At 35.0% G+C, this 129,737-nt stretch overlaps 15 protein-coding genes and 2 pseudogenes across 21 annotated transcripts; 8 read left to right on the top strand and 9 right to left on the bottom strand.

Moving 5' to 3' along the window:
• Positions 1 to 8,463: 8,463 nt before the first annotated feature.
• On the top strand, positions 8,464 to 10,299 carry LOC114737486 (probable WRKY transcription factor 17). The gene is made up of 3 exons (XM_028925413.1): positions 8,464 to 9,348; positions 9,676 to 9,801; positions 9,908 to 10,299. Exons 1-3 carry the CDS (start codon positions 8,600 to 8,602, stop codon positions 10,083 to 10,085), a joined length of 1,053 nt encoding a protein of 350 aa, XP_028781246.1. The 5' UTR covers positions 8,464 to 8,599; the 3' UTR covers positions 10,086 to 10,299.
• A 3,436-nt stretch (positions 10,300 to 13,735) lies between these two features.
• Positions 13,736 to 16,576, top strand: LOC114737481 (exocyst complex component EXO70A1-like). The gene has a single exon (XM_028925409.1). The coding sequence runs from the start codon at positions 14,047 to 14,049 to the stop codon at positions 16,090 to 16,092; it is 2,046 nt and encodes a 681-aa protein (XP_028781242.1). The 5' UTR covers positions 13,736 to 14,046; the 3' UTR covers positions 16,093 to 16,576.
• Positions 16,577 to 25,879: 9,303 nt separating this feature from the next.
• LOC114737488 (uncharacterized) lies at positions 25,880 to 27,171 on the top strand. Its single transcript, XM_028925416.1, has 2 exons — positions 25,880 to 26,392; positions 26,589 to 27,171. The coding sequence occupies exons 1-2, from the start codon at positions 26,064 to 26,066 to the stop codon at positions 27,046 to 27,048; spliced, it is 789 nt and encodes a 262-aa protein (XP_028781249.1). The 5' UTR covers positions 25,880 to 26,063; the 3' UTR covers positions 27,049 to 27,171.
• Positions 27,172 to 30,817: 3,646 nt separating this feature from the next.
• On the bottom strand, positions 30,818 to 31,788 carry LOC114737489 (uncharacterized). Its single transcript, XM_028925417.1, has one exon. The coding sequence runs from the start codon at positions 31,306 to 31,308 to the stop codon at positions 31,105 to 31,107; it is 204 nt and encodes a 67-aa protein (XP_028781250.1). The 5' UTR covers positions 31,309 to 31,788; the 3' UTR covers positions 30,818 to 31,104.
• A 732-nt stretch (positions 31,789 to 32,520) lies between these two features.
• LOC114737485 (F-box protein AFR) lies at positions 32,521 to 35,129 on the bottom strand. Its single transcript, XM_028925412.1, has one exon. The coding sequence runs from the start codon at positions 33,639 to 33,641 to the stop codon at positions 32,529 to 32,531; it is 1,113 nt and encodes a 370-aa protein (XP_028781245.1). The 5' UTR covers positions 33,642 to 35,129; the 3' UTR covers positions 32,521 to 32,528.
• A 19-nt stretch (positions 35,130 to 35,148) lies between these two features.
• LOC114737482 (pentatricopeptide repeat-containing protein At5g10690) lies at positions 35,149 to 40,207 on the top strand. The gene is made up of 12 exons (XM_028925410.1): positions 35,149 to 35,509; positions 35,688 to 35,870; positions 36,013 to 36,145; positions 36,359 to 36,456; positions 36,600 to 36,761; positions 36,867 to 36,935; positions 37,279 to 37,414; positions 37,655 to 37,887; positions 38,031 to 38,108; positions 38,499 to 38,567; positions 38,800 to 38,976; positions 39,362 to 40,207. Exons 1-12 carry the CDS (start codon positions 35,309 to 35,311, stop codon positions 39,617 to 39,619), a joined length of 1,797 nt encoding a protein of 598 aa, XP_028781243.1. The 5' UTR covers positions 35,149 to 35,308; the 3' UTR covers positions 39,620 to 40,207.
• Positions 40,208 to 41,138: 931 nt separating this feature from the next.
• On the bottom strand, positions 41,139 to 42,241 carry LOC114737487 (mitotic apparatus protein p62-like). The gene has a single exon (XM_028925415.1). It carries the CDS (start codon positions 42,219 to 42,221, stop codon positions 41,424 to 41,426), a length of 798 nt encoding a protein of 265 aa, XP_028781248.1. The 5' UTR covers positions 42,222 to 42,241; the 3' UTR covers positions 41,139 to 41,423.
• A 5,673-nt stretch (positions 42,242 to 47,914) lies between these two features.
• LOC114737484 (uncharacterized) lies at positions 47,915 to 52,027 on the top strand. Its single transcript, XM_028925411.1, has 6 exons — positions 47,915 to 48,110; positions 49,391 to 50,567; positions 50,685 to 50,735; positions 50,805 to 50,903; positions 51,244 to 51,408; positions 51,653 to 52,027. The coding sequence occupies exons 2-6, from the start codon at positions 49,413 to 49,415 to the stop codon at positions 51,809 to 51,811; spliced, it is 1,629 nt and encodes a 542-aa protein (XP_028781244.1). The 5' UTR covers positions 47,915 to 48,110; positions 49,391 to 49,412; the 3' UTR covers positions 51,812 to 52,027.
• Positions 52,028 to 54,327: 2,300 nt separating this feature from the next.
• Positions 54,328 to 58,758, bottom strand: LOC114737515 (uncharacterized). Of its 2 annotated transcripts, none has more exons than XM_028925454.1 (2): positions 56,106 to 58,758; positions 54,328 to 54,740 (listed from the first exon to the last, which is right to left on the bottom strand). In XM_028925454.1, the coding sequence occupies exon 1, from the start codon at positions 57,774 to 57,776 to the stop codon at positions 56,508 to 56,510; it is 1,269 nt and encodes a 422-aa protein (XP_028781287.1). In that variant the 5' UTR covers positions 57,777 to 58,758; the 3' UTR covers positions 54,328 to 54,740; positions 56,106 to 56,507. The 2 variants fall into 2 exon arrangements, with proteins under 2 accessions (XP_028781287.1, XP_028781288.1); XM_028925455.1 differs by having other exon boundaries at positions 54,328 to 54,709.
• Positions 58,759 to 63,627: 4,869 nt separating this feature from the next.
• Positions 63,628 to 64,245, top strand: LOC114737477 (ethylene-responsive transcription factor ERF003-like; annotated as a pseudogene).
• Positions 64,246 to 64,681: 436 nt separating this feature from the next.
• Positions 64,682 to 71,032, top strand: LOC114737511 (uncharacterized). Of its 5 annotated transcripts, none has more exons than XM_028925448.1 (13): positions 64,682 to 64,790; positions 65,688 to 65,732; positions 66,493 to 66,541; positions 66,620 to 66,668; positions 66,876 to 66,946; positions 67,365 to 67,423; positions 67,566 to 67,658; positions 68,287 to 68,344; positions 68,536 to 68,672; positions 68,755 to 68,811; positions 69,410 to 69,507; positions 70,088 to 70,275; positions 70,565 to 71,032. In XM_028925448.1, exons 1-13 carry the CDS (start codon positions 64,716 to 64,718, stop codon positions 70,615 to 70,617), a joined length of 1,032 nt encoding a protein of 343 aa, XP_028781281.1. In that variant the 5' UTR covers positions 64,682 to 64,715; the 3' UTR covers positions 70,618 to 71,032. The 5 variants fall into 5 exon arrangements, with proteins under 5 accessions (XP_028781281.1, XP_028781280.1, XP_028781282.1 ...); XM_028925449.1 differs by lacking the exon at positions 64,682 to 64,790 and adding an exon at positions 64,814 to 64,966; XM_028925447.1 differs by lacking the exon at positions 64,682 to 64,790 and having other exon boundaries at positions 64,812 to 65,732; positions 68,788 to 68,811.
• Positions 71,033 to 71,827: 795 nt separating this feature from the next.
• On the bottom strand, positions 71,828 to 78,702 carry LOC114737510 (plasma membrane ATPase 4). The gene is made up of 16 exons (XM_028925445.1): positions 78,439 to 78,702; positions 76,418 to 76,537; positions 76,078 to 76,314; positions 75,213 to 75,974; positions 74,960 to 75,082; positions 74,777 to 74,881; positions 74,532 to 74,676; positions 74,269 to 74,433; positions 73,789 to 74,027; positions 73,658 to 73,690; positions 73,480 to 73,561; positions 73,236 to 73,396; positions 72,969 to 73,142; positions 72,577 to 72,759; positions 72,304 to 72,485; positions 71,828 to 72,114 (listed from the first exon to the last, which is right to left on the bottom strand). Exons 1-16 carry the CDS (start codon positions 78,484 to 78,486, stop codon positions 72,018 to 72,020), a joined length of 2,856 nt encoding a protein of 951 aa, XP_028781278.1. The 5' UTR covers positions 78,487 to 78,702; the 3' UTR covers positions 71,828 to 72,017.
• A 16,252-nt stretch (positions 78,703 to 94,954) lies between these two features.
• Positions 94,955 to 97,990, bottom strand: LOC114737513 (COP9 signalosome complex subunit 5a-like). Of its 2 annotated transcripts, XM_028925453.1 has the most exons (6): positions 97,466 to 97,986; positions 96,712 to 96,993; positions 96,485 to 96,632; positions 96,274 to 96,356; positions 95,156 to 95,233; positions 94,955 to 95,044 (listed from the first exon to the last, which is right to left on the bottom strand). In XM_028925453.1, the coding sequence occupies exons 1-6, from the start codon at positions 97,868 to 97,870 to the stop codon at positions 94,955 to 94,957; spliced, it is 1,086 nt and encodes a 361-aa protein (XP_028781286.1). In that variant the 5' UTR covers positions 97,871 to 97,986. The 2 variants fall into 2 exon arrangements, with proteins under 2 accessions (XP_028781286.1, XP_028781285.1); XM_028925452.1 differs by lacking the exons at positions 94,955 to 95,044; positions 95,156 to 95,233; positions 96,274 to 96,356; positions 96,485 to 96,632 and having other exon boundaries at positions 96,908 to 97,117; positions 97,466 to 97,990.
• Positions 97,991 to 98,540: 550 nt separating this feature from the next.
• Positions 98,541 to 101,682, top strand: LOC114737512 (replication protein A 32 kDa subunit A). The gene is made up of 10 exons (XM_028925451.1): positions 98,541 to 98,798; positions 99,060 to 99,170; positions 99,380 to 99,477; positions 99,636 to 99,677; positions 99,769 to 99,846; positions 100,635 to 100,710; positions 100,802 to 100,888; positions 100,972 to 101,051; positions 101,173 to 101,241; positions 101,337 to 101,682. Exons 1-10 carry the CDS (start codon positions 98,694 to 98,696, stop codon positions 101,410 to 101,412), a joined length of 822 nt encoding a protein of 273 aa, XP_028781284.1. The 5' UTR covers positions 98,541 to 98,693; the 3' UTR covers positions 101,413 to 101,682.
• A 4,662-nt stretch (positions 101,683 to 106,344) lies between these two features.
• On the bottom strand, positions 106,345 to 106,897 carry LOC114737539 (flowering-promoting factor 1-like protein 2). The gene has a single exon (XM_028925491.1). It carries the CDS (start codon positions 106,832 to 106,834, stop codon positions 106,499 to 106,501), a length of 336 nt encoding a protein of 111 aa, XP_028781324.1. The 5' UTR covers positions 106,835 to 106,897; the 3' UTR covers positions 106,345 to 106,498.
• A 9,274-nt stretch (positions 106,898 to 116,171) lies between these two features.
• On the bottom strand, positions 116,172 to 117,071 carry LOC114737501 (fasciclin-like arabinogalactan protein 3). Its single transcript, XM_028925436.1, has one exon. It carries the CDS (start codon positions 117,069 to 117,071, stop codon positions 116,172 to 116,174), a length of 900 nt encoding a protein of 299 aa, XP_028781269.1.
• A 6,165-nt stretch (positions 117,072 to 123,236) lies between these two features.
• Positions 123,237 to 127,683, bottom strand: LOC114737535 (glycosyltransferase BC10-like; annotated as a pseudogene).
• Positions 127,684 to 129,737: the final 2,054 nt, after the last annotated feature.

Genomic DNA, 129,737 nt, shown 5'->3' with positions numbered 1-129,737 from the left:
TTTTTTCGTTTGAGGTAGCTGTGCTTTTATTTATTTTATTTTTTATAGTAAAAGACTAACTCCTGGAGTACTGTCAGGAGCAGTAGCGGGATCCCTCCCAGTAGTGTTTTTTTCATACACATCACTTTAATAATCAAACCCAGGACATGACGTTTAAGGTGTCTAAGCCTCTCCCACTTGGACAAGCACTTATTGGCAAGGTTGTCAAACTCGCAAGTTTAAACAAACTCGTGAGAATGATATAAACTTGGATGATAAACTCCAATCGTGAACTTATAAGAGTTTACTTTTATTAATAAATTGGTATTAAAAGTATATAATCAAATAATTAATATATAAAAAATAAGAACAATTTCATGTAAATATTTGAAATTTAAATAATTGAAATTATATCCATCAATATTCATAATTTATCACATTCAATTAAGAAATTTCTATAAAATTTATATATAAAATCATTAAGCATAATCAAATCCAAAAATTGAGCACAAGTTTAAGATCGAGTTAACACGATTTTATAAGTTTAAAATGTAAAAACGGTAAATTTGGTAAATGAACTCGTAAGTTCAATCAAATTTACAGTTATCACAAGTTTAAGAATGAATCGACACGATTTTGTTAACTGAAAACGTAAAAACGTTAAACTCGGAGAGTCAACTCGCAAGTTTAACAATTGGTGTTCGCCTTCCTATTTTTACGGGTTAAATAAGCTGGTGTAATGGGCCTGTCCGTTTTCACATTTTTACTACAGAATTATTCAATTTGATTATTTAAAAAAAAAACAATGGCACCATATAAATTTGAAGGAATAACTTGCAAGAAATTCCAAACGCCTATTAAATTTATTTTTCCAGTGCCTAACACGCCATATTCCTCAGTTGAAATAATTAAATAACATGCATAATATTCTAAGGTCAAGTTATTATATATAATTCCCAGACCCCACATAAGACGATATGCTTTACTTTAGGCTGACGGTGGACAAATGACAAACGCAATTTGAATTAGATAATTAAATATTATTACATCACATATAATAATAACGAAGCGACGTATCTTTTTAAAATATACTATTAGACTTTAGTAATTGAGATTCTATTCTGGAGCGATGGGTTTTAATAAACTTCACTACTAGTTTAGAGGGTCCAGTGGAACAACAGATCAGAGAGATTTTTTTTTTTGGGGGGGGGGGGGGGTCTTGGCAGATCAGAGAGATTGAGATCATTGTTTCTTTAAAAATTACTAGGAACCTATAAGTTTTTAAATATTATTTAGTGTCATAATTAATTAATTTTGAAATAATGCTTCCTAACCAAGGAATCGTTGAATCGAGCGTCGCATCAGTCATTTATATATCAAGGGCTGATCAAGCTTACAGCCAGAGAAGAAAAGGGCCAATTGAACAATATTTATAAATTATACCCAACAAGTTCTTGAGTCGATTGGCTAACCCACATGTTTCAAACCTTTTTTTTTTTTTTAATCTCTGTGAATTACTCTCTCCAGTTCTATGTCCAAACTTCAAATAATCAAATTACATTTAACGAACTAACAAATAAAATTAGTTAAAAATAGTACTCCTCCGGTCTTTAATATAGGACCCAATTAGAAGGTTGATCTTGGTCCTGAATATAGGATCCCTTTCTCATATTTTTTCATTCTTTCCTAAATTACCCCTATTAGATAATTAAATACGACAATAATACTCATTATTCATTAATAATACACCTATATATTTTATAAAGTGAATGAATACTTATTACTTATTGATTTCACACATACATCAATTCTACCATTTTATATTTTTAATAAAATAATTTAAACATTTTAAAAAAATATTTTTATACAAATACCCATTCAGGGTAATTGGATTTTTTTACCTCCGAGGAATAGCATAATAATAATCATACTGATGAGTGAGACCGACAACTCGGACGGTGCGTGAGCTAGGAGAACTTGGACGACGTTGGTACCGGAGGAGGCGAGTTAACCAGACTTGATTTTTTTTCAAATGTCAGTTTCTTTTTAGAGGTATAAAGCGAGGGTATTTTGGAATATCTATATTTATTACCTAACTTAACTACCATCCTTAATTTAATCAAAATAGTCAAAAGGGTCTTATATTAAGGACCGGAGGAGTAAATAAGTCAGAAATATATTTGTTGTTTTTTAAATTTGCTCTTATATATTAAAAGAGTGAGTGGGAGAGGTGATAAAGAGGAAAAAAAAAAAGACCAAAGAGAATATGTGCAGATAATATTAATGAGAGAGAAGGAATATTGAATATAATCAAATTACAGCAAAATAAGGGGAAAAAGTAATGAATAGTCAGACAAACTAAAATAAAGCTTATGAGCCGGTTTAAAATAGTTTATAAGTAGCTTTTCAATAGTGATTTACGGAATATGAGGCAAGTATATGAGAAAATTTTTGTCTTAACTCATGTGAAACGTGTTTATAGAGAATTTCTTAACCCCTTTCGAATAGACCCTGTACGGTGGATAAGATTCCTCTTCAAAAGGAAAGCTTATGTATGGGACTAAAGAGAGTAGTGTATTTTCTCTTTGCCAGCGAGTTAGTATCTATTTGTTTCTTATAGAAATGTGTTTAGTTGGATAAATTAATTTAATGTGAAGGCTATTAACCTGCAAGGCTCAATTTTATAGCATGCACATACTCTTTCTGATTCAAAATATAAATATCAAACTTTTAAGTGAGTTTGATTTTCTTTTTATAAGCCACAGCTTAAATTCGTCTAATTTTTAATTTTTCTATTTTTATTACTGATTAGTTATTTGTGTGTGTGTGTGTGTGTGTTTTTGTTTCCCCACTAACCAGCAGTAATCACGGGTGTGCAGGCAGAATTTGCAACCTACGCAGCTGGTGAATGGACATTTACAATACTGAATGTAAAATGTGCATGCTGATCAAGTTGGCAATTATAATCGTTAAGCGCACGTTGAAAACATAATAACAGAGTATTACCTCTGGTCCTAATTATAAGAACCAGTTGACTAATTTGAGAAGATTAAAAAAGTAAATTGATTTAGTTATTTGTCCTAAATAAGTGTTGTCTTTTCTAAAGTATCTTTGATGATCAAGTGTATTGACTATAAATCTTATTATTAGAAGGGCTACTTTGAAAAAAAATGTATAAATATGAGAGATAAAGTGGATTGTGGTCTTATATTTAGAACCAAAATAAAAGTCAAATAGGGTCTTATATTAAGGATCAGAGGTAGTAGATAATTACTCCCGTGGTTCTATTTATAAGTCACTTCCAATATATTTCATACAGATCAAGAAAAACCTTAAACTTCATTAACTCTCATTTAAAATTCAATAACTTTTCAACTTTATCTCTATTTAATATATATTGTACCTCATATAAATAAATCTAACTCAATAATAAATGAAGAGTAAAATTGTATATTCATATAAAAAAATTTTCTCAATGTCCTATAAATAGAATAAAAAAATATCTTCTCTCAACCATATAAATAGAACCAAAAGAGTAATAATTCAATATCTCCCTTGTAGATTTGACTCAGTCACCCATGTGATGGGAAGTTATTAACTGCTTCCTCCCCTCTTTATTACGTGACCCAGCATATTTTATGATACAACGTGTGTTGTCTTAAGTGTTAATTTTTAGGTGCCGGTGAAAAAAAAAAGTGCTAATTTTTAGGTAAAATAGCACATAGCACATAATATTTTGATGTTATTTTTACGATACTCGTAACATTTTAATTTTATTTATAGTACATCTAGTATTTTAAATTATATATAAAATTAGATTTTTGAGTGCTATTTCACGCTTATTTCGTTTCACTCAGTTAATCATAAAACTTTCTAACTAATTAACTAACCCTTCTAACTAATAATTTTTTTATTGAAGATAATTTAAAATTTTTTAAGAAACAACTAATTTTATTAATTCAAGTAAAATTATTTTTAGGTACTTATAATAGGGACTAAAAGGGAATAAATCTATCATTAGTTTAATTATTAATTAAATTTTTGAGTTAATTTCGTTAAACGAAGGGTGTCAGAAATTATTAATTAAATTTATTACTCGGGCTTAAAAATATTAAAATAATGATTTTTTATTAAAAAAAGATAATTTTATTCAAAACAGAAATATAAAAAGAGTACATGAAGGAAAAAAACATTAGGCTTCCCCCCCCCCCAAAAAGATCATCGGACAGCTGCATTGAAACAATTAATCAGGGCACGACCGCTTGCTAACTTATTAAAACTATTCCAGCAATTTTATCACAAATATGGAATCACATGTAAAATGGTGTAAACGTTTTTTATTAAAAAATAAATAAATAAATAAAGAAGAAAACTTACCTTTGACAAACGATAACGAGGCAGTTGATTCTTGATTGGGTTCACATTTGACAAACGTGGCGTATTTTGTAACAGCCGAGGGACGAAGACTTTGGAGGAATTAGGATAATGAATGATAGCTTGTGGAATAATAAATTGGGATTTAAATGTATGGAAACTTAAATACAAATAATATGAATTATATTCGACAATGCACGGATCTTAGATATTATTTCAGATACGCGATATTTGTCACCACAGAATGCTAAAGTCAAACCTTATTAATAATGGCCTATGCGGCTTATGGATTACTACCTCCGATTCTTAATATTACCTCCGATCCTTAATATAAAATCTTGTTTGATTTTTATTTTGGTTATAAATATAAGATTTCAATCTATTTTGTCTCTCATATTTATACATTTTTTCAATGTAGTCCTTCTAATAATTGTAGTTCTAGCCAATATAGTTGATTAGTAAGGATATTTTAGGAAAGACAATACCTATTTATTACAAATAATTAACTTAACTTCTCTCTTTAATCTCATCAAATTAGTCTACTGGGTCTTATAATTAGAACCAAAGGTAGTATAAGATCTTGTTTGATTTTTATCTTGATTCCTAAATATAAAATCCTAATCCACTTTGTTTCTAATATTTATGTATTTTTTCCAAGATAGTCATTCTAATAATAGTAATTCTAGCCAACATACTTGATTAGTAAGGATATTTAGGAAAGATAACACCTACCTTGCTGGTTCTTAATATAAAACCCAATTGTTGAGTTGGTTTTTGTCTTAAATATAAGACCCATTTTTCATATTTATCAATTTTTTTTAGATTACCCCTATAGATACTCGCTCAACCACAATCAAGTAAAAGAAGGAGAGAAGGTATTAAGAAAGATAATGAGGACAAAGTTGTTAATTTTTCTTGATTTTACAAATGACAGATCAAGTCTTTATGTCATTTACATAATTTCATAACCTAATCTAAAATTTCATACTTTCCAAGAACTTTTTCTGGAATTTTTTCTTAAAAATAATCATCGCTCTGGAGTCACACTTACTAATAATTTTTTCAGTCATGTTTGAAATCATTTATGAATAGATTTTACATGAATATGAAAAGCTGCTCATAATCAAAATTATTTTTTCATTTCTTTGATCTTTTGATTATCCGCAGATCAAATCCTAAGCTACACGTGAATTTTCTGATATAGCAGGCAGCAATAAAACATTAAGGACGCAATAAATAATTATCTGGGTATTCTTTTCTCAGTGCCGTAAACATAAGTCCGTAAATTTGGTCCAAACAAAAGCATAAGTGCGTAAATTTATTCTTTATGTAACCTTGTGCTTGGTGGGGAAAAAAAAGTTTTATCGCTTTAACAATAAAATAAAATAATGAGCAATATTTATTGCATCCAGCCAGGATTCACCTATTCATCGCGAATAATTAAAGTTTGCGTTCCACGTGGCGGATATGCAATGGCTGCTGTGCACTGAGGTTATCGAAATTAAACAAGAGCGAGAGTCAACTCTCTCTACGAATAAGAACCATCGGATTACCCAAAGCTAATCGCACGGCGAAGAAAGCTTCTCCTGAGGCCCACCGGCTAGAGCCGGTGTTAATGGTGGGTCCATTAATTTTAAGCCAGAGAATAAACAACAGATTAGAAAAGGGGGATGAATCAGGTCAACAGTTTCAGATTAAAGAAACAGATGACTCGTTCTCCATGTGATCCCCACTTGATGTTTCGGTCAGCTTTCTTTTTCTCTTTTCTTCATTAATGCCGTTGTTGTAACGCCAAGGGTTACCTGTAATCATCCATCAATTAATTGTAATGACCTCGTTTAGTATATATTCCAATGTCTACCATGTTTCAGGTAAAAAAAAAAAATGTCCACCATGTTTCTTACAGGTAAAAAAAAATCTTAAATTATATTAACACTCTATTAAAATTGGTAATTTTCTAATTTTATTCCTATTTTATATATATTTAAAAAAATTTATCTATACTATAAAAAATAAAATACAAAGTAATATATTTATACTAAAAATTTAATAAGTTGACTTATAAGTAGGACTAAAAAAATTCTTTATCTATTTTATAAATGGAACTAAATGAGTATTTCACATAGGTGGCCGCCATTTTTTCTTGTTTCAACTCCATCAAACTTTAAACTCCACTCTTTAATGATGTAAAACACTCTCTTCGTACTTAAGTTTTAAATAACTAATTTACACATAATAAAAAATCAATTAAAAGTGATAAATAAGTTAAAAATACTTTTATTTTTAAATATGTTATTATAATAAATGAGAAACCAATGAGAAAGAATGTATGGAAAAATGTAACAATAGAAAATATAAGAAGATAATTAAGAATAAAATTAAAATTTAAGATAAACTAAAATGTAAAACTTATAAAAGTGAATGGGAGTAACATAAATAAATTTGGACTAGTCTAGATTCAATATGCAGTGACCTCCATAAAACAGGTTTAGAATATGAACAGATTTTACTAACAGGAAAGCAGGAAATTATCAAAATTTCTAGAAACGTGAACCCAAGACTGAACTGTCCAGGAAAAAAAAAATCAATTTTTATTTTTGGCATGCTTAAAACTTCTTAATAGATACTACTTCCGATCTTTAAAATAAGAGTTAATTTGACTTTTAATCTGATTTTAAATATAAAAATTTAGTCAATTTTATCTTTCATATTTATTCATTTTTTTAAAAATAGTCTTTACAATAGTTGCATATGTTAAATATTTCATCAAATTGTTGTTTTAGTTGATATATATATTATATCCGATTCTAAATATAAGAGATGATTGACTCATTTGAATAAATTAAGAAAATAAATTAAGTTAGTTATCTGTAATAAATAGACGTTATTTTTTTCAAAATATTCTTGTTAATTAAGTTTTTTTGTTAGTACTACCATTATTATAAGAACTATCTTGAGAAAAAAATAGATAAATATGAGAGATAAATAAATTGGGTCTTGTATTTAAAAACTAAATAAAATTTAAATGAAATCTTATATTGAGGATCAAAAGTAATATATGATAAGTAAGGATGTTTTAGGAAAGACAATACTTAATTATTACAAATAATTAATTTAACAAACTTTTTTAATTTATTTAAATTAGTTAAATAGTTTTTTTATTAAATAGGGGAAATAGTATCGGGAATTGGAAAGAGGGAAATAAAAATATATGGGTCAAAATTTTCCGAAACCTTGTGCTGTGAATTAGAAAAGGAAAAAGGCGTACCTAATTTATTTTTTTCCTTGGTTTGACCATTTTGCATATGGGAACAAGTCCTGGTTATAAAAATGAGTGATGGTCGGATTGGGATTCTGAGTACAGCTATGCAAATCTTTGAATTGTGGGTAATGATTTAATTTTAAAAATATTTGTCAAACAAAAACAAATACAAATAGGTTAAATTATTGAAATGATTGAATGAAGTCAACAGGATGGATAAGCCCTGGGTTGTGAAATGGAGGAGGCCGTTGAAACACTAATTGTGCATGATTCCAATACACGAATATCAGTATTCAAAGTACACGCTAGAAACTTCTGTCACCTTAATTCAAACATTATTTATTTACAATTTTGATACTTTTACCCAGTCCAACTTCCAATTTATTCTTTGCGTGCATAAATGCTTGGAAAATAAAGTAGTAGTACTATATTTACTCATGGTAAAAAGACAAACCTAACCTTCCAATTCTAATTTGAAAGCGCACAAATCAACTTGCTTTTCAGTATTTTACGTAATGGACAGGAATTAAATTACAAAGCTCTACAAGACTGTCAGTTATCCTAACCCGGTTCTTTCAAAATTTAAACAACTGCTAGAAATATAATAATAAGAATAATGCCATATAAAGGATGAAAAAAAATAAAGGTGAGCGACGAAAAAGTCAAATTCAAGTCTTGCTCCCGTTTGATTTTCAACTTTCAACAGTAAAAGAGAACGCACATTTTCGTCTCTATGTTCTCACTTTACATCACAATCCCCACACCGTTTCAAACACATCTCAGCCGTCTGATCAGAAAAGACCCCATTTGATGTTCTCTCTCATCTACCCGGTCGTCCGGTCACCTCCATTACCATATATCCCCCTCTAGCCGTGCTTTTCCTCTCTTTTCTAACCTGTTTCTGCAATTCCCATGGCGGTTTGAGTTTCGATCGTTTCATTTCACTCATTCTTCTTCTACATCTTCCTCTCTAGAAGCGCGGAAATGGCGGTGGAGCTCATGGGGTTTCCGAAAATGGACGAGCAGAAAGCAATTCAGGAGGCTGCATCGGAGGGATTAAAGGGCATGGAGAATCTAATCCGTGTTCTGTCCCACAAACCCGATCTCGTTGACTGCGCTGATCTTACCGATGTTACTGTTTCTAAGTTTAAGAAAGTCATTTCTCTTCTAAATCGCACTGGCCATGCCCGGTTCAGAAGAGCACCGATTCCCCCTTCCAGCTCGCCTCCCCCTTCTGCTTCAAAGTTGCCGCCGCCATCGTCCGCCGTGCCCTCGTCGGCCAACATTTCCCAATCGCAAATTCCGAATCTATCACCGGCGCAGTTCCCCTCTCCGGCGCCCATCCCAAATCCGGTCACCTTGCATAACGCTCCGATCAACAACAGCACTGCTCCATCCGGTTTTGTTCCGGCTCATTCACAGTCTCTGACTCTCGATTTCACAAAACCTAATATATTGACCTCCAAGACGAAGTCCCTAGAGCTGGAGTTCTCGAAGGAAACCTTCAGCGTGTCTTCAAACTCATCTTTCATGTCGTCGGCCATCACCGGCGACGGCAGCGTATCGAACGGCAAACAAGGAACGTCGATCTTCCTTGCACCAGCAGCACCAACTGCCTCCGGCAACGGGAAGCCACCCCTATCGACGGTACCGACGAAGAAGAGATGCCACGACCACCGTGAGCACTCCGATGACCTCTCCGGCTCCAGCAAGTGCCACTGCACAAAAAGAAGGTACACCACGAAATCAACCTCTTACATCTTATTGGTGAAAACCGAGTCGACTCGGAAAATCGGTCTGGTGGTCAACGATTTCGGGGGTGTTGCGGTTGTGGCATAACCAGCCACAGATGCACCACGAGCGTGATTGTGACAAATTACAGTGCCGACTTTTCCCCGAAGCGGTTTTAGAAATTGTGTCTGAAAAAATCGAGAAATTAATATCGCTTTTGTCTTTATATCTGTGGTTGCTTTTGACTGTTGACTTTGCAAATATTATTGCACCGGCCCACGTTATCGACGCGGCGCTTTATGACAGTTCTGGTTTTTAATTTCCTTCAGGAAGAATCGGCTGAAGAAGGTTGTAAGAGTGCCGGCGATTAGCTCAAAGATCGCGGATATTCCGCCGGACGAGTACTCGTGGAGGAAGTACGGCCAGAAACCGATCAAGGGATCACCGTATCCAAGGTGAGCGTCCGCAAATCGTGTCCGTTGATCTAGGCGTTGTGTGCCGCGTTAGCCCGCAAGGGCTTGTTTGTTTTGTTGGCTAACGTAACTTGTACTGTGGAAACAGGGGTTATTACAAATGCAGTACAGTGAGAGGGTGTCCGGCGAGGAAACACGTAGAGCGGGCCCCGGATGATCCGGCGATGCTGATCGTAACCTACGAGGGGGAGCACCGTCACGCATTGCAGGCCGCGATGCAGGAGAACGGATCCGGGGGTGTTGGGCTGGTGTTTCAGTCTACATGAGGAGGGTGGAAATGTCGAATTGCGAAAATAATCTGTTGTACCCAAAAAAAAAAAAAAAGAAATGAAGGGATGGTTTGGTTGTGATATTTTTGTAATACGAAGGGAGTGGCCGGGGGTTGAACTGTAAATTTAGTCTCTGGATGGAAAGGATTATATAATTACTACATTACAATTACAATTTCCCATGCCCTAAAGGAGATTTTTATTATTGTTATTATTAAAGAGAGTGAGAGAGAGAAAGAGAGAGATGGAAAATGGAAGGAAAAGTGGGAGTGGGGATGCAAACAGATGGCCAAACAAGGAGTGGAGGCAGAGGGAGGGCCAATGAAACACTGTGGAATTGGTTGCCGTGGGGATCCAAGTGGCCTTAAAAAATGGGCCACTTGGCACGGCCTTCTGTCACCACGTCTCTTCCCAGTTCGCACTGCATCTCACTGCTGGTTTTGAGCCGTGAGGTATGTGTAGCATTAGAGGCCTAAAACAAAAGCATTCCTTGGCGATACCCCTTACCGAATGCAACAAATCCATGCAATGTCAACGCTCACATGGTGGGGTGCAACAGACAAGTTTGTCAACACCAGCCATTCCAGATTCTTTTTTTTTTTTTTGGTCATAGCCATTCCAGATTCAATTCAAAGAAACTTTTAAATTTTTGTCAATGTAATGTAAGCCTTCAGAACTGGGTGTTAGGGGCAATACAACAATTATAATGCGGAGTCATGATCAAAGTTTGAAACGTGCATTCTACGTAATTTAAGCCTTCAGAACTGGACTTCGGAACACCCAATATTCACTTCGGCGTGGAGTTTTACTAATCATTCCCTTTTACATCAATCAACAAATGTTTCAAGTCTAGTCCCATTCAATCCTTACACGTTTTACAATTTATTATCCTCACATTGCTCAGTTTATTATTTAAAATATGAAGCCGCGACATTTTAATTATACTCCTCCGGTCTTAAATGAGGGCCCTAATCTTTTGTCTCTTATATTTACTCATTTTTTTCAAGATAATCCTTCTAATAATTATAGTTCTAGTTAATAAACTTGATTAGTAAGGATATTTTAGGAAAGACAACACCTATTTAGGATAAATAACTAACTCAACTTACTTTTTTAATCTCTTAAAATTAGTCAACTGGCTCTTATAATTAGGATCGGAGGTGGTATAATTTTAAAAGATTACGGTGATAAATATCACGTGAAGACCAAACCTAGTCTTTTTTTTAATGCACAAGTCAACGCCAACTGAGGAAAAAAAGATCAAAGCATTGGCACAAAAAAGAAAAAGAAAAACGAAAAATATCGAAGCAGCCCTGCTGTAGAAGCTACAATGGGACGAGCCTCTATCCCCTAAATGTGTACTGGATAGAGGATAGTTATTCGGCCCAATTGGCCTGTGACATTTTCCCCTCTTCTTATTCCTCGTCCTCATTTTGTTTTGGCTGTGTATTATGCTCCTAATCCGGTCTTTAATGTAAAAATTAATTTAAAAATTAAAATTAGTCTTATATGTAATACTACCTCTGGTCCTAATTATAAGAGCCAGTTGGCTAATTTGAGAAAATTAAGGAAGTAAGTTGAGTTAGTTATTTGTCCTAAATAGGTGTTGTCTTTCCTAAAATATTCTTGCTAATCAAGTGTATTGACTATAACTATTATTGTTAGAAGGGCTACTTGATAAAAAAAATGTATAAATGTTAGAGAGAAAGTGGATTGGGTCTTATATTTATGACCAAAATAAAAGTCAAACATGGTCTTATATTAAGGACTGAAAGTAGTATTTATTTTACATATCTATTTTTTAAAAAAATTAATCCTATTGATATTCTTTCAACAATAATCAAATATGAGAGGGAGTAAGAAAATCAAAGAAAATAATTAGGGTGATTTATAAAAATATTATATTAATAAATTTAACTAACATTTTTAATTTACTCACTTGAGTTAAATATGTTTTACATTAAAGAACAAGGGAGTACATTATATTTTCACCCCTGTGATTAATACTGTCGTATGTGGAATTAAATGCAGTATATTATGAATACGTGACTACGTATAATAAATATCTTGTTCTATAAAAAGTGTTACTGAGTTACTGTGTTGATTAACAATTTAACAGTGTTATCATGCCATTAACAGAAGGATGGTTCATAGATTTTGTTTGGGTGCATAATTATTTAGGATGCACTTTAACCGGGGGCCCATTGAACAGAATGGATTCGATTCTCTGGGTGTACTGTTATGAACATTCACGGTTCACAAAAAAGTTATTGTTACACTTGGATTCCACTCATTATTCTATTCAAGATTCTCCGTCTCAGTCTTCTTCCCGTCGCTTTAAACAACAGCTAGGACGGATTTTCTCGTATTTTATGGGGTTAGAAATTGTCAAATTGGACGCTCTTCAGTGTGTGTTGTCTATATATAATTGGATGCTCTTCTTGGCAGTAAACAAATAAAAAAAGAAACTGGAAACTGGGAGAGGGGTGGGGGAATCGGACACTATTGATGAATAATCACATTATGCGAAATTAGAACAGTGCTAGAGATATTTGTTAAAAGATAAAAAGTGGCCTCCAATTTATCTTTATGCCCAATTGATGAAACCAGTTTTTTTAGTTTATGCATTTTATTTTGTTCAAATTATTAGAGTCATTTAACATGAGCTATTTTACATTTTATAGTACAATGTTTCTCTTATATAGCGTAAAATTATTTGAAATAAACTAATTCAAATATCTATCAAGACCAATCTTTTTTTAAATATGAAATGTATGGCCAACAGCCTTGTAACCTAATGACATCTAGACTCTCTTAATAAATGAAAGACCAAAGGTTTAATTGCGTATATAATCTCAAATTATTAGTGTCGGTATTTTTAACCTTTTTTTTTTAAGGAAAAAAGAGCACGTGCAGCTGTCCATGGATATTAACATAAACTTTAATTGGTTGTCAATTTGCCTTTTTTATCTATTGCCATTTACATATTGATTTTACACACACACAAAAGGTGTAACAACAAAGAATTCTTTTGAGAACGAAAAAATTAATCCCACATTATGCCAAAATTTTTGAAACTTCAAATGATGATAATATGATTTATTTTCACAAAAAAGTTAACATTACTTTGAGATGGAACTTCTGCTTCTCTCTAAAATAAGTAAATAACTGTGTTATTCACCCAAAAAAAAAAACTTGACGAAGTACTCTTGTTTTTACAGAAACGGGAACGAAAGAGGGGAGAGATTATAGAGAAGTGAACAGTAAAGGAAGTCCCTTTGCCTCACTGTCAAGCACTTGCATCCTTTGCCATAAAAATAGAATTAAAACGTACTTTAATGTTGCCTCTTCAAGTCCCTGCTTCTCTCTCTCCTTTCCCGTTTACACTGTTCTTAGGGTTTCTCACTCCTCCCCTCCCTCTCTCTGATTGGAAATCAGATTCAGAATCCAAGCTCTTTCTTCTTTTCTTCCTCATAGCAACTCATTTCCCTCTTTCATATTCAACTCGCCTGTTCGGCTCCTTCTTCCTCTTTCTCTGACGATACCATTCATATTATTTTCATGTGAGTTTCCCCTCATTCTTCGCTCCGACTATTTCTGCTGGACATCTCTCTTTCGTCTGTTTGTTTTTCCATTTTTATTGTTTATTTAACCTGGATTGCCGTGCGTCCATTGCAAATTTCGTTCTCCCCTAGTGTTTGCCTTAGTCTTTGATTTGATGCGAGCTTGGTGAAGCCGCTGATGCAAAACGCTTACTGCACCAATCCCGGTTGATTTCAACTCCATTGTCGATGATTCCGATGCGACTTGATGGATATTACTCATAGATAAATAAGAGGGAAGAGGAAAACTATTCTCATTGGTTAACAAGTCTTGTGCTTCGATTCGCCTGAGCCGAGGTTACAATTCTAAAAACATTGATTTCTGGACTGGGTTGGGTAGGAGTTTTTGAATCTGAATGGCTGATTCAGTGCATGCTAGCAGCGATAGTAAAATTCAGAATTTGATTTCCGCTAAGAAGTCATTGAAGCTTAGCCTGGAGAAGTCAAAGTCCCTAGGGTTAGCTTTGGAGAAGGCTGGACCTAGATTGGAGGAGATTAGCCAAAGATTGCCTTCCCTTGAATCTGCTGTTCGCCCCATTCGTGCTGACAAGGACGCCCTTGCGGCTGTTGGCGGACACATTAATCGAGCCGTTAGCCCCGCAGCTGCCGTGCTCAAGGTTTTTGATGCTGTACATGGCCTCGAAAAGTCACTGTTATCTGATCCGCGTAATGATCTCCCGGGTTATTTGTCAGTGGTGAAGCGCCTCGAAGAGGCACTGAGGTTCTTGGCAGATAACTGTGGATTGGCAATTCAATGGTTGGAGGATATTGTGGAGTACTTGGAAGATAATACTGTTGCTGATGAAAGGTATCTGTCAAATTTGAAGAAGTCACTTCAAAATCTTCGTGAATTGCAAAATGAAGAGGGGAAGGCCCGACTGGATGGTGGGCTTTTAGAAGCAGCATTGCAAAAACTGGAAAATGAATTCCGGCAGCTGTTGACTGAAAACAGTGTTCCGCTTCCAATGTCACCATCGCCTACGCTTGCTGGTCAGGCATGCATTGCTCCTTCACCTTTACCAGTATCTATTATTCACAAGTTGCAAGCAATTCTTGGCAGATTGATCGCTAACAATAGACTCGAGAAATGCATATCAATTTATGTTGAAGTCCGTAGTTCAAACGTCAGAGCAAGCCTGCAGGCTCTCAATCTGGATTACCTTGAGATCTCAGTATCTGAATTCAATGATGTGCAGAGCATTGAGGGATATATAGCCCAATGGGGAAAGCATTTAGAGTTTGCAGTGAAGCATTTGTTTGAAGCTGAGTATAAACTTTGTAATGATGTATTTGAGAGGATTGGATTGGATGTGTGGATGGGCTGCTTTTCAAGGATAGCTGCACAGGCCGGTATACTTGCATTTCTTCAATTTGGGAAGACTGTTACAGAGAGTAAGAAAGATCCCATCAAACTGTTAAAACTATTGGACATATTTGCATCTCTGAACAAATTGAGATTGGATTTCAACCGCCTTTTTGGTGGAGCAGCATGTGTTGAAATTCAGAACTTGACTAGGGATCTAATCAAGAGTGTGATTGATGGGGCAGCGGAGATTTTCTGGGAACTTCTGGTCCAGGTAGAGTTACAGAGACAGAATCCACCTCCTCTTGACGGCAATGTCCCGAGACTGGTGAGTTTTATTACTGATTATTGTAACAAACTCCTAGGGGATGACTATAAGCCAATATTGACACAAGTCCTTGTCATACACCGGAGTTGGAAACGGCAGAGCTTTCAGGAGAGACTCCTGGTGAATGAGGTTTTAAACATTATTAAAACCGTAGAGTTGAATTTGGAGACATGGATCAAGGCTTATGACGATCCTATGCTATCAAACTTCTTTGCTATGAACAATCACTGGCATCTGTTCAAGCACTTGAAAGGAACAAAGCTTGGGGATCTCTTGGGAGATACTTGGTTGAAAGAACATGAGCAGTACAAGGACTATTACTCCACAATTTTCTTGAGGGATAGCTGGGGAAAGCTTCCTGGTCATTTGAGCAGGGAAGGGCTGATTCTGTTCTCAGGAGGGCGTGCTACTGCTCGTGATCTGGTCAAGAAAAGGTTGAAAAAGTTCAATGAAGTTTTTGATGAGATGTATACAAAGCAATCAACCTGGGTTATGCCAGAACGAGATCTAAGGGAGAAAACAACCCAGCTTATAGTGCAAGCCGTGGTTCCTGTTTACAGGAGTTACATGCAGAATTATGGTCCCTTGGTTGAGCAAGATGCCAGCTCCTCAAAATATGCAAAATATAGTGTGCAGAAGCTGGAGGAAATGCTTTCGTCTCTTTATCAGCCGAAGCCTGTAAGACACGCCAGTTTGAAAGGTCGGCAATTTAGTGAGAAATTTGGCAATAAAATGGTGGATCTTCGTCGCACTGCCTCTGCAGTTGTGTAATTGCCTAGTCCTAGTTTTGAAAAGGTGAAAGAGCATTTATATACTCCTCTCGTAGGATTGTTGGCTGCTGTATATAATATTCCTCTGAGCCCCGCAATGCATCGTTTTACCTTCCCTGCCTCCCCTTTCTCGGATTCTGAGAAGGAGGCTTCTGAACAGTGCTGTTCAATTGCCTAATGCATTTACGAGACAGTGGAACTTTGTTTTCCTACTGAGATGGAAAATCAAATGTCATCTCTCCTGCACAGGTTTCTGCGATGTGAAGAGTATTGTAAGTTCTGATTAATAAATACGGGCCTTTGTCAATCAGGTTCGTCGATCTTACACCCAGCTAAAGTAATTTATTTGACTTCAGCTTCTCCCTTTAAACTTGCTTTGTAGCAGCAGGCTCAATGTAATATGTTAGATTTTTATGTGTAATTTTTTTAATTTATCACCATACATGGATTCAGAAGTTCTAGATTAACGGTATTTTTTTTTTTCCCAAGTCATATATCAAAGTCACGGGGGAAGTTGTAAACGCCGAAACCGTTATGAGCTGCTTGTTTCATGTGCTTTTGCCCTTTTCCATATGGAATACTGGCGACGAATTGCAGGGAGGTTGAGGCCAATTGGCAATGATTGTCAGTTTTATTCTATAATCAAAAGCAATTCGGCTTATATTTTCTCTTCTTATTGTATTTTTTCGGCCTTACTGCGCGATATCTTTAAGCAGGCTTTTGCTTTCGGTCCATTTTTATGATCAGAAAGGAAAATTAGAAAGGAAAAGAAAAGATACGAGGATCATGTCTTGTCAGCTTCAATCCAACCCAACCCCATTACAAATGCAATTCTGAGTCATACTAAAATATCTTAAAAAGCCAGCTGCAAAAGATACTAAGATAGTGGTAATCCTTAAACCAGAGAATATTCAGTTATGAATATTCATTAATCCTTAAACCAGAGAATCTTCAATTATGAATATTCATTGTGCCTTAATCCCAAAATTGGTCAGAGCTAGAGGCTCTAGGAGACCATGGAAGTTCATGTTTTTACTCATGGTGAGCTTTTCTCCATTTGGTTCTTGTCCTCATCCTCCTCTCTTTTCTAAGTTTTGAGCTCATCACGTAAAATTTTTCCAATGTATATAATCTGATGTCACACAAAAGCATTTTAAAAAGATCATGGTATTCGACTTTTTTAATCTATTTAAATTAATTGATTAAATCTTATATTAATCAAAAGAGAAAAAAGCCAGAAGGCAATGAATCAGAAGGGGTTCGTCTCAGGGGAGCTGAACCGGAATGAGACGACGGCATTAGATTTTGAGCATGAGTAAGTTTTGAATTGAGGTGGGGACGCGATGATATAAAGGTGGTTGAAGCTTGGCGTGGTGACACAAGTAGGAAGGAACATGGGATCCCCAAAAGGCCCATAAATCCAATGTCTTCGTCAGAGTTCGGCATCGCACTTTCATCGTTATGATTCACTTCCTATTCCTAATCCCTTGTTGAGTTGTTGAGCCATATCTTGAATCACAGTGATTCTTTTTCGATAAAAAATAATTATTTAGCATACTATTTAGCATACTGCTCTCCCCGATTCTTTTTCGTAAGCTCTGATTAATTATTTGATGTAAATTAAGAAAGTTATATGAAATTGGTTGTTTATTATAAACTCTTCAAATTATTCTCCATAAAAATAATTAGTTAGAGGAGTTGGGTTGAGTAGTTAACAAGTTTTGTACTTAATTAGAGGTGCTAGATTAAAATTTTAAAAAAAAACATTGAACTTGTTCAGAAAATAAGAACTCTTAACCACGTGATTTTTAAACAGTATTTTCAAAATTCCAAAAACATTTTGTGTTACTACGGTCCTAAATATACTCCTCCGGTCCTAATTATAAGACCCAATTGACTTATTTGAGGAGATTAAGGAAGTAAGTTAAGTTAGTTATTTATAATAAATAAGTGTTGTCATTCCTAAAATATCCTTGCTAATTAAGTATATTGGCTAAAACTATCATTATTAGAAGGATTATCTTGGAAAAAATGCATAAATATAAGAGACAAAATGGATTGGGTCTTATAATTAGGACCAAATAAAAAGTCAAATTGGGTCTTATAATAAGGACCGGAGGAGTATTATCTATTTTATAATAAGACTAAATTTATTTTGTAGTGTAATTTACACTACAAAATAAGTTTTACATTTAGGACTAAACGAGTACAATTTTGTGTTGTCACATAAATCAATAGGAAAAAAAATTGCATAAAAAAAATCAATAGGAAAAAATTAGCTCACATGCACTAAAATGAAATTTGAACAGGATTCCTCGAGATCCACGTTAAGCTTGTTTATGGGTCAACAGTAAAGTGGAGATTGAATCTGCCCACTATTCAAGCATCTGTACATGCAGTAGTTTTCAAACCCAATATTACATCCCTGTGTTTATCTAAATAACACTACCTTCGCCTTAGTTAATATAAGAGATAGTTAATTAATTTGAACAGATTTAAAAAATTATTTAATTAATTATTTATAATAAATAAGTGTTGTATTTTTTAAAATACTACTACCTCCGGTCCTAATTATAAGATCCAGTTGACTTATTTGAGGAGATTAAGGAAGTAAGTTAAGTTAGTTATTTGTAATAAACAAGTGTTGTCATTCCTAAAATATCCTTACTAATTAAGTATATTGGCTAGAACTATCATTATTAGAAGGACTATCTTGGAAAAAAATGCATATATATGATAGACAGAATGGATTGGGGTCTTATAATTAGGACCAAACAAAAAGTCAAATGGGGTCTTATATTAAGGACCGGAGGTAGTATTAATAATCACATATATTAGATAGAACTACTATGTAATGAAATATTAAACACGTGTAACTATTATAAGGATGATTTTAGAAAAAATAGATAAATATGATAAATAAAGTAGATTAAAACCTTATATTAAAAATCATATTGAATGGCAAACTAACTCTTATATTAAATATCGGAGCTAATAATACTTATCCTTTTTATCAATATATATATATATATATATATATATATATATAAACAAAGCGGGGGGTGGGAGATTTTCATTGCATAGAGGTCAACTACAGTTGGGATAAATAATTACTACTGTATATTGATTTTTGGCAGGAGGGACATAGTTAATAATGTATGGTTAGTTACATAAAGCAAAATAAAGATGCTCCGCTCTTAAATATAAGACTCTTATACAGCATAATAATGTATAGGTCTTATATTTAGAACCGAAAGAGTAATTAATTAGATAAACTGAATTTATTTGTTGATAAAACAACAAGACGACGACGTCCGACGATGAGAACACGGCAGAAGAATATGCTCGGGGGTATTTTGGGGGCCACGAACATGATTGATGCCCACCCTCATCATACTAACTTTAGGATCCAGGAAGCCCCAAAAAACAAACACACACACACACAGAGAGAGAGAGAGAGAGAGAGAGAGAGAGAGAGAGAGAGAGAGGCCATAATCAATCTTCATTCTCATGCGTAGTAGGCCATGGTGACTTTTTAATGTTAAATAATTACATGGTAAGAGTTTTATCCCATAAAAAGTAAAAACACTTTTTTAGGTTGATCTAAACAGTTTTCCAGTTAGAGATGGAGAGGGAAGCTCAAAAAAATAAAATGCATCGTTCCACTTTATTCTATACTATTGCTACCTCAGGTTTTACACATAAAATTCACTTTACATTGCAAAATTCATTCTATATATTCACTTCACATTCCATAAATCATAACAGCTGAAAAGTTATTTATAAATCATTCCAAGTGAATCCAAATTTAAGTAAAGAGTTTCTCCGAACAACTTATTTCAGTATAAATTTCAAATAAGGAAAATAATTATTAAAAATCCCTAATAACAATCTAAAAAGCTTGTCATGACAAGTTTCGTGACAAATTCTGAGATTTGATTTTTTTTTTTTTGAGAACTCTTTATAATTCTCTTTTTATTATTTAGTCTTCTTTTTCTAACGTCTCAAAGCATAACTTGTCGTTTGTTTTGTGCTTGCTTTGTGTAACGGCAGTGGGTGCACATACTCCCCTAACCCGAATCTCTCTCTCTCTCTCTCTCTCTCTCTCTCTCTCTCTCTCTGTTTTTGTCATGTCTCTTCCTCAGTGTGTTGTCGCCAATGTTGTTGCATTCACACATACTGACTCTTCAGTGATCCTCCTCACACAGTCCTCCGTCTCTGGTGCTGTCTATCCAGGTATTCTTATTCCACCACTCTCCTATAAAATTAATAACAGTAGTAGTAGTCGTCTTAGAATTTGGCTCTTGTGTTGACATATTTTCCAAACACGTCAACCTTAATCTATTGTTGTCCTGAACCCTTTTTTCAATTATCCCATAATTAATATTAGAAGGAGTAATTCATATGGTAAAATTGAAGAGGTTCTGTTGATTTTTAGATAAAGTTAATGCGTTTTCCACCCATCGTCATTACTTCTATTTAAAATGGCAAAGATGTCTTGTAAATAGTGAGACGGGGAAGGAGTGTTTATTTATTTATTTTAAATAACTATTGAGCTGTTTGAATGAATATAATATAAGGCATTTATATTAAGAAAAATCTTAAACTGCCTTAATTATCTATTAAAATATAATAACTTTTTAACTTTATTCATATTTAATATATACATCTTTTAAAAGAAATAATTATCTAAACTATAATAAATGAATAACAAAATAGTATATTTATCTTAAATATTTATTAAAATAATTTATAAATAGGATTAAGAAAAAATTTATCTGTTTTATAAATAGGATAAAAAAATAGATATAGAAATAGTGAGAACATGACAGTGGGAGGATGAGGTGAAGAGATGTGGTGTGAGTGAAAGAGCAACTACTCCTCAGAATTGACCAAATAATTTTTCCCAGAGTCACATGATGTCTTTCAGAATAATTCTCAGTATCTCCCATTTTCATATTCCTTGTTTGGAATATCTGTCTCCCAACCAAGCAAAAGTCCACCCACTTACACATAACATTAAATTCCATTTATTACGAATGAATAATGAAACAAACCACTTCATACTTATCTCCAGGTATTTATTGATTAATTTAATGACCCCATATTTTACCAACTTGGGAATTAAATATAATTATATATATGGTACATCTGAACTAAGTGGATCAATTTTAGTTGAGTGTTCAACTTGACTACCTTGCCCCATTCTCTCCTTATCCATCTACTTCTGATTATAACTATATAATTAATTGGCTTAATTAATTATGCAGGCCATCCATTTGTATTAAATTCTAGTGCTGTGATAGCTTAACGTGCATGTAATTTTATTTGTATTTTCGTTCATGTGTTAATGTCAATGCTTATTTAATGGTAATTGCAATAATCATGTCCCATTAACTTGATAACACCTAACCAAAATGTCAGATCACTTCACCCTCCCCAGTAAGTTGGCTATCCACTGCTTCACTCACTCGTGAATATTTGGATAATGCAAAGCAATATGCTGAAAATAAAAATTAACCAGAATTTTATTTTAATTCTAGATATAAAATCTTAAATTTTATATTTTATATTTTATATGTATTGTTTTTTCTCAAACTACTCCTGTTAGTCACTAGTGTGCAATTAATATACATGCAATTTCTATTTTCTAAAGTAAATAATTAAAAACATGGGTGTTTTTAGAAAAGAACATGAATTTTTTAATAAAAAATAATTTAATTATTTATGTCTTATATTTGCTTATTCAGAATGAGGGAACAGTTAATGCTGTTGTTGAAATATACTATGACCAGATTATTAGACAATCTGAAACAGTCAAAAGAGATGTTCACATAATTCCATCCAAGCTAACTTCCGAAGGATCACAGTGAACATAAAAAGTTTATATTCCATTAATTATGCAATAAATTCTTTTTTTGACCAACATATTTTTAAGAAACCATCAGCTATAATCTAACGAGGATATACATTCATCCTATGAAACTTTTAAAAGAATGCAACATTTAGTTTTGTTCCACGTTGATTCTATATTTTATTTATCATAGACTCCGAAATACATTCTTGAGTCTTCAATAATTATAAGACAGGACCTTGTGTAGTTCAATTAAAATAACTTATCTCGCTATAAGTGAAGTGACATGTCAAACATGTTACTCCTCCGGTCCTTATTATAAGACCCAATTTGACTTTTTATTTGGTCCTAATTATAAGACCCAATCCATTTTCTCTCTTATATTTATGTATTTTTTTCCAAGATAATCCTTCTAATAATGATAGTTTTAGCCAATATACTTAATTAGCAAAGATATTTTAGGAATAACAACACTTATTTATTATAAATAACCAACTTAACTTACTTCCTTAATCTCCTCAAATAAGTCAATTGGGTCTTATAATTAGGACCGGAGGAGTAGTATTTTATCATGCGGGCTATCATATGGGTTGCCACTTCTGCTTTATTTTTTCATTTTTATAAGCTATTATTGTCCTATAATTTATGATTAGCCAACAATTTGCCATCTTTTTTTTTTGTTTGCCCCACACATATGTAGAAGCACAATATTTATATTACATACTTACCTTATATTTTATAAATTATAATTAAAAAGCTGTTTATAAATTATTTCAGACGGGTCTTATCTCATTATAAGTCATGACATCTTCCTTAATATTACTGTTTATGGGCTTTTTTTTTTTTTTAAGGCTGCCCTTCATTTCTTAACCATAAATTTTGCGTATAATCCAAAACATTCTAACGCATAAATTATTGTTTGCTGGCGTTGCTAAATCCAGGCCGTGGTTTACTCCCTCCACCCTATATTATAATTTGCCTTTAAAATCATTGCACGATGTAATAATATTAATATAATTTCATCTAAAAACGCCTCGCTCAATGCTGGATAAAGCCTCTCATCATCTGAAAAAATAAAGAAAGAAAAAGTCTCTTATCCCAATCTCATCCACATCACTTGTGCTTTATTCATTTGTTTCATTTCAATTTAAAGTACGTGGTCCACATACAATTCCTTCACAGCCTTCATTGAGACTGAGATTAGCAACTGATTAAACAAAATGGATGAAAACCTGTTCAACTAGTCGACAAAATTTGATTCCCATCAAACTCACTCATCATAGTTTTTGATGTCTTCTAAATTATTTTATTTTATTTATAAAATTAAATTGGTGCCATCATACAAGCCCCCCGGACAAAAAATTGTTCAGTAAATAAAATTCGGATGTGCAGTGACTTTGTTAAAATTGCAGGGTGAAATTTTGAGTTTAAATTGAATTAAAAGGAAAAAAAATTGCTGTTAGGGCAAACTGAACTCTGTTTTGATTGGTCAAGGAACTGATTAATCAATGGAGCTCATGAGAACTTGAGTTTAGTAGAATGAATTAGTTTCTAATCAAGTTTCAAAATCTTATTTAGAAGTTTTAAATCTGATATCCAAGTGTGTCTTAAATAAGTTTGTTTCTAATAATAAAAGATCTGTGTACAAAGAAAAGAAAATATATTACTACTACCTCCGGTTCTTAATATAAGACCTCGTTTGATTTTTATTTTGGTCCTAAATATAAGACCCCAATCCACTTTGTCTTTTATATTTATGTATTTTTTTTTCAAAAAAGTCCTTCTAATAATAGTAGTTCCAACTAATACATTTGATTAGCAATAATATTTTAGGAAAAACAACACCTATTCATTACAAATAACTAACTTAACTTCTTTCCTTAACCTCATCAAATTAATAAACTAGTTTTTATAATTAGGACCGGAGCTAATATCTTGTATTCTTAATATAAATTTAGTTTGACTAATTTCAGTATTTAAAATTTTTTATTAAATTAAGGATAACATGTGTTTTAGGTAGAAGCCTAAAACTAATTGTAACTACTATAATAATTATTTTAAAAGACAAAATAAATTAATGAAAAATGTGAAGATAACGGTGAGGATGACCAATGAAGGGAGAGTCAGAATAATAATAATGGATGAATGGGAAAGAGAAATAATCCTGAAAGAGAAGGCAATTAATACAAAGAGGATAAGGCAAATTAAATAATGAGAGGTAGCAGGCAGAAATTATGAAGCATGTGGCTGAATCACGTTGTGAAACAAACGGCATAGCCTCATGGCTCACAACATTAACGGACTTCCCTCTCCTCCCCCCCGTTTGGTTTTCAAAAAAAAAAAAACACCACAGTGGAACGGAATGAGAATCCTCGCAAGCTCAAAATGTCGCCAACTTATTTTTCAGGCTTAGGGTGTGTTTGAATAAAACCAAACCATGATTTGGAGAATAGCTTCTGAAGAATAGATTCTGAAAAAAATAGATTTTTGGGAAAAATAGATTTTGTGAAAAAGTGATTTTGAGAAATGTGAGTGTTTGGATAGTTGTTATTAGAAGTACTTTTTATATATACAAATTGGCATAAATTAATATGATAATTATAGGAAAAATATTTTTATGATATATTTTAATTTGAAAGAATAAAATTGTTAATAATATATTTTTTATTAACATATATTAATAATATATAAGATAATATAATTAATAATTAATTAATATGTATATATATTTATAAGATATAAGATTAATATATTTATAAAAAATATGTTTATAAAAAAAACACAAGATACATATCTTATAGACTCTCACACTCTCCCCTTTTTCCTTCAAAAGTAAAAAATTTCTGCTTTTCTCAAAACCATGGTTTTGAACCCAAACCATAGTTTTGATTTTTTAAGGGTGTTTGGCTAACATTTTTCTCAAACCATGGTTTTGGGTCCTAAAATCATGGTTTAGGGTGCTTGCCAAACACACCCTTAATCGGATAAAAGACCCGAATTACCTCCACACGATTTCTGCACCTCTTGTTATGTGGAGAACGCTTTCCGTCGTGAAGCATAATCCCCACTGACAATAAGGGTGTGTTTGGATGAAACCAAACCGTAGTTTGGAAAAGTGATTCTGGAGAATAGATTCTGGGGAAAATAGATTCTGTGAAGAATAGATTTTGTAAAAAAGTGATTCTGAAAAATGAGAGTGTTTGGATAGTTGTTATTAAAAGCACTTTTTATATATACAAATTACTAAAAAAAAGACATAAGTTAATATGATAATTACAGAAAAAATAGATTTTATGATATATTTTAATTTGAAGGAATAAAATTGTTAATAATATGTTTTTTACCAATATAATTAATAATACATAAGATAATATAATTAATAAATAATTAATGTGTATATATATTTATAAAATATAAGATTAAATATATTTATAAAAAAATATGTTTATAAAAAAATAACAAGATACATATCATATAGGCCCTCACACTCTCCCTTTTTTCTCCAAAAGCAAAAAAAATTTTGCTTTTTCCAAAACCATGGTTTTGGAGTCAAAACCATGGTTTGGACCCAAAACCATGGTTTTGGTTTTTGGAGGGGGTGTTTGGGTGACTTAATCTCTAAACCATAGTTTGGGTCCTCAAACCATGGTTTGGGGTGTCACCCAAACACACCTTAGCAAGGGCAAACCAAGTGGTTTTCGAGGAAAAATGTAATTTTGATTTATTTTAATAATTTTTTGAAAAAAAATGAATTCACTATTACCCTGTCCCATTCTCAAATATCCAGTAAGGGCGAAAAGGTAAAAATACATCCGCGCGCGGTCTGGTTCCTGTCAAACCGCGTTCTTATCTACTCGCTTCATTTATTGCTCTGTGCTCGTTTCTCTCTTATTTAAACCCAACCCCAACCCTTCTTTGCCTCTCTCCCTTCATCGCTTTCTCTCTCTTCCTCTCTCTCCTCCCGTAAATGAACATGTTCACTCTCTCTCCCTCTTCACTCTTCCATTGATGACAACAAACCCCTTCGCCTGGAAGCCCAACCGACGGAGACGACGCACCGGCCAAGGCTAGTCCCCTCCCCCTTGTTTCCTCCCTTTTCCTCCTCTGACTCTCCATCCATGGAGGTTTTGGTGGGTCCCACTTTCACCATCGACGTTTCCTCCTCCTCCTCCTCCTCCTCCTCACCTCCCCCGCCATCGTACCCAAGAGACCACCGCCCCGTTCCCGACTCCGATGACCATACTGTTCCTTCTTGCCTGTTGGGGCGTCCCGCCTCCTTGGACGCGGACTCCTCCGAGAGCTCGTCATCCATCGGAACCCCCGACGACAGCGACAACGATCTGTTGTTCAACAAGGACGGCGATGCCCAAGAAGACGGGGAGGAGGTGCAGAGCAAGTTCCATGGGCTGGCATCTCTGGATGCGTTAGAAGACTCGCTTCCTGTCAAGTTAGTACCCTCTTTTTCTCTCACTCATTTTCGTCGCCGATTTGATTCCTCTCAGATGGAATCTGATGTGCCTCCTCTTAGATTCTGATGCCCTGGTTAAAAATTTTACTGGATCCTGTCAATTTCTGGTTTTTAATCTTCAGATCCGTCGTGTTAAGAATTAATTAGTTCTGATTCTGATTTGGGATGGTTTCAGGAGGGGATTATCCGGCCATTTCGATGGTAAATCGAAGTCATTCTCGGATTTATCTCAAATCACCACCGTCAAAGACTTGAAGAAGCAGGAGAATCCCTTCAACAAGAGAAGGCGGCTTCTGATTGCGTCCAAGCTGTCCAGAAAATCAGCTTTCTACAGCTGGTCCAACCCAAAATCCATGCCCCTCCTGCCCGTGGACGAAGACGAAGACGACGATGGTTACGAAGAGGAAAAGGTCGGACAAGTCCCATCCCCATCGTCCTCATCACCACGCGAGAACAAACAGGAAAACCCGGTTCAGCTTCGACAGAGCAGAGTCCCTGAATCTTATGCCGCTAGGATGAGGCTCAGACTGGGAAGCATGAAGGCCAGGAGTTTTTCTCTGGCAGATCTGCAGGAACACGACGAAGAAGAAGAAGAAGATGATGACGAGGATAATGAGGGCTATGATCAATTTTAACATTTCACCCTAAAATTTTTCTTTGGTATTCTTTTGTTGTTGCTGGTGGCGATGATCATGTTGTTACTAAATAAAACTTACAGGATAAAAGCGTGAAATATATATTAAAAATCTTATCTTGCTCTCTGGGTTTGAAAGTTTTGATTGATCTGAAAGTATATTCTGTGCATATCCTGTGAGGTGGGGCTATCAACGTATACAAAGAAGGACTGGTTATGGCGACAAGGGCAGTTGCCCAAATTTTTATTTCGTGTGTCGAGGTGGATGGATATGGATATTCAAAAGAAAGAACAAAGCAAACACAGATCTGAGGTGTTTGATGGATTACAGGGCCAATGGGATTTGAGGGGTTAGGTTTGTGTGTGTGGTCATGGAGATCTAGAAAGAAGGAAGCATCGTCAGTATTCAAAAACGTATCTGGGGACAAATCTTATCTTATCTTTAGGACCCTTGATATTTGTGAAAGGGCATGACTTCGTACTCATTTTGTGTCTTTTTTTTTAAATAATTTTTTTTAAAAGAATCATTTTAACCTGCAACTAGTGACCCTCTTGCCTCTACGCTCGGGAATCCAATCCAATTTGAGGACTTCAGTCCTGTTTTCTTTGCCTTTTAATGCAGAAAATATAAAATCCGCTTCAGATTTTTCTTCGGCTACTTCACCATGTCATCCCCGTTACTGGATAACGTATGACATGGATGAACCATTCAACCCGTGACTTTTAGAGGTTGAGCTTTCTTTTTTCCATCCCTTTAAAAAAAAAAAGAGCTAAGCGGTATGTGCTTTTGTTATGATACATGCAAAATTCAGGGTAATGATTATGGAAGTGGGCCTCACCATCAAGTTGGATAACTTACTATATCTCACGCTTATGTTTGATTCCATTCTGTTCATATCTGGACGGATATGAGCTTATTTTACTCTGATCAACCTTCCGGTCAACCTAAAAGTCGTTACATGTTCAGAAAAAAAAGGGCCTGAGACTTTTTTTTGGGGGGGGGGGGAGATTGTATGCAATGTGAAGTAACTTGGGATTTGATTTATATTACCAGCTTCGTGAGTTTGACCTAGTCAAAACTAGTATTGTAGTGGTGATTTTATTATTACTGGTGTTGTTATTGGCGCTTGCAGTCCATTATTTAAAGGCAAAATCAATGGCAGCAATCTGAGATCAGATAAGAGCGTTGCTTGCATTGTGGATGCTCATGGACGTAAGGCCGTGTTTGGTGGCGGGTAGGAATGAGGGGGGGAAGGAGAAGCAATGAGATGCTTCATAAATTCCTGTTTGGTAGCTGAGTGTTGGGAAACACAAAAACACAAGTTTTCCCTGTGCTTGTGCTCACTTTATGGCAAAATCCTGGACCTTAGTGCACAGCTTTCGCCATGTGCTACATTTGCCCCCAAAAAAAACAAGGAAACTCATCTGAGTACTAATATTCGCTGGGATCTATTACTTTTATTTAACTGAATATATATAAAACAAAATGATAATTTTTCATATTTTATGTGGTGTGTAAATCGTAATATAGACCAAGACACGGACCCTTTAACCAGATCAATATTTAAACTGTTTTTTTTTTGGGGGGTCTTTAAAGAGAACTGGTTGGAAGAGTCATTTGCGTCTTTGAAAGAGTTGTTGGGGGGTCTAGAAGATGTGAAAATTTCAAGGGATCTTATCCAAACGGAGAACGTGGGGAAGTTGGGAGTGAACAAGACGCAGAATTTTTAAGTTGGTCGTCATATATGTATTGAATTGACGCCTAAGACCAACGTTTAAACTTCAAAGCCACAAATCTCAGCTACCATTGTGCCAGCAGCCTTCGACTCCGTCTTCCCAACAGGCGACTTCATTTCACAATTACGTAATTACCCCCCTTTTCATATAACCCACTCTTGGAAATTTCAACATACTACCTGCGGTCCTAATTATAAGAGCCAATTGACTAATTTGAGGAGATTAAGAAAGTAAGTTGAGTTAGTTATTTGTCCTAAATAGGTGTTGTCTTTCCTAAGATATCCTTACTAATCAAATGTATTGACTAGAACTATCATTGTTAGAAGGGTTACTTTGAAAAAAAATATAAATATGAGAGATAAAGTGGATTGGGATTTTATATTTAGGATCAAAATAAAATTCAAATAGGGTCTTATATTAAAGACCGGAAGTAGTATGTATTTTCACAATTATGGATTATCCCCGTTTGTATGACGTGCATTGTGGAAAAATACATCTAGAATTCCTATGTATCCTGAGGCTCAAATTCGTTGAGTAATTCGTGATTTTTTTTTCAATTTTTTATTCGTATGCACCCTAAGAGTCAAATTCGTCTTGAATTTTTCAGAGTTTATAGATTGTTATACTCAACTCTAGGTCACGTTTGGTATGCAATACTGATTTTTGATGGAACGGGAATGGTATAATAGAATTGAAAACGAGGTTTTCTATTTTATGTTCAATATGAGGCAATATGCGTAAGGAATTGATGCATTTGTTTTATTTAATAGTATGACATATTATCTCTGACTCTAAATATAAAAACTAATTTTTCGTGTAATTCATATTATAAACTAACTTTTATATTTGGGATCAGAAATCATATAAGATTAAAAGACTATAGTACCCTCTTGTTGAGAGCTTGGGATTCCAACCTGATGCACACGTGGGAATATGAGATCGTAGGATCATGTATTTTTTGTTTGAAAAAAAAACATTAAATTAAGCCTCATTTTTACAAAAAATCAATTAAAAATTTTAAAAATCAGAAATGGCGTTGTAACGAGATTGTCCATTACCTTGTGCCAGTTTTTCCCCCCAGTAGTTTCCATAAACAACGTTACGTGAATTTATAAATATTTATTACTTTTTTTTACCAGATAAATATTTATTACTTTGAAACATCCAGTGATCATTATACTTTATCTGAAATAAGGATAAGAAGCACTTGACTAAAACTTTAAAAGATTTTTTTTTTTTGGACTCAAGTAATAGTTTAAAAGATTTGTCCCTCCAGAACATGCCTGTAAGTCTGTAACTCGCAACACCCATTTTCAGAGAAATTATATAGCATCCAATAATGGCAGAACCTAAAGACTAGGATGGGAAATAAACTTATTTAAGGGTAATTCCATCTTGAAATTATTGTAAATTAGGACATTCTTTTTTTTTTTAATTATTATATGATTTAAAATTTCTAATCCCAGGATTTAAAATGGCATTGCCAAAGGGGACGTGGGACCCACATGGCATTTTCCAGTTCCCAGTAATCCCCAATGCACGCCACCCATTAGAATTTGGCCCAATTTCCAGTCCAATGCCCAATCCCTACTACTTTTAATCCCACCTGTTAAACGTAACAGTGATGTATTAACAAGGTAAAACGATATGACAGTTTATAAATCGTACATTAGGGCTAACAATCATAACTAAAATAATTGATGCCTGACCAGTGAACGGAGACGCAATCAGATTTTAAGATCCCGAGTCATAAGTAATTATTAGGGGCAGAAAAACAATTGAAAAACAAGTCTCGGAAGTTGTCATTCTCACTGTTGTTATTACATCCTGCTCATATTGTTATTGAGACTTTTTAGTGATTATTTTTTTTGTGGGATTTGAATGTAATTCTCCCTAATTATTAGCCGCGTGATAAAGAAGCGAAGACAATCCATTGAGGGTTGCTTGCTACTGGAGTTAATTGAGGACGAGAGGGATCATCAAACACACATAAAACTTTACTCGTAGAAAGACATTTCAATGACAGGAATACGTTGGTGAGAAAACGAGCACTCGCACTTGTTTAATTACATCCGGAATTGAGACGTGCGTTTGTTCGTGATAAAACCCAGGCATGTGGGATTTCCTTAACAAGTCCACCATATGTTAGGGTGAGGGGGCAGGAAAGAGTCAGCGGAACACACACACACACACAATTAAATTGAAAGGAAGATGCTAGTACTGTTAATACTGGATGAGGGATTGATTTACAGAGGGAGACAAAATTGAAGAAGAAGGTAACTAAGATAAGAAGCGTAGAAGAGAAAGTGAAGAGGGAGGATCACTGCTGAATAACCAGCCGGCGGTTGCAGAAGGAGCAGTAGAGACGGCGTCTGGTTTTGAAGTAGACGGGCAAGAAGCAGAACCTCCACTGGCTCTCCACGTCCACCGCCTGAACCATGCCTCCGCAGTAAGGGCATGACCCCGGCGCCATCTGCCTCGATATCTCCCTCTCGTCCTCGTCGCACACAAACACCAAACACATCTTCGGTTCCTTGATCCTCGATCCGAATTCAGAGTTTCTTCGCTTCTAATTTTTATATAAACACCAACACCAACAAGGCGAGAGGTCGTTTGGGGATTCCGGAACAATATCGCGTTTTGTGGAAGCAGAATCAGAGATGCTGCGTTGATATATTCCCAGAAAGCAGCGCGTGCGCCTGTTTCTAGACCTTTCCTTGGCTTCGCCGCGTGACGTAACCGCTCCTCCTTCTTTTATTCCTCCCTCTGTTTTTTCCGCACATCTTCCATTCTCTGTCGTGTTCTGTTTCCACCCATCTACGTTCTCTCCGTTTCTTAATTCCCAACCGTCCAGGGGTTGACGTTTTGATCGTTCCAGAATGGGGCATTGAGAATCACCTGATCAGGCTGTGCGATCCCGGCTTCTCTCCTGCGCACACCAGGGAATTCGCATCCCATGTCATCTCTATCTTTTATGTTCCCCTAATTATGCTTTTATATTATTCTCCCTTCCTATGACGATGATGTGAACGCATTACTAGCTATTTGGATTCATCGGTGAGTGACAGGCGGCTTCGTTGCCATTAAAAAAAATAAAAATATTATAATTCCTTATTCTTTATTCAAATATTCCCACCCTATGCATAAAAGTAGTGTCATAACATCAAATATATTAACTTTGGCTTTACGTATAAAAATTAATTGAGTAATTTATATAGATTTAAAAAATAAATTAACTTACTTATTTATAATAAATAAGTGTTATTTTTTTAAAAATATTCTTATTAATTAAATTTATTAGTCAGAACTATTATTATTAGAAGGAGCATTCTTATTAATTAAGTTTATTAGTTAGAATTATTATTATTAGAAGGATTATTTTAAAAAAAAGATAAATATGATACATAAAATGAATTCAGATTTTATATTTAGAATTAAAATAAAAATTAAACCAGATTTTATATTAAACACAGGAGTTATATATATATTCCGTGGATCCAATGAGAACAAGGTATCAATTGATCGTGATACTGCGGAAGATAACAGCGTTAAGGAATGGGAAAGCCCAACCACCAAAAAGAAAAAACAAAGAAAACCAAGTTCCCGCGTCTAACACAAGAACCGAATTACACAAGCTATATTTTCCAACTGAATATAATAATAATACAACAAATCATCTCCACTACCTTCCCACTGAATCAGTACTCTGAAACATATGGCCTGCGGCATAAGCTGGCAGATAATTCAGGCATAGAGCACCTGAGAACTACAAGGAGTTAACGCTGCAAAAGCCTTAGGCGCCTCCACCACCTCCCACGTCACCTTCACCACCTCCTTCCCTCTCTCTCTGTCCACTTCAACCTCCACCCTCCCGATCCCCACGTTCAGTTTCGACGCCACCACGTAGATTCTCCCTTCCTCCCCTCTCACTGTCAGTGGCCTCTCCAGCTTCTCCCTCGGGAACCTGTCCCCCTTTACGTACTCCCACACGTCCCTTTCCTCATCGTACGCCTTCACCGGACAGTCCCCGTACTCCGATATCGTTATCATCCTCCCCTCCACCACCGCGCTCACCCCCGTCCACCCTTCCCTCATCCCCTGCCTCATTTCCTCCCACCTGTCACTCCCTCCGTCGTACACCGCCGCTCTCGGTGAGAACATGAATGGCCACGTCCAGCCTTCCGTCACATACAGCCTCCCTCCCATTACCGCCGAGTCGTACTTCCCCATCTTCGCCTCTATCCTAGAACGCGACTCCCAGGCGTCTCTTTCCGGGTCGTAGATTTCCGCTTCTTTGATTGAGTTCAACATGCGGGCCCCGGTCCCCCCTACGGCCATGATCTTGCCGTCGATCTCGGCAGCGGTGAAGTAGGACCGGGCGGTCGGCATGGGGGATAATTGGGACCATTGATTGGTGGTTGTGCGGTACACGAAGGTGGAGTCCATGGGAGTCTGTGTGTCCCTCCGCATGCCGCCCATGACGATGAGTTTTCCTTGACGTGGCAGCGAGGCACATGCAAAGCTCTGTGGGCACAAGGGTTTAGGAGAGGGCATGGGGGGCAGGACGAACCAACTGCCCGATGAGGGGTCGAGGGCTTGCCACTGCATCCTGGCCGTTGATTTGTGGGAGGTCAGCACGAACAGATAAGGCCTGGAGAGAGAGAGGGATTTCTTGGAGAGGAGGAAAGTTGGGTCGGTGATGGCTCTGTTCCAAGATGACGATATGGAACGCGCCAACGCTTGGTAGGGATAAGGAAGATGAAGAAGACAAAGCCGCGCGACTTCATTGGGCAATCCGGGAATTAAATCCTCCGAGTCGAAATCCTTATCGGAGGTTTCCTCGTGGGTAATCTTCATTTCGAATCCTCGCCAATTGACTGTGAAAATGCCAATTATGCAGATGAGGGAGAACAGAGAAAAGCTCGATATATAGAAGATGACGCAAGGAATTCAGTGGAAGTAAAAGCGAGAAAGCAAAGAGATTTGAGCAAGTGGTAAAAGTAGCGGGAGACGAGAATTATAATATTTGGCGTCGGCGAGTTTTTAACTGAAAGCAAGGCCGGAATACAGGGGATGGGTTAGGAAAATCTAACAAAATCATACGACATTAAAGAAAACCCGGCGAGAGAGAGAGAGAGAGAGAGAGAGAGGGGTGACGTAGAGAATGAGTAGGAAGGATGAGAAGAAAGAAGAGATATGGTAGGGGAGGTTTCAAATCTGGGTTAGTGTAGAGTGGGGAAGAAAATTAAAAAAGCTTAAAAAGGTACGGTGGTGGGAAACAGAGTGGGTGAATGATGGATTTAATAGATTCTGGGAAGAGGATGGATCCAACGAGTCAGAGTCAGGGGGATGCCAGAGTATGTACGCAGCAACGGGGTAAGAGAGGAACGTGAAAGCTGCCAATGATGGCTCCAACGTGAAATGACCGAGCAAATTTATGTGGTGCTCAGACGATGGCCTATTTAATTCTACAACGAATGAATGGCTTCCCTCCCCTGTTCTTCCAACCACTTATTTACGACCGCATGCGTTGTTTTCACTTGAAAAGCCAAAATTCCTTTAATTCCTTCTCACAATCGCAAATAACAGCCCCTCCTCAACATGCGTTGCATCTGCTCCACAACAATCCTTTTCTTTAATAATCAGTCGCGCCGCTCCCTTCCCTTCCCTACCACATCTCTTCTTCTTTCTCATCAAACATCTCGTACGTCCATTTCACTCGCACTCCATTGTGCCCACCATTTGTCGCCTGTCACTTCCAACACGACTTGTGTTACTTTTCCACGTTGGAGGAAAAAATTAATAACACTTGGCATCCTCTCGAAGCAATATAGATAGATGCTAGTCTATTACAGCTGCAAACTTGGATTGGAGCGAAACCCACTCCATGACGATTCCTTCATTAAAACAGGGGAGAAGATTTTGTGGGTGAATTTGAAAAGTAGATCCTATTTTATTTCATTTCATATTTGAGGCAGTCAAAGTGTGCGACCAGCGAATGATCATCCCTACAACCACAAGAAAAAGGTGTATGAAAAAGACAAAACTCTTGCCGTCTTTCTGGTTTCTGTAATGGCTGCCGCCGTAAATAAATCTGGCTCCATTCACAACCCCTTTTGTTCTCACTTCATTTATCAAAGCTTGCTTCCTTTTTCTATTCCCTCGTACCTGTTACGAGCACATATCACCAGCAATGTTGGGGGGGGAGGGGGAGGGAATACGACAGGGCATCTCATTTCCCTCGCTCTACCTTTTTTTTTGGTATAAAAAATGTGAGAATCATGGAGCGGAGGATGGGCCCACCACTTAAGTCCAGTCTTATTCACTTGTCAGGCCCATTACGTGGCCCAAGAAGCACGGGGCTGATATCATTTCGACCACCTGGTGTGAGTGGTGTCTGGAAGCTCCACCCGCCTTCGTTGTATTTTATCCTGTCGGAGCTTTTCCTTCCTGCACTGTATTCCATGGCCGATGGGTAGTCAGCTTCTTCTTGGTATCATTCGACCTCCACGCTGCTACCAACAATGCTCGAAATTCACATTCTCTCGTACTTCACTCCACTTCGATCTAACTCGAAGCCGCTTTCTTCCTTTCTTATTGCCTCTTCTTCTTGTTCTGCTCCAACTCGGCGTCGCTTGAAGAGCACCGCTAATCCGCGTAAAAAGAACCTTAAGTGCCTTACTTCTCGCATCGTTCAACTCACCCGCCGAAGGCAGCTTCACCAGGTTCTCTTTTCCCCCGTCCCGTCTTTATTTTTTTTTCTCTCTCTCTCATTTATGTTCTTCTTCTATATTGCCACTAGTTGCTGCTCTGGTTTGATTCCGAAGGCAAAAATGGATCCTGTCTTTCTTACGTTTAGTTCGGTGGACATTAGCACTTACTCTTAATGGTTTTCTTCCTCAGATTTTTGAAGAGATTGAAATTGCCAAGAAACGTTATGGGAAGCTGAACACGATTGTCATGAACGCGGTAATGGAGGCCTGTGTTCATTGCGGCGATATTGATTCAGCTCTTAGGGTATTTAATGATATGACGAAACCGCGGAGCTGTGGCGTGGATGCAGTCACGTATGCCACGCTTTTGAAGGTATAGCAATTCATCGTTTCTGTAGTAATCATACGTTTGGAGCATAGTCTCTTCTTTGTCTACTAATGCAGTGATCTATGGTATCCAATTGTTTGTTCTTTCTGAGCATGGTTGGAACTTTTGCTTTTTAAATGTAATGTAGGGATTAGGCGAGCTGCGCAAAGTTGATGACGCCTTCCAGTTGCTTGAGTCCGTGGAAAAAGGTACCGCACCTGGAAATCCAAAGCTGTCAGCATCATTGATCTTTGGTCTGCTAAATGCCATAATCGAAGCAGGTGAGTCAGAAGGTCTGCTCCACATTTATCGTTAAACTGGTTTACTGCTACTGGGGATGGAAACTAGCCGAACGACAAGTCGATCTATGCTGTCATGAGGCATTTAAGCTTCGGACTGCTTTGTGCGAGTTCAGACGTTGAATACTGGCCTCTGTCAAATCCAAAAGCCTCTGTGTTGACTGATGATGCTTTACATGCAATGCTATAGTGCAGGGGACTTACGTCGTGCGAATGGCCTCCTTGCTCGTTATGGTTACGTACTTCGTGAAGGTGGCAGTTTCTCAGTCTCAGTATACAACTTACTCATAAAGGTCTTGCTCTTATGCCTGATCTCTCAGGAAAAAAAGGAATTTTCCAGATGAAGAGTACTTTGAGTTAGTAACTAGTAGTGATTGCAAAGATGACTATTAACAATCTTTAAACTTGAAGGTTTTTTAACTTTTTTGAATTCTAGGGGTATATCACCGCTGGTTTTCCTTTAGATGCTGTAAACTTGCACAATGAAATGTTGCGTCATGGAATGAAGCCTGACAGGCTCACCTACAACACTCTTATATTAGCATGTGTCAAGAGTCAAAACATGGATACTGCAGTGCAATTTTTTGAAAACATGAAGGTAACTAGTATGCGTTCAGGAGATAAATCTAAATTTAAAGTTCTCTTATTTTCTGTAGAGTGAGATCTATGAAGGTTTTTGAAATTATAACTTCTATATTTACAGGATGAAGCACAGAAATCCACCCACAATGACGTTTTGCCTGATATTGTCACATATTCAACACTGCTCAAGGTCTGTGTTCTTACATTTTTTCCGTTTTATGATTGCATTGGGCAAATTCAGAAAAATTTCAACATTTTATTAAGAAAAAGGGATTGTATTGTGTTATTTATTGTGATTTCAGTATTTTTATTAGTAGGTCTCTGACAGCTTAAACAATAGTCTAATATATGCAACGTGCTTCTTGCCTGAGAAAAAAATGGCATACCCTCTTATTTGGCTTCTAGTTGTAGTTGGGTAATTGTATCTAGGTCACATTGGAAAGCAAGATTTATATTTTTTCCAGGTCAACCGAGAGGGGAATGAGTGTTAGGGTTCTCTTTTTCTATCTCTCAGTTTTTCCTTTTAAATGCAGGGTTTTGGGCAGGCCAAAGATCTCTCGTCAGTCCTGAAAATAGTGCTGGAAATGAAATCATGTCAGGAATTGTATATTGATCGAACAGCTTACACTGCAATAATTGATGCTTTGTTAAAGTGTGGCTCAATTAAGGGTATGCTGTTATTTTATTCTATATTCTGTAATTGAACACAAATTGTGGCAATATAAAAAATCATTACTGTGGAGTTACGGTTGTCAGAATAGATGATTTTGGATATTGAGGAAATTTTCTTTCGAGAGAGATAACAATTAGTCTGTTTGCTTGTGGTCAGTCCTTCTAGTACACGTCATTAGTTGATGAATTTGTATGTTGTTTGTCATTTCCTCGCTGGACTATCTTTTGGGCATTCAGGTGCTCTATGCATCTTTGGAGAAATTCTGAAGCTGGCTGGTTGGAATCCAGAGTTGAGGCCCAAGCCTCACCTTTATCTTTCCATGATGCGTGCTTTTGCTTCTAGAGGAGATTACAATGTAGTCAGAAACTTGCACAGGCGGCTTTTGCCAGATTCTGCAGGAACTATCTTGCCAGTTGCCCAGGAAGAAGCTGATCATCTTCTCATGGAAGCAGCACTGAATAGTGGTCAGGTAATAATTGATAATTGGTTGTCAACTATGAGGTTGAAGAGGCCCTTGTGTTTTTTCCCCCTTGGTTCTGTCTTTTTACACCTGTATCATCAGCTATTTTACCAAGTCAAGATTGACTGGTTTTGATGATGAATGTTGTCCAGGTTGATGTTGCCATTGGAACTCTTGTTAATATCGCTTCAAAAGGGAAGGGTATATCATGGACAAGTCGTGGAGGCATGGTGTGTAATGCAAATTCTATTGAACATGATTATCATTGTTTCAAATACTAGCCACTGTTTACTGCGGGTCTTCCATAGATGGCAAATGCAATTTCTTACCATGCTAAGCTGTTTGGATATATTGTTACTTGTATGTTGGTCTATTTTAAGAATGCGTGAGTTTCCTTGGCTCAACTTTGGCTCTTCACCAGTGTTGGTGGATCACTTTTTCCCCTCCCTTTTTCTTCAAGTAGATTGATTTGATATTGTTTGCGTTGGTTGATTTTGTTCAAAATTTAATGCCAAATATCATGAAAAGGTAAAATTTACCGAACAGGTGCTTCATTGATGTTCACTCTTTTTTCCTTCCATAGAAGTTGATGTTGTCAGCCTTTTGCATTTTTAATCTAGGTGACATTGCGCATTGAGGCCACATTGGGATTCTCAAAATCCATATTCAGTCCTTACCTTCTTCCACAGGTACCTATGGCATTTTCTTAGCATCCTTTGCGTAAGGATGCATCACTTATTTGCCCAAGGATGCAGAGCTTAGTGTGATTATTAAAGTTCCTTGATACTCTTCCAAATATTTTGTCCAATATTTGGTATTTAACCAAGTTTTTTCCTGTCCCAAAAAACTAACTTTTTTTTTTTTTTTAAATTTTATGCCTAGTACTCTTTCTGGTTGCCTGATTGCACTTTCTGGCTTTAGGTTTCACCTGCTGAACCAGTTGAGAGATTCATGTTGCCATTTGAAGCAGCAGGACCACTTCAAGGCACTGTACAATTGAAGGAAGTGGTTATGCGTTTCTTTGATGATGCAGTTGTTCCAATAGTAGATGACTGGGGCAGCTGTATAGGATTGGTGCACCGTGAAGACTGCACTCAGGTACTCCTGTTTTAGCTAGGAACTTTGTTTCATCTATTACAAGTCTTTGATGTCATTCAATTTTATTTCATGTATCAACATCTGATACATTTTGAGGCGTGCGCATTCATATGCATGCACAGACATCTCTAACATTTCATTTTTCATATAATACTAGGACTAATATGAAAATAATAACCAAAGATCACTATTAAATAGATAAATTAGGTTATTTTGTCTGCCTGCGTATGTGTGTGCTTTTGACATTCCCGCTTTCCACAATTGTTGTATGGGCAGACACTATATAGACAACATTATTACTATTAATGGTTGGTTATTTTATTCACGGGATGGCATGTTCTGGACCAGACCTCTAATATGATTGTTCAATGAATTCTTTGTGCAGCTGGACTTGAATGCTTCAATTTCAACAATGATGAGAAGCCCACCTCCTACTGTTACAACTACAACATCAGTCGGTCATGTTGTAGATTTGATTTTGGAAAAGGGTTACCCAATTGTTATCATTGTAAAGTACACTAGCCCATACGGTACTGCATACAACTCAAGGGCAGTTGGAGTTTTTACATTACAGCAATTGTATAGTCTTGTCACACCTTCATTTGAATCACTAGGGCCAAAACTTTCAATCTTTAGAAGATAATAGTGATATACCATTTTTAGGTGTTTCAGAATGTTATCTTGCTTTCTCTCTACACAGTTTTGTCCATGGGGACCAGATTGAGGGGCCCCTGTAAGGGTTCTATTTGGAGAGTTGAAAGAGGAGGAGAAAGAAGGGTGGCGGAGGAAGTGATAGAAAGTAGGCCTGCAAAAGCCCTCAAAGTTGGTGATGTTATTTGTTGAACCCGGGCCGTTGTATACATATGGAAGGAAAAAGCCCAATATGTGATAGTGGGCTAAGTGCGTAGCTGAGGGTAACTGTGGAAAGGAGATTTAGGAGTTAGTTACGCAGGGTATTTGTTGTCAGGGAGGTCGTTGAGAAGGGGCATGCAAATGGTTAGAGTGTTGTGAGGAGTGTGGTGCTCTCGAATGCACTAGGCTACGGGTTCCCTTCTGGTTGTTTTCCATTAGGTTATACCCTGTGGATTGTTACTTTTCAGTGAATAATACAAGTTGCCGGAGTCATTTCCATCATTATTAAACGGACGCTAGAGGATTTTCGGGGTTTTGCCCTCCTTGGATTCTGCTTCTGAAGCTTCCAAATATGAAAGCTACCTTTACCTCCCTTTTCCATTTTTTCTCTCCTTCCTGTTACCTAGTCTATCATCTCTCTATTAAAGCATGCTGTTGAGAATGAAGACGAATATACTGCTGATAACCAATTTTTAACGTGACTCTCCTTTCGGGAGGAGGATGGTTGGGGGCATGCCGCGTTCTTGAATTACATGGTGAAAAAGTACCACTGTCCTCAAGGTACGTAGGTCCAAAGGTACATCCTCCTTTCGATTCAAAATTAACTAGACGCCCCTACGACCTACAATGACGAGAGTTTCCCAGTTATTGGCAGATTTACTGGTGGCCTGTGGTATTATTTAAAGAGTTGTATATATTTGTAAATTTAAAATGTTCTTGTCTTCTGCTATTTGTTTTTAATTTGGTACTTCAGTCATTATTTCGAATTAATTGCTGTGGATTTAAAGCAGATGATGACATTATGGGTAGTGGATATTTATCTCCACGTTTTCAGATACACTTATTTTGTCAAACTTTGTGTATTTTTTAAAACTGGGGAGGCAAATCGGCGGAAAATTTACAATTTACACACACACACGCATTGCGTTTTCCATTTTCCAGATTCCAGATTCTCTTCTTCAAGTTCACGAGCTAGGTGTATGAGAATTTGGTCATTTTAGGAGGAGATGATATATCGAGTTAAAATTGCCCCGTCTAGCGAGACCTTAATAACAACTACCTAAAAGACCTCGCCTGTGCATAACCACCGCTTCTTTAGCCAATAACTCGCCCAGCTCCTCAACAATGAAAGTACTTTGTCAACATAAGTAGGCATCGGCTATAATGCAACTCTGGACTTTGCCTGGCTCTATAAATATATTGATAAAGGGGAGGTGATTTTTTTTTTTTTTTGTGTGTACAAGAGGCAAGCAGACTTAGGCTGCCCGATAACTCAGATAAGACTTGTTATACAATAGGCAAGCAAAGAGGAGGTGATGTTGGTTGAGCTTGTTTACATGTATGGTTATCTGTGGCAGAGTAGACAGAGAAATGCTATTACATATTGAAGGAAATGATTTACAAATGATGAAGTTTAGGACAACCTTGCTCCTCCGGTTCTGGAGGGATACATGAGAACTTATGCAATAACTTCTTTATATTGAAGAATGAAATGATCACAAAGTATGAATAATGAATGCTTTCTACTAAAAATCATCATACTTTATGATTATTTAATTTTCAAGTATAACACATAAAATAGGTAGATGCCTGTTTCATTTGGATTGATGGTCAATGACAGTCTGAAATGCCCCAGCCAATGCTCTTACCTTGTTTGTCCTCTTCTCCAGTTTGCTTGCTGTTTCTTCTATTACGTTATTGGATACCTGAGTCGTCTCCTTCTTCCCTTGCCCCTCTGCACCTTGTTGTTTTGGTGTTGATTCAGCCTTCTCCTCTTCGACTTCCTCCTTCTCCTCATCATTATCGTTATCCTCTCCTTCCTTCATTTTAACTCCTCCATCTGTTTCTCCCTCCACTACTTCCTTCTCCTCCTTTCCCTCTTCGTTGTTCTCACTCTCCATTTCTTCTGTAAGCCCATTGTGGTTTTCTTCTTCCTTTGCTTCAACATCAACCTTTTGCTCTTCTGGTTCTGGATGATCAATGCTTTCATCTGGGCTCTTATTCTCATCCTCGTGATGTACATCTTCAGCCTTCTGTTCTTGTGGATCCTCTTTTTGTGCTTCCTCTACCTCAACAACCGGTTTTGTTTCCTCTGCCACACTAACCGCTTCTTCTTCTTCTTCTTGTCGTTCTTGATCTTCTTCTTCTGATGCTGTAGGAATTATTATCATCATCATCATCATCATCAGCTTGACTCTGAGGCTCGCCAGGTTTAGACTCCTCAATGACCTGGTCTTGCTCATGCTCTTGAATCTGAGGCTCGCCAGGTTTAGACTCCTCAACCACCTGATCTTGTTCATGCTCTTTCTTTTGTTCATGTTTATTTTCAATGTCAATGACTGGCGGATTAATCTGGTCAGTTGCATTTTCACTTTCTTCTTGCTTATTGCCATCTTCCCTCACCACTTCTTCTACCTTTTCATTTGAAGCATCTTTTTCTTCCGCTTCAGTTTCGACTTTTTTCAATTTCTCTTTAGTTTCAGCATCACCCTTGGGAGCTTTGGTTGAATTCACAGTAGTAGAACCGTCACGAGCTACCTTCTTAGGTGTGGGACTAGGGCTCTTACGACTCTTGTTTAAACTCTTGGTGTTGGTGGACAATTTCCCATCTCTGGACGTTCTTGAGGTCTTCTCTGAAGCGGGTTTGGAAGGCAAAGATCGAAGCTGTGCTCCTGATCTCTCCCTGGGACCTGGAGACACAAGGGCTTTGTGCAGCCTTGAAGATGATTGGTTGTGTTTAGTTAAGTGTGAAGGTGATGGAGGCTTATCCAAAGATCTTCTCCTGTTTATAACAGTTCTCTGGGGAGAACCAGTCGTACTGTTCTTGGAGGAGTGGGAGTCAAGGCGTGAGCTTATGGTAGGCTTGAGGTAGTTTGGGATCTGTTTTTCTTTTTCTGTTGATGAGGTGGGCTTGTCGCTTGGCTTGCATGGTTTTATGGTCTTTTTTGTGCTTGTACTGTGAGAATTTGAGGACAGGACCTTCTCCTTCCCAACTGCATTGTTCTCTTTTGGTCTTGCCGATGCCATAAATCTCTGTTTCTGCTATTACTCTTCAGAACAACCTGCTCACACCACATTCCCAGATAATTAAATTGAATGCTAGGCACAGCAGTTTTTATCATACTCACAGCTGATGAGCAGTACTCAAACATTTATGTAAAACCTTGGTTTGGTGCTTCACAGATAATCCTGTTATTAATTGGTGCTCTCATAGGTTTTGTTATCATTCTAGGCCCCCAAGCATTTGATTTTTGTTCAAATTCTGTCCCTTTAAAAATAAGAAAATTATAGTTTACAATCTTTTGGGGGGGCAGATTGATGCGGTTACTCTTTCGGCCCCATTGATAGAGGCTACCAATGGAATAACGATGCAAAATTTTTTTTTTTTTTTTGCCCCCTTACCGTTTTGGGCTAAAAGATGAAGGGTCAAATTCGCACAAATTTGCCTTGATTGCAGATTGTGACGCACAAATATAAAACGTGGATGTGAGAAATCAAAATGAAAAGCCTATAAACGTTGAACTGTAAAACCTAAAAAGACAAGCAAAGTAACGTCAGGGGACACTTGAAAAGCCCAACAATATGTGTTCAGAGCATCCATCATATGATCTGGCTATCTGCTCATTCACAGAATAATGAATTAGAGGAACCCACTAAAAAGGTACCTTACAAATGAGAAAAGAAAGCTTATTCCAAAAGAAAAGGCCTTAAATGTAAGCGAAAAGATTCTAATCATCCCATGAGTACTCACAAGAACCTAAAATAATGCCACTTTATTATTTTATGTTATTTTTCAAAGGTGCAAAGAAGTCACAATGATTATCTCGCATAACTTCATATAATCATGTACATGACATAGAACAAAGAGAAGAAAAAAAGCTTCCAAACAAAGGAAGAACAAAATTATATAAAAGCAGGGCAGTGGAAGCTGAGATAACGTACCCTGATGAAAGAAAGTTCATGGAAGAGTGAACTTATGGGAACCTGAATGAATTACGAGAGGACAATTTATGAAGAAGAAGAAGAAGAAGAACAAAGAAGAGAAATGAGAAAAAGAAAACCAAAAAGGAAAAAAAAAACAAACAAAAAAGAAAGATTGGTTGGAAGAGAGAAAACAGAAGAAGGGGTTAGTGAAGGGATTAATAATAAGATGAAAGAAGCGCAAATTACGCACAACTCAGATAGGTTGTGGTGTTAAGAGCAACAGGCAACATTGCTGCCCTTGAAAACTCAAATCTCTTCATCATTGGTTTCATCCATCACCCAATTTGATGAAAATCCGACACACATGGGATGCAATCGTTGACCTTTTCCATTTCATTTAAAAAAAAAAAAAGCAAAACCATGTAAAATTAGTTATTAGTTTAATATCATATCTAGTCCCTGAAGTTTGACCTAATTTTAATTTTAACCCTTACAGTTTAAAACCAATGTTTTTAGTTCTTGAAACATTATTTTCATAAATTAAAAATACGAGTTTAGGGATCAAAATCTTTAGGCATCAACATTTAATAATAAGAACTATTGTTTTTAAGTTATATGAATCAAAATTAAAATGAGATTACATTTTAAGAACTAAAAATAATATTAATTTTAAATTATTTGTGGTATATTTTTCTTTGTGATCATCGTACGTACGCCAGTGCGGTCATAGAATGTGACGAAGAGGTTCGCATCGTAGCCGCCTTGTGTGGTGGCATTTCCCGAAGGTTCCATGTACATAAATATGAGTGCTCTGGAGGGCTGCCATTGCAAAATCCTCAGTTTTCTTTCTTTTTCTTTTATTTCTTTTTTTTTTTCCTGGTTCTCATTCGTTTGTTGTCGTATTTTATGCGAAAAGTCGTACTCACTTTTATTACTATTGGCGAAAAAATATAATAAGAAAAAAAAGCATTTATTATAATTGGACAGAGACGGGTGGTAGTATATTCTTTTTCAATCATCAATCATAAATTGAAATTTGATGCCTTCCAAAATAACGTGCCTTCCTAACCTCACCATCTCACAACTTGACTATTTTTTTTATTGCGGCCGTTTAGCTTGAGTTTTTTTTTTAAAAAAAATAATACAAACAAGAGGCTAAAGCCTAAAATTAATTAATTAATTAGACAATTAAGTCTAAAAGACTAGAGCATGTGTCTATATTAAGTATTTAGGTTTGAGTATGATGAACATTTACCTAAAGCACTTTGATAATAACTGAATAGGTTAAAGTAGAAGGGAAGGTACCAACGGAGGTTGGGTCTAGCGGAAGGAGTTAGTCTCCCAAAACGTGGTGAATCAAGGTTCAAATCCTCGCTGGGAGAAGTGTCCACATTTAGTACCTGACAGTGTCTCAAATAGGATTGCTTCTAATAAGAGAATATCTACTTTTAGTAAAAAAAAAAATTAAAGTAGAAGGGAAGGTAAGAAAAAAAAAAAAAGGTTCCAAGTCACATGATTTATAAACGCTATAGAATTTTGTATATAAATACGCACCATCGAAAATTTATTATTTTCTGATTAACAAGGTTATTCCTTATCATATCATCAAAGAAGACGTATTTCGGAATTCTCGGACTATAATTCACATTGATGGTCATTAATTGATTATATATATATTTTTTGTCAACTTGTTTGGTTGAAGACGCCGCTGACCCTTTAGTAGTTTTAAAATAAGGTTTACGTTATCATTTTTTATGGGTAACAAACTATCTTCCTTTTTCAACGAAATAACTTCGGTTATTTAAATTTACTTTTATTTTGATTTAATTTACGTTATTAAATTAATTCTTAATAGAAGTAACATATATACTACTAGAGAGAATTATAAGATGATTTGAGAAGATTAAAAAAATAAGTTAAAGTTGTCATTCTCATTATAAGACTTGTCATTATAGATTGTTGAAATTATTATTAAGACTTTATAATAATTATTTTTTTTATGAGACTTGATCGTAATTCTCCATATATAATGCTCATGCGTAAACAAAAGCTGACACAAACAGAGAAGGGGAGGCAGGGAAGATTGTGCATTTATTTATTCACTAATAATAAAAATAATACATCCAAAAGTGTGGGCCCTTTCATTTATCTTCTCCATGATTTATTTTCATTTTTGTTATTTGTTAGCATTGTCTCTTCATTTAACAAAGTTGGGGCCAATATAAATACACAACATATTAATTTGTATTAAATTATAGATAAAATAAAAGTAACATTAATTAGAAAACGCCTAGGTAAAAGCAAGAGGAGAGAGAATAATAAAAATTAGAGAGGGTTTAAAATAAAATTAATTTTTAAAAAATAATGTAAAGATGAAAACAATTAGTTAATAATGTTAAAAATAAAAATAAAAGAGAGATGGGCGTTGGGCTTATCTGAATGTTCACAAAAAGAAAGGCGGCATCCCCGTCAAAGGAGAGCACTCCACTTGGCTTCCATGCGCCCACTCACCCCTCGTCCTTTCATTTATTTATTCCCATAATTATTTTTTTAAGAAACTATATTTATATAATTCATTATAACCTTTACAATACATATTGATTGACTTCCCTCTTTTATTCTCTTCCGAAATTCAAATATTTTCTTCCCTTTTTTCATTTCACTAGAAAAAAAATAATAATAATAATCCCAAACACAACAAAAGCAAAAAAAAAAAAAAAAAACTCATATTTATGAAATCCATTCTAGTTCACATTAATATTTTTATTTGTTTGTGTTTTAAGATGATATCCAAATTCTTCCTGTAACCAATACAGCACATATTAAAATTTTGGGCTGGTTATTATATAATATGGTGACGTGTAAAAATCTATTAGCAATGACGCACGAATCAAAACAGTGATTGGGATGAATCATGTTCAATAAATCAAAAGAGGGTTCCGCTGTCCAATTAATTTACGTTATAGCGCACATTTGTTGTCACAATTAGTGCGCCTACATTAATTGTCACTCCTCACATTGTGAAAATAACGTGCAGGTTTATCTCAAGTGGAGAGATTAGCCTTAACCAAAAAAAAAAAAAACACAAAAACTCGAGACACATATAATAATTAATAATGATGTCGCCTTCAGATTGAAATTTACTAATTGGCTGTTATTGATTTGTAATTATTTTTGTTGTTTTTATTTATTGCAGCCCAATTTATGATGCCTTTCTTGACCTGGCAGATCACTGTGGTGTGTTCCTTGTTTCTCAATAACCTTAATCCCACATGCTGACCCTTTTTTTTTTTTCCCATTTCATCTTTGAAAGCGGATCTTATGGTAAATAAGAGTATTTTATTTATAAGAAACTTTCAACATATTTTATATGAATAAAGAAAACACTTAAAACGTATTAACTCCGTTAAAATATAATAGTTTTTTAACTTTACCCATATTTAATATATATACCTTTCAAAGAAGATAACTACCTATACCATAATAAATAGAAAACAAAATAATACATTCACGCTGAAAATTTAATGAAGTGATTTATAAATAGAAAAAAAAAACTTTTTTTCTCTGCTTTATAAATAAGATCACTGGAGTATACCATACCATACCAGTTTAACCAAAAACCTCGTATTTGAACTATAAGCGTGCAACTGCATTAAATACTTGCTGGGAGAATGACCTGTTTAATGGGACTCCATAACCCTTTCTTTCTCTTCCAAAGAGTGCGGGGATTTAGTGATTTACTACTATCACTTAATTTATGCAATTAAGTTACATGTTGTTAATTAGTCTTTTTTCTTGAATATTTTAATTATGACATTTGTCCAAAAACGTTTATGATGAAAGGAAATAATTTATTTAAATTATTAAAATAACACCAGATCATAAAAAGGTTTTGCTGCCATGAAAAAAAAGGAAGAGAAGCAAAAAAAAAAAAAGTGGTGGGTTAGGCGGCGAAGAGCAGGTGGAGCCAAACCGAAAAAGCACAGAGAGAGAGAGTTCTTATTGAATCAAGTCGACGGGCAGAAATGGGATTTCCTCTTTGGAGTTGGGATCCGACGGCCGACAATGGTTTGGTTCTTGCTTCAACCACCTTTTTCAATTACGACGCCTCTTCTACTATTTCTGTTTTTCCCTTTTCGATTCAGCTTCCCCGAACACTTTTATATTCACCTTATAAACTGTTCCTCATTCGTATTGGACCACAGGATCTTCCACCCCTCTCCATGTTGTTGCTCGTCTCTCTCTCAAAAGTTACGACTCATTCATTTCTTTCTCTGAAGCCTGCAGGATTCTGAACTCTCAAGTCTCAGAACTCTCTTCTCTCTCTCTCCCTCTCTACAAACGAGAATCACACAAAGGTAGCCACCTTGTTTTGTTGGTTTTCCATCTGGGTCCAGTCCCCTTTTATCAATTTCTTCATTTTTAATCGGCCAAATGATTGGTTAATTCGATATCGGTTTTGTTTCCTGGGCCTCTTCTCTTTTTTATGTAAAATATATGTCTGCATATTCAGTCGTTATCTTGTTAATGCCTATTCGATTGATTCTGGCTATGATTTTCCCCTTTTTATGTGCTTGGGGATATGGAGGAGCTAGAATTCTGAAGAGCTGGTCTCCTTTTTAATAGTTTCTCTTGGTGAGTGGTTTCAGCCTATGGAAACTCTGAAATCACGGAGATGGTCTTGTGTAGAGCTTAATTGTGTGGAGAATAATTGGATTGAAGCGTCCTTAAAAAACGAAGCGACCCTCTTTTTTTGGGACGAAATATGAGCATGTGGCTATCAGGAGTCCTTGTCTTTCTCCCTTATTCAACTTTGTTATTATAGTAATAAGAAACAACAACAACAACAAATAATATTAGCGTTCTTCTTCTGTCCAAAAAAAAAAATTAGCGTTCTTCTGCTCTATTATTTATATCCGATGATTCCAGGAATGATGAACTTTCCAAAACTTCGTTATTCTTCTTTCTTATTGACGACTAGATGGCAGACTACCTTCTTGAACTCGCTCATCTCATAGCTTTGTTCATGGGCATTCCAGATTGGTATTGAATTGATCAAAGCGTTTTTTCGCCTTCATCATGTATTGCTTTATTCTTCCTTTTTGTTCTTTTGGGCTAAAAGTTTATTCTACCTGAGTATACTGGTCCTTTCGGAATACTAAAATCTCAAGTGAATGATATCCAATCCACTGGGAAACAATGATATTAGGGTGTATAAATGTAACATTAATTTGATAAAATCAATCGGCATCATCTTGTCTGTAGATTCATCTGAAGCCCTTTGGTGAGAGATTCTAACCTCGGAATATTTTGGATAACCCCTTGGCTGCTGTAGTAATGGATTCTGATATCTCTAGAATAATCAAAAAGAAAGAGGGCTTCTAGCCCCTAAAAAACGAAAGGAAAAAAAAGAAATAAATGTTTGTATTGCGTGAAGAGGTTGGGAAGGTTTCTGGGTTTACGTTGAAGTAGATTAATTTAAAAAAATTGACTATAGTCATGGTCAGGGACGATGCTTACCATTGCTGCCGTTTCCATTTCTTTTTTGACGAGTATGCTGAAGTTTTGGTCTCTGGACTGATATGGTTGCTCCGTATGAGCTGATGCCTTTTTAATACTTCGTATCGATGTTTTGCAGATTTAAATTGAATAAGCGACAGATGGATGATTATTCTGGTAAACGAGCCATAGATGGGGTGGCAGTACCTAAAAAGGGGATGGCTCATGTATTTAGAGATACTGCTAATGCTAGGGACCGTAATGGTCGGTTTTGCAGTCGACCGGGTTGCAGCAGTAGAGTGAATTCTCCAAAGAATGCTCAATTCAGTTCATCTGAAAAAGGGAAATCTTCAAGGCCTCCAATCCGATCTTCAGGTCGTAAGGAAGCTATCGGAAGTTCCTCTAGAACTTTACCTGGATCTTATAACCCAGGAAAATCCCCTATAGAGCCCCGGAAAACATTATCTTGTCAATCAGAGACTGCAGCATGTGAAACGAGTAGTTTACAGGATGAAACAGAAATTTCTGAGCTCATCCCACCACCTGAAAAAATTCAAAGAGGGCCTCAAGCTGGAGTGGAAAGTTCAGAGTCTATTAATATCATGCCAATGGAAGTAGGAAGCTCTAGTGTAGCATCAAACACAACATACAGGAGGAGTCTTCGTCAAAAGCCTGGATTGAATGGTCAAGATTTTAAAAGCTCTGCCTCGGTGACACGCTCAGGAGTTAGCAGGTATGGCTTGAGGAACCTCAGATGCAATTCTATATCTGATGTCATCCCTTCAGGCTGTTCATCATCTGATTCAACCCTGAATAGAAGGAAAGATGTGATGAAAAAGAGAAACTGTGAAGGAGAAAGTAGCTCTGCTAGAGGTAAGAAGATGAGTGGATCTTCAGTGGACGGACAACATTCTGGCTCCAGGAATGGTATATCTATATCAGATTCAAGAATATCCAGAAACTTGCCTCCTCACAGGGATAACAACAACATTGGATCAGTTAGAACTAGAAGATCTTTCAATGGTCATGCCAGGGGAAGGCTTCCTAGCCAAGAAAATGAAAACCCTGCACCACCCAATGAGTCCCCTATTACCATATCATCTTTGCCTCATTCCAGTGACCTTAATGCTCATGATTTATTACATCACTCCTCGTTGAATACTCCCCTGAGAATTCCAAGATCTTACAGTAGACCGGGTAGTAGCAGTGAGCAGTTATTTGGTGTTTTGCCCCCATCCCCTTCAGAATATGGAATCACTCGTTCTCTTATAAACCGGGACAGTTTCCGACGCTGCAACATGGATGGCATTGCAGAGGTAATCTTCCATTTGAAGTATAGGAGTACATAAGTTTTTTTTTTTTTTTTTTTTGGGAAAAAAAATCAGGTTCTTTAATGATAGATTACAAGGGCACTGTTTGATAAATGTGTATAGGTTTTATTGGCACTCGAGAGGATTGAACAAGATGAAGATCTTACCCATGAGGTAATTCTACACATTGACTAGACTTAAATTAATCGATTTACTGACACTTAACGTTTTGTGTCTTTGCAGCAAATTCTTTTACTGGAAACCAACTTGTTCCTTAATGGACTAAACTTCTATGATCAACATAGAGACATGCGATTGGATATTGATAACATGTCATACGAGGTTTGTTATTAAATCTACTTCCCTTTCAATTTTACCCCAAAAAAGGGGGAAAAGAATATTGTTGTTTATGGACTCTGCCCACAAAATGAATGAAAATAATTTTCTTCAAACAGGCGTGTGATGATGGTCCCAAAGGAAAAAATAAGAATAAGAAGAAAGCTAGATTGAGAATATAATTTAAATGCTATTCATTGGTAAAAAGACGCCTCTTCTCTTTTTCAAGAGAGAAGCTGGCAATTTAGCCATGATTATGAGGGAGATGGCTCTGATAAAGGATTCAAAATTATACTTTTATTTTATTTTTAGCTATTTTCGCCAATATTTTCCATGCAAATGACAGGAACTCCTGGCTTTGGAAGAAAGGATGGGTTCTGTGAGCACAGCTCTAACAGAGGAAGCACTTACAGAATGCCTAAAGAGAAGTTTCCATCAACCTGCCTCTTCAGATGATGCAGCTGAGAGCTGCAATGAGGATAATGATGACATAAAATGCAGCATCTGCCAGGTACTTTCTCACATTCACTGAAGCCTTCTTCGTGGATGATATCCATTTGGGCCAGAATCACTTTTTTTAGGGGGAAAAAAAGGCTTTTTAAACTTTTTACAAGATAAAACTCTTCTCGCACGCAAAATTAGCTGAAATAAGCTAATCTAAACACCTGCTAAAAGATGGCCTCCAACTGGACATTCACCGTAGATTAATTTCAGAACAAGAAGTGAAGAAGATATATTTACTGTTGAAATTGCAGGAGGAATATGTGGAGGCAGAGGAAGTGGGGAGTCTGCAATGCGAGCATAGATATCATGTGGGGTGCATACAGCAATGGCTGCGCCTCAAGAATTGGTGTCCTATTTGCAAAGCGTCTGCGGCACCATCACATTCGTCTTCCTCAACTTCAACCCCTTGAATCAATCCATTCCATTGTTTCGTCTTTCTGTCCCCTCTCTGTACAAAATCATATTTACTTCTTATCGCTTCTTAGTGGTCGCGTCTCACTTGTACATAGCCATACCATCTGTCCCGATTATTCATCAAGTAATAAAACGAAGCCGCTCCGCTTCAGACTGCAATTTCTTGTCAAGTTGAATTATAACGGTTAAATCGTAGTCCTTTTTTTCTCTGCCTTTTCACACAGTAAGGAGTGAAACTGAAGACAAAGTGGAATTAACCCCTTTTGTCATTTTCCAGTATTTTTATTGTGCTGTGCACGTTTTCCCAGGTAATGATTATTTGGAAGAGGAAAACATTTTCCGATGCTTTCTGAACAACAAAAAGAAGAACGCGCATTATAATAATGACTTATCCGAAATTTGAAAACATCAGCACGAACTCCCTCATAAGAGGCCAAAAAATGAATACATTTTCTCAAAGGGAACAAAAGAGCGAAAATGCCAAGCCACCGGGAATCAAATCAAAAGCAAATTTTGGAGTTACAAGTAACGCAGCATCTCACGAGACTGAATAGCCCTAACGGAAAACGATAGGCACACAAAATTGTTAATCTATGTAAGCAAAACAGCGCTTTTCATTAAAAGAGCTTTTAAATAAATACTGATCCATAAAATGGCGCATCTGAAATTCACATAGTAAATCACATTTATTAAGATTTCACCAAACATACGTCTGATAAGCAAAACACCGCTATCATTTAATAAGCAATTATGTTTAATTCAATCTGGTCGGAACTAATTGTCATATGTGCCTCAATGACGGAATGAAGAGAATATTCATATGCCTGACTCAGCAATAGCACCTCGCTGTGGGTGCAAAAGAATTTTGGTCATGTGCTATCTAAAGATATATCGACTGTCCATTTCACATAAGTCCCACTCCACCCTCTTGGAATATATAGATTTAAGACGGCTGACATACCATGTAACACAAGATTGAAACCTTTAAACTACATGAAATCCAAAACATCTTATTGTTCTCATAAGCCAGCAGGAAAAAGAAACATCTGAACTGAAGCGAAGTAACAATGATATGAACACCTGACATGGCCAACCAAGGGTTTCTCCCCAAAAACAGAACCTACGGCCTACTGTTTCTACTGTACAACTACAATTCCATGTCACTGCAACTTCCTTGCCCGTATTTACTCCATGGTAGAATTTGAATACAACTCTGAAACTCTGTGACAAATCCTTGTTCGGCAATTCACTTATGTACAACTCTAACTCTGCTTGAAGAGGAATTGAGGTTATAAAATAAAGAGAGAATATAAAAAATAATAAGAAAAATTAAACACTTTTAACCTCACTTATTATTTTTATTTTTGTAAATCTAACTCATTAAAATCTTCCACCTCCCCTCCCTTACAACGAAACAGAGGGATTCGCTAGACAGCAAACTCGTACACTGAACCGCAAGCCCAATATCAACAAATTTACACTTTCATTATTCATATGAATATTTAAATTTACTCACAGGATATAAGTACACGCAGATAAACACCTGTTAGCCGCTGATCGAGAAATCACTTTTTTTTTTTTTAAAACCAACTACTAACTCACTGTATGTTCTCATTTCCTGCAGCTGTTACCTTCACCACGGCGATCGCCATGCCAACCTGAAAATGCCTCAAAACAATAGCCCAAGCTGCAGACTACAAAATATTCTATGACTGAATAGCAATGTGAAAAGGAACTCAGTAGGTAAAACAGAGCAACCAGAGAGCAGCTCTCTCATTTCAGGCCATTCATCTTCTGCCGCACTTGGAAAATTAAGTAGAACATAACCTTGCAATGAAATATGGCAACTAATGTAAGGTAGAGTAGTAATCATCTGCGCCTGAACCGGGGTGATTTTTCAACTATGCCAGTATTCCCCTAGCATCTATTCAGACTTCAATTTATTCAAAATAAGGGACCAAATATGTAGACATAACTACATAAGCGGTTCGTTTGCATTTTACCGGTTTCAACCACAACCCCATTGGCTGAACTTTTGCTTCATCAATTATCCACCTGAATGTGAGCTGTGTGGATAGCAATTTCTGTCCATCCTTTTTGTTAATAATCATGGACTTAGGGATGATGACTGACAACACGTGGGTAATATACGGACGCAAGTATCTAGTTGCATATTTCTGAAACTTCAGGAAGAAAATTGCCAGAACTAATGTCCATGCAATTGTTTATGGAAGTTATAAGCAGCAATCTTCCCCAGTCTTAAAGCAATATGTGATTTTCTCTCACAAAATCTGTATAATATAAAATCACATAAAGCCTCACTATTCATAAGCCATAAATAGTACAACTTACCTCAAAGTCCATATAATGCACAACCCCGCAATCCAGTTATTACAAATATACCATAAAAATCACAGCGGTACCATAACCCCCACCCCAACTCCCCCCCCCCCACACACAAAAACAAAAAACCGTTTTAAAGAAAAAATGCCAAGACGCCCAGGAATGAATATTGCAAATCACGTCAAACAGAATAAACAAAATTCAACTTCAATGTTCTGGTTAATAGAAATAAATTAGTCAAAATATTAATATACATGAGTGAGGAATTTACAACACTGATTTGATCCAAACAAAGAAGTGAGCGATTCTTGGCCATAGATAAAAGAGAAAACCCCAGCAAAGCCAAGGAAGGGCAAAAGCCAATTACTCAGCAATGAATTAGGTGGAATGTGAAATTCCAATGAACAAGAAAACCTCAATTATATGCTCATTAGCATGCTCCTGTTAACGCAGAATTAATGAGCATCCATGATGTTCCTGAATACATCGGATAGCAGCTCTTATCATAATACCGTTTGCCAAGCTGGATAACAGTCAAGCTTATCTTTCTCCTGTAAGATCAAGTACTATTCTTAATTACCCCTGGTAAAAGAAAACCAAACAATCACAGTTGAAATAGGAAATTAGTCATTCATTTTATTATATATACTTCAGTGCAGAACAACGTTAAAATTCAAAATCAACAGGTATAATTCATGCAAGAATAAGCAGAATATCAGTCTGACCTTCAGTTAATCTGATGTTGAATCAGTTTGAATTTTCATATCATACAAGTATTCCAAGTTTAATTCAAGGCCTTTTGCATGCCACAACTAAAAATATATAAAGATTCTATCTTCGTGGGGTTGCAAACCTGAACACTTGTTACAAGTTTATAAAATTATCTCTATCCTTTATTGCGTTAGTTACTGTTGTTAGGAATCATTACCATAGCATAACAAGGCAAATGCTAAAATTTATTTTATAAATTCAAAGAAGACATGGAAATCCTGTCTAAGAGAATATTATGACCCGTTGCATGCTCATCACTTTGCATAAGGACTCCCAGGAACAAATAAAAAGCGTTAACACTCAAAGTGTTTGACGGGATAATACAATTCAACAGGAAGGACACCTTTTTCATGCCTCTAATGCGTCCATAAACAATATCCAACAAGGTCATTTGCACAAAAATTCCACAACCATAACTGAATCTCCATAATTACGATTAATTAGCTGGATTTTCAGCACTATTATTCACAATTCAACACATTAATCCCAGCATGGTTTACATACGTTGAGGCAAATAAATAGCCACTAAATAGGGGGAAAAAGAAATTGAATACAAATGTGTTTTGTCCCCTGTAATTTTTCCTGTTGGGTTTTCACAAACTTTAGTCTTACTTTGCCAATAATTCCAGAAGTTTCCAAAAATGTTCTTGATCCTGATTACACAAAATTACCATACCCTAATCTGCAACTACAAATTCAATACATTACTTCCCCCCCCCCCCAAAAAAAAAAAAAAAACTCAATGCATTACTTTTGCCAAAGGAAAAAAAAAAAAAAAACTCTTGTCATTACTCATTAATAGAGTTTTAGATGACGGCATCAAAATAATTTTAACAAAAACATTGAGTTCATCTAATTCTAAATCTAATGAAACTCCAAATGGACATGTCTAAATCTACACTACAAAAACTGACTTTGCATACTGCTTTAATTAATATTAACACTTAACATGATTGCATTTAAAGCAAGACGTAGAGTTGTACAACTGCAAGAGAAAACTGAAAGACAAAACACTACTCCAAATATCAGTGAAATCAAGCATCATGTGGTTAAAAGAAAGCTTGAAAGAAAATTTCAATAGATGTTAATGTGTTATTGATATTGAATTGCAATCAATCTTCTGATTCTAAAAATACATACAGAGCGATCCTGTAGCTCTTGTACATGTGATAGTACCTTGATCCCAGCAACACAACAGTATCTCTGCAAAACTTTCTTAGTTTTCCTTCTCATTGGCTGTATGGTAAACAAAAAGCTTGGAATCTCTAGCTATCACAAATACAGCCAACTCCAATGCTAAAGATACAACAGAGCAACCAGTCCTGGGCATTTGATTTGACTGTGCCCGTGGTTGCAGTTAAATAGATTTCTGATCTGTCCAGGCCTGCAAATAGCAGGTATAAGACATTCTGTAGCTCCACTACCAGTGTATCACCCTGGAAGGGTCAGGGTTTATAGTTCAGGGGGTCAAATGGTTCGCCCTGGCAATGACAACATATTGAGCGCACTGATGATCAGCAACCATGGCCAAGCCAATAGAACCAGAAGAACCAGACCAGCCTTTGCTTGGACAAATCTTCATAAAAAGAGATATTCCTCAAATGCATGCATAGAAATCTTCTCCAATAGCAATGGCCAATCTTCTCCAAGTTGCTGTGGATTCAACTCCATGGCAGCTCTGAAATCAAGCAAAGATACTGAGCATGGCAGTGGCGGTATGTGTTCAGGAACAGTTTCTGATACTCCACCAGCACTCTGCACATGTAAATGATTACTTGACCACATACCATTGATGACCGTGCCCCGAACCTGCTGTTTCTGAACAGGGGGCTTCCTTAGCGCATTTGTAGACCTACCCCCCACTAAATTAACACAGGATGTGATCAACCGCTTCAGGTAAACATCCAACACATTATTCAACATATGGGCACATTCCATAGAAACACCCCCAAGACCCTGTACTGCAACAATCTGCTCCATGCGCATTCTCAAAGTATCAGAGTCAGACAACCAACCACTATCATAACAGCTAACGAAATCACCAGTGCTAGCCACTGGTAAAGCTTTGCGGGCCCCACCCACACTTGCTGGGCAGTATGGAATCCCTAGTGGAGCTAGCAGGGGGCTCCTAGAGAAACTTAAGTAGTGTGACTGCTCCACCTCTTCCCCATCTTCAGTTAAAGCTTCAGTCACCCCTTTTCCATGTATTATTGGTTTATTAGCAGGTTGCTGAGCAGCATCTCTTCTTTCATCTTCAGGTAACTCAGCAACAGCTTGAAGTTGTACAGGTCTTTGATAATCGCATGGAGTGAGAGTCCCGTTCTCCATGTCACCCTTACCGCCACTGTCTTCTGTACCTAGTGATTGATGAGAGACAACCTTCCCATTTGGTCCAAGAGGGCTTGGTCTATCTCTATGCTTCCGCTCACGTATTCCACTCCTCATCTTACGTGGTGATACTGGTAAAACCCCATTTGACCAAATTGGTGCATTTTGAATGTGATTCTGTAAAGTGACGCCATTTGTTTCATGCCCATCTTCTCTACCAGGAGATATGTTGGTAACATGTGTTCCAAACCTTGAAGGACCAGATGGTTGGATTGGTGGTGGGGTCTTGGCTTGGCATGCATTCATCAGCATTGATCTGAAAAGGTGATTGTGCAATGGAACATTCTCCCTGCCAAGTATGCGACTACAAAGGTTGTCAAAGTGAGGCTTGCTCAGCTTGTGACTAATAAACCTTTCCAAGTAGTAAAAGTACCGTTTAAACTTGTCAACTCCAACCTTCTTTATCATTTGTGCCTTCAATTCAGCCAAATCAATTCTTGAGCTCTGCCGGGGTTGCATTTCTCAACAAGTAGATTCATACACCGCCCACAAAATCACAAAATATCCCACCCACCTGTAACCCTAATTTGAGTCAGATTCCACTTAATTATGTTTCCAAAGAATTCTCCAGCTCCCATCCCCCATATGATTTAAAACAGATCAACTACGCGTAGCTCTGCATGGCGGAATGGCCAGATGTATAACCGTACTAACAACAGTAACCCAGGCGGAACTTCGAATTCTGAACGGAATAACAGTTGTCTCGAAATAATCCCAAAATTTGCCCGCAAATACACCATTCAACGCAAAATCAAATCTATGTACCCGGCACCAAAACCCTAGGGATGAAAACGAGATGGAACTGATTGAGCAAAGGCGTGATATTCCGCAAATCAAACTTAATTCATTGAATTGTGCGGCAAATCAATATCTTAAGTTTGAATCACCAACCCAGGGTTGGAGACACCTTGCTTCTCTCGAACATCACAAAACGGACATTGAATCACTGCAGCGATTTAAACCCTCATTGTTTCGCGAAATTCAAAAGCTTTGAACTTCAAATTCCAAAATTTGAAGTTGGGGGAAGGAGATCAGTGAGCTGGAAAAAAATTGAGTTTAACAGGGAACGAACCGAAAAACGAAATTGCAAATTGCAACGAAACATAGGACAATGAAAAGCAAGTACTAAAGCTTGCAAGTGCGTGGCGGGAAAACAAAGGGCTTGTACATTGATCGAACTCTGACCTTGGAGTTGAAGAATTGCATAGAAATCGAAACTCACTCACTGGGTTCGAATCTTGGAAGCTTCGGCTTCGGCTCGCAGTGTATCTAATTGTTTTTCCTCTCAAAGTTTGATAATTTCTTTTTTTGGTGAAGGATTATTGGGTTGATGATTTATATTGAGAGCTTGGCTTTGTGTAAGCACGATCGCTGCTGAAGGCCAATCCTAATACTGTCCGTCTTTGTTTCTTCTTTTTGGTTTCTCTTTCGCACTCGTCTTTCTCGGCGTCCCTCACCGGGTCTTCCCCTTCCCTTATTAAATTAAAAATTAATTAGCAACAATTTATCTCTTTTTCCTGATTTGTTCATTTTGTTTAAAATTTTCAAAATTCCCTATACTTGTAAGTTCTTTTCGTACTATATTTGGGGTGCGGCTTATTATTTGAAAGCTGTTTTCTTTTCGACCTTTTTATGTATACATTATTTGATATTTACTTGATGATGATAAAATTATAAATCTTGAGTCATAAAAAATTCAAATTTTTATGTTATCCTAATGTAATCCTTATTGCAGTCAATGATTAGACCACGTGCGCTCGTGTTAAAACTGTAAATGTAGTTGTGTGTATTCATAATATGTTTCTCTCTCCCTGTCTATATGTTGAGGTGCATATTTTAAATCTACTATTCTGCCTTTTATTTATTATTATGTGATTTTTTTCTTAATAAATTTTAAAATAAAGTTAATAGCATGTGTAAAATTTTTCTTTATTTTAATGAAATATTTTGAACATGACTTATAAATATAATAAAAAGAGTATTGCTTTATGAGTTTATTTGAAAATATCAGTATTAGTAGAAGAAAAATAGCTGCGTTTTCTCCTATTTTTTACCATTAAAAGTTATATTACTATCTCAATGGTATGATTTTTTTTCCCTCGTTCTTGATTAGATGATTAGTGGGTAGGTTTGGATTGGCAATGAAAAAAATAACTTATTTCTAGTTTGACTTTTAGAAAAGTAAGATTAGATAAAAGTTAAATTGGATAAGGTGAATTGTGTTTGGGTTAAAATTTTAAAAAGTTAGTTTGTAAAAGTGAGATTGGTAAAAAGTTGTTTGGATTATGATTGAGTAAAAATAAGTCTGTTTGAGTAAAAGAAATAGGACCCACATTTTGTCTTTCTCTCTCTACTTTTCCAACACTATAAGTTGCAATTTTTAGCTTTTGGCTTAAGTATGTGATTTTGGCATAAGTTCTTAATCTTTTAAACTCTTCCAAACACACTCAAACATATTAAAAATACTTTTAATCCTAAAAGCCACTTAAACGTGGCTCCAAACAGACACAGTGCTTATCATTCAATTTTATTTTCCCGCGGGCTCTTAAGGTCACCTACTGCTCGGAGAAGATAATGAGATGACATTAGTGTATCAAAAAATAATGAGACGGAGTATGGTAATAAGTTTAACAAAAACGTAGCTCCAAACAGACACAGTGCTTATCATTCAATTTTATTTTCCCGCGGGCTCTTAAGGTCACCTGCTGCTCGGAGAAGATAATGAGATGAAATGAGTGTATCAAAAAATAATGAGACGAAGTATGGTAATAAGTTTAACAAAAACGAACATTACTCATCTTAAATCTGCATGGCATGATGTTAACAATTCTGAGCTATAAAGTACCCCAAAACAAAAACAAATGTCCCACACTTCCTTGCTAAATTGTAAAATCAAATTAAAGGCTTGTTTGGCCAATCTTTAAAACCCTAGTTTTGGAACCTAAATCATGGTTTGGGTTTCAAACTTGCCAAACAGGAAATTTTTTTGACAAATCATGGTTTTAGATTAAAACGATGATTTGGAGCTCAAAACCATGGTTTCAGAAGAAGTGAATTTTTTCTGCTTCTAGTTCAAATTGGAGAGTATGATTGTACCTATCAAAGCAGATCTCAACAATAATATGACTTTAACATCCCTTAATTATTTTTTTATAAACCTGTTTAATCTTGTATCTTATAAATATATATACATATATTAATTATTTATTAATTATATTATCTTATGTGTTATGAATTATATTGATAAAAAATATATTATTAATAATTTTATTTCTTCAAATTAAAATATATTATAAAATCTATTTTTTATATAATTATCATATTAACTTATACTTTTTTTAGTAATTTGTATATATAAAAAGTGCTTTTGATAACAACTATCCAAACATTCTTAATTCTCAGAATTACTTTTTCACAAAATCTATTCTCCCTATAATCTATTCTTCAGAAGCTATTTTCCAAACCATGATTTGGTTTCATCCAAACACCCCCAAGTCTTTTTTTTTTAATTATGTAAGAAAGGAAAATACTGTACAGATTGCCGGGATCGAACCTAGCTGCTTCTTAGCCTTGTTTGGGAAGCACTAATAATACCAGCTTATCGGGGTTTGTTTGGATATAATAAGAAGTGCTTTTTAAAAACATTTTTTATTTATAAATTGAGATAAATTTCTTTGTATATTTATTTTGTACACTGTAAAATCACTTCTAAAACTATGATTTAAGGGGTGTTTGGATAAAAACCAAACTTTAATTTTAGAAGTGATTTTACGCTATACAAAATAAATATGTAGAAGAATTTATCTCGATTTACAAAAAAAATGCTTTTAAAATGTACTTTTATACACATCCACACACCTCTCTAGTTTCCATTCAAACACCCTATAAGAATCATTGGCACAATATCGTTGGTCTTAGTCAAGACAATTTTTCTTTTGAACTAGTTTATTTTGAAATACTTCGCATTGTAATAAATAAATATGTGATGAAAATTTTGCTTCGCAGGACATAAGAATGTCTTGTTATTAATTTCCAAACAAGTACTAAGCATCAGAAGCCATGCAAACAATGGAAAGCCAAACAAAATACATATGGTAGATTCATGTAAAAAGTTAAATTAGAGAGCTAGGACAAAATCAAACAAGAATCTTTTCTTCTGTTGTTGGCACTAATTGCTTTGCTCTGTACACCATTTGTTTGTTTGATTGAAAAAAAAAAAAAATTCCCCGCTTGCCAGAAAATCAGACAAGAATCAATTGAAAAGAAAAAAGAAAAATCAATAACGAGTTTAAAGTGAAAAAAATTATTAAAAAATTCATAATAAATAAATAACAAGTTCTATGTCTCTCTTTATTCGGAATATTCATATGGTTACCGGATTATTTTTGTCATATTTATGTGCTTGATTGAACAGAATTACCTTCAATAGAAATATATCTATACATGAAAAAAGGCATAAAAAAAAAAATCAAATCTACCCTACACACATCCTTCGCAATCGTATGATCACACGCACGCACTCACTCGTGTGGAGTATTCAATATCTTTATCCTCCGTCCCTGTTTCCATTTCCCCCCTGTGATCAAACATAAAGTATGCTCATGAAAACCAGGAAAAAAAAAAGAAAAAAAGGCACGGTTGGAAAAGAGAGAGAGAGAGGGCAAAATCAGTGAAGATATAAGCCCATTGATTTGGTCTTTATGCTGCTACGTTAGGTCAACCATAGCCAACCTTCGTATGGAGTTAGGCTAACTATGTATGCACGCTTTCTTTGAATGTTGGTGCTCCGGTGGGGTAAAAAAAAAACCTACAAAAAAACCTAGGGGTGGTGAAAATGAGAGAGGATACTATTTCTCTTTGGCATTTAATATAATAATTAGTTAAAAATTTAATTTGATTTTAAATATAAAATCTCAATTCATTTCGTTTTTAATGTTTATTTATTTTGTTTTCAAGTAATTTATATGGTAATGTTAAAGAGACTCTATTAATGGATAGTTTTAATATGTGTAATTGATAAGGATATTTTAATAAAAACAACATACATATACTATAGATAGTTTAATTAATTTTTTAATACATGTAAATTAGTTTTTTCATTGTTGCTAAAGCATAGATATCGTCTTATTAGAGTCAATCTTAACAAAGGTTTAAATTTTGATTCATTGTGTTATAAGGGACGGGTCTTTTTGTTAGACTCAACCCCCATTTGTTACACATAAATTAGGTACCTAGGTAACCAGAAGTAGTACTGGGTATTTCGTATTCAATAAGCCAAGCCATGCCTTTTTTTTCCCCCCTTTTGCCAACAGTCAAAAAATGCCCCGTAGCTTAGGGATATTTTGTCAACCATTATTACCAAAGTAGCTGTTTGACTGTTTCGTCTACGGGGGTACATATCACAAGTTGATTAACCGCTTAATCCAAAAATGGTATGAACTATGTGATTGTGATATTTTTATATTTGAGCTTGTGTGTAAAAGATATTTCTAGAAGAATTATTCTTCTACGTAAAACCTGACAACGTCGAAATGCAATATGATCAAAGAAAATATTAAATGTTGGTTGAAAAAAAGAAGAGAAAGGTCGTTTTCATCCGCATTAAATGTACAAGGACGCCATTTTATTTAAAGCCAAAGTATACTTTTGATTTTTTATCCTTAAACAAAATTTTAATTTTGTCTTTTAATTTTTAAAAATATATTTTTAATTCTTTAGTACTAAAATTATTAGTATTAAATGATTTTTTTAATAATCATGATTCTTATAAAAATTAAATTTAATATGTTAGCATTTAAAAATATTTTATTAATATATAAGATCTTAATATTATTATTTTTTGTTGATGATTTTAAAATTTAAAAAATAAAAATATACTTTTTTTAAATTAAGAAACTAAAATAAAATGTTGTGTAAATTTAAAATACTAAAAATATACTCTAGCGAGCTTTAATTACATGCATGACAAAAGCACGAGAAGTTGGAGGTAGTAATTTCTCAACAAAGGCCTGTTTGGTTATCATCCCAAATTATGATTTGAGGAAAAAAATTGCCAAACAGTGAGACATATAGAAAAACTATGGTTTTGAGGTAAAACTAAAGTTTTGGAACCCAAAATCATGATTTTGGATAAAACAGATTGATTTTTTGGTGCGATGATTATACAAATAAAAAAAAACTCCAATAATATATGATAAAACAGTCCTTAATTATTCATTTTTTCTTTTCATTCTCTTCATTACGCCTTTGGTCCTTCGCTCTTGAGAAATCAAAAGCCATTCCTCCTCTGCTCCTGCTCAATCACAAGCACCTTTCTTCAGAGTCCGAAACGTTTCACTGGAAGTAAGGATATGGTGAGGCCGCAACAACGGTATCATGGAGTGCGGCAGAGGCACTAGGGCTCCTGGGTCTCTGAGATTCGTCACCCCATCTTGTAATCTCCCTCTCTCTCTTACTTTTTAATTTCAAATCTTAATTAATATGATACCAAATGATGCAGGAAGAGGAGAATATGGCTGGGGACATTCGAAACAGCAGAAGATGCAGCCAGAGCTTACGATGAAGTTGCGAGGCTCATGTGTGGCCCTCAGGCCATAACCAATCTCTCTCCTTCTTCTTCCTCTAGCTTTCTCTTTCCATCCCTCACAGCCAACCTCCTGCAAATGTGCCACATGGCTTCTCTTTCCCTTCAAATCAACAAACAGCAACGGCATACATAGACCTCTCTCACTCAATATCTTCCTCCGCCGCCAATGCCATGTCGTCGCCAGAGAGCTTCAAACAGGAGGAGGAGGAGAAGGAGGAGAAGGAGGAGGAACGGCAGTTTCATCAGCTGCAAGCTCTTGAAGATGATCACATTGAGCAGATGATTCAAGAGTCACTTCATTGTGGCTCATTAGAGCTTTGCAATACTAATCATACCATGTAATAATATTACAAAAATAATTAACTCCTTTGTGTTTTTTATAAATATATATATGCACAAATTAATTAATTATTAATTAAAATTTCTTATATATTATTAATTATATTGATAAAAAAATATATTATCAGCAAATTTATTTTTTTAAATTTAAATATATTATAAAATCTATATATAATTATTGTATTAACTTATTTTTTTTAGTAATTTTTATATATAAAAAAGTGTTTTGGATAATAACTATCTAAATATTTTCATTTTATTAAAATTATTTTTTATAAAATCTATTCTTTTAAAAATTTATTATCTAGAAGTTTTTTTTTAAATCATGATCTGATTTTATCTGAATACCTCTAAAACTTTATTTCGGCTTAACGTTTCTGTGATGCAACTATTTCAGTGTATAACTTTAATTTCCAAGTTAATAGCTTTTTCCGCCCTTCTCATCGCCGTCGCTGAAAAGTGAAAAGTGAGGGATGGAGAGCGACATTGAAGATTCCCCCAGAAAGAAACCCAGAAAATACCCTTTTTCCGGCGACTCATCTCGCAAGGTCTGTCATGTTTGTTTCCACGCAGGCCAAAACAAGGCCTATCTTGTTAAAAGACTAAATCGTTCTTCTTCTTCCTCCTCCTCTTTGGCCCCGCATTGACGTTCTTATGTTTTAGTATCATGCAATTTATGCTTTATGAATGCTTCTGCCCAAGAAATAGATATTATGCGATGATGGTACCAATCTACTGAAGGAGATTTCGTAGATAAAATGCTATTGGCAGTACTCATTGGTCAAGCTTAGCATATTGTTTGTTGATGTAAATCTTGGTGTTTCTTTGGTAATTTAAACACAATGCCTGTGTAGGATGACATTTGATATAATAGTTGAAGCTTCTGTATAATAGCCCATATAATTAAGGAAAGAAAAATGATAATTGACTACATTTTCTCTAGGAGAATTTCTGCCTAACTATTGCTCATGGAATTATCATTTCATTGAAGCTTTTTTTTTTTTATTAATTTCCGCAGCTGGAGAAAGGAAATGAGCAGGTGTTCCAACTTCTTTATGCTGATTTTAGAGACTCTAGTAATCTAGTTACTTAATGTAGATGTTAATGCAGGAATTCATGGGATTTTATTTTTATTTTTCCAATTGCCTTACAATTGAGATCCCTAACGCCTCTAGACAAGGCCAATTGAATAACCAGCTGAGATGACAAACTACGATGTTATCAAGTCTGGGTTTTAGTGCTTTTAGTTGCTTGTAATTGCAATATCGTTTTGCCTCCTATGCAAGTTCATAAACCCCTTCTCTCACTTTTGCCTCGCTTATTTTCTGTAAATGCTTGAATCAATCACTTTCCCTTTTCAATCTTTTAACCATGCTTATTTCCTCTTTAATTATTATTATGTCACCCTTTTTGAACTGATATTTCAAATGTGTGGAATGATGCAGCAATTTGAGTACCTTGCTGGGCGGCCTTACTCAATTATGGGAGAAGTAATAATGATCCAGCTCCATAAGTGCTGGTTTGGATGATTGTGTGGAAGGAATTTTATTATTTCTTTTGTTTTCATAAAAAAGGTCCTTATTGTTGATAATATTGCCTTGTTTGATTGCAAATAAGAAAAATGTGGATGAAGCAGCCTGCCCTGTTCTCATTCTCACAGTTCAATACTCATGAGTTTGATTTTAAAACAAGACGGATAAAAATTCTCTAGATGAATAGATGAGTGCAACAAGTCAATGCCGACTGCTAACATTATCATAAAAGTAAAAGCGATTACCTTCATGACAGTTTGTTAGTTATTTTTGAAATGAAAGAGATAGTTTTTATATGGCTTTTGGTTCCTGTTGCTCTACTTCAAATAGAAAAGAGAAGAAATGAAATGTATTAGGATGAAAAGGTTTAATTTTGCTTTTCATGGATTTGCCTAATCTAGGGAATGGAACCTATGCACCTTTCTATGTTGAAGGTCTGATTTAATTGATTGATTCAAACCTTGTGGCGATTTGGGAACCTTATAGATCATGAAAAAATGGGGGTTTTATCTGAAAGTGGTAACATGGATTGTAGGTCTTTTTTCCTTTTGATTTTATCTGGTAAATGATCTTGATATTTCTTGTTGTTTGTTGTGTACTTAATACTATGGGATTCGATATCTTCAATTTAATCAATAAAAGACGTTGAAATTTCCTTTCAGTTACATGCGTCTCCTTTGTATTTTCAAAATACTAATTGGGTTATGATATTTATCAGAATTTTATGCAAGATGGTGATATTCAATTGGAGACTACAAGAACTAGGTGTAAGTCTTGAATCTCCACTGGCATTGCTTTCTTTATCTAATTGACTCAGAAGATTTTTGTTGCTCCTTTCATGATAGTTGCAAGTTTGCTAAAAAGGCATGGAGACCTGACAGAGCGTCTTTCTAGGTACAAAGTAGCTGAAGCTTTCATTTTTTTTTTTCCAGTTCAGTTTATGACAGAAGAGTCAATGTGTTTATTTGGGATCCCACAATCCTAAGCTCAGTTTGAGAAGCCCATGCAGTTAATATGTTTATTGAGGGTAGAGCTCCGGAATGTTCATTGATTGTTCATGCGGTAGTAACTGACATTTTTGGATATGTGCTGCATTCATAGGGAATCTGACAAGACAATATTTGAGCGTCTGCAGAAAGATTTTGAAGCTGCATGGGCTTCTCAAACTGAAGGTAGCTTTAAGTTTGATGTTTTTCAAATGCTTATATAGTGGACAGTATCTAGCTCTGTCTGAATTCAATCCTTTTTGTGTGCTTTGTTGCACCTTAGTCAAGCTGGTACAATTCCATTTAGCATTCTCCCCTGCTGCTCTTCTTTCTGATTTGTTTGCATGTGGGCATGACTGTTTGTGTGCGCACACTTTTCCATCAATTGATCAGTTTTGGAGGTTCTGCTGGTTAGTTTCATATCTCAGCATATAAATGTGTGTTTACGTCATATTGATTTTAATTTCAATGACAATCCGTATCCAGTTTGTTTTGTTCACTTGTTTCTGTGATAACTTTATGTTTCTTTACTAATGGTATGTTATTTTTCTGCTTTGATTATTACTATCACTATCATCATCATCATCATCATTTTTTACTGCAGAGGTATGTTTGGATGGAGAGCAATGGAATGATGGTCTATTAGCTACATTAAGAGAACAAGTATGGCCTGGTTGATTTGTTATGTTTCTATAACCTTATTTTTCACTTAATTTGAGCTCAATATTCTCCGTTGTTATTGACTTCCACATTTCTAATTGGACATGATAAAGCTTGACAATTAGGTATATGATGATTTCTTCAGGTGCATATGGAGGCTGAAAGAAAGGCGATGCCAAGGGATGCTAACATCTTGGCAGGCCCTCAGGAAAGAATTACTTATAAAATAGGGAACAAGGTAATCAATATATGAATGATGATACTTGACTAGACCAATGTGGCTTACAAATGACTGATAGGCTAATCTTCATTTTATAGTAGACCATGATGCTTTACTGGTAATTAAGATCTTAATTGTAAAAAACACAAAAATTTTCAAAATAACCTGGAATGATAAGCAGGCGAGTAGAACTGGAAGATTAGTTGTTGTCATGAATGAGATTTGAAAACTTGCCCACCGTTCTCTATTAGATCAATTAAACCCCTATGTAATAAACACAAAACAATGCTTTGACTTTCGGTTGTGTAGTTGTGGATTTTGATCTGTGATACAGCAGATGCTACGCGCAGCCACTGCCTGCTCAAGGTTTAATAGATATTAAAATAAACTAGTCAACAGCCTTCTGAAACTGATGTTGATAAGATTGAGAAGAGTGGTCTTGGCAGAGATTGGATGCTAGGTTTTTGTTTTTGGTATTGATATTGAGATAGAGTCACTGACGAATAATTATTTAGAATTTCACCTTTTAAGCCGGGGGCCAGTTGTTGGTATGTACTCATTTTCACTAGAGATTTTATTCCTGTTCATATAATTAAACTTAAAAGTGCATAATCTCCTATAACATTGGTTTTGTTTTTGGAAGCAGATAATTTGCGGTTTGGAAGGAGCAAGGATTGGTATACAGTATCAGACATCTTTTGCTGGTAAATTTAAATTCTTGACTAACTCATTTACTGCTGCTGGCAAGGGGCAATGTTGTCATGTTATTTAAATTGTAAATACACGGTACAAGATGGAAGTTGCAGGATGGTTGGACATTTCTTCCTTCCCTAGCCCTTCCTTCCCCTTGTATCTTTGTCATTAACTGATGATATTATCTATTCACTTGTTGCAGGGGAGCCGTGTGAGGTGTGCCATTGTGTGCTGGAGAGCAAGTCATTTCTTGAAAAGATGACTATCCTCGAACACACTATTCCATTTTTTCTGCCAATACGTGAAGCAGAAAAGGGCCTTCTTTCATCCAATGCAATGGTAATGTCATTTTCCTGCATCATCTTTGCTGGATTTATTTTAAACCTTTTTATAAGCATTTTTCCTAATGATTTTCTTTCAGAAATTCATAGATCATGTTGGAGATCTTTTGCAGGCTTATGTGGATAGACGGGAACAGGTAGACTGCCCATGTATGTAACTTATTTGGTTTGATATTTCTGGGACAAGTATCTGGTCTACATTCTGTGATACGGAGCACAGTTTACATTTTCAGAGTTGGAAATGCAAGTGGAAAGGAATGAATGACCCAAATATGAAAAGTACATAATAGCACCAAAACTTGCTGCAGCAAATACTTTGACCAATTTGTTTCCATTCAAGAGGAAAAGATGTTGGTGTCTAGAAAATATAAAAAGAACCCCCCCGCCCCAAAAAAACAACACACAGAGAGCTGGAGAATACTGAGAGGAGAAATTTAGTCCTAATGACTTGTTCTATTTCTGCACAATGCTCAATTAAACATCAGAAGGAGGGAGTCAATATGGGATATACAATCAGCAGAGCATAAACAGATATCTGCCTAATGAATAGTGGTGAAAACAAGGAACAAAATCAGTAAAAAGCTGAAACGAATAAAGCCAAAGAAAAATACAACATGGGTCCATATTGTCTGGAACACAATTGTGGAACCGTGCATGGTATATGGATTTTTATTGGACAATGTCTAAATGACTCTGATATTAATGGTATATGATATGTTTTTAAATACCATGTAGGTACGACTCATAAAGGAACTTTATGGAAATCAAATCGGAGAGCTGTATCATAGCCTTCCTTACCACATGGTTGAATTCGTACTGGATGATTTCGATTGGTCTGTGCCTTATCTGATGCTTTCCTCGTCCCTTTTTCTTCAGATTCAGAGTTATTATTTCTTTATCCTGTTTAGATTTTGTCCAACAACTCATGGTTGAATAAGATCGTGAAATGTCAGTAAAGTTCCATCAGAAGGGAAACCTTAGAATCTGAGGACGATATGACTTATTCTTTGTTTTTACTGTTGTGGACATGCCATCGATACCCCTACCCATAAACACGGCAAACCATCATAGGAGCTAGACCCAATCTTAATAAGGTGATGCGTGCAGGTTTGAAATTCTGAAAGAATTTATGTCAATATCCATTTCACGTGAGATGCATTTTAGTTGATCACGGAATCAAAATTACCGCATCTTGAATCAAATAGCAAATATTTTCCTCAACAATCATTGGTCATGTTTGGTTTCTGTTAGTGCAGAAAAAGGGCTGTCCACCTGCTAAGTTTATAGAATTTTGGTAGATGGACTATGAATAATACCATTGCTCTTTCTGTTAATTACGCTAATAGCATTTCTGTACTGCCATCCTTCTTTCATCCTGGCAAGGAAAAACCGAGAATCTGTTTCTTTGTGCAGCAAGGTGACAGTCAGTCTTAGATATGCAGATCTCATCTCTGTGATTCCTACAAGGGTCAATGTGTTAGGATGGCCAATGCACCAGTCCAAGAAAAATACCACTGGCACAGCACTCTTGGGAAGTCACTCTTCTCCAATTCGCCTAACCTACGCAGAAGATGCCTTACGAACCATGAGTTTACCAGAAGGTGAAAACCATAATGCTTTGGCTAATTCTAAAACCTAAATGATTTAAGATTTTCACCAATTAGTTCTTGGGCTACAAAAGTGTCATAAAGGGATGAATCCAAATTGCTGGGAGCCATCATAGTGTAATAAATTTGGGTCTTAAATATTTATTATGCATTTTATATTCTCTAATTTTTCTGAAAAAGTGGTTTAGCAAAAAAAAAAAAAAGGGTGGGGGAAACTTAAAAGGTGATTTTTTGAGCCAGCTTTTGTCCTACTGATATCGTGTTTGGTGCTCCCCCGTGTCAGCATATGCAGAGATTGTGTTAAATCTACCACAAGCTCTTCAGCAGATGATTTGAGTTCCTTCCTTGAGCTTCCCAGGAGTCTGGATGGGATATGTACAAATCTGATAACTAGCAGAATTACTTCAATGAACCGTTCAGTAAAATCGACATGGGTGGTGCCGTCCATTGACATGAGAATTGAGAAGGAAAGAAAAATTGACCAAGCTGACTTGCGATTGGGTGACTCTCCATTATATCCACTGATTGTTCAAATCTGGAAATACCCGATTTGATTACCAAATCGGGTCTGATTGATGATTTGGACTGGACCTGGTTAAAAATGTGAAGGCGTGGGGGTAATTTGTGGTTCATTGAATTTCTATGGAACTGTGCCTTTCCGTCTTGGCGCTTAAATGGATTTTATTAGGTTATTTGCTTATTGGTTGTGCAATGGGTTGATGGTTTAAAGTAATAGTTGAGTTGGTGTTTTATATTGCCTGTCCTTTTTCATACGCAGAGATTTTGTCATCTCCTTGTCTCATAGATAAGCATGGCCCTTGGTTTTATTTCTTAGTTTTAAATAAATTTGATTACACTATTTGAAGAAATATCAAATATCAAAGATCTATTTCCAAATTAATTAATTACTGTTACATATAAAACCCAATATAAATGGTTTTTGGTAATGTTGTTTGATTGTCAATTGAGAGATGTATAAATAGAATTATGGATTTTATAATTTATTATGACTTTATCATATGATGTGTCACAGAGATGATACTTTAAAAACATGATTTGAAATTTAAAAAATTTCCAAAAAAACAGCGGAAGGGGGTTAGAATTGGTGTTCTGACATGACATCAACAGAATACTGAGTGATTGGTTGCGCTTCTTTATTAATATATGAATATGTGAAGCGATGAAGTGATTGCCACATTCAGCACGGGACAGTGCATCTCCTAATATCTTTTTTTTTTACCTGAAATGCATCCTTCTATCTTAAGCACGTGTTTAAAAAATGCAATTGTTTCACATTGTATATCCTTTTTCGATTTTAAAGCAATATTTAATTAATATAATTATTTTTATTGTCGGAGTGAAATAATACTTTTTAGAGGCATTAGAGTACTTTTAACAATGTTAGCACATAACATAATGAAAGTGGGGAGTATTTGTGAATACCTACATCATCTTCAACGCTTTTTTATTTTTTTGGATAACACATGCTTCAACTTTGAATGTGAGAGCGTAATAATAAATACGGACAAAAGAAAAAGAGAACAAGTGAGTAAAATGAAAACTATATTAATGACGTTATTGGGAGGCAAGTACCTCCGCCTTCTACCGGCACAGACGTCGAAGTAAGGACATATAAAATTAGAACAAAAAGAGAAGTTACTAATCTAAACAACAGAGACCATTTGCTGGTCATTATACGATTGCATGGCAGAAGAGGCCGTCCAAAGCTCTCCTCATCACACTGTATAATGCTGCTGAATGGTATCAATGTCAAGCCCCTTCAGCTTCACCACCGACTCCACATGACCCTTCAAAGTGTGTAGCTCCCTCAGCCTGTTCAATCCATCCAAATCCAAATTATATACATCGTAAGTGCTCTATCAACTCCACTACACGATTTTAGTCATAACTCGTACATTCATTAGACTTGAACTCAGAATCTCACGTTTAAGAAAGCCTAAAAGAAAGTACTTGACTGCTACGAGACTGAACTTGTTTCTGAATTTTTAATACAGGGCTTACCTTGCAACCTCAGCACGACGCTTGGCTTGCTCAGCAATCTCTGAAAGCTCCCTGTAGCTGTTCTTGTCATTGAACAGGTTGCTTGTTTCTGGAGGCTGAAGGCCATGTAGGGTCCTCTGTGCTGCTGCCCACTGGGCTTCCCTCTCTTCTTTGCCATAGTCTTTCTTCGTTGTGAAGGCAGTCTGTGGATAGTAAAAGCAGAGCACCATTCATTTCTCTGCACTAACTCAGCATATGCAAAATTAACAGCAGTGGTAGTGACAACCCACTTACCTTGTTCTCCAAAAGATTATCCCAAGCCTTCCCGCTCAGAACGTAGCGGATGGCGAATTTGAGGAGATCAAGAGGCACATAGGTCACCACAGTGTAGAGCCAGATTACACCCGCCCAACCCCATCCCATTCCCTTTATCCGTGCAAACCCCCAGTTAGCATAAACTGCTATAAGAGTTGCCACCTGTCAATTACAGAACAAGCCATGTTTTTGTCAGCACATCACACAGTATTTGATAACCAGTTCAGTTGCATTGTGCTGGCTAATGACTTCTCCCAATCCCATACTGATCACCAGAGTTAAATATTGCAGCTTCACTGGCTTAATGTCGCTTGACATACAAAAATGAAAGGAACCCAACACAATCGGCTTTATAAGGAGCTCATACTCACCAACTGAGCAATCATAAAAGCACTCAGTAGAAGAAGACCGGGTCTTTCAACAAAAGACCAGCTGCGGGACCTAGTGACAAAAATTAGGGCCTGGCTTATAATACTGACTTGAAGGTACAAGGCTGCCATCATTTCCTCGTTGCTGTGTCGTATAGACCTCACTCCGAACTTGTTCTGCAACACAATTGGGTGCAGCCCTTAGAACTTTGTAATAACATTTAGGGCTGATCGACGGTGAGTTAAAGAAACTTGTGATGTAAATATTACGGGGAAAAAGTCGGTATCCTTCATGGCCCAGAAAAAGACTACTGTCATTAGTGCCATGTAACTGCCAAGCACAACGCCAGTAGCAAATATCTCCTTGAGTTTCCAGCTGTCAGGCTGCGGAGATGGCTTGACTCGATCCTTGGATATTGTCATAATGGTACCTACAAGAACGATGGTGCAAGAATCAGTTAGGGTTAACAACCCAGGGTGAGGATCGAGGAAGGTCAAGCATATGTTGTCTCACCGTCATTTAGTATGGCAATAATCAGAACCATGAAGGGTGCAAAATCAAACTTCCAGATTAATGCGATAAGCATGAAACCAAACTGCCAGAGTAAAAAACAGGTTGCATTAATCATATGACTTCTTTATGAAATACTACTGAAAATTTTTCAGCTTGTCAACCAATTTTCTGCACTTACCACAATACGAATGGTGATTGACACAGCATAAATCTGCCAAATTAAGCAGTGAAAATTTGAAGGATTTAGATTTCTGAAATATGTGAAAAATAGCATCTAAAACTTTTTAATTATGTATTAAAAGAACTAACAGTATAATTCTTCATCCTTTGGAAAATAGCCCTGCTTGTTAGCACTGCACTAATAATGACACTCAATCCAGGTTCAGTGAGAACAATGTCAGAAGCACTTCTCGCAGCATCCGTAGCATCTGCAACAGCAATTCCAATATCTGCCTTCTTTAATGCTGGGGCATCATTGACACCATCTCCTGTCATTCCACAGATATGCTTCCTCTCTTGCAGCCTCTTAACGATTTCATATTTATGTTCTACATGTCAAACAATAACGGGGGAGTTAAAACGCAGGAACTGGCAGGCAATTAGAAATGCAGTAATTTTGTTGATTCAATCAGCAGTCTCCATTGAGTCGTATAAAACGATTCTATGAACATGGAAAAAAAAGTTAGAAATAGTCAAAGTTGAAAAACAATTTGGAGGGTATAGTAATAAATTGTTTTTCTTTCTCCTTCTACGTGAAGTGGTGATTTTTTACAAATAGAAACAACCTACCTGGAAAAACTCCAGCAAATCCATCTGCCTTCTCAATCAACTCATCTACTGGAAGAGCTGAAATAGAAGCATCCTTGTCCTGCCCAAGTAATGAAGACGATGGGTACATGTTAGTTCCCATTCCAAGTCTTCGGCCAGTTTCTTTGCCAATGGCAAGCTGATCCCCTGGAGAACAAGAGAATTGCAACCAATTGTTAAGCTATAGAATTTGAGAAAAGGTATATGCGAAGCTAATAGCAAAAAAGACTCAAGACAACTCTTACCAGTAATCATCTTAACATTCACTCCAAGGTGAAGGGCTCTTCTGATGGTTTCGGCACTATCGTGCCGAGGAGGATCAAACAGAGGGAGCAAACCAACAAATTGCCATGGTCCACCAGGAGCATCTTTTGATTTCTCGGGTACTTCCTATATGATAGAACAAAAAAAGTAGCAATAACTAAAAAGTATTCAATAGAGTAGAGAAGCAAACAAAATTTTAAAAAAATAATGCTTTAGCTCCGCAAACCTGTCTTGCAACACCTAGAGACCTGAGTCCACGTTCAGCAAACTTATCAATGACGGTATGAACCCTTTTTCTGACATCCTCCTTGGAGTTGCACAGGTTCAATATCTTAAACATGAGAAAGACATTGATTAGTTCATCTATGATAAAACATCATCGCATGGCAATCGCGAAAATCTTAATTACCTGCTCAGGGGCACCTTTACTTGCTCGATGCCAATTTCCATCAGAGTCAATGTAGGTTAGAGCAGTTCTCTTGTCCACAGGGTTGAATGGGAGGAAATGGACCTCTCTAATACCAGCTCGTGCCTGGTCAATTTAGATGAATCAGAACATTGAAAGTAATTTATAAATTTTCTACTCCTTTTTCTTTTTTTTTGGGGGGGGGGGGGGATCGTTCCACTTTGCTCTTGTTATAGAGATTTGTTGCATACTATACCTCCTTCGGATCGGCAAGCATTCCTACAATTGCAGCATCAATGGCGTCCTGATTCTCAGTCCTAGAAGCCCTTGCAGCTAGAAGGATAACATACTCCTTCTCTACACCCTTGGCAAACACTTCAATCAAGTTTCTATCGACACTAAGCTTATTTAAGGTCAGGGTTCCAGTTTTATCACTGCAGAGGACATCCATCCCTGCCATTTCCTCAATAGCTGTCATTCGCTTTGTAATTGCACCTTGCTGAGAAAGTCTGTGAGAACCAATAGCCATTGTCACAGACAACACAGTGGGCATGGCAATTGGAATTCCTCCAATTAATAGAACCAATAGATTGTCAATCCCATCTCTGTACTTGCGGTGTTGTATTGGGTACATGACTATGATCTCGACAACGATTCCAAGCGCAATTGAGCAAATGCAGAAATTACCAATTGCTGTAAGGACTTTCTGAAAGTGCCCGACTTGGTTGGTGCTGTCCACTAGATGAGCTGCTTTACCAAAAAAGGTGTGCACACCAGTAGCAATAACAACTGCTTCTATCTCACCTTTTTTGACAGTTGATCCGGAAAATACCTCATCGGAGGGATGCTTTGTCACAGGAAGAGACTCTCCAGTCAAGGCAGACTGATCAACGCTCAAGGCATCACCCTCCAGAAGACGGGCATCAGCAGGAATAATATCTCCTAACTTGATGCTGATTATATCACCTGGAACTAAAATCGCAGCATCTTGTTCACTCCACCGACCATCTCTGAGAACCTAAAATTTGTGGCCAGAAAAAATGAACGAACAATAAGAAGATGGTGCCACACTCCCATAAATAACGCATGCCAACAGAAATTTGACGATAAGAATATTCGACCTTGGTCTTGGGGGCTAAACCAGCCATGAGTGCAGCAGCAGCGTTGCCAGCATTATTTTCCTCAATAAAACTGATTGTGGAGTTGATCACCAGTAGACAAATGATACCTACGAAATCCTGCCAGTCCGGAGGCCTTCCTCCACCATTTGCTAAAGCTATGGCCATTATAGCAGCTGCTTCCATAACCCAAGAGAGGGGGTTCCACATAAAACCCAGGAACTTCAAAAGTTTGCTCTCCTGTTGATTTAGAGGATTAAATCATTACATGCTTCCAATGAAGCGAACCAGATACAATCAAAATATAAACACGAGGAGAAAATGCTGTGCCCAAGAAACATGCCTTTTTCTCTTCCAATTTGTTTGGCCCAAAAACTTGAAGCCGATTGGCTCCCTCGTCTGACGTTAAACCTTCTCTTGAACATTTCAGTTGTTCAAACACTTCTTCTATCGGGATCCGTTCCTGTTCCAAAGTAGTTTTATTTCAGTTTATTCTCATATGTAATCAGCAGGAAGAAACTGTTTTATTAGTTTTCTGAAGCACAACAGATTTTTACTCACTATCTCTATGACCTACGCTAATTGCAAGAATGGATTAGGAAGTTATTCCTTCAGAAGATGTCCACACAACGCGCAACAGTTGCCCGAATGCTAGTAAACTTATTTCCCTTCACAGTCAATATCATTGCTATTGCAGAAAAAATGGAAAAATAGTCCCTATTGACTTTGAGCCCATGCAAACGCGCACATATAATTATTTACTTGTTTTGCACGAATTTTAGCAGCCCAAAATTGTAGCTGGTCAGTGGCTACAACGTGAAATTGTTATCATTAATATTAAAATATAAGAGCTTTAACAAAAAAAATAAAAAGCGACATGACGTCAGCTTGACCTCTGATCCCAAGACAACCATTAAGAAAACTGTATAAAATTTAAAAAAAAAACAAAAAAGAAATTATTTAAGTAATAATCGAAGGGAGCCCCGAGGAATTTTTTTCTTAATTTGATGACGCCTCATGAGGAATTTTGAAGGGCTAAAATAATTTTTTTAACAAAAAGATAAAATAAAATAATGCTTGATATGCTTTGATTGCTTTCCTCTTTAATCATCAAGAAAAAAAAAGAAGAAGAAGAAGGCAAGGTATGCTACATAAAATATTTTCTGGCCACATAAAATATGAACGATGTACAACCACATTTAAAATTTTGCCCCCAATCATCAGTGTCAGACACGTCTCCGACAAAGAAACACATGAAGGCGTTTGTAGGGAACTCAAATTCTCGTCTTGAATTTTACACCACGGTATTAAATTTTATTAAAGTACACTATTTTATTATCATATATATACCCACGGCTTATTTCTTAAATTCCTTTCAAAAAAAGTGCTTTAACATATGTTAGGCAGCAAATGTTCTAGACTTCTAGGCCCTCAGTTCTTTTTTTTTTCCCCCCTTTTTCCTTTAATTGGAAAAAAATCATAACTCAGAAAAAAGTTGGGTGCTCCCGCAGAAAGCGGTGATACCCAATATTTGTTCTTTACATGCGATCGGAGAGCGCGGATATCTCGCCCTCTGCCAAAAGATAAAAGCACGTTACGGAAGCATTTCATAATTAAAAAAGTATTTAGATAGAAATAAAATAATGATTTTAAAAATATTTTTATAATATACGAGATAACTATATAGATGAATTTATCTCAATTTATAAAAAAATATTTTTGAAAAGTGTTTTTGAGGTGTTCTAAACACTCCTAAATTTCTTATTTTTGTGGCCAGAACTGGAAAATCAATTCCAGTTAAAAAAATGAAAAATCAAAAAGTGTATATTTTATAAAAATTAATTAATATAAGTCCGATTGTTGCCGATAAGCAAAGTAAGGTCCATAAGAAAATATGTGTATGAAAAAATAATAACAAACAGTTTCTTTGTTTATACTTCTATACTTTTATCATTATTTGGCTGAAGGCTGGAAGCGAACCTGAAACCCAGAGAAAGTGGGCCCAGTTCTCTCTGGCACTTTGAGAGATGGAAGGAGGGAAGGAAGCAGCAGTTGCAGAAAAAGGATTTCAGAGCTCACGCGGCGAGATGACATGCGAAGAAAGGCTATGCATGCCATTCCGCCTCAGAAAACAACAAAAATTTAGCCGTGCACGCAGTTATAACAATGAACGATTAACAAATCGTAGCCAAACCAAATCAAACCACGTATCGACAGCAGAAATTTCAGAGAAGCACACTCAATAATTCCGAAACCATCAGAAAATGGAAAATTCGAAATCAGAATGAAAATCAGGAGAGAATCATTTGATTTCGGTGCAGGCAATTTTGTGAGGAAGCAAAGAGAGGGAGAAAAAGAGAATACCAGATCAACGTTCTCGTTTTTTATCTCCTCGAGGCTGATGCCTCCCATGATGGTGGGCGAAGCAGGTAGGAAAAAGTACGGATCGAAAGCGGAGGAGGAAGACGGGGTAGAAACAGTAAAGGAGGAAGACTAGAGAGTCATGGTCAATCACAAGTTGCGACAGAGAGAGAGGGAGGGAGAGTAAATGCAGGAAAGAAAAGGAAGGAGGAGGAGAAGAGGATTGACAGATAGCGATAGAAGAAGATGAGGGGAAATGAAATGGGAGGCCGATGCCGTTCCCAGAGAGGTGTTTATATATTTCTGCTCGGCTGAATGAGAGTACACAGCTTCCGTGCTGGTCCTTTCCATTTTATGGTGGCGGGTCCCACTCACCAACACTTTTTACCCGCCCTTCACTCCCACGCGCCGGCTTCGCCCTTTCTTTTCCCTAAAACAAAAAATATACATAATTACTCTCAGTTAAAATATTAAATTATAATTTCAAATATTCATTATATTCTGACTCTTTGAACAAAAAAATTATATTCTAATTTAAAATTTAGTTTGAGATATAAAAATCATGAATGTTCATTGCTATATTACAGTACTATGTTCCATCTCGTGTCTTATCCCTGGATTTAAGAAATGCTCTCTCTTATTTAGTTTTTTTTTAATCTTTTCCTGCTTCGTCTCCCATCTTTTATAAAATACTACTATAATGTATATACTCATATTTTCTTCTTAAATGAGAGTGATATATCATGGTGCCCAATTTAATGAGTGGTATTCACGAGGAAATGTGTTATTAATAGTTGACTGCAGGTATGGACGTTATTTATTATTGTGTATAATTAACATGAGTCAATTCATGTATTTATGAAAAATAAATTATTCAAAATTACTCAACCTATAATTTATACGAGTAGCAGTAACTCATTTGGACACTGGGTTTTAGGAATTAAACTCCCTGACCCCCAGATTTTTTCTAAAATAATCAAAACTAGGTTCCAAGATAATTGCAAAGGACAAACAAGCATGTCTTAGTGGTCTCGTGTTTGAATTCTCACAATACAACAGCGTTATAATTTGTTGGGAGAGTCTGTTACCTGCTCATGATCCAACAAAACTCAATCTTTATGAGGGTTGGATAAGAATAGAATTGATACACCTCACTCATTGCATTACTCCGTCAGTTAGATCCTTTTAACTAAATTACGCGGTTTAAAAAATAGTTAAAATTAATTAAAAACAATTAATATATAATAAATGCACTTTTTTTTCAAATATAATCTTATATATAAATGGATAAACGTGAGAAAGTAATAGTAATATAAACAAAAAAAGAAAATGTATTAAATACATTAAATTAGAGATAAAATAGGTAATATTGCATTAAATGCTCAAACGAACTCGAAGAAAATTTTATAAAAAAAGACAAACTCATTCAAAAAACTAGATCTTATAATAAGTGACGAAGAGAGTACTATATGGAATAATCCAGTGCTAGAATGTTATGTATAAAATATGAAAAATAATTTTATTCACACAAAAAATACGTAATTAAAATCATTCAGAACATGCTATTTCTTATGAAACTAATATTTGAATCAAAAGTAGTCATTTCAAAACTGTATATTGAAAAATTGTTATTTATTTATTTTTTACAATTAAGTTAATAATTAATTTCAAATTTTAAAAAGGGTTTAGAAAATACAATATGTGTGCGTGTGTTTTTTTTGGGGGGGGGGGTTAGGGTTTGAAGTGTCTGACGGGAACCCAATCTAAACAAAGAAGATGATTCTAGTAGGATCAGACCAAGTCACCAGGCGATTTTCACAACCCTAATCTAAATAAACTTTTTTGCACATTTTTTTGCTAATGTACCTAAAATCAACGTCAACGCCATCAATATCAAGTATAATAAATTAAATTATGTGGAGAAGAATATCACTCTTAAATTATTCTTTCTACATTATGCATATCAGTCTATACTTTTGGCCAAAAAAATGGATATCTGTTGAGGACTCTTTTGTGCTTAAATATAAAATAAAATGGGGAAGTGAATTTGGCACTAGGGGTGGAAACAGGCCAGGCGGCCTGTCAGGGGCCTACAACCTGGCCTATATTTGGCCTAGTCTGTTTTCCAAAAGAGACAGGCTCAGGCCTGTTTGAAGGCCTGTTTAAGTTAATAGGCCAGGCTTAGGCTCTCTAAAAGGCCTGTTAAGCCTGTTAGGCCGGCCTGAGCCTGTTAGAAACTTATAATTATAATATATAAAAAAATTAGTTAATGGCATTGTTAATGTCTACTTTTAATTTATTTTTTAATTTTAATATATAGTTAATAGCTTAGTTCTTCTTTAGATTTTGAAGTTTAGTTGACAAGTAAAGATAAAAATATAATTTAAAATAAAAATATCAATAAATAATATGATCTTTAAATCTTAAAAATATAAATAAAACAGGAAAGAAAATTTTTGTTCCAAGAATGATAGATTAATTAACTTATGTATTATATTAATTAAATTATGATACTCTCTTTATTCATTGTAAAATTAATAGTTTTTTTTATTTATTTGTCTTAATTTTTTTGGTACTTAAACATAGTTTTGTCCCAAATTTTAACATATAATTCGAATTAGTTTTCAATAATATCCTTATAAATTGTAATTAAGATTTAAAACAATACCTATGATACTAAAATTTAAATAAAAGACAAAACTAAAAAATTAATTATTATGTATACTTTTTTTATTTTAGCTTTTTTCTAAAAAAAATATTGTAATTTGAATTTTTTTTAAAAAACAGACTTTTTAACAGGCTTCAGGCTAGGCCAGGTCTTTATACAGGCCAGGCTCAGGCTGAAAAATAAGCCTGTAACAGGCCACAGGCCAGGCTCAGGCCTATAAGCTACAAAACAGGCCTGGCCTGTTGAGAGTAAAGTCTGGCCTGACCTGACCTGTTTCCACTCTTATTTGGCATAGAGCCTCGTTTTCTCTGGAAGAGTTGTCTCTTCTGCTCAATGAATACACACAGCTAATACTGGCTTGTTTTAACACGAGTGTAAGAGTACAATAATTTTTTTTTTAATTTTCCTATTATTTTCTCAGTTTATTCGTCTATTATATTAATCGTTGGTGCTTAGGATGACTGTTCATTTTTTAACTGTGTATCATTGAACGACAATTAACTTATTGGCAATCACTGGCATATTTGTTTATTTAAAAAGAATATGTACCTTTCACATTTCAGATGAGCCTTCAAAACTGGGCACTTTTTTTTTTTTTTCCTGGATAACAAACTGAATCCAAACCAGTGCATTTCAGTAGCTCGTAGATTTTAAATGACTTTTAAAATGATAGGGCTTATCGGGAATAATTATTGGATCCTTTAAAATAGGTTTTTTAGCTGTGATTTATGAAACACAAAGTCAGCATATAGTAAAAATTTTATCTTAATTTAATAGATCTAAATAAACACGTCGTTATGCTTACCTTTTTTACTTGGAATTAACAAGTAATGAAAACACAACAGGACAGTGATCATGCTTGGTTATGACAAGGTTAAGTATTCGAACATTATAAGTTAAAAAATACGCTAAAATATTTAATTCATATAAAAATGAATTAGTATAAAAAAGTGCTTAGTATAACTTTAGAAAATCAATTGAATAAAATAAAATTTAAAAAAGAAAAATTAGTCCAGATAGTTCAAAATCCTTACCAAGATGCTCGTATCTCACGAGGCTGCCAACTTTGATGATGCTGCGTATCATTTGTAGCTCACCGAATAAAACAAGAATAAAACAGTAACAAGCACTCGTGAAATTTAATATTCAATTCTAATATTGTTTTTACTTGAGAAAGGATCACGTCGTTCAAGAAAACCAGATAAGCTCGTCCCGTGATGATGCGCATTTATAAAAGCCGAGCACAAATTAAAATATCAACTTCAGTAATTAATTTATAAATATTAAAAAAAACTAAGTCAATTATTTATAATAAATATGTATTATTTATTTAATCATATGTGTTAAAACTACTTTTATAAAATCTCATTAACATACACAATCACTATAGAGATTACATGGGACGAAATAGATAAACATGTGAAATAAAATAAATTAAGATCTTATATTTATGATAAAGTTAAATCTACAATTAGCTCTTATATTATGAACCTAAAACGTAGTAACAAAATATTACACAGACAAAAAAAACTCAAAATTCAATTTACATATTTGCATTGCATGTATATAGACCAAAGACTTGTTATATTAAAACAAACTCCATTACTGTGTGAAATCGAGAATAATGTTGCTGAGCATACTTTTTATAATTATTTTTAATTATAGTTTCAAAACTTGCAATCTAAATCTCATGATAAGAGTGTGTGTGAAATTGATATATTTTAAAATTAAACAGTAAGTATTATTTTTTGTTTCGGGTCACTTTTGATCGTGATTTCAAATTTTTTACTTGATTGATTGACATCTACAAAAAATATTGAACTTAATTGGTCTCTATTATTGATTTTAGTATATAATAGTAGTATTTTAACATTCATGTTCTTAGCACTTGGCATCAAAGACAAATCAGGAAACGCCTCCCCTCCATTATTACAGTCCTGTTCCTTATTTTTGGACGCATCATATTATAGTTATTTAGTTTAATTTTCATCCTCCATTATATTCCGCTTAATTAGTCAAAAGGATATTAATTAATAATACTAGCAACACATATTCGGCTTAATTAATTAATAAAACTGTACCTGTACTGAAAAAAATAGTACCAACTGTCTATGGTTGTGTTTTCATATGACAATAACTATATTTCACACTACAAAGCCCGACTAAAACGCTACTCCCTCTATAAATGAAATTCATCTTACTAGCCTTTTCTATTCATTTGTGGATTAAAAAATTAATTAATTTACACACTCTTGAATTAAACGCCTAATATGGTAGTGCATTAAAAATATAACTTGAGTCTGAGTTAACGGGTATGGGCCTCTGGTAAAAAAAAAAAAAACGGGTATGGGCATTCTCAATGTATAAATTTTTCAGAATATTAGTATTTTTTGTGTATTAAAACGTATTAGAGTTTTTTTTTTGGAAGTATGCAAAAATGAGGCCCCAAAATTGAGCACGCTTTGTGATTATTATGTACGGCCGCACTGCTACGTTGGGGTCGCGTCGCGTGGACGGCACGCCCCCGGGACAGGGCGAAAGCCGAAAGGGGCAATGTCCGAGAGGAGAAGTAACTATCGTATAATCTGGCCGTGGATTCTGAGATGTTAGTACAGTACTGGTACCGTTGGATCGAGATTTTGGGGGGGGGGGGGAGGTGTGGGTACGTGTCAAGTGGCGGGGGCAGAGGCAGGAGAAGAATGGTGCACCGGGCGTGGGCGGGGGGGTTAGGTACGTTAATATTCGGAAATGAGGAGGGAGAAGCTAGTCCGTCTGAATTTTGGTGGGGCACTGTCCCCACACAACATAGTCCTCCAAACACGCCACCACTGCCAAGCCACCGTAGCTTTCCAATGCAAAAGCCACGAGGTCCCAATTCATTGGACAAACATACTATCCACTGTTCACTGACCCAATAACCCTCTTAATAATTTTAAATATTTTTGCTATGTTTTTAGTTTAATTATTTAAATACAAAAAAATATAGAATAACGTTAAAATTAAACCCCCAAGGCCCCAGGCATTTTTTTCAAAAAAAATTCTAAGTACACGAAACATTTTTAATGACTGAAATGTAATTGTATTTATTTTTAATATAATCACTTTTTTATTTTCCGTACATTACAGTACATTTGACTTTTGCCCCTCTGAAAAATAATTGTGTTGTTATTATCAACGTCAAAGAATTACTTTTAAATTTAACAATTATTTATCTCCATTAGAAAAATTAAGCACATTCATATCCGGGGCCCCATCGAGATCTCGAAGTGCAGGCGTGTCAGTGTAAATTCCTTCAACGGATTTTTCAAATTAAAAGCTGCGTTTTAAAGATGAGCAAATCAGTCACCAAAAGAGAAAAACAAAGATGAGCAAATCAGTCACCAAAAGAGAAAAACAAAGATGAGCAAATCAGGCCAGCATTATTTTTTTTTAAAAAAAAGGAGGGGGCAGACGAGTCAATATCTTTGGAAAGTTACCAAAGCAAAGCAGGAAATGGCTTTAATTAACCACGTTTTTGGCAATAAAATTATATTTCCCAATGATACATATATAAACAAATAAAACTAACATTTCCAGCCTCGCAGTTTCAAGCAAATGACTCAGATGCAACTGGCAAATAAAATTAATATGCACAAAGAAAACCATTCATGGTTGGCATGTAAAAAAAATATAAATATGCGGTGTTTCTTAAAAGCGAAGTAATATTTTTACCATATATTTGTGGATTTTATGAGGATGAGTTAACAATAAACAAGATTTAAATTAATTAAAATAAAACAACTTATGAGTTAAGTTTAGGGTGCAACCAGAACGAGATTCTCAGAAGATCGCGTCTCTGTTCTTAAGCTACAAAAATAGGAAGATAAATACTAATTCTGGTTTTTAATATAAAAGTTAGTTAGCTAATTTAAATAAAATAAAAAAATTAAGTAAGTAATTATTTGTAATAAATATGTATTGTCTTTTCTAAATGCATCGGCTAAAACTACCATTACTGCAAGAACTACCTTGAAAAAAAATAGATAAACATGTGGAACAAGTGAATAGGAATCCTATATTTAAAATAAAAATAAAAATAAAACAAGTTCTTATATTAAGAATTGGATGTAGTAGGTTCTAAATGACTCTTACTTCTTTTTAATAAAAAAATATTTTTAAGTTGGAAGAAAATTATTTTAAGGTTGCTGAAAATTTTTCCTTTGATCTACTGTTGTTTTTCCATACTCGCCTAACGTAATTTACGGATTTGGTATTTTACTAAACCTGGATACAAAATGAAAATATAGACAAAGAATATTCGTTCCCACCAAAAATAATTTTCATGAATAATTTGTATCAGAAAAGAAAGTGACAAGAGAGGAGAGGGAAAGTCAATGCGGCAGGCAGAGCCACAAAGTGGGGCCCATGGGGGAGAGAAATTACGGATCTTCCAAACTTTCCAAAGAATCAAATCATGACCGTTTCTGCTGCTTCTTTAAATTATTTATTTTTATTTATTATGTTTTATAATAACCTGTTATTTATCTTTTTTTTTTTTTTTTGCCAACAATAACCTGTTATTTATTTCACCTATACGGGAGGATTAAATAAAAATCATTAGAGGCTCGTTAATTTCTGATTGTCTGATGCAATTTTTTTTTGTACTGCACCTTTACGTCTTTATACATTTATTTACTTGTATTTTATGAAGCAAAAACAAATTTGAGTTGTCAAAACTCAAAACATTCAAATAATACTGATTACCAACTTGATTATCAAATCTCCAACTGGTCCACACAATTTATTTAATTATCAAGCCATTATATGTTTTTTTTTTTGACCAAACATTATATGTGTTACATGAGAGGTCTTGATGCGAAAAATATGTCAAATGTGTTTGATTTAATTTATTTTGAGTGATTTTTATATTGTATGAAATAAATAAATGAAAATGTTTTGTCTCAAAAAATTCACAAAAGTGATTTTCTTGAAGGAAATGCCAAACACTTGTGTGACTCATTCACGCAGAGTCCATACTAATATAAAAGATAACTAATTAAAAATTTCCACTATTAAGTTGTTGTTTATTTCTTTTAATTAATATCCCAATAGGATCTTTATAATATAAAACTGGACCTTGCTTCTTTTCGTAGCCACCAAAATTTATTCACGTTAAATTCATTTAAAACATGAATTTGAGTTGTCCCTATTTCCAGCCAAAAATAATTTTGACGTTACTAAGTAACAGACTATTTAAATTTATTTTAGTGATCAAACATATTGGTGACTGGAAAAAAGTGATTTTTTCCAGAAAAATCTAGAAAATGATTTGAAGACCACGGCATAACTAATGGTTCCACAAACAATTGCGTGATTTCCTTGAATTCTGCCTTGCAAAAATATCATACTACCTCCGGTCTTTAATATAAGATTTTGTTTGACTTTTATTTTGATACTAAATATAAAACCCTAATCCATTTTATCTCTCATATTTATATATATTTTTAAAGTAATCTTTTTAATAATGATAATTCTAGCCAACACACTTAATTAACAAGGATATTTTAGGAAAGATGATACCTATTTATTACAAATAACTAATTTAACTTCTTTCCCTAATCTCCTCAAATTAGTCAACTAGCTCTTATAATTAAGACCGGAGGTAGTATTTATTTCCCATCTATCTTATTGTTTTAATTAACTGTATATTAATTATGCTATCATTAAAAGAAATGCATTTACCAAAATAAACATTCCCAGTCGCATGAAATTACGCTGACTAAAGCACTAAGATTGCTCAGATTAAGGAATATGAAAGCTCTTACGTGCTAATTAAGAAAAAAAATGTTGACTTATAGAGGGAACGCAAGTAGCAGTTGCCCCCAGCTTCTATCACTCTTGTCAAAAATATTTTTGAAAAATGCATATATATTTATATATTTCATTGCTTAATGTTATATTTTCTCTGTTCATTTTTATATATAATCCAAATTTCTTCTTACGGAATTGACGTTTTTATATTGCAAGCCAAGTTGGTTGGTTATGGTTTATTTCCTCCATAATGCCGACTAGTTCTCTAAATTTCACACCCACAAAAAATATCATTTGCTTTTAAATTATTAGGAGCACCAAAAACAAAAAAAAACAAAAAATCTAGTGGCGCTGGCTATTGCATGCTTTGGACGCTGTTTGCAACTGCAGTTTCAAATGTTTTTTTTTTATTTGATTAAAAGTTTTTTCCTCCGAAACTTAGAGCAGAGTGTTTTTACCTTTCCTAATAAATATGTTTTTCGTTTTTCAAGATTTGAATTTATGTTTTTATTCTTACGGAGATAAAATCACTTACCATTTCAACCAGCAGTTTAGGATCAAATATATTCTTATTTGTGATAGTCTTTTCAAATAAGGATGAGAAAAATGTATACAATAATTTCATAAAATTTATAATTGTCCTGGTGTATTTGATTTTACGTTGGGGACCATCAAATTTGTATACAATTGACTATTTATTTTCATCAGAATCACGACTTTTGTGATTTTCAATATAAAGTTTCAAGTATGCACTTAATCTTTTAAAAAAAAAATTCGCCTTTTATTATTCTCAAATATGTTATTAGAATTTAAAAATAAAACGCATAAGAGACTTCATGTATAGCTTCTATCTACCCACGTATGTCTTTTTCTTTCGAGATTCATATGCATTTATTTTATTAAAATATATATCTAAGTTGTAGTGACTAATAATTATATGAAGGGCAGTGCTTGGATCTTGCTTTGGTGACCTGTAAAATCCGAATAAATTTAAAAAATAATGATGATGTGGGTATTATATCTTTTTGACCCATTAAAGTGAGTGAACATAGAGAATTAATTAAAAGGGCAATAATGTGTATGAGAACTGAGAAGCTTGAAGCACAAAAAGAGAGGCTGACATGAGAGATGCCATTCCAATCATCACTGCTCTGTCCTCTTCTCGTTGAAGATCCAATAGTAGTCCTCTCCACGCCCACTTTCATTTGCTTATTTATTCTTTATTTTCTAATTAATCATATAATATTTGACATTATTCATAAGTTTATATTCACACATCATTATATTATTAGGGCCTTAATGGTATCAACATATTCCTTAATTCCCATTATAAATATAAGCTGCTTTCAACTAGAATACAAAAAATTAAAGTAATCATGTGTAATTGATATATAAAAAAAATACCACTACCATTTCGCTACTAAAATTTGAGGAGGTGTTTGGATAAAATAAAAATCATAGTTTGAAAAGTGTTTTTACGATACATGAAGTATATATGTGGAAGAATTCATCTCGATTTATAAAAAAAAAATACTTTTTAAAAGTACTTCTGATGTTATCCAAACATCTCCTAAAACACAAAGATGAAAACACCCAACAAGTAGGGGTATTATGAGAAAGAAACAACTAGTGTGAAAGATAAGAAAGAATTAATAAACCTTATATTTAGGACTAAATCAAAATTTTAAAAAAATATATCTTATATTTTAGGATAGAATGGAGCCAATTTTTTTAATTATTATTATCAAGGAGACTAAAAAAGGATAGCTCTCATCTAAGAAACATTGAATCTTCCTTCATCTCTCATTTGCTGTGGTTATCCTACTCAACTTCCTAAAGATGTTTTCAAGTCGGCCATGAAACAGTGAAATGCCGGTTAATTAATTTTTTTTTTAAATTCATGTTTAGCATATTTATATAAGCATTGAATAATAATAATAATAATAATAATAATATTTTAATTGCGTTGATTACACTTCACTGGTCAATGAAACTTGTCCACAAATGTCTTGCTAATCATCATCATGTTATTTGGGGCGTGAAGCACGTCGGACATTACACAGTCAATTCTATTCACCCATCATCACTTCAAAACAAAAACTCAACCAAACATCTGTAATTAAGGCTGTACTCTTACATTATACTACTGTATTACGCTGTTAATTAATTCTAGACATATACTAACTTTGGCTCTTAATATCAGTTTATAAATTTGAGTAGATTAAGAAAGTTTGTTGAGTTAGTTACTTGTAATAAATAGGTGCTGTCTTTCCTAAAATATCACTTCTAATCATACGTATTACCTGAACTACTACAGGAATGATTATATTGATAAAAATGAATAAATATGAAAGATAAACTGAATTAGGATTTTATATTTAAAATCAAATAGAAAGTCAAATTAGTTTTCATGTTAAGTATTAGAGGTAGTATAATTACAATAATTATTGCACCAACTAATAATTAATCAAAACCTGTGTTTCTCAAACATGAAACAACAAACAAACATCGATCTGATGAACTGGTCAGTGGAAAACCGTTCATCTGCATTAATTATAGAAGGATCGTGTTTGCTTTCTGGTTAATTATCTACTGAAAGCCGTGATGGGATCAAAAGTTTGACACTGAAAGTTTTTTCCTCTTTGGGGTTCACGGGTAGATCTACTGGTATGTTCGTTTAAGATAGACTGATCAAAAGAAACCAAAAACGAAAAGACAAGACAGAAGAAGAAGGAAGGAGAAGTTCGTGAGGACTGAGGAGGACCAGTCACATGGATGTGGAAGTGACAGACGCAAACTTAGGCCAAAGGGAGAAAGAAAAAAGTAAAACATAAACCAAAGAAAAAGAGAGACCAAGTGTTGGTTTCTGAAAGGTGGCCTTAAAGAATAATGCCCATTTTAGGTCCCCAAGAGAGAGAGATAGATAGACCCATAAAAACTGCAGAAAGAGATGGGAGAGAGAGAGGGGGAGAGAGAATAAGGAAGAGTCTTGTGGAGGAGGGGTAGCTCCATGTGAGGCTGTCACAGGCAGTGTGTGGAGGACCATATTGCTCGTGAAAACGTCTCTTTTTGTTATCTCATAAGAATCTAAAATCCTAATGCCATTATACATAAAATAGTCGTCACCAACATCATTTGATTCATTTCCATATATCCATACCTTTCACAAATGCTTGTTTACAGATATAAATAAAGGCACTCATGAAAAAAGCCAAACAAAGTGGAGCAGGATTCGGTAGAGGGCATGTTTGAGTTGGCTTTTTAGGTGATAGTGGACGATGATGATGATAAAGAAAGATGAAGAGTACGTTTGTGTATAGACCTCTCCTATTGCGGACCTAAATGATTGTGATCTGAAATATATTTACATATACATATATGTATATATAGTACAAAAGAGAGCAAGCCTGACAATTTCATTGCCCCTCTTGACTTGTTCTGCGCCACTATAAGTGAACTCTGCAACTGTTCACTTTGACATTTCTAATTTTGTTTGGGCCTTAAAAGAATTTAAGATTTTCCAGACTTCATTGGAAATTTTGCTGCTTTTTGTAAGGACCACCCATTGTGAGATCGTGGGGGTGATATACATAGCGTATTCAATTTCACTTCTTCTGCTATTTATGGCGTTTCATTCCTTTTGTTTCATTTCACTTCAAACTGTTTGTTTTCCCCCTCAGTCCCTGGTTCCTTATCCTCTTTCTCTTTCTCTTCCCCTCAATCTCATTTTCTGTTTTCTTAACCCTTCATTACGGCAAGGGACACTAAGATCTTCCTTTCTATTTTCCTTTTTTGGAAAAAATTTTTCTATGATTATTATATAACAAAAAATAGTGGCATAATTAGTGCATAGTTCATTTAGTTCTCCTATACTTTCATTTTTCATTATGGAAAACTAATAAGCCTTATCCTGTGAGTTACCTCTGTATGAATAGATCATACAATGAAATAAATATGAAGAGCGGGACGATATGAAAATGGAAAATAAAAAATAGTCCTAAAAGATTTAGAATAGAGAGTAGGTATTAGGTGAGGCCCAAGATTTTTTCCCCAAAAATAAATAAGTGGTAGAAATTTGAAAAACGGGTAATTAGAAGAGGATGAGAATCAAAGGAAAGAGAGTTGGTGAAGTTATGACTTATGAGGGACGGCAAATGATATATTTAGAAAGGAGGGCTCAGCATCGCAAATAATGGGAAATATAGGCTTCACAATACATGTTTAGATCAAATAAATTGATAAAATATAGGAATAATTAATATGCAAGTCCTTGTAGTTTCAACTGATTTTTAATCAGGTCCCTATAATTTTTTTTCTTTTTATCAGATCCTTATACTTTCACATATTTTTAATCAGGTCCTTATAATATTTTTTCTTTTTATCAGGTCCTTATTGTTTTACTTTGTTTTTAATTAGGTCCTTGTAGTTTTTATTCTTTATTTTATAAATAATAAAATTTTAAAAATAATAAATTATTGTAACAATCTTATGTTAATATTCTTTTAAATTTTTAGTCAAACAAATATATTATTTATTTTCAATTCTAATTTTTATAATTATAAGATTCAAATTACAATAATAATTTTTTCTAAAATTAAAATATAATTATAAATAATTTATATTTAAGTACAATTATTATTCTGATTATTTATTAATTACTAAATGATTATATTAATTATTTTGTCTAATTATGTAATTATTAATTTAAAAATGAAATTAATTTTTAAAAATAAATTTAATAAATAATTTTTTAAAAACTACAAAGGACCTAATTAAAAAATAAATGAAACTATAAGGATCTGATAAAAAGAAAAAAAATAGAAGGACCTAATTAAAAACACACGAAAGTAAAAGGACCTGATAAAAAGAAAAAAATTTATAAGGACCCAATTAAAAATCAAATGAAATTATAAGGACCCGGAGATTAATTATCCCTAAAATATATTGAATAGATGAGATCTCAATATTAACAAATTAGTCCACTCTTTGGAGTTAGCTTCGTTAAATTCTTTCCAATAAAATATTTTAGATCAAATAAATTGATAAAATATATTGAATGAAAAGAACTGAGTGTAAATGTTTAGAAGAAAAATCATGGCATAACAGCAGCAGCAAATAAAAAGAATATATTAATTCAATGAAATTGTTCAGCGGTTCAACATTTTCGTTCATTGGGACCATTAGTTCCTTATCTATTAGGCAGGGCAGGTCAAGCCGTCAAGCCTATAACATCTTGCTAATGAGTTGTGATTTTTTTGCTCAAAAAAAAAAAAAAAGAGTTGTGATTTTCTTTTTTCTTTCTTCTTCTTTTTTTTTTGGGGTGTGGACTGTGAACTCAGATTATTTCGTAGTTCGTACAACGCTAAGCATAGAAAAATAGGAGATCAGTGCAAAAACTGACCCTTCCATTAAAATAGGTAAAAAGAGACAAATATATTGTAAATAATAAATAACATATGTTATATAAATTAAAATTCTTCATTTTCTACCGAACTGAAACGGACTTTTTATTATTATAGAATCACTAAATATGAGGGTATTCCTACTTTTATAAAAAAAAAAAAGGAATATTTCTAACAAATAGTACTTCCGGTCTTAATTATAAGAGCTGGTTGGCTAATTTGAGAAGATTAAGAAAATAAGTTAAGTTAATTATTTGTAATAAATAGATATTATATTTCCTAAAATATCCTTGTTAATCAAGTTTATTGGTCAAAACTACTATTATTAGAAGGATTGACTTGAAAAAAATACATAAACATGAAAAATAAAGTGGATTGAAATCTTATAATTAGAACCAAAATAAAAGTCAAACGAGATTTTATATTAAAGACCAGAAGTAGTATAGTCAACTTAATTATAATATTTCTCATGAATTTTGATCTGAAAAAAAAATCCTAATAGTTCAGATTACTTTTTTTTTTGGCTAAGTATAAGTATCTTTGTATTGAAAACAATCCTAATATAAGAGATGTTCCCGACTGTAAGTTTTGGTTTGTCTGATTTATTTTTCCTCCATTCATGCTATAAAATTTGAAACTCACGCTATTGATAACTTATTATAGGGTAAATTCTTATTTAATGTCAAATGGATATGCACGCTTTTCACATCATCTTATTAACGAGAAATAAAAGACATAACATGCAACTCAATATTAATCTAGAACGGGAGCACGCGGACCCTACACTACTAAACCTATTTCTCTTCAATGGAAAGATCTTCTGTTTGTATGTTTAAAAAAAAAAATTCGTTTAATCATAAACAACTATAAAAAAATGTTGCAGGTAAGATCTACTAAATTTGGCCAAGAAGAGATCTAAAAGAAATATGTTTGCCATGTTTCTTATAAGCATATTCAAAACTGATTAACTGATTTGATTTGTCATATCTTTGGCAGACGAACCGATCAAGAATCATCTGTTCAGTTTAGGGTGTCAATCCCACGTGTATCATCTGTTTCAGGTTACAATGCCAACAATACTTCCTATTCATTTTAAAATAAGATCAGAAAGGCATTAAGACTAAGAAGTCAAAATCATTTGCATATTAAACTTCAATTTAAAGACATTTTAGTTTTTGTTAGATGAATTGGTATATGATGTTGACAACATAGTTTACCCACAGAGTTTCATAATTACCAAAATGGGGAACGGGGAAAAAAAAAAATGAAGGTAGCTAATCCTGGGAAAGAAAAACTGGGATATACAAGGCAGACACAAACAAAGCTTGCAAAATGAAACACTAGGTTTCTGTCAATTTGCCTATTAGGGTGCATATTAACTGAAACGACGCCGTTTCAAATGATAACAGAAGAAGCCTCCTAAATGCAAAACGACGACGTTTTGGAATCAGGTCTTCTTCCAGATGGAGTCGGGTTAGGTTAACCCGACTCCTGACCCGTTTCGGACCCGTTTCGCAGCCCCCTCATTGCAGCCGGATTCTGCCATTATTTCCGGCGGCCCTGGTCCGTTTCCAGCGGTAAAGGCGCCATTTTTCGCCCAAAAGACGCCATTTTTCTTTGTTTCTCTTGACGCAATTCACAAAAAACAACATGGAACGAGATTTAAATGGTAAAAGGGGCCAAAAAAAAAAACGAAATAAAAGGGAAGAATGAAAGAGCAGCGTTTTCGGTTCCTCCTAAGTCCGACGGAGGTGGCGACGGTGATCATCGAAGAGTTGAGTGTTCTCTTCTTTTCCGTCCCAAATGTCCAAAACACACCTCTAACATGTACCGAATCAAAAGAAAACAAAAACGTAGATAAAATTTAACCTTTGAACAAATAAAGCATAAAACGCAATGATTCGGGTCTCCAAATGGTGATGGAGTCGGTGACGCGATCATTGGAGGAACAGTTATTTATCTCCTCGCGTCCCATTCATCCGAAAACGTGAAAAATCTAGAACGTATAGTACTGGATTTAATTTTCAATTCGAATAACTTGCGGTATAAAATAATTATCTCTGATCTGCTAATGGAACCGATGTGAGTCACAACGGTAAAACATTGTGTTCCATTTTATGCTCAGATCATCCCAGATAAAGAAAATAAAAAGGCAGAGAATAATACAACCTGGCTCTGATACCACGTGTAAGACAGATTCACAATACAGATAAATTAAACAATAAAAAGATGTGAATCTTCTCATAAAATAATACAGCGGAAGAATCTTTGTGTACCTCTTGCCATTTGTCTTATCTTGAATTATCTCGGGATCTGAGATAGGGGAATAGAGCTGCAAAAGAGAACAACAGTTAGAAGAAAAGAGTTGTTCAGGTCTCTTCTGACTGGAATAGGGCACAGTGATGGCAACTGGATTAGCCGTCACCAGTCAGGGAACCTCAAGGGAGCAGATAGGTATTTCACTCGCTCTCAGAATATTCAGCCGTCAACTCAATTGTTGTGTGTCTCACCATCAGAGAGTTATCAACACATATATAGACTGAAAAGCTTAACCCTACTGGGCTTGGGCCTTGTTTGACTGAAAGGGCCACACTCAGAGTATTTTATTAATTTCCTAATATATATCTAAATAATAATTATAATAAAATATCTAACACAATCAACTTTCGATCATCGGTTCAGGACCTGATGTTTCAGCTTGGGACTTGTTAGCCTGATGCACAGAGTTGAAAAGGATGTCCTTGATGACCTTTAAGGAAAAGGGGGCAGGTCAGGGCAATGCTTTCCACAAACCACGTTCAAAGAAGGTAGAAATTTGATCATAGAATTTGCCAGGCTATCTGAAACAGAGTATGTATACCTGTGACATTAGACCATGTACTTGCTCCACAGTTATTTTTGAACTGTCACGATTTATCTTAGCCAGTTGAGATTCCTCCTGCAAATCCATTGAGTTGTCAACATCTAGTATTGGGGCAAAGAAGGAGAGAAGAGTGAATGGAAAGGAGGAGGAGGATTTCAGCATCACAGAACTGTCAAGTCTACTTTGTGTAGATACCAGCTATGAAATCATCGTGTACTTTGTATATCTAAATGAGAGTGGAAGAAGAAACAAATCTTAAGCACAACTCGCTTCTCCCAAATTCAGGCATTCATTAAGCTTATGTCAATCAAATTAACGTCCCGCTTCTAAGACATGCAATGTCTCTGATCATCACATTCTAGGTATATTTTGTCGTGACTGGTTTATCACATCCCAGGTAAATATTTTTCGACTTCTTTCCCACTATCTTTTCCCCCTTGAAATTCCTCCATGTGCTGCCAAGCAGTGAAAATGCTCAACACTCCCTTTTAGTTGGCTCTATGAAATCATCCATTGGAGCAATCTAAACGGGCCCCGGGGAGCAGATTACAAAAATCAATTGATGATAGTAGCCTGAACTAGTATTTAGGCTATGGTGCAAAATTATCTTAGTGTTGCTACGGTGCAGAACGGTGCAGAAACATGGAAGAATTGAAATCCTAGATCACATTATCACGTTCGGTCTTCTGATCCAACTCCCAGATCACAAGAATATGCTGAGGTAGAAAAATCATAAAGATTATAGAGATGCCCAACATACCAGATAGTTATCATCTTACCAATGTAGGAAGAAGAAAGGGCAAACACTAAAACCAATGAAAAAGAGTGCAATATCTTGATCATAGATTTTCATGGTTGACCTTAGATGTTGGCTTGACATCACGCAGGGCAATCGATATCTACTTTTTTTTTCCCCATGCAGACAGCAGATAAATAGTGAAAAGACTGAGTTGGAAAAAAAAAGAAGAAGAAGGGTATCGATTGAGGCCAATTATCAGCTTAAACTAAGTCTGATTTCAAAGTAACAATAATAAACATTTGAAACAAAATCAAAGTAAAGCTATTTCTCTACATGAAAGAAGATGCTGTAGATTTCTAGAGCAACAGCTACTCACTTCTTTCTTTCTTGGAGCAGGAGCTATTAGTGGTCCAAAGCGAGAATGTGACAACTGATTCTCCGCTTGTTCTATCTTTTCAGCTACAATAAGGAAGTTTTGCTACTGAGATATATAACAATAGTACAATACCACATCTCTAGTGCAGACAAAAAGGCAACAGAATTAAACCAAAAGAGATTGCAGTGATATGAAAGTCACACAAAAATACCTAGATCTGAGATTTGTCCTGCAACATAATCTCCATTGCCCAATAAAGGAGAAGATGATAGTGTATTCACCCAATATTTGTTCCATAGCAGATCCAAGAGGTGTGAGTCAAGAGAAGACTTAAAGTAAGTGATATCCAATGGGTAATACTGCAAAAGCACACAAAAGGAGTTCAAACAAGGTGGGGATACATGTTCTTGAAAGAAAAGGATAAGAAATAAGAATAACCTGTTTACAGTGCACACCAAAGTCTTCAATCTTATTGAGTGGGATGGTTTGATACTGAGAGATAGGTTCATCTGGAGGCTTATATCCTTCTGGGTATGTTCTGAATGCTCCAATCTCAACTTTTCCAGCAGAAACAGTCCTCGTAGGGTCAATAACAACAGCTAGAAAAGGTTCCTGAAATTGTTGGTTTAGCATTTGCGTAGATACATCGATTCCTGAAAGCCAGCATCCATAACCAGGATGAGAATGATACCATCCCACAACATTCTCCAACCGGCCAGCCTACACCAGGACATACTGTTAGCCAGCTATAGAATCACTCGAGTTTGGAAACGGTCTTGCAAGGAAGCCCAATTGAGTATATTGCCATCACGAGAAACCACACCATGGGACAGAGAACCAATACCTAATAATTCAATCCCGGAAGAACAAAAAGGCAATGGAATTTTATTGGAGATAAGACTTGCAAAACATCATAAATATCTAGGCGTAAGGTGTTATACTATAACCCAACGTAAACAAGGGGCCTCAAACTTGCGACTAGCAGCACCAAAGAAGAAGAAGAAACCTAGGGCTTTTTCAGATGATCCCAATAATCCTGTTTCCGCGTCCTTCTAAAATACTTCCTCCGCTCCTAATTGTAAGAATTTATTTATAGTCTAGAAGCCAGGTCTTAATAGACCGGATAGTATAAAGAAAACCGAAGGAATAAAAGTTAAAAAGAAAGAAACCAGCAAAAACCAAAAGCACAGACCTGATTGTTTGTTTGAGAGTAATCAACCATGTACTCATAGGCATCAGCTTGAGCATTAACCCGAGTCTCGGTGCCTTCAACAGGCAAAGCAAAGGCGTCCATGACGATGATGGCATCACCGTCAGTCTTACCTTGCATGAGACCCATAACCTCAATGGTGCCGCCGGAGCGAGCGTGGACAACCATCTTGAGGAGAGCGAGGGCGGAGATCTTAACGCGCTTGAAGTAGTGAGGGTCATTGATCCAAGGCTTCTCCCTGTGAAAGTCGTTCTGGGCGGCCTCGTCGTAGTAGAATATGGAGTCGGAAGCTTGGTCGGAGGAAGTGGGAGTATCCACGGGAATGATGTCGTTCTCGAGCTCCCATGTTTGCTGTGCTACCGCACAAGACGACGACAAGGGCTCCATTCTTTGTGGAGCAAAATTCCGATTTTGGAGGAACCAAACTCCTTGATCTTATTCTGCTTCGCAGTTCGCACTCTTGCTCGGACTGAGAGAGGACTCGAATGAGTCACAAGTATTGCACGAAATGGCGTTCGGAGAGTCCACTCATACACGCAAGTTTAATTTTTTTTTCCATATTATATGTATATGTATATATGGACAAATATATCAACAATTATTACACTTATAAAAATGTAAGAGTAATTAGATTAATGAATGGTATTTCTAATTTATGCAAAACCATCATGAAAAGCATTTTTTTCTGATTTGATTAGTAAGTGAATACTTTATATAATCAAAAAATAGTCAATAATTATAACTTCAGATACTTGGTTTATATTAAGTCAATTTTTTCCGGGAACACAAAATTTTGGTTTAAAAAAATTTGATTTTTTTAAAAATTACTAAATCTTAAATAATTTTTTAAAAATAATACTCTATGTTGTTATTTCTAATAACAATATTGTTAAAATTAATTAAAGTGATATTATTAAACCTGATTTGGATTTAATAATTTAAATTTTTTTTTAAGATTTTGTAAATTTTTTTTTTTTGGGGGAAACTGAGGGTAGCAGGCTAATTCAATTTATTGTTAATTTCCACGGCGAAAAATCGACCGAGAGCGGGAAGTCCCCGAACCCTAAACGGCGGGAAAAGGGTAGCATTCTTGGCGGGAAACGATATAATTTCATCCCCACACACAGTATTTAACATTTCGTTGCCAATTGCTACTTATCCGTTTCTTTCTCTCACGATCTCTGTTGCTTTATCTCTTCTAGATTAACTGATGTTCTCCAGCAGCCAGCTTGATGCTACTGCCGCCTTCTCCGGAGGCGGATTCATGACCGCGGAGTCTACCCAGCATAACGATTCATCTCCGTTACCGGCCAAAGTAAGTGGTCTCCCTCATCTCTCCTATTTTTCGTTATTAAATTTCTGTTTGGTGCAGAAAAAACCAATATTTGATCAAAGTAAGTGATCTGTCTCATCTGTCTTGTTTTTCATTCTTGAACATCTAACTGTCATACCGGTTGCTTCGATGGTTTATGGATTTGCGAAATTATGAGGTATATTGGGATGTATCGACTAACTGGGTTCATCGTTCTTTTTGTTCTTTCCCTATCCTTCGCACGGCCCTTTTTATTCGGAAAAGAGCCGTGAGACTCAGGGTTTAGTTCCGGTAACAGTGAAGCAGATAAGCGAAGCCTCTCAGTCCGGCGACGAAAAGTCGAATTTCCTAATCAACGGCGTGGATGTTACCAATGTGAGATTCATTCTCTATTAGTTCAAGAAATATAATGCTTTCACATCTAGATGTAGCCTCAGGCATATAAACTAAATAATTTACCTCCACTGATCTGGATGATTACTTAACGATATATCAAAGATATTATTTTTGAGATTTAGAACTTTTTATCCATCGTAGCTTATACTTGATACGGTTTCGTTTTTTTGTTTTTTTTTTTAATTCAGGTCACCTTGCTTGGCATGGTGTTTGAGAAAGTTGACAGAAACACTGACGTTAATTTTGTTCTAGATGATGGAACAGGACGGATCAAATGTCGAAGATGGTACCATATGAATGTTAATGCTATAGTGATTTGTGACAAACGTGTGTTTTTGTGCTTGCATGTATCTAAATTATTCATGACTTAATTCATATATTTTTAGCTACTGGCAACTATGCGGTGAAAATGTATTCTGAATGCCTTTCTGATTGTTTAACTAGGGTGAATGAACCTTTTGATACAAAGGAAATGGAAGAAATACGGTGAGATTTTAACTATATATTTTCTATGTGAATATACGAGTCAGCGGTACCTTCCTCATGATTTTTACCTTTTCAAGATATTCAATGACAGGGATGGTATATATGTTCGTGTGTATGGGCATTTAAAAAGCTTTCAAGGTGTAAAACAGGTTGTTGCTTTCTCAATCAGGTATTTTTACTAATCCTGTTTATTTAAAATATCTCAATTGAATCATGCTTGTTTGATCTCTTTCTAGTTACTGTAGTATAAATTAATGGCATGCCAAATCCAATTTTCCCTTTTGAATCTTGGGTTAGTTGCACAAATTCATTAAGTAGATCCTGGGTGCAAAATACACTTCTGTCTCACTCATTGGCCAATGTTTTATAGCTGGAAAAGTGATCTGGTATGCTTGATCAGCGTCACACAGACCACCAGGTTTATTCCTGCTGAATAATCAATAAAGCTTTAGTATTTGGTGGGGCAGTATCTAGCTCTGGGGGGTTTTGACCTGGTGTTGTTGAATGTGGGTATGAAATTGGATTTTCCTAATTCCCTGAGCTTTAGGTTTACCACAGTACTTTCAATCTATGATAAGTCAAGGATCATGACACATGGATAAGGTGCCTTTTTGGAGGCACGGTTCCTAGTGTTTCTTATGATCTAATTCGGTTTCAATTTAATTTCGGTGATAATTGTTATTTGGTCCTACGTGATGGGTTGGAGTGTGCTATCCTTGGTAGCTAGCATCTGTGGATCTTCAACTTCTGTTCTCAATAATATTTACTCGTTGCATTGAATTTAAAGATTGGTTACTTATCTTGATGGATTTACATTTGAACCACATGAATATTGCTTGGAGCTGAAAAGTAATTTCCTAAATTAATCATTAATGTAATTATTCTTAGAGAAGTTGCATGCTTAGCTGGATTGGTTGGATTGTCGTTCTTATTTTGTATTTGTGCTTTTTTCCCCAGGCCAGTGATGAATTATGATGAGATTTCTTTTCACTTTATTGACTGCATACATAATCATCTACACTCTAAAGTAAAGGTACATATTTTCCTACTTATGAGCATCTCCAGTTTTCTCATTAGTTAACAGCATCATGCGTAATGCTTTTCTTTGAATTTCTTCTTCCTAGGTTGAAGGAGTTACTCCTGCACGTCCTCCGTCCATAAACTCATCTCATGCAACAACAAATGGAAATCAAGCACCATCATCTAATCCAGTATGAGATTTATCCATCAAAAGTTTTGGTTAAAATTCTTGTTCTGCATGATTGGATTGATTAAATAATTCCCTTTACGTCAGTTATATGCACAATATAGCGTGGATGGGCTCAAGGATTGTGATAAATTGGTCCTTGATTATCTGAATCAGCATTCCGACATGTGAGTTACACGATGATAATTATGTTCCTTCTACCTTTCCTCTCACCTCATAATTTTCATCTAACTTTTCAGGATTGTGAATACCACTATTAAAAAAACTGGATTGTTTTCAAAATTGCAGGTCTGATGAAAGGGGAATACATGTTGATGAGCTGTCTCGAGCGCTTAAACTTCCACTGGACAAGATCATGTACTCTTCCTTTCTATTCGTTTGTCTGGAATCTCAGTATTGCTATGCATGAGTCTGGGTAAATTGCATCTAACTTAACCTGTTTATGATGGTAGGTTGTCACTCAAGACTCTTGGTGACGATGGACTAGTATACTCCACCATCGATGACAATCATTACAAGCAAGCTTGATGTATTTAATCGCTTGGATACTATAATTATTTATTGTCTTTTTTCATTGGGTTGAAGAGGATGTAGATAAGTTTATGGATGGATTACCTTGACAGAGGATTAAACTAAACGAGTCATGTACTGTGTACTTAAGCCTTGTCAGAAGGTTTTAGCATATTTGGCCTGACTACTTTTGATAACATGATGCTATAGGAATTGATTTCTTCAAGTATGATGGTTTGATGCAAAAGATTTATATTTGCTTTACTAATATAATGATTGGCTTGGCGTATCCACCATTGTTGTTGATGACGTTGTAAGCAGCATATTACAGTGCACAAAAGCTACCTTGCGGCCACGAACTGAGATTTTTGGAGCATGTCTAACGTTAAGAGTCAAATGCGTGACGTTTTTCAAAACAAGTACGATATCTATGCGCATCATTGTCATTTTTTTCACAGGTGCGATTATTTTTCTAATGAAGGTAATCTTATTTGAGACTTTCGGGGGAAATTTGGACCTTGATTTGTAGTTTTAACTCCTGTTACTGCTGCATCACTGTGATTAATTCATTATTCAGAGCGATCAAATGATGTCCTAAGCCCAATATTATGGGCCAGGTTAAGTTCACTTAAGCCCAATATCCAAAGATCTCATGCTAGGTGCAGGCCCAATAGACGCAAATAGCGAAGTAATGAAAAGCGCACATGAATCCTTTTATAGCCTCTGTTCTCTGGACTCTCGTCTTAAAAAGAGAAAAATATTTGGTAGGCGATGGAATAGTTTGAATCCAAAACTTTCCAGTTGGCGGTCCTCATGCTTTGTGGTTAAGATTAACCAAACTTACATTGTATGAAAATAACGTGGGATTTAGAAGAGAAATGACAACAACAAAAAAGATGAAAATTTATAAATGCTGAATAAAAAATATCAACAAAAATTTGTTGTTATTTGTGAATTTAATATTGTTAACACCAAATAAAATGTTATTATCAAATTTGATTTAAGATTTAATAATTTTCAGTTTTTTTTTTGTCATTCTCTTTCACGAAGAATAAGGGAGTGTTTGGATAGAAATCAAATCATAGCTTGAAAAATAATTGTATAATATACAAAGTAAATATATAAAAGAATTTATTTTGATTTATGAAAAAGTATTTTTAAAAAATATTTTTTATAACATCCAAACAGCTCCTAAATAAAATTTAGAGACCTTGTGATGAACGGCACGCCCCACTACTGTACACAATGCAGAAGGACCGATTTTCTCGCAGATGGGACTTGGCCGACAGATTTGGGGAATCCTGTAACGTAGGCCTCCCAGTAAGGTGATCACCATCTGTAGGCCTTTTCTTTTTTTTTTGGACTGACATCCATAGGATCTATTTTTAACCTTACACGTATATAAATTAACTGTTGAAAACTAAACATATGGTTGTGGGCATATAAATTATAAATGTATATTCATTTGATTCACAATATTCTCTTCTGTTTTTTTTATGTGAAGTCTAATTAACTAATTTAAGTATTTTAAGAATGTTTTAAATTAGTTAATATATGCTTTGTCTAAAATACCCCGAGCACCTTTCTTAATTCTCTTCATTCTTTTCCGACTTGATTATTATTAGAGAAATGTCAATAAAATTAATTTGAGAAAAAATTCATAAACTTGTGAAATAAATCTTACATATGTGACCAACATTAATTCCCTACTTACATTAAGGACAAGGGGAGAAATTCTTTTGTTTAGCTAATTTGATCTAAAATATTACCCCCGTTACTTTTTATAAAAGACAATTATACAAATCATATTATTCAAAATATTAGTTAAAATTAGTTAAAGATAATAAACATATAAAAAGTATAACCTTTTTGTCAAAAATATCTTTATTTATGTCAAAGAAAGAGAATTGTGAGAATTGAAAGTAATAATATGAGTAATTAAATAGAGTAAAATAAAAAATCAACAAACAAAATTTAGTACAATTTCTAGATGTCCCTTATAAAAAGCAACATGATATGTTTTATAATTTTCTCTTGTAACAGGAAACGAAGTAAGTATATGGAGCATTTTATATTTATTTTCTTATTTTACTGTGACAAATCACGAATTAGATTAATCATCGGACTTGTCAAAGCTTCATTCTGGAACTTCAACAGTAGGAAGAGAGAAAGAGAGCGCGCGCGTGGGGTGAAGACGGATGACGATGTGAAAGAGAGGGAGAGGAAGTGTATACACATGCGGGTAGAATTTCATTATCTGAGCACGTGGCACATGACAGCGGACGGTGACACGTGTCGCAATCGGCTTCACGTGAAGGCGAAGCCTCCATAACATCGTTGTCACAATAATACCAAACATTATGGAATTAACTGAGAAGACTCTGGTCAAAAAAAAAAAACTGAGAAGACGCATATGTGGGCTCCAGCATGCCATGTGTAACTATATGATTGGCTCCACCCTTCTCTCTCTCTCTCTCTCTCTCTCTCTCTCACTCACTCACTCACTCACACCAACTTCCGACTTCTCCTAATCTTTATCCTGTGTTTTGCACTTGGCCCTTTAGCGGGTACTGGATATAGGATATTTTGGTTATTTTCAGCTGTCATAATCATAGGAAGGGTACTAATCTGTTACTACTTCCGGTCTAAATTATAAAAATCAATTAACTAATTTAAAGAGATTAAAAAAATAAATTAGTCATTTATAATAAATAGGTGTTGTTTTTTCTAAAATATTTTACTAATCAAGTATATTGGTTAGAACTATAATTATTAGAAGGATTATCTTGAAAAAATATACTCCTCCGGTCCTTAATATAAGACCCATTTAACTAATTTGATTAGATTAAGGAAGTTAGGTAAATTAGTTAATTATAAGAAAAGTGACACATTTTTCCTAAAACACCATAATCATCTTTCTTAATACCTCATCTTCCTCTACTACTTGATTATAGTTGAGGGAGTATTCATAGGGGTAATTTAGAGAAAATTGATAAATATGAGAAATGGGTCTTATATTTAGGACCAAAACCAACTCAAGAATTGGGTCCTATATTAAGGACCGGAGGAGTATATAAATACTCATCCGGTCCTTAATATAGGACCCATTTAACTAATTTGAATAGATTAAGTAAGTTAGGTAAGTTAGTTAATTATAAGAAATGTGACACGTTTTTCTTAAAACACCATAATCATCTTTCTATATTCTCATCTTTCTCTTCTGCTTAATTATGGTTGAGGGAGTATCTATAGGGATAATTTAGAAAAAACTGATAAATATGAGAAATGGGTCTTATATTTAGGACCAAAACCAACTCAACAATTGGGTCCTGTATTAAGGACCAGAGGAGTATAATAGATAAAGTGGATTGGGGTCTTATATTTATGACCAAAATAAAAATCAAACAAGATCTTATATTAATGACCAAAAGAAGTATATTATTAAATCTATTTCAAAAATACGTTAAAATTTCAATATAATAGGGTTAAAAAATTATAGGGCTTGTATATATACTCTCGCTTTTTTATAAGATGACACTCTATATGTCCATAATTTGATTGATATATATCAGTTGATGTCCATAAATTTAATTTTTTTCCTTCCCTTGAGAACTAAACGAGTCATTGTATGTAAGCATGGCTTCGCGAATGTGCTCTCATGCTTTAGAATAATGCGTTTCATATTTAATCTAACTTATAATTCGCTCTTAATATTTGTTAAAGTTCTAAATTTTTAATATCAACTGAACTTTCTCGGCCTAAAAAAAAATCATCTTCAAATTAACAGGGGTTTGTGTTCGCTACAATCACCAATTCTTTACTTTTTAGGATGTGACTTGAATTGGGCAAATTTTTTGCGGGGAAATCACTATCTGGAAAAAAAAAAAGGGATAATCAAATATTACACGTACAGCGGCAATGTGAACTTCTTGTCATTTTAGACATAAAAAAAATCATTAATAATTAATACTCATCTGATTCAAAATATAAGTTAAACTTTGTTGAAAGGGTTTAATTTTTTTTATAAGATAACATTTACTTTCTAATCAATACTCCATCTCATTTTATACTCTTTTTTTTCTTTGATTCGTTTATTGCATCTTTTATTTATTTTCTTTATTAATAATGGCATATTTGAAGAAAAATACACACCTTACATAATTATTGTTTTAAACTGAATACATGTTTTATATATTTATTGTTTTAACTAGTTTCTTGATAAACATAACTAGATAAAATTTAGCTTATGTTTTAAATCAAAAGGAGCACGTATGAAAAATACAGAAAGAAAATAACTCGCAAAGCCTTTAAATAGTGGGATTGATTTTAGTACTCTCAAACCACATGTGGGGCGCCGCTCCATTTGAACCTAACCCACTCTCTGTTGCCCCTTTTTCTTTTCTTTTGTTTTCCTTAAGTAACCTTTTTATTTTTAGCTGGATTGGTCTTTCCACAGAGCGAGAACAAAAACATATTCCTAATTCTTAATTATCTGATCACTTGGGAATTGAATGAAAAGGAACTCGATTCACCTCAACTACTACATCCGGGATTCAGAACTTGTTAATCTAACAAATCGTTTTAAAAAAGAGCTATCCTCAATTAGGCCTCTATATATGTAACACTTAAATCAAACTTAACAATATTGGGGATCAAATATTAAAAGGAGAAACTGAGCCAGGGCATATGTAGAGAGAAGAAGAAGATCAAGCAGTAATTAAGGGAAGTGAAAAGTTGATAAAACTGAAAACATAATGTTATGATGTCATTATATATATGTAAATCAGACAATCTACGTACAGAGTCATGGATCACAACTGTATATCCATCTATTACTATTACTATTACACACCACCGAAGTCAGAGACAAATCCTAATTAAGGAACACAGCTAAAACACCTTATTCTTCATCGATCAGGAAGAAAGCCAGACAAAAACAAACCCAATATTCAGTGGCTAGGGCTCTACCTACAGCCTCTAGCTAGAATACCAGGAAAAATACACATCAGTGACTAAGAAATTAATGACCTTAAAAACGGGAAAAAAAAAAAAACACTGATCACTGGGCATAGAATCAATGATGAGATGAGACAGAGACACGAGATCAGACATGTCTGACGTGGAAGAGGTTGGGATTCTTGACGACGATGTCGTACATGTAAACGGAGTTGAACTTGGAGAAGTCGCGAGGCAGAGAGATGAGATCAATGGAAGAATGCTTGTGAAATTGGTACAATTCTGGGTCTCCACCGTAGTACCTTTCCCACCCTAATCCACACAATATTTTCTCCAGTCTGCTGTACGACCTCACCTCTTCCCCTGTGGGCAAGTACACCAGAACCTTCCTCTTCCCCGCCCCCGACGACGACGACGACGAACCCTCCGACTGCGGGTTTTCCAGCCGAAACACACCGTTTTTGAACACCCAGACGCCTGCCATCGATCTTCTCAAATATCTCAGTATATAAGCTGCGTTGTAGTGGTGATGTATCTGCAAGCTAAGCAAGCACACTACTGCAGAATGAGAAGGAGATGTAACAGGAAGGGGGTATATATATAGGGGGTCAAGACAAATAAGAACAAGAAGAAACTACTCCTGGTAGTGGGGAGGGTGAAAAGTAGGGCTTTGATGGAGCTTGTTTGGGTTTGGCTTGGAATCTAGATATTGTGGGGCCTCTAGGGTTTTCATTTCAGAGAACAGGGTGGCATGGCCCTTAGGGTCCCATGTAAGGTACAAGAACAACAACCCCATCTAGAAGAATATTTGTGGCTTCAATTTGTGTTTCTATGAGAGGGATATATATATATATATATATATGTACATATTGATGAAGAGAGAAATGTGTGTGTGTGTGTGTGTGTGTGTTTATGGAGAAAAAGTCAATGAAATGAGGAGGAAGGGGAGGAGAGCACGAGATGTCCACGTGAACAAGAGTTGGGGTGCCTTTGGTCGCTGAAAGGTGCGGCTGCCTGCTGGGCGTATGTTTGTGGGGTACTCATCATTGGGAATAATTAAATGGACACCTTAAAAAAAGCCCCTTTTGTTTTGTGCCCTGTTTATATCATTTGTTTAGTCACGGTCACCCTCCTGTTCCCTTTTAATTTATGGCTCATAAACATTTAGGATTATATCTAATAGAAATAGTTAGTCTCTCATAAGATAAAATAAGATTTGAATTTTCTATATTTAGTACCTAACAATATTTCGAACAAAATTACCTCTAATAAGAGAATGCTTGTGCTAAGCAAGAAAAGAAAAAAAAATTGTGGCTCAATCAAAAACAGAGCCTCGTCCCCCCTCCCCCCAAAAAATAATCGAAAACCGGCGATATAAGTTAATAGGCTCTAAGGCACGGTCGAGCCCTAAAGAAATATTATTTATTGGCCGGTTCTAATTTGATAAGTATCACGGTCGTTTAATTAATTTGTAATTAACTTGATTAAGTTGGGAAACATATACATATGGAAGGAAGGCCTTGGGGAGCACAGCCATCCATTACTTAGCCGGGGCTCTTTAAATATTCCATGTCACGATCAGTGTCACACTATCTAAGCTGTATTGAAAACAAAGTTGTTTGTGAGTATTTAGTAATCTAAGTTTTGGTTAATTAGCTCTTAAGCTTGGAATATAGCCAATTTTTGATACTTAATTAACTGAGCACTAACGCGGATTAAACTTTGTTGTTTCTCCGTCCTTAGCTGACAATGACATTAATATAATATAATGTGATGTGATGTGATGTAATATTATTAGTGGTTCAGTTCATTATTAATTAATGAGCCCTTCATAAGCACTATAGAAGAACCTATATAAGATTAAAGTAAGCTATTCATTTATAAAATATCGTGAAAAATTATATTCTTCTCTCGTATATATGTATGATTGATCTTTTCGACATTTCAAAAGGGTCCTTATCACCTTGTTTATTTATGGAAGTTCGTTTGTCTGTAAAGTAAAGAATCTGGGGATGACGGTAACACTTGTCAGGCCACCTTTTAATTTATATATACCTTCTGTTTTATTCTAGCTAGCAAAAAATTGAAAATTGATAATTAAAAAAAAAAAAAAAGTTAAACGGGTGATAGGGATGATGATGGTGGCGTCCAATATTAGTATTACATTTTCAGTAATTATATATATAAACGAGATTTTCTAATTAGGACAGGAGGTAATATATATTTTTTCTTTAAAGGTTTGCTTTTTTTCCCCTTAAATATTCTTTTTGTTTGGTTAGTCAATGATTAAGCATGATTAGAAGATGATTGGGTGATCCACAAATTTGCCATCTTCACCACATGTACAAATCAAACCTCATCCGCAACGCTTAGATATTAAGTCACTTCAAAAATGATTGAGCCTCTTCACGAACATGTCCCTCAAATTTCACGAAGGATCGCCGAGGGTCTCCATCATGATCAACAACATTATCTTCATCATAAATTTCTGCGCTGTTGATCAGGGCAACTCCGGAGCACACAAAAAATATAGATGCGAGATTGTTCAGGAATGGTTGGGATGCCCACATGCCATCACGTGGGCTTCCACCAATGTCTGGTCCTCCACACAACATGGAGAAACAAAAAGCTTTAATTGCATGATCACCTAGCCAGCCACCTTACTTGTCAAATCCTGTCACTGACACGTCACACTCTATAATTTGCTTTGTCCTTCAATGTTTGTCATTTGACTGGTTAGTTAATTTGATTGATTTTAGCTAAACCTTATTATCTGGGAGCAGATAAGGATAAGGATAATCCTAAGTCATCGATTTCAGCCCTTCACGTCTTACAATGAATTAAAAGCTGGTGTGAATTTATCCTCATATGTTGAAAAGGCAGATCCTAATCCTTAAATCTAATAATGCATATATGGTTGTTTGACGTGCTATTTAACTTTTTCTAACTTATAATCAATCCAATCCTTATTACAATTACAAGTACCTAATAATAACTTTACATACATTAATAAAATTATTTAAAATTAGTTATTTCTTATAAAATATCAAAATTATTCTTAATAGAAAATTATAAGTTATGCATAGAAGTTTGGTTAAGTAGTTAGAAAGTTTATACTTTGTTAGAGATACTATATGAAAAAATAATTCAACATTTTAGACAAAATATGTTATATTATGAAACATGATGGAAGTTCTTATCTATGAAACTCTGTCAATACAAGACTTTTTTTTTTGTATAACTTTTTTATATGTCAAACTCAAACCAACTTAACTTGCCTACCTTTCAAAAATGTCCCTCAATAATGTTTAATTTGTGTAAATTATTTCATAGGCATTAGATTACTTTTGATTGATTTGATGATTACCTAAACCTAATCATTATTGGGATCATGAAATTATAATAGTTAAGAAAAATCCTAGGTTATCTAATCATTCACCGTTTATAGTTGCAGTTGGTGTGGCTGGGGTTTATCCATGTGATTTTGATGCATTCGATATATACAGCTAGACTTGACTCTGATTCAATTTTAATGGTGGTCCTTACAAACTTCACGTCATTTCATTTGTTCTTCTTTATGTAGACAAGAGGGACTCTGCAGAAACCCTACATGAATTATACTGTCTGCAGAATTAATCCCCAGTGGTACCAAATTAACTTTTTTTTTTTTCCAAGTACGAGCATTTATCCAGAAAATAATAATTTTCAACTTTGGAGATAGAACCTTGTTGACTAGTTATAGATAGAGACATAGAGCTAGCATTTTCAGGTCATTTCATTCTAAGGGATACCTCATGCAGACACGTGCGCACTACCCACTCATGCACAATTTATTCTATGAACGACAATGACGTTTTGGTTAGCTTGTGTGGTCCTTCAATTCTCTCATCACTTGATATTTAGCCAATCAAAGGCTGCGTTATATATATATTTTTTAAATTTTTAGGTAAACTTTCAATCATCTCTATCTTAATTAATTAGACATTGATTAATTAGTTAGCTTAACATGTGAAATTCGACTTGATATATATGGTACAGTAAGAATTAATTTCATGCTGAATCATCTGTACAATCAGATTTCTTTTCGCGATTTAAATGGCTAAAAAAATTTCACTTATGACAAATTAATTTTAAACAAAATTCGAAAATTAAGTCGCATGCATAAACTAGTCTTTGATTGATTAATTGGTTTTGAAAAATATGGCTAAAATAACAGCAGCCAGCTAGCACAGGCGCGCACGCACACACAGTGATCGATAAGCTAATGCTATATGAATCCTATGCATCTGTCAATTGATTGCATGGAATTACAAATATAAACTCATAAAAATATAATACCTCCTGTCTTTAATATAAGACCTTATTTGATTTTTATTTTGATCTTAAATATAAGACTCCAATCTATTTTGTCTATCATATTTATATATTTTTTTTCAAAGTAATCCTTCTAACAATGGTAGTTTTAGCTAATACAGTTAATTAGTAAGATACTTTAAGAAAGACAATACATATTTGTTACAAATAACTATATTAACTTCTTTTTTAATCTCTTCAAATTAGTTAACTAGCTCTTATAATTAAAACCGGAGGTAGTATGTTCCAATCAACCCCGTCATAATATATACATAGATATATATATATATATATATCGTAAATTGCAGCGCTTATTTTGAGAACGTTAAATTCCCTCAATAAGGCATATATATGGAAGACGACGACAGATTCGTTAACTCGGCAGCTCCTATTAAGGGTAAGGGGAGGTTTCAATTTTGGAGGACAAATCCAGCTCATCAAGATTCTAGTTTCAATACTTTGTGAAAAAAATGGCTAAAGAAAAATCCGACCATTTCAATAATTCAGTTCCGGGGAGAACAAAATTTAAAAGAAAATTCTACAAGGCACCCCCACAAACTTTATTAAAGACCCTTTAATTTTCTTCTTGTTTTTTTTTTTTCGTTTCAAGTGATATAATAAGCACTTTAATTAAGAATCAGGAAAAGGTTATTATATATAATAAGAATTAATCAATTTACATAAACTAATTACAACAACGACAACAGGTTTGCTGGATAGAAAAAAAACAACGACAACAAAAATTCTCTAACTCTTCTCAAATCCTTGTAAGATTGGCCTGGATTTCAGTTCACAGATTTGACACATGCTTAAATTTTGGAGCACAAATCCAACTAAGCAAGTTCAAGATTCTAATTTCAATATTTAAAAAAAAATCTGCAAAATGAAAAATCCAACCCTTTCAATATTTAATACTAAGCGAGACAGGGCGAAGATTTTTTAAGAGGAAAAAAATAGTGGACGTGATATAATCTAATTCCACTCAGCCATCCCCACGAACCTTATAAAAAGACCCTTTTCTTATTTATTTATTTCCCAAGCAACAACACTTCAAATGAGAATCAGTGAAAAAGCATATTATATATATATATATAGAGAGAGAGAGAGAGAGAGAGAGAGAGAGACATGCATGCGTGAATGAAGAATATGTATATGCTTATCTGTTTGTAGGCGCACCAACAGCACACAAGCTTGAAAACTATGTATCACTGCGGATGCCACATATCTCCTTCCACTAATACCCGCTAAGAATTCAACATCATTTTGACCACTCTGCGTAATACTCCCTCCATTCCTAAATATAAGAGTAGGTTGGAATTTCTAAATATAAAACCCCAATCTATTTTGTCTCTCAAATTTATAATGTGTTCTAAAAAATATCTTTATTGATTGTAAGGTATTTCCATCTAAATGTAGTTTCGATATACATTATTGAATGAAGGTAATTTATGAAAGTTAATAAACATTGTTAAAAATAATTAACTTAACTAATTTTTTTAATATCTTCAAGTTAGTTATATAACTCTTATATTAATGACTAAAGATAGTATATGTGTAAATTCATATTTCTCGACAAGAGTTTATTCCAAGAACTATTTTAAATCATACACACACACACACACACACACAACCTCGGTTCTCAATGTAAAGCTAGTTTGACTTTCAATTTGGTTATAAATATAAAATTTCAATCTACTTTATCTTTTATATTTATCCATTATTTCCATAAAAATTCTTATAGTAATTGCATATATTAAATATTCAATCAAATGATAATTTTAGCTAATACTACCTCTAGTTCCTTAATATAAGGCCTTGTTTGACTTTTATTTTAGTTCTAAATATAAGACCCCAATCCACTTTGTCTCTCATATTTATATTTTTTTTCCAAGATAATCTTTCTAACAATGGTAGCTCTAATCAATACACTTGATTAGCAAGGACATTTTAGGAAAGATAACACATATTTATTACAAATAACTAACTTAACTTTTTTCTTACTCTTCTCAAATTAGTTAACTAACTCTTATAATTAGAACCAAAGGTAGAATATGATTAGCAATGATATTTTAAAGAAAATAACATCTAATTATTACAAATAACTAATTCAACAAACTTATTTAATATACTCAAATTAGTTAATTAGTTTTATATTAAAAATCAGCGGTGGTGTATTAGATGATTAAAGTGAGGAGTATGTATTTCAGATAATCTAAAACACTTTTTTACATGTAATGTAAATAACCAATTGATTTTTTAATATACATAAATTAGTTAATTAAGTCTTGTATTTAAGATAAAAGGGATATATATTACTTCAACATATTCAATTAGCATGCGCATTTACCTTGATTTGGCTTCTGGAAATTTCCATGCATGAAACCTCGCCTCGATTTGTAAACCTTAGTTTTGTTGATGCTGTCTCTGTCTTTTTACTTCTCTGGTATCGCAAATATTAAGCTACTTTTAAGCGAACAAAAACCTGCATTTAATTTATGTGGGACAATACATGAATACTTCATCTATAGAAATGTTTTGGTAATAAACTGAATTTCAGGTTCTGATCTTATTAGCGGAATTCAGTATTTATGAGTACTATTCACGTTTCTTTCGATTAAATATGTGATCAGGGTTCTCTTTATACGAGGGATATGTACCTTATAACATAAATTAGCATCAACAAGTGTTGGGAACAAAAATTAGCATCAACAGGTTAACTAAAAATATACTACATCTAATTCTAAATATAAGATCTAATTTGTGCACTATAAACAGGATCTTCTATTTAAAATATTGCAAATATGTTTATTATTCGTAAGTGCTCAGTGGCATAAAGCACGTATAAGGAATTGTACATAGTACATACAATGATTTGATTCAAAATAATACTACCTTCAATTTTTAATATAAAACTAAATTAACTAATTTGAAAAAATTAATAATGTTGATTAAATAAATTATTTTAAAGTATTATATTTATTATTTTTTTAAAATTAATTTGGCCAACTTATAAACTTATATATAATCTAATGATACACATAAACATTTTAAAGAGATCATGTAACATATACTATAATATAATTAAGTAGTTTCTTTATTTTTTTTTAATTCTCTCAAATTAGTTAACTGTATTTTATATTAAAGATTGGAGGGAGTGGTAACTAGGTTTAGGCAGAGCTCAGCTTCATCATACCATGAATGAACGAATTATCAATATTCTGATAAGGTAACAAATATTTAGGCTTCTTGATCACGATTAGGATTAGATTTGTCGTATTATTTGTCTTTTCATATCACATCCCTTTTAAAAAAAAACAGCTAATTAAAATAAATAAAGGAATACTGCTAATAAAGTTGGCAGAGAAGCATCCGCCAACAATTAGCATTTGTTTCAATTACAATAGCCATGGGCCGTGGCATAAATTCGCCATTTTCTTTTCTTTTATTTTTTTATTTTTTGACCAGCAGATTCGCTATTCTCATTGTTTATGACTTCGACTTATATTATTATAGTTCTCGGTATAGGAGTTAGTTTAACTTTAATTTGATTTTAAATATAAGATCTCAATCTTATATTTATCTTTTTTTTTTAAGGTAGTCTTTGTACATGTTAAATGTTTAATCAAATAACACTTGATTAGCAAAAGCAGTTTAGATAAGACAACACTTATTCATTACAAATAGCTAACTTAACTAATTTTCTTAATATACTAAAATTAGCTAATTAGTTTTTATATTAAAAACTGGAAGTAATATGATATATAATGTTTGGTACCAGCAAAGATTAAGTTTAGCGGAAATGATTAGTCTTTCACAATATGGCAAACTAAGGTCTAAATTCTTGTTGGGAGGTGTAGGTATATGTGCTCAATAATATCCTGAATAAGATTGTCTCCAATCAGAGGATATTCATGCTTAGCAAAAAAAATATATATACTCCTCCGGTCCTTAATATAAGACCCATTTAACTAATTTGATTAGATTAAGGAAGTTAGGTAAGTTAGTTAATTATAAGAAAAGTGACACATTTTCCCAAAACACCATAATCATCTTTTTTAATACCTCATCTCCCTTTTCTATTTGATTATAGTTGAAGGAGTACCTATAGGGGTAATTTAGAGAAAATTGATAAATATGAGAAATTGGTCTTATATTTAGGACCAAAATCAACTCAAGAATTGGGTCTTATATTAAGGACCGGAGGAGTATAATATTTGGTGGAGTATTTGTTCTACAATTTCACAATTAAATCATCAGATACTAATGATAATCATAAGATAAAGTCCATTATGTTTCATGATGCCCTATTGTTCCACGCACACGCGGGCCAAATACACAAGGATTTCTTGCTTAAGTTTATTATCCCTGATTTGAGTAAGAATCACACGATTATTTAAACCAAATCATTACACTTTTTTTTTTGGCCAACAGCCAAATTTTATTTCAACCTCGAGTCCTTGTGATCGTTAAGTTATTCATTTGCAAGTCTTTGAGATATTGGAATTAAATAGTTGGCGGGAGAAATCTCTATGTACAATCTTTTACCTGGTACTATTCCTTATATAAATAATAATTATACAATACTATATCTGTTTCTTATTATAAAAGCTTGTTTGACTTTTAATTTGATCCTAAATATGATACTCCAATTCACTTTGTCTTTCTTATTTATTCATTTTTTTTTCAAAGTAGTCCTTATAATAGTTGCACATGTTAAAGGTTTTATCAAATGGTAATTGTAGCTAATATACATGATTAGCAATGTTATTTTAGAAAAGAAAACACATATTTATGACAAATAACTAACTTAACTAATTTTCTTAATTTCTCTGAATTAGTCAATCAGGTCTTATATTAAAGATCAGAGGTAATAATAATCGATCTAATATAATATTATCTTAAATAAAACGAATTACTACCTCCGATCCTAATTATAAGAGCTAGTTGACTAAGTTAAGGAGATTAAGAAAATAAGTTAAGTTATTTTTTTGTAATAAATAGATGTTGTCTTTCCTAAAATATCATTTCTAATCAAGTTTATTGACTAAAGCTATTATTATTAAAGGGATTACCTTAGAAAAAATACATAAACATGAGAGACAAAGTGGATTGGGGTCTTATAATTAAGACAAAAATAAAAATCAAACGAGGTTATTAGTACCGGAGGTAGTATCTTACAATTCACGCAAGAATATAGTGACATGATTTAGATCAACAAGTAATTATAATTTGTGCGTACACTATCAAGCTGCCATAAAAAATATTATTATCATTCAGTTTGGCTCTTAAGTTTATCACTCGTCATCACAAATTGGAAATTTACTTCCACGAATTTGATTTCAAGTGAATTAAAATTTAAGACCAAGACTTGGTCCAAAAAAAAAATAGTGACAATAAATGTAAATAGCTATGCGCTTGTCAACATCTGCATCATCCATAATGATTACCCAACAATCTTGGGCTTCATTTTACATAGCGACCAAAAGGGCTACGAAGCCCATCAGTCCGGCCCATACTAGTCCCGTCTGGATCCGTGGAGAGCTGCCGCTGGCGGGAACCGGAGCATCACTTGGGGCCTCTTCATCTGACAATGGCGCTCCCGCTTCTTCAGGAGATGGCGAGATCTCTGGTGCCGGCGAGGCCTCAGACGAAGGTGAGGTCTCCGAAGATGGTGATATCTGCTTCCTTGATGCAGCCGGAGCCTTTGCTGCTGGTGTCTCTGATGATGGAGATGGCGATGATGCTGATGGAGCCTTTTCTTTTGGTGCCGATGATGGAGCCTCCGCTTTTGGTGCCGATGATGAAGCCGGTGACGATGCTGATTTTGACGATTGTCCATCAATGCCAGGGGCAATAATTGGTCTGGTGACTTGGAGGATAGAAATGTTGTAGGGCTGAGAGACGACGGTCTTGACGAGTTCGACGTCGAGGGGGGCGCCACTGACGGCGGAGCCGAAAGCGATCTCACCCTCACCGATCAAGCCGACCTTGATGAAGCCCATTTGGCTATTGGTGGGACCGGTGGTTTGGTAGAGAGTGGTCAATTGAGTCTGTTGGTTCTCAACGGAGGACATGAGCTTCATCTCGTCGTAGTAGTCGAGGACGACATGAGTGCTGAGGATGGCCTTGATGGTGGCCGGTGGCTTGCCGGAGAGGGCGGAGATGCCGGAGTTGTCGACGGCGAGGACGGTGATGGTTTGACGGCTATTGATCTGATCAGCAAGCTTGGTTTCGGTAAGGTGTTGATTGAATGAACTAAGGTCTGGGTATTGTGCCAGCATTTTTGTGATGTCGAAGGCCTTAACGGCCGACGACAAAGCCAGAAGAGCGAGGGCTACGCAGAGAAGAGAAGAGTTTCTGGAATTCATCTTCTTACTTCTTTTTTTATTTTTTTTTATTCTATAGAATATAAATATGGTGTTTCTCTTCTCTTCTCTTCTCTTGCAATCTGTGTTGTTTAGGAGAATGGTCCGAAACCAAGCCAGAGAAAAAGAGAATTGAGGGGTTCATATTTATTATGAAGAACGTGGACATTTTGGAGCGACTAGACATGGGGGATTTGGTGGGCTGAGAGTGAACCTCGCTCTGCCATTGCAGCTTTGGTGGAACGAAGAAATTGGGTGGTTGTGGATGATATGTATGCCTGGAGCATTTACATTTCTGATGGGATTAATATTGTGAATGATTATCACTTGACCCTGTATTTAGTTTCCCTATAATTGGCTTTCTTTACCTTACATTCTTGGTATATTGATGTTCCAGTGTTCCACTATTAAGGGAGGGTGTTATTAACTTTTCAAGAATAATTTTATAGTGCTCAAAATAAGTAAATATATGAGAAAAATTTTGTCATCTGTTTTTTTTTAAATTGATTATGATACTTTTAACTGGGTTTTTTTTTTGGCCTGAAACTTTTAATTGAGTATTGATCTCTTGCAAGTATGCATCCCGGTGAATAAAAATAAGTAAATTTACTTTGTAATTTATTTTCTTTTTTAAGAAATAAAATTATATGCATTTGTTGCATTAAAAAAATTATATGCATTCAATGTTTTGCCAACACAATTTGTTTCCAACTAAAAAGTTCTCCTCTTGTGATGCATAAGGTGACGTGTAACTATATATGATTATATTTCAAATAAGTGAAACGTCTTTATAAGGTATATTATATATTTGATTTAATTAGGATATGTTATTCTATTTGTATTCTTTACCACTTTTTATTGAAACAATTATATTATGTTTTTTTTGACAATTCATACTTTTCTATGTATTTTTAAAAATATAATGTTTCTTTCATAAAATAAAATAATAAAAAAATAAGACATGTATATATGGATTGTATCTATAGTCCCTCTTATTCCAAGAAATTATCATTTCTCCCAGCCCAAAATATTCTTCTTTTGCTTTGTATTTTTAAAAATATAACTTTTCATATAAAATAGAATAATAAAAATGAGGCACATGTACATGGAGAGAGAACATATACACATACAAATTTGGGTTATTTGGCCATAAAAAATATTAGATCTGTATAAAATTGAATAGATTGAATTATTATTAATAACTCAAGTAAAAAAAAAGAATTATCATTGATAACCCATATAATTACATGAGAAATTAATGTAGGAAACAAAAGGATGCATGAAGATGAAATAAGTATAGATAACAAACAAAGTATGGATTTGCACGGCGCGGAACCTCTCCACTTAGGCATTCTCTCCATTTCCCTCCACTAACGCCAAACTATGTCGTTTCCGACCTCTCCACCAATCAGCTTCTTGTATTCCCCTCCACTTGGTCCAGCGACATCGTTTTGCAGTGGCCTAACCTTTAAAAAAAAAAAAAAGACGCTTACTCAATCAAGAGAAAAAAAAATCAAAGATCTCTTCCGATCTTCCAGTCTGATATTGTATAAATAAATAAATAACTCATGAGGCTTGTTATAAATTTATAATAGCCTCTGATGATTGCCTCTTTTTTGTTAAAGACTACTCAATTTGCATGTTTCTCAGTCAGTATGAGTGAAGGAGGATTGGAAGAGATCTTTGATTTTTTTTCTCTTGTTTGAGTAAGCGTCTTTTTTTTTTTTCAAAGGTCAAGCCACTGCAAAACGATGTCGCTGGACCAAGTCGAGGGGAATACAAGAAGCTGATTGGTGGAGAGGTGGGAACCGACATAGTTTGGCGTTAGTGGAGGGAAATGGAGAGAATGCCTGAGTGGAGAGGTTCCGCGCCGGGATTCGCAACCCAACCTATTTAAATATGAGTAGATATTATGAGATTTCATAAGTATATTTAGATGGATAGATAAATTATACTACTTCCGGTCCTTAATATAAAACCTTGTTTGATTTTTATTTTGGTCCTAAATATAATACCTTAATTCATTTTGTCTCTCATATTTGTGTATTTTTTTCCAAGGTAGTTCTTCTAATGATGGTAGTTCTAGCTAATACACTTGATTAGCAATGATATTTTAGGAAAGACAATACATATTTATTACAAATAACGAACTTAACTTATTTCTTAATTTCCTCAAATTAGTCAACTAGTCCTTATAATTAGGACCGGAGGTAGTATATACACCAGTCAATTAATTTATTGAAAAAATAATTTATTTTAATTCACAATATAAGGATGTTGGAGAAGGAGTAGAAATATAAACATGTATATATCTATTAACTAATAACTATTTAGCCTAAATTGTTTTTAGTTGTTATAATTTAAAACATGAAATTTATTTTTACGATGGCATGATAGCCATTAGCCACCTATTGGTGGCCTTTATCATAACTCGATTATGCTTGCCCATTAAGAAAAAAGAAAAAGAAATATTGGCTTAGAAGATGGCTAATGACACCAAAGATTATAAACAGGACTCTAAGGTTGAATTTTTTTTTTGGTCCAAGAGGTTGAATGTAATTGAAATTAAACAAACAGACGAAAATAGAGATGTGAAGCTTTTATGATTTGTGGTTCAAATGTTCACCAGTACGACAGCTTATGGAAGAAAATCTGGAAACTGCCAGTTCTTTAGTGATGCAAAACCTTCCTTTGGATTTGTGGTAGGGAAAGACTGCACACGAGCAGTTTAAGAGCTTTGAGAGGGTTCCTGAGGCATTCTAGTTGTAGCCTATGTGGAGCTGTGACAGAACATGCTCTCCATGCGTTACAGGATTGTTGCGTAGCTCGTGCTTGTTGGGAAGGAACTCTTCCTGACCAACTCAAACCTAAGTTTTTTGATGGTGGAAATCTAACAGAGTGGATCAGTTGGAATATTGGGATTAAATGCAAAGTTACGGAGGTCCCTTGGTGTGTTTGGTTTGCTGTCTTAGCTAGACAAATATGGTTGAATCGCAATGACAACATTTTCAATCACAAATCAAGGTGGTCCATCTCCATTTATTGCCCAATCCAAAGCTATTATTGCGTGCTCTAATACGAGACTAGATGGTTGTGCTATCCGGATGGGGATCACGAATAGATGGCAGCCTCCCTTTGTGGGCTATGCTAAGATCAATGTCGACAAAGCAGTTGAGAATGGCAGTTTGCTGGCAGCTTGTGGTGGCGTTGCCTGGGATCATGAAGGGCACTTGATGGGTTTATGTTCCATATTGGAAAAGGAACTAGTTTCCATGCAGAAACTTGGGGTGTGCTTTGGGGCTTGAAAAGATCTTGGGATACGCAGTGGAGAAGGGTTGTCATTGAAACAGATTGTAGAGAGCTTGTAGATCTCCTTCACACAAGCTGGCACAATGATCATTCGGAGAAGGACCTGTTAGACGAGATCCAAGGGTGGATCGACAAAGATTGGGGCATGTGCGTATCTTGGTGTGGACGCGATGCAAATAGGGTGGCTGACACTCTGACCAAAAGTTTGCTGGATGTTGCTAAGAGCATAAGTTTTCTGTACCCCCCCCATTTTGCTGTTAATTTGGTGATGTCTGATGTAGAGTAGTGGTGCTTTTGTTGGCTATCAAAAAAAAAAAAAGAGACGTGAAGCTTATTTTTGTTATGGTGAATTTGATATGGATTTATGCATCGTATGTGATGCAATAAATGAACGAAATTACTCATATTCTATAAATATTGTGGTCTGATACACACACACATATATATTTCATAATGAATTGATCGGTCTAATTTTTTTATTAATTGCATTCAAAGCTACTTTAGAAAATCTTAGTACTAGTTTTTCGGGCCTGAAAGGAGAATCTTATCGCCGAAGAGAAAAGTGCTGCAAGATGAAACAATTATACATTGGCCATAAAAAATCACAAGAGCGAAGCCATGTGAGGAAACAAGCTCACAGATATTTCATATTATCGCCAAAAAAAAACTCACAGATATTTAGGGATTGTTTAGTTTCTTGTTTTGAAAATGATTTTTTGTTTTTAAAAACAGAAAAACAAAAAAAACTTGTTTGGTAAGTTGTTTTTAGTTGATTGTTTTAAAAAAAAAAAAGGGTTAATACAAATTTTAGTCCTCAAATTTGGGCCCAATTTGGTATTAGCCCCTGAAATTTAAAACGTGTGGTATTAGTCCTTTAAATTATGTCCGTTTCAGACCGTTGGTCCTTGACATCTTGGCACCGTTAAATTTTGCTGACGTGGCGTTAACACCGTTAAACTGATGAGTTGGCATATGACCTGGACATGATATTGGTCCCTCAACTTTGGAGTCATTTTGCTATTGGTCCCTGAAATTTAAAACCTATGGTATTAGTCCCTCAAATTATATGTTTCTGGCCTTTGGTCTCTAATAGCTGTAGGCCCTCCTCTTTTTATTTGTTCCTGTAGAACCCTCTGCTTTGCCCTTATCTGGTCTCGGCGGCTCTGGTGGCTTGCTAGTCGTGCCTGCCTTTTTGTTGGAGTTGTCGGTGAGGTTCTTGTTGCTTCTTCTCAAGCTTCTTACTCTGGTGATGGGCATCTCTTTTTTCTTGGGAGGTTCATCATCATTTGTACTAAAAGAAGATGGCTTCAATGGGAGTGGTTTTGTATCTAAAGCCAACTTCTTCTTCTGATGAACTGTTAAGTCACCCTTTTGGCCAAAGGTAGCAAAGGAGGTAGAAGGTTAGGATAAGAATGCACTGTGTTTCCTCCACACTAATATAAGAGCAGAAGCTCTGTGTTTTGACAAAAGTGAATCCCAGATTGTATAGATTCTCTTCGCCCATAGCCTTCCATTGCTCATGCCACATCATCAAGCTTTAGTTGCCAAGTCAAATGCCATATCATAGGTTAACAAAGTTAGAGCCAACTCAGACAAATTTGACGGCCTAAAACTATCAAGAACCAATGGCCAAAAACAGATATAATTTGAGGGACCAATACCATTTATTTTAAATTTCAGGGACCAATACCAAAATGACCTCAAATTTAGGGACTAATACCATGTCCAGGTCATATGCCACCTACATGCCAACTCATCAATTAACGGTGTTAACGCCACGTTAGCAAAATTTAACGGTGCCAAGATGTCAGGGACTAACGGTCTGAAACGGATATAATTTGAGGGACCAATACGACACGTTTTTAATTTCAGGGACCAATACCAAATTGTACCCAAATTTGAGGGACCAAAATTTGTATTAACCCAACAAAAAACAATAACATATTTTTAAAAACAAAAAAACCAAAAAAACTTTTATATGTTTTTCTATTTTTGTTTTTGTGTTTTTATTTTTTGTTTTGAAAAGTTTTGAGAAATCTTTTTCTCTTTTTACTTACTATCCACTACTTATTATTACCAACGGTAATTATCACCTACCAAGTATAGTTTTCTATGTTTTTTTTTCAAACATGATTTTTTAAAATTATGATCCAAACAAATTCTTTTATATTTTGTTTTCAAAACTTGTTCTAAAAAACAATTTTATAAAATTGTTTTGAGAACAAGAAAACAAAGAATAAAAACAAACAAGCCCTTAATATCTACCATCGTGAGTGAATCTAATACCCAGAATCTTAAATTGATCAAACATCTTCCTTGATTTAATGATGACTTGGATCTTTAAAATATCAGACGTGATCATAAAATGATAATAATTGATGTGGTAAATTAATTAGTCGTCGTTGTTCAACAATAACGAGAGTAAGTATCAGCTTGTAATTCTGGTTAAAAAAAAAAAAGTATCAGCTTTTAATTTTACAGTGTGCCAAAATTCTTGCTAAATGCCAATAACACTTCAAGCAATTAGAAGATCAAAACTTCTCCCTCCTTGGTGAAAGCCCAGAGCTTCTCAACTTCCAGTGAAGCCTAAAATGTTTGAAAATAAAACCATCCAAAGTTTAAAACCAGAACTCCAAAACATCCATCCATCCATCCATCATCCACACAAGCTCATCAGTTTTGTCAATCCAAAGCTCAATCACATTCTCTCGTCTCCCTGCGAAAAGTTCATTCACTTTTGCCTCTGGACTTTGTGTCATCCTTGTGAGTGATCCATATGTGCTAGAGCCAAGGGGAGACAGGGCATGCGCCACGTGACCAAATAATCAATTTATATATTTTACCAAAACGAAAATACTCCTAGAATGTTGTAAAGTTAGAGAAAAGCTTTAGCAATTTTTCCTGTGTTTCTGGATAGAACTTCCTCGCAAACAGATAACAAGGTCGTTGTAAACCGTTCCATATGCACGGTGTAATCACCAATGTTCTCTGCAAATCACCCCCAATTCCACTATCAACACCAGCAATGTTGGTATATATATTGACAAGTTAATTTATGTTTAATTGCATGTTTGGTTACCAAAACCATGGTTCTAATGGTCTTTGACATGGAATCAAATGCGTACTAACATAAAGAAAACCATGTGAGATTTTATATGACTTAGCTTCTTACCTGTGCGTCACTTGTGTAATGCGGACATTCTGTCACAGACTGCATTCAGTGAACCAGATAATGTCATATTAAGATTGTAAGCAAGTGTTTATGGCTAGGAGAGGAAGCTAAAACTCCAAATACGTGAAATACGATTCTCTCCAGGGTAAATTTAAAATTTTCACTTTCTTTTTTATCTATCATTTTTTCCCACAGCTGACAGAAGCTCAGAGATTGTCAAAATAGGATCAACGGGGAACTGCTGCCCACATTAGAGGGTATGATTCAAGCTGCTTCCTTTAATGATTACACCAGAAGAACAGTTTTCTTTCACTTTTCCACTCAAAACTGCCGAGTCTAACTAAAGAAAGAGAGTAAGGTGTATGTTACGCACTGAAATCTTCACAAGGAGGTCGTGAGTGATATCCACGGCTGCAAATGATCTTGGATGCCATTTTCCTTCAGACCAATCAACATACGTTACCGACCAATTTGCAATTCCACCAGGATCAATCATCTGAACATACACCAAGTAAATCAGCAACAAGATTAGAAAAGAAAGGAGAGAATGCTTTGTATGCTGCAGTGAATACAAACACGGTAAAGTTCTGAGCACTGACATGAAAAAAGGTTTGAAGGTAATGCTCATCAGCATAGCAGTTGCGTCCTCCCTCCATATTTGGCTGCAGAAGTTTAAAACATGAGTGTAAAGCTTGTAAGGGAAATTTCTAGACTTGCAGATTTCTTTCTTCCAAGTAACGGGTAAAGAAATACTCCTCCCAACCCTTAATGTAGGACCTAGTTAGAAAGTTAATGTTAGTCTTATATATAAGATTTATTTCATATGTTTATCAATTTTCTTTTCCAAATTAATCATATTAATATTCTCCCAATAATAATCATGTAAGAGAGGGAGGGAGAGAATTAAGGAAGATGCCTAGAGTATTTTAGAAAAAACTTACCGTATCAATTAATTTAACTAATATCCTTAATTTACTCAAATTATTAATTAGGTTCTACTTTAAGGACCGGAGGAGTATTATAAACAAGCAAAGTGAAGATATAAACATATATACTTCTCTGGAGACACAAAGAAAGAAATAAATATTAACCCATTTTGTAGCTAAACAACAGAAGAGAATTACATAAGGAAGATAAGTTGTCATCTTCAAAAGCTAAAGAAAACAACACAAAAAACTTTTCGGTTGTTGAATGTAGATATATACATTTATATACATATATATATGGTTATGTATAAATCCTCCGCAAAATTAATATTCTGCATATTCCAGGAAACTTCAGGATATTCTGCTCTAACTGCATGCTTTCTAAAGTGTTTTGTTTTATGAAGTTAGAATTTGTTTCCAAGGGAAAGTATAGACTACGGAGAATAGTTACAGCGAAATGAATCAGAGTGGTTCAGGGTTGCCCTAAGCTCTCATTTCATCAAGTAATCAATAAAATATATTTAGGTCCACCCAATATGGCTTTTAACGGAGAGGTAATAGGATAACTGCATATTGAATCAAATAATCGATTCAACCAGAAACCACATAAGCTTCAAGCAAGTGATTCGTTTGAAACATTATACCCTGCAATAATGCTTAAATTTTGTGAAGTAGAGATTATCAGCCATCACTATTATCGCATGCCGCCGCTTCAATGAGAACCACTGCAGTACAAATATGATCCAGGTTAGTTAAAAAAGAAAGTGATCTCCAACATGTGTACATTCTCAAAGAAGAACCACATTTTGATCCAAATCTGAAATATCAGACAAGAGTAGATTGTCTGCTAAAATCTTGCGCCACAAAGCTGGGTGTGAATGGAAGGTAATTCAATAGTTTTTTTGGCCGAGGGATGGTTTCCATGTTATAAAGAGGCAAAGACCCTTTTCATAAATGAAGTCAACAACATTCTTTCAACACACAGATCCCATGAAACTACATACAAAAAGAAACGTTTACCAAAAGTACCTATACTATGAACTTGAAAAAAATTACATCCATGTGGACACTAGAAGTTTAAATCAGGCAGCTCTCAACATCAACAGAAGTTATACCTGTGAACCCTTTCGGAAATCCTTTATCTCTACTTCAGGAAGCATGTGTTCAATATACCTTCCATTTCCATGAGGACCAGGGTCCACAAAGCTTTTGTTTTTGGCCATGAAAAGGAAGAAAAATAGAGACAGGTTAGACTGGATTTCCACAAAAGAATTCAGCAAGGGAAACTTCTCATGATACGAGAGAAACTTATTTTACAATGTCTTACCAGTCAAGAAAGCTGACATTTGCATACAACAAGTAGTTGTACACAAATTCAAAGTGACGCACAGGTACACAGCTGAAATACAAATGAGAAGATATAACTAAATAGAATGAATCCCTTAAACAAATCACGACTCAACAACAAGAAGAAGAAATTAAAAAATACATATAAAAACACCTTTCAGATAGCAGGACAAAATGTTGGTTATCAGGGTCTAGAAGTCCATTCGCCAAAAGTCTCCTTTCAGCTTCAACCATGGAAATTCTTCCCCAGGCTACCTGTAAAATTCTGGTATCAAGACATGATCGCATTTGTATGAAATTCTGTAACACCATTCAAGTTATACTAAGCACTTGATAAAAATTATACACATCCTGTCATATCAACTGGCGGACTTCAAACTTAGTAATTATAGTTTGATTTTTCACAGAGCAACTGACAATTTGGATATTCAAATATTGTATGCTGCCCCATACCGATTCACTGTGAATGTCTCGACCAACAAAATAACGGCTGACATGCGTTGGTTTTCCTTTGATGCATGCACATAAACTGAGAATCTGCCTTCATGGCCCTGCATTTTGATATAAGTAGAGTTCAAAATTGTATTTATCATGTCCAAAATTAAGACGAAATGCTATTTAGTAATTACGGGCAAATGTTACAGTCTTTAATGTCTCATTAAAAAAAAAAAAAAAAGCGGTTGTCATACCAGTATGTGATATGCTCACTAAAAGTAAATCCATCCTATCTATCACTGCAATGTCACACACTAGAGCTTGCCACCCAATTCAAAACAAACACTTTTACAGTGAAGAACGATCATTATTAGTGCTTTCATGTTAAAGAACTTGATTTATGTTATTCCTATCCCTGCAATAAATGAGGCAGACATGATACTCAAGGAAAGGGGGGATGATGCAAAGAAAAACGTTTTGCAAATAAGTTGGCTAAACCTCTATTCTTTTAATTCTTTCAAGACAGTAAACAAAAGCATATAAAAATGTGTAAGGACATCGCCCTACATAAAGATTATTTACTAGATATAGAGGTTAAGGAGCGAAATTAGTGGTATCAACCCTACACGAGAGGTAGCCAAATGAATACGGTAGCAAGACCTTGGAAAAATCTGTTTCATAAATTTAAAATGAGTTGACAGAGTTAGTGATGCACCAAAAGAGATCCATTGTAGCTCATGAAGTGCTTAACTCCATTCTCATAGCAAGTTTGCTACATAACCGAAAAAGTTAAGATATGACTGAAATTTACACCTACGAATAAAAATGCCGAAACTATATCTGCTGGAGAATCCACAGATGCAGTTTATTTGATAGAGCTACGGAGAAACTTAGGGAAGGGAAAATCAAATATAGCAGTCATACTAATAAATAATAATAGAAAGAAGACATGAAAGAAAACTCAACGGACTAATGATTCCATACTTGAAAGAATGCGTGCCAGAGCTTCTCGAAAGGCAATGTACCCGGAGTCAAAAACAGAAAAGCAATCTTAGGGTTCTTTGTATGGACAGGTGGAGTCTTCAGAAGTTCCTTGACAACAACCTTAGATTCAGTTTCAGAATCAGTCAATTCACGGGTAGCCACCCCTTCATATGCTCCACAAGCTTCAGAGTCAAACAAAAAGCATGATGCAGAACTTTGGTAGATAAAAATAAACAGCAGTCAGAAAAATGCTCGCTACAGAAACCAATAAGATAGTCCATATAGGCCTCTTTATCTGTGATCGCTTTCTTGTCCCAAACATGATCAGAAGATCACTTATGCGTTGTGGCCATGCAAGTAAGTGATTTCTTTGTTTAAAACAAATCAGCAACTTCTCCAGACATCTCTCAATTTTTACATTCAACACAATTTGGCTGTCATGCTACCTAAGACAGAGTAAATCAAACATTATTAAACTATCAGCAGATGAGGAAGTGAAGAACTCACATGCATAAAGCTTCAGGAACATGTTAGGGAAATGCGAAATGAGAGGCATAAATTCTAATCAGAGGGTAATCAAATAACATACAATTCACAACCATCACTGAGATGTAAGCTTCCTAATGAACAAAGAACATGCATTGATGCCATTGCTGTCAAAATAAAATTCCGCGAAAAGTTGAACATCCTTTCGCAAAGTGTTACAGAACATAGAAGAGCTCATCAAAGACTCGATCGAATTGAAACCAAGAAGTAAGAACCTCTCCCTCAAAAAGAAGCCAGTAAGCTAAAAGATCAATTCACTCTGAATGAGCATCACCAGTCTTTTCCCTGTTTTCCTGAACACAATCGGATTTTCATGTGCCCTCGATTCGACGTATGAAATATGAATTGTAAACGCCAACCAGTCATGAACATTGAACAGTGTCAAGTCCGCATTTTACGCAAATTATCACATTTTTCCCACAGAAGGCCACCCGTTTTTATCTCATAACATGAGAGAACGTTTCGGACAATGGTACGAACAGGAATGGATCCTCACAGAAACTGGTTTGCGGATGGAGACAGCGACGTCTCAGATTATATAACAACAGAGCCCAAAGGATCGAATCCGTGACAACAACGAAACGGATAAGCACAATACATTAAATCACACAATCATCAACCACTTTGCCAATGAAGGAATAAAAACAAGTGAGAAGCCAAATTCAAACGACAATGACGTTCAGGGATAGTGTGGATACCTGTGATCCAATGCAGGGGATCGAAGAACTGAAATTAAAAAGGAAACAAAAAATGATATGAATGTGATGGCCGCATATGAGGATCCGAAAAAATAAAAGGAAAGATAGGGAAGTGGTGAAAGGGAAAGAGGGTTTCACAGTTGTGTGAGAAAATGCAGCAAAAGAGAGTATAGAGATTGGAGGAGTGGTGGTGAAGGAAGAAGGATGGGAATGGGAGGTACGTTGGTCTGTTTGTTGCGTGACGCAGGGTTGTCAAAGGAATAGAAAAGAGAGGAGAAATTTGTGGGCCTTTTGCCACGTCATTCGACAAAATGCTCCCAATTACCTCATTCTCGACTCTCCACGGTAACGGGCATTAATTTTTAATTCTGTCTTTTACTCATTTCTGGGACCGTATCCTCGTACGGTCTTTTTTATGCTTACTTGCTTACTCATTATTTGTCAAAAATTGGAAATCTTGTGATGGCCAAACAAAAGGCTAAAACTAAAGATCATGTAATTTATTTTAATGAAATTTCGATGATATTTTATTATTTTTAGATTTTTCTTAAAATTTTTACTTCCAAATTCTGTCATTCTACGTGCACTGTGCAGTGTGACCTCATTCTTCCTAAAAGGCTAAAACAAGTTTATTTCGTGAGGCATTAAAAATTACTACATCCGGAAACCGACCATTATTATGGTGATATGTCGTGATAAAGGCCGATTTTCTTTCCTTGATTTTGTAAATGAATGCCTATTTTAAATACCATTTTTATTGGAGTACCTACTTTCTACATAATGTGATTTTATTTGAATTTATTTTGTATACAAAATTTATTTCATTTTATGCAATCCCAATTAAAAATATATAAAAATTTATTATCGATAGTCCCGTGTTGATTTTGATGCAAAATTAATAGGTTTTTTAATGTTGCGCTTTTACACTCTTTCTTGGCCATATTTTAATTCATCCGACGAAATTGATGTGAGAAAGAAGTATAATTTTCACCTTTTATATATTGCCTAATGATTTTCACCTTATATATAACATATTGTCGTGATATATTTATGTAGGCAAAAAATTATAGTAATATATTTATGTCAGGAAAAATATATAAAAAATTGGTAAAAAAATTCCTGTTTAAAAAATTTAATATGACCTGAATTTGCATGCATGTGAGTGTGATATGTGAGTACAATATATCTTTAATATGCAAATGATTTTTTATATTAATGATTGTTGCGCATTATTAATGGTGTGTTGTACTCA

This window comes from Neltuma alba, unplaced genomic scaffold, assembly GCF_004799145.2.
Source record: "Neltuma alba isolate B1F8T4 unplaced genomic scaffold, ASM479914v2 tig00013459_pilon, whole genome shotgun sequence".
NCBI lineage: Eukaryota > Viridiplantae > Streptophyta > Magnoliopsida > Fabales > Fabaceae > Neltuma > Neltuma alba.
The sequence above is the reverse complement of the archived record's forward strand: the minus strand, read 5'-3'. Positions and strand labels throughout refer to the sequence as shown.

What these genes read in the sequence shown, in the direction of transcription:
- LOC114737486 (XM_028925413.1), top strand. Translation starts at nt 8,600, where the DNA reads ATGGCGGTGGAGCTCATGGGGTTTCCGAAAATGGACGAGCAGAAAGCA. An exon ending in TGCCACTGCACAAAAAGAAG is followed by an intron (nt 9,349 to 9,675) that starts GTACACCACGAA and finishes AATTTCCTTCAG; the next exon opens with GAAGAATCGGCTGAAGAAGG. An exon ending in AAGGGATCACCGTATCCAAG is followed by an intron (nt 9,802 to 9,907) that starts GTGAGCGTCCGC and finishes CTGTGGAAACAG; the next exon opens with GGGTTATTACAAATGCAGTA.
- LOC114737481 (XM_028925409.1), top strand. Translation starts at nt 14,047, where the DNA reads ATGGCTGATTCAGTGCATGCTAGCAGCGATAGTAAAATTCAGAATTTG.
- LOC114737488 (XM_028925416.1), top strand. Translation starts at nt 26,064, where the DNA reads ATGGAGGTTTTGGTGGGTCCCACTTTCACCATCGACGTTTCCTCCTCC. An exon ending in GAAGACTCGCTTCCTGTCAA is followed by an intron (nt 26,393 to 26,588) that starts GTTAGTACCCTC and finishes GGATGGTTTCAG; the next exon opens with GAGGGGATTATCCGGCCATT.
- LOC114737489 (XM_028925417.1), bottom strand. Translation starts at nt 31,308, where the DNA reads ATGTGTTTGGTGTTTGTGTGCGACGAGGACGAGAGGGAGATATCGAGG.
- LOC114737485 (XM_028925412.1), bottom strand. Translation starts at nt 33,641, where the DNA reads ATGAAGATTACCCACGAGGAAACCTCCGATAAGGATTTCGACTCGGAG.
- LOC114737482 (XM_028925410.1), top strand. Translation starts at nt 35,309, where the DNA reads ATGCTCGAAATTCACATTCTCTCGTACTTCACTCCACTTCGATCTAAC. An exon ending in CGTATGCCACGCTTTTGAAG is followed by an intron (nt 35,871 to 36,012) that starts GTATAGCAATTC and finishes AATGTAATGTAG; the next exon opens with GGATTAGGCGAGCTGCGCAA. An exon ending in TATACAACTTACTCATAAAG is followed by an intron (nt 36,457 to 36,599) that starts GTCTTGCTCTTA and finishes TTTGAATTCTAG; the next exon opens with GGGTATATCACCGCTGGTTT.
- LOC114737487 (XM_028925415.1), bottom strand. Translation starts at nt 42,221, where the DNA reads ATGGCAATAAGCAAGAAGAAAGTGAAAATGCAACTGACCAGATTAATC.
- LOC114737484 (XM_028925411.1), top strand. Translation starts at nt 49,413, where the DNA reads ATGGATGATTATTCTGGTAAACGAGCCATAGATGGGGTGGCAGTACCT. An exon ending in ACATGGATGGCATTGCAGAG is followed by an intron (nt 50,568 to 50,684) that starts GTAATCTTCCAT and finishes AAATGTGTATAG; the next exon opens with GTTTTATTGGCACTCGAGAG. An exon ending in TAAAATGCAGCATCTGCCAG is followed by an intron (nt 51,409 to 51,652) that starts GTACTTTCTCAC and finishes TTGAAATTGCAG; the next exon opens with GAGGAATATGTGGAGGCAGA.
- LOC114737515 (XM_028925454.1), bottom strand. Translation starts at nt 57,776, where the DNA reads ATGCAACCCCGGCAGAGCTCAAGAATTGATTTGGCTGAATTGAAGGCA.
- LOC114737511 (XM_028925446.1), top strand. Translation starts at nt 65,574, where the DNA reads ATGCTTGAATCAATCACTTTCCCTTTTCAATCTTTTAACCATGCTTAT. An exon ending in ATGGGCTTCTCAAACTGAAG is followed by an intron (nt 66,947 to 67,364) that starts GTAGCTTTAAGT and finishes TTTTTACTGCAG; the next exon opens with AGGTATGTTTGGATGGAGAG. An exon ending in GTACTGGATGATTTCGATTG is followed by an intron (nt 69,508 to 70,087) that starts GTCTGTGCCTTA and finishes TTCTTTGTGCAG; the next exon opens with CAAGGTGACAGTCAGTCTTA.
- LOC114737510 (XM_028925445.1), bottom strand. Translation starts at nt 78,486, where the DNA reads ATGGGAGGCATCAGCCTCGAGGAGATAAAAAACGAGAACGTTGATCTG. An exon ending in GTTTAGCCCCCAAGACCAAG is followed by an intron (nt 75,975 to 76,077) that starts GTCGAATATTCT and finishes CACAAATTTTAG; the next exon opens with GTTCTCAGAGATGGTCGGTG. An exon ending in GTAAAGGTGCCCCTGAGCAG is followed by an intron (nt 74,882 to 74,959) that starts GTAATTAAGATT and finishes CTCATGTTTAAG; the next exon opens with ATATTGAACCTGTGCAACTC.
- LOC114737513 (XM_028925453.1), bottom strand. Translation starts at nt 97,870, where the DNA reads ATGGAGCCCTTGTCGTCGTCTTGTGCGGTAGCACAGCAAACATGGGAG. An exon ending in ACTCTCAAACAAACAATCAG is followed by an intron (nt 96,994 to 97,465) that starts GTCTGTGCTTTT and finishes GTCCTGGTGTAG; the next exon opens with GCTGGCCGGTTGGAGAATGT. An exon ending in AGGACAAATCTCAGATCTAG is followed by an intron (nt 96,357 to 96,484) that starts GTATTTTTGTGT and finishes TCCTTATTGTAG; the next exon opens with CTGAAAAGATAGAACAAGCG.
- LOC114737512 (XM_028925451.1), top strand. Translation starts at nt 98,694, where the DNA reads ATGTTCTCCAGCAGCCAGCTTGATGCTACTGCCGCCTTCTCCGGAGGC. An exon ending in CATCTCCGTTACCGGCCAAA is followed by an intron (nt 98,799 to 99,059) that starts GTAAGTGGTCTC and finishes TATTCGGAAAAG; the next exon opens with AGCCGTGAGACTCAGGGTTT. An exon ending in CTTCCACTGGACAAGATCAT is followed by an intron (nt 101,242 to 101,336) that starts GTACTCTTCCTT and finishes TTATGATGGTAG; the next exon opens with GTTGTCACTCAAGACTCTTG.
- LOC114737539 (XM_028925491.1), bottom strand. Translation starts at nt 106,834, where the DNA reads ATGGCAGGCGTCTGGGTGTTCAAAAACGGTGTGTTTCGGCTGGAAAAC.
- LOC114737501 (XM_028925436.1), bottom strand. Translation starts at nt 117,071, where the DNA reads ATGAATTCCAGAAACTCTTCTCTTCTCTGCGTAGCCCTCGCTCTTCTG.